Genomic DNA, 144,179 nt, shown 5'->3' with positions numbered 1-144,179 from the left:
TTACCTATTTTTTTTGGTTGATAACATTGATTGATAAATATAATATTACATATATTCATACATACTATAACAACCCTCATTTTTCCATTTCTATTTTATTAAGTTGCCTTAGGACTCTTGTGTGCTCGTAAACTTTGATTAACAAAACATCGACCGAATAGTAAATTTTTAGTCGACACTCTCTGTCAATTAAAGTTTATGTATTTTTGTGATATTATAAATAATCTATTAGTAATAAATAAAATGTGACATTTGTATAAATAATAAAACATTTTGGGAGATAAATAAAAATTCAATAAAAGTTTGGGATTTAATTAAAAAGAGTAAAAATACACTTATACTTATTTTAATGGTATTAAGATAAATAATACATAAAAAAAATAAAAAAATAAATAAATAAAATATAAAATACATACGTATAAATGTGGCCGAAAAATGAAAATAAAAATAATAATATTAATGCTAAATAAATCGGCCATAAAAAAAAGAGGATAAACTTCAAGTTACTAGTCCTAATCTAAACACAACTCCTTAATCCTAATCCTAATCTAATCACCACCTCCTCAAGTCTAATCCTAATTTGAAACCAAATCTAATCCTTCCTATAAGCTTATCATTTAGTAATCCTAATGTGATTATAATACTAAGTCTTACACTATAAAAGGACCACCAAACTCTTCATAATGTGCATCACAAAAAAAAAAAAAAAAAAAAAATCACTTGAAACCTCCTCACTTTTCCTTCTCTTTTTGTTCGGCAACTATAACCCTCCCACCATCACTTTAGTCGATTACCACCACCTCCAAAACAGTCCCTCTGCTGCGTTTTTCTGCAGCTTGTCGCCACCCAAATTGCAGCATCCCTGCTGCTGTATTCGCCACCCAAACAGTCCCTATCACCACCCTACTGCAGCCTCTTTTGATGCTGCTGCTGTCCGTCGAAACCACCACCATAGCCGCCACCCTGCAACTATTTTTGGCGACTGAAAACACCACCGAAACACCACCTAAACCGCCCCTAATCTGCTGTTCCTGTTTGCTGTTTCTGCACGTCCAAAACAGGCCACAAACCCGTCCCAAATTGTCACTATGCTGCTGCTGTCCCTGCTTGTTGCAGATGTTCGGCGACCAAAACCCACCCATAAAAGCCTCGATTGCTGCTGTTTTTGCTTCTCGAAAACCCCCCAACAAACCGCCACCTGCAGCTGCTAATTTGCTCCTCTGCCACCGCGAATTGTAGCAGCTTCTGTCGCTGCTTCTGTTGTCCGAACAGCAGCTTCTGCTACTGCCTTTTTGGGTCAAAATTGACCCCTTGTTGGTCTAATTTGCTGCTGCAAATTTACTACTGTTTCTGCTCCTGTTTTCAGTTGTAAACCGAAGCTCACATCACCTCTTTTTCGATCTTTTTCTCGTTCTTTAATCCGAGGTAATAAACTAAATTCAAGTGTTTAAACCATACTTATTATTGTTATATAAAAGATTATGTCTTTGATATGAATTTATGAGCATGTTGAATATTATGAAGCTAATAATTAAAGATAATTTAAGTCGTATGATTGTGATCAAGAATAAGTTTAGGAATTAAACATGAAGATTGTATAAAGAGTATGATGATACGATTATGATTATATTAAGTATGATTAAAGTTATGATATATAAATATAAGATGATCTTATGGATATAAAAAGATATAAACTTTGATGATGAAGTATTATGTATAAGTTATGATGAAGTATTATGTATAAGTTAGACATGAAAATAAATTATAAAAGTTACATTATCATTATGATAATACTTCAATATAATAATGAATTATGATTATGATATGAAACATGAAAGGAATACAAGGATAATAATAAAGTGATAAGTTTAAAAAAAAAAAAAAATAGGATATAAGACTATAATTTGTCTAGGATATTTAAAATATAATATTAATGACAATTAAGATAATTATGGTTAATAACAAAGTGGTAAAGATAAGTACAAATTAGATAAGATGAGAATTAAAGTACTTAGACTTATCTAGGTTATTGAAAACAAAATAATATAAAATAACAAGATTTAAAGAATAAAATTATAATGATGATATAAGATTATAAATTAAAAGGTTTAACTAAAGTAATAATGTATAATATTACTATAACACATGAAAACCTATCTTATATTGTAACACTTTAAATTAAACTAAGTTATAATAACACACAAATATTAAACTGTAAAGTATAATAATAATGCATTAACGTATCGTGTCTATACGCTTATAATACGTGAAGGTTATAGTCAAAGGACAACGTACAAAGTCTACAAACTTCACCGCTACTTACGATCGTAAGAGGATGATGTCTAGGTTGCCATTTATGAGGAAGCTTGTGGATCTCGAATGCCATGACTTAAATTCTGGTCAAGAGTCCTGGGCCCCCGATTACATCTGGTCATCCCTGACTTACTTGATAACAACGAAGTTTGGACAAGATTGTACAACGTCTTTGTGAAGAATTATAACCCCCGAACTTCCCTAAATTAGGAACTTACTATAAGTGGAAGCTTTCCATAAATAGTAGGTTTTCGAAATTAGAAACTTTCGAGAAATAGGAACTTTTCTCGAGAACCTTCACTGTTAATATAGTTGCTATATTAATAAACATACTTTATGTCTGTTAAACATTAACTAACCAAACGTTATATATCTAGGTTGAGATCTCCGATTACATACTCCGTTCATTCTTCTTTGCGTGGAATAACGTACTTGCTACTAAGGTGAACTTCATAGCCCCACTTTTTAACTTTCTCTATTTACTTATTTTAAACTTTGGGGTGAGACACATGCTGGCTTTTAAACTGTTTTACGCTTAGACACAAGTACTCAAAACTGTTTAACTGTGCCGCCATGCTTTGTTTCATGCTAAATCCCTGCCATGATATCGTTAATTGCTACTTTGAAACGCAAACTTAGTTATTGTGAGTAGGCCTATTGAGAGTGACGTCTCTAACTAGTTGACCATTGGTCTTTGGTTACATAATAATGATTTCAACGACACTGACAGTTCAAGGTGTCATGGGGTAACTTTGTTTAGTTCGATATCATAACTTCGGCACTTACTTTGGAACGATGTTGCTACATCAAACTTGATAACTAAATCTTGTGGTCTAAAACACTTTACTGGTTATTATTGATAAACCTATGTTGTTCACTCAACCATTTTTGGTTGACACTTTAAGCATGTTTTGTCTCAGGTGATGACTGCTAAAAGATTACTTGCTACTTGGACTATGCTGCTATGGAGTCCGCATTTTATATTTATGTTATTGCATAAGAACAATTACATTTACATTTTGGCTTCCTTTTGTAATGACAATTTAGTTTCGCTGCTATAGTACTTTGAATTTTAATAAAAATGTCTCATTTAGAGTCGTTCTCGCTTTACACTTGTATTTTGGTATTGGTTAGTCACATATGACCCCCGGTCCCATTTAGGGGGTGTGACACATACATACATACATATATACATACATATATACATATATATATACATATATATATACATACATATATATGTATATATATATGTATATATATATATGTATATATATATGTATATATATATATATAACAAAAAGTTAAAGCACACATGTACAATACAATTATTAATATATAAAATAATATTAGTCCGTAAATCCATATAATATTTACCATTTTTTCCGTTAAACGCGTAAATATAAGAATTCAAAAGTACCTCGAATTTAGAGATGACATCGGGTCGGGTTTGGGTCGGGTTTAGGTAATCTCAGACCCGAACCCGATTAAGAAACCCCGCCCCAAACCCTGCCCGAAACCCGTCGGGTCCCCATTTGCTTACATACTATCGGGTTTCGGGTTTCTCCACGGGTAAACGAGTATACCCGTTTATCAATTTTTCAATAAGTTAATAAATCAAAATATCGAAAAATAACTTAACTACTTCATGTTTAAAGTATATTATAATATATCACATACGAAAAGTTGATTAAAAAGTTTCTAAAATACTCATATACACAAAGTATATATAATATCACATCTCAAAAACTTGTAGTATATGATTATATTGAATAAAACTATACTCGTTTTGAAAACAAATAAGAGAAATCTTTCATACATTAACAATATAATACTAATACTAAAATTTTACATAAAAATTATTATTAAAATTCCTCGGACCGGGTATACGGGTATGCGGGTCGAGTAAACGGGTTTGTATCCAAAACTACCCGAAACCAAACCCGGAATTTTTTTGTAACCATCCCCATACTTTAACACCCTTAAACGATGAATATTTTTTTTTTTTAGATCCCACTATGGGATCCCATCATCCCACTATGGGATCAGGTTCTGATCAGATTTCTTGAAAATCACCTTTGATCCCATTCCGGGATCTTTTAATCCCATTCCGGGATCAGGCCCTGACATGGTAGTTTTCAACCAAATTAATACTTGTGACCCGTTTGACTATCAACGCATAACAACTCCGTTCCAACCTGTTTTAACAACATAACACATAAACAAACTTAATTTAAGCAGCTTCTTACATCGTCAAACGTTACGAAAATCTTTTAATCATGATGCAACGTGTTTACACATCTTAAATATAACATTTGGTCCCAAAACTTAAAAGAAACATAATTTTCAAATACAAAAGACTTGGCGTTGATAAGCCGTATCATTAGAGCTAGATTCAAAATAGGAACTTGCACTACCACTTACTAAAACCCAAAGCTCCGCTATCCTCACATAGGCTCCTTACCTTCACGGTGTCCTTTCGTTCCTATAAAACATAAAATAACATTGAGGGGGTGGGGGGGGGGGGGGGGTTAAGCTTTTTTGCTTAGTGAGTTATAGGCGAATAATAAAGCATACAATATTGGGCATAATCATTACATCACTTTGTCCTTCAACCAAATGGTTGCTTACTTACTTTCGGATCCGACCCATTACTTACCATAGACATAACTTACTAAGGCCAACCCTAGTAATTATGTCTAAGCTAAACACAACCATAGACATATACATATGCTTAAGCTACCTTAATCACATTGCATTCATACATATGTACATAGACACCCAAAGTGTCTAAGCTAAACCATACCATAGACAAGATCATTAAGCAAGCTTAGTGACCTTTCCTAAGCTAATCATCAACCATAGATACAATTATTAGGCTCGCCTAATAATTCTATCTAAGCTATCCACTTAGTGCATTTAGTCGTTGTCCTCTTGCGCGGATGCAATCCGGAAATACTAAGTCACCCTTGACCCGCCCAATTTACCCCCTATAAACTCACCTTGATTAAACGAGGTTCCTTGATCACTTAAAGCTCCTATGCCTTGATTAGCACCTATACATGAGCTAATTTCATCAATAACATAATCTTAACAAATCATAACTTTCAAGGGCTTTTAACACATTCATACACTTACACACATAACATGTTTAACTTATCTTTTCCAATATAACAACATTATCATGCCAACATCATTTCCTTAATTACACAATATCTCTAGTTCATCCCTTACAATCATGACTTGCAATTCTTTCAAATATTTCATTAAACATCAAATGTGCATAAACCCATTTCTACTACTAGCAACCCTAAATCATCATTTATCCAAATTTCATTACTTACGACAATAACAACAATTCACATATTAACTTTCTCCTTTACAATTTTTAACTAACTCACATAAACATTTCATTGAGGCATTTCATCAAACACCTAGTGTGCATGACTTGATTCTAAGCTAAATTAGCATCAATTCCATCTTATTTACTACATGCACTCAATTAGCAAGTTTACTCATGAACTTACTTCCATTATAAATCACAAATTCATTTTAAATCATACAAGTGTGCATATTTTCAACATACACCATCTTTTAAGCTAGAGATTCATCTAAGACATCCAACTTTAGTAATACTTAGACATAGAAGTTCATACCTTGTCTCTCAGGATTCAAGAACCCTAATTGTGCACAAAGGAGAAGAAATTGAAGAATTAAAGCTTGCTAGGATGATTAGAGTACACTAGATTTCACAAATTTCCAATTGCAGGTACTCAATTTCTTCAATTGAAGATCCTCCCTCTTCCTCTTGTTTGGATCGACAAACACAAGCACACACACACTCTCTGTATTTTTTTTTTTGCAACTAATAATAAAAATTCTACATTTTACATCTTTTATTAAATTAACTTTGTCTTATTTGCACTTTCTACCCTCCCCACCAAAACTCTATTTTGGGAGGTCCTTAATTCTAACTTTGCATCCCTAGTCCCTTCCAACTTAACTAACAAACATTAACTATTTCCATTTATTTATACTAAATCATACCATCCATATATAAAATAATTAAATTACATAAATAATACCTTAATTAATTTGGGATGTTACAACTCTCCCCCCGTTGGATTGTTCGCGTCCTCGTGAACCACTCTTGATGCAACGATGGATAGTACTTCATAAGCCATTCTTCGGGTTCCCACGTACATTCGGAACCCTTTCTAAATTGCCATAACACTTTCAATAACATAACCGACTTATTTCTTAATTGCTTAACCTTTTGATCCAAAATCTTTATTGGCTTTTCCGCATACCTTAACTTTTCATCAACCTCAATCTCATTTAAAGGGACATATGCTGATTCATCCGCCAAACACTTTCTCAATTGTGACACGTGAAACGTGTCATGTATGTTACTCAATTCATCGGGCAAGGCCAAACGATAGGCTACCTTCTCAACTTTTGTCACTATTTCAAATAGTCCCACAAATCTTGGACCCAATTTTCCTCTTTTTCTAAAACGAATAATACCCTTTCAAGGGGAAACTTTAAGCATTACCTTATCACCCACTTGAAATTCTATCAGCTTTCTTCTTTTTTCCACATAAGACTTTTGTCGATCTTGTGCTGCTTTCATTCTTTCACGAATTTGATCTATCATTTCGGTTGTTTGTTAGACTACTTCCGTGCTTCCTAATTCCTTTTGACCCACTTCACCCCAATATATTGGAGTCCTACACCTTCTCCCATACAACATTTCATAAGGTGCCATTCCAATGGTAGAATGATAACTATTATTATACGAAAATTCAACTAAAGGTAGGTGAGTATCCCAACTACCACCAATATCAATGACGCACGCCCTTAACATATCCTCAAGAGTTTGGATAGTTCGCTCACTTTGACCATCCGTTTGTGGGTGAAACGCGGTACTCACATGCAACTTAGTGCCCATCTCTTCTTGAAACTTTCTCCAATATCGTGAGGTGAATTGGGTATCACGGTCCGAAACAATGGAAACCGGCACTTCATGCCTTGCAACAACCTCCTTCATATATAATTTAGACATTGCTTCTGACGATGAATCTTCTCTTATTGCCAAAAATAGCGCGCTCTTAGTTAATCTATCAACAATAATCCAAATGGCGTCGTGTTGTCGAGGGGTCTTAGGAAACTTAGTCACTAAATCCATCGTGATGTGCTCCCATTTCCATACCGGTACCTCTAATGGTTGAAGCTTACCATACGGCATTTGATGATTGGCTTTCACTTGAAGGCAAGTAAGACATTTATGAACATACTTTACTATATCTCTCTTCATTCCAGGCCACCAATAGTCTTTCCTTAGATCACTATACATTTTGGTAGCACCGGGGTGAATCGAATACTTTGATTTGTGAGCTAAGTTAAGGAGCTCACTTCTAACACCACTTTGTAAAGGTACCCAAATTCTTCCATATCTAAGCCTTAGGCCACGAGAATCTACCATAAAATCATCAACTTGCCCCTTGATCCTTTCTTTTCTCACGTTTTCGGGGGTTAATGCTTCATCTTGCGCTACTCGGATACTATCGAAAATTTGTGGTGATATTACCATGACCAAACTCGTTAACTTAATCGGTTGGTGACTCGACTTCCTACTAAGAGCATCTGCCACCACATTAGCCTTCCCGGGGTGATACAAAATTTCACAATCATAATCTTTCACCAAGTCGAGCCTTCTCTTTTGCCTATCATTCAAATCTCTTTGATCAAATAAATACTTTAAGTTCCTATGATCGGTATAAATAGAGAACTTAACACCATAAAGATAATGACGCCAAATTTTCAAAGCAAAAACCACGGCCGTTAATTCTAAATCATGGGTGGGATAACATTTTTCATGTACCTTCAATTGTCGGGAAGCATAAGCTATGACTTTCCCATTTTGCATTAGCACACACCCCAAACCTTTCTTAGAAGCATCACAATAAACCGTCATATTCTCATTTCCTTCCGGTAAAACTAGTATAGGAGCTTGAACAAGTTTCTCCTTAAGGAGTTGAAATGCTTGTTCTTGCTTTTCTTCCCATCTCCATGGCACATTCTTACGGGTCAACTTTGTGAGTGGGGTGACTATTCAAGAAAAATCTTGTATGAACCGTCGATAATACCCCACTAAGCCTAGAAAACTCCTAACTTCGGTGGGATTCATAGGCGGTTCCCATCTCATTATCGCTTCAATCTTCGTCGGATCAACACAAATACCCTTCTTATTAATGTCATGTCCTAAAAATTGAACTTCACGAAGCCAAAACTCGCACTTAGAGAACTTAGCGAACAACTTTTCTCTCCTTAAAGTTTCTAATACTTGTCGTAAATGCACCGCATGCTCCTCTTCCCCTTTAGAATATACTAAAATATCGTCAATGAATACAATCACAAATCTATCAAGCATCGGCCGACAAACCCTATTCATTAAATCCATGAACGTGGCCGGAGCATTAGTTAACCCAAAAGGCATAACCATAAATTCATAATGACCATACCTCTTGCGAAAAGCCATTTTAGGGATATCTTCTTCTTTCACCTTTAACTGATGATAACCCGACCTTAGATCTATCTTTGAAAAGAAACATGCACCTTGTAATTGGTCAAACAAATCATCTATCCTCGGTAATGGGTATTTATTCTTAATAGTGACCTTATTCAATTCACGATAATCTATACACATTCTCATTGTTCCATCCTTCTTTTTCACAAACAAAACCGGGGCTCCCCAAGGTGAACTACTAGGACGTATAAAACCTTTATCTATCAAATCTTGTAGTTGAGTCATCATTTCCCTCATTTCCGACGGAGCTAATCGATAAGGTTCTTTGGAAATTGGCGTGGCTCTGGGATTCAACTCTATTCTAAACTCTACTTCCCGTTCGGGAGGGACATCGGGTAATTCATTCGGAAACACATCCAGAAACTCATTAACTATCGGTACATCACTTATTCCAACAACCTTCTTCGAATCATCTACCACATGTGCCAAAAACGCGCAACAGCCATGAGACAAAAATCGTTTAGCTCTAGCATATGTGCATATAGGAATAGCATGCCTAGCCCGTTCCCCATAAATCCAAATAACCTTTCCACTAGGTGATTGAACTAACACAATCTTCTTACGACATAGTATTATTCCTTCATTGTCATCTAGCCAATCCATACCTACAATTACTTGAAATTCTCCCATATGTATGGGTATTAAATCTATAACAAACTTCTCGTCATCCAAAATAATTTCACATCCCTTAATAACACTATACACCATAACGGTTTTATTGTCTTCTATCTCAACCACTAAAGGATGCTCTAACATACTTGGGGTCATGTTAAAATGCTTACAAAAAGAATAAGAAACAAACAACCGCGTAGCACCGGAATCAAACAAAACATGCGCAGGTAAAGAGTTTACAATAAAGGTACCTGACACCACATTTTGGGATTCCTTCGCTTCGTGAGCGGTAATCTGATGATCTCGGGCTCTTGGTCGGCTATCACTTGTCTTTAGCTCTATTTTAGCCTCCTTCTTCACACTACCACTTGCCAAATCTTTCTCATACTCTGGACATTCGGCTTGAAAATGACCCTTTTCAAAACAATAATAACATTGTTTTCCCTTCTTAGGACACTCGGCAACTCTATGACTCGGCTTCCCACATGAATAACAATCGGTAGTACCCGCTTTACACTCGCTCGAATGATTCTTACCACACCTATTACACGTCTTCACTTCTTTACCACCACTCTTCCCCGGCATGAAACCCCCTTTTGATTTGTGCGGGGACTAGGAATTAAACTTACCTTTCTTCGGGCTCATACTTTGCATTGACTTCGAATCTTGATCTAACTTTCGTTTAAACGCGGCTTTCTTCCTAAGTTCGTGTTCCCTCACAAGGGCCCTATTCATCATCTCGACTAAAGTCTTATACGTACCCTTGTCAATAAACTCACTTATTTCGGGATTTAACTTTTTATGATAGTGATCCATCATCAACATAGAACTTGAAACAAAGTCCGGGCAAAAACGAGACTTATCATTAAACTCGGCATTAAACTCGGTCACTGATTTACTTCCATGCTCGATATTCATGAATTCGGACTTCAACCTACTAACTTCGACGGGTGGAGCAAATTGATCCATAAACATCCCATGAAACTTTTCCCATGAAAAACTTGTTACCACATCCAGCCCATGTGACTTAACTATGAAATTCCACCATTCATAACCACTCCCATTCATTTGATGTTCCGCATAAATTACCTTTAAGTGCTCGGGACATTCACACAACATGAACGTTTCCTCTATCTCATCAATCCATCTTTGACTAACAATCGGATCAACCTTACCATGAAATTCCGGTGGATGACAATTAGCAAAATTCTTGAACTCAACACGCTCATCTTTCCTTCTCGGGGCTTCTACTTCCTCTTGTCTTACCCTACTTCCCCCTTCCCCTCTTAAGATAGGATTATTGGTCATAAGAGTCTTTAACTTTTCATCCAATTGATCATTAATCAATTTCTTAATCTTCTCTAGAAGGGTTGGGGTGTATCGCACCAACGCTTGTCCTATTTGCCCCGAAATATCATTTGCCATAGTAACTTCATCAGATTCGGTTTGCAAGCCTTCAACAGACTCCATTGACGGGGTGTGGACGTACTCATCGTCCTCATCATTACCTCTGTTGGGAGATACAATAGCCATTCTGAAACATTACATCCAGCTCATTAGTTTAAACACATGAATCAACAATGGATCAAAACATAAGTGGTCGAAAAAATTCTCAACTCATTTCACCATGACCATAATAGATGTCCATGCGTACTAAAATGATGTAATGGCAATGGCCGGTCGTCATTACATCATCACATTACGCACTTAATAATTTATGACTCATGGTTAATAAGCATTAAACTCTCCATTCAAATCATCCATAATCTTAATACTATACTATAGGTCTCGTCAATAAACTCTTTCCTATGGAGCATGGAAAAATCATTGAATCTCAACTATCATGCAAGTCCTAAACCGCTTATCCTTTATCAACAATGGTTTAAGCCCAGATAATCCCTATAGTGGATTATCCAAGTCCCTTAAACCATAGCTTTGATACCAACTTTTAACACCCTTAAACGATGATTTTTTTTTTAGATCCCACTATGGGATCCCATCATCCCACTATGGGATTAGGTTCTGATCAGATTTCTTGAAAATCACCTTTGATCCCATTCTGGGATCTTTTAATCCCATTCCAGGATCAAGCCCTGACATGGTAGTTTTCAACCAAATTAATACTTGTGACCCGTTTAACTATCAACGCATAACAACTCCGTTCCAACCTGTTTTAACAACATAACACATAAACAAACTTAATTTAAGCAGCTTCTTACATCGTCAAACGTTACGAAAATCTTTTAATCATGATGCAACGTGTTTACACATCTTAAATATAACATTTGGTCCCAAAACTTAAAAGAAACATAATTTTCAAATACAAAAGACTTGGCGTTGATAAGCGGTATCATTAGAGCTAGATTCAAAATAGGGACTTGCACTACCACTTACTAAAACCTAAAGCTCCGCAATCCTCACATAGGCTCCTTACCTTCACAGTGTCCTTTCGTTCCTATACAACATAAAACAACATGGGGGGTAAGCTTTTACGCTTAGTGAGTTATAGGCGAATAATAAAGCATACAATATTGGGCATAATCATTACATCACTTTGTCCTTCAACCAAATGGTTGCTTACTTACTTTCGGATCCGACCCATTACTTACCATAGACATAACTTACTAAGGCCAACCCTAGTAATTATGTCTAAGCTAAACACAACCATAGACATGTACATATGCCTAAGCTACCTTAATCACATTGCATTCATACATATGTACATAGACACCCAAAGTGTCTAAGCTAAACCATACCATAGACAAGATCATTAAGCAAGCTTAGTGACCTTGCCTAAGCTAATCATCAACCATAGATACAATTATTAGGCTCGCCTAATAATTCTATCTAAGCTATCCACTTAGTGCATTTAGTCGTTGTCCTCTTGCACGGATGCAATCCGGAAATACTAAGTCACCCTTGACCCGCCCAATTTACCCCCTATAAACTCACCTTGATTAAACGAGGTTCCTTGATCACTTAAAGCTCCTATGCCTTGATTAGCACCTATACATGAGCTAATTTCATCAATAACATAATCATAACAAATCACAACTTTCAAGGGCTTTTAACACATTCATACACTTACACACATAACATGTTTAACTTATCTTTTCCAATATAACAACATTATCATGCCAACATCATTTCCTTAATTACACAATATCTCTAGTTCATCCCTTACAATCATGACTTGCAATTCTTTCAAATATTTCATCAAACATCAAATGTGCATAAACCCATTTCTACTACTAGCAACCCTAAATCATCATTTATCCAAATTTCATTACTTACAACAATAACAACAATTCACATATAAACTTTCTCCTTTACAATTTTTAACTAACTCACATAAACATTTTATTGAGGCATTTCATCAAACACCTAGTGTGCATGACTTGATTCTAAGCTAAATTAACATCAATTCCATCTTATTCACTACATGCACTCAATTAGCAAGTTTATTCATGAACTTACTTCCATTATAAATCACAAATTCGTTTTAAATCATACAAGTGTGCATATTTTCAACATACACCATCTTTTAAGCTAGAGATTCATCTAAGACATCCAACTTTAGTAATACTTAGACATAGAAGTTCATACCTTGTCTCTAAGGATTCAAGAACCCTAATTGTGCACAAAGGAGAAGAAATTGAAGAATTAAAGCTTGCTAGGATGATTAGAGTACATAGATTTCACAAATTTCCAATTGCATGTACTCAATTTCTTCAATTTAAGATCCTCCCTCTTCCTCTTGTTTGGATCGACACACACAAGCACACACACACTCTCTATATTTTTTTTTTTGCAACTAATAATAAAAATTCTGCATTTTACATCTTTTATTAAATTAACTTTATCTTATTTGCACTTTCTACCCTCCCCACCAAAACTCTATTTTGGGAGGTCCTTAATTCTAAATTTGCATCCCTAGTCCCTTCCAACTTAACTAACAAACATTAACTATTTCTATTTATTTATACTAAATCATACCATCCATATATAAAATAATTAAATTACATAAATAATACCTTAATTAATTTGGGATGTTACACATACCCGGCCATTACCCGACGAACTCGGGTCAGACCCGGCCCAATTATAACGGGTTTCAGGTTTCACCATCGGATACGGGTTATTTTTCCATTCCTTCTCGAATTGAACAACCGGACATGTAGCCAAAAACAACAGAAAACATAGATGTCACCTGCACGTAGATGATTGCATAATACATATTGTAGTTGTTATAAGATTACTAATTATTAATTATTTAGTTAATAAAGAGTAGTTAATAATAAAATTATAACTAAATTAATTAAATAACTAAGTTAGTTATTTACTAATTAATATTATTAATAAAAATAAACTTTTAAAATTTTTCAATATTGCGGGCTCTTAAACTCAAAAGAATAATTATTTGAAAAAATCAATTAATTTTGCACCATTATTTATCCACCGTGCAACGCACGGGCTCTAAAACCTATTACAACAAAATTAGAAAGTGATTTTTAACTACTTTTAATTATTGTGTAATGCACGGGCTTAATGCACTAACTATTTTATAAAGTGTTAGTAATTTATCAATTTTATAAATTATTATCATTTTATTGAAAATATAAGCTCTAAAAAATACTCCATAATTGTTTGATAAACTTAATTGATTTTGCACGGTTATTTACCTACACGTGGAACGCACGGTCTCTAAAACCTAGTATATCTATATATTCATATAAACATCTAAAATAATGATGTCATTATTTCACTAATGACATTTTAATTTTCATAATGATGATGTCATTATTATTTTATATATTAATACTATTTTATTAAAAACTAAAAAAACAAAATAAAAACAAATAATATTACCAATAATATATGCTGCCGATTTTGAAGGGAGTAAGATTTTACGATTTTAAATTATATATACAAAATAAAATAAATACAAACCAATAATACCATTTTACTTATTTGCATTATAAAATTATTTCTAATTAAAAAAAGATACAAAATCAAAATAAATAAATACCCAGAATATATAATTACCCCTATAACCATATGTAAAAACTTTTTAACAAATTGTACAATCTTTTTTACAAAACAACTCACGAACATATGTAAAAACTTTGAAGCATATTGTACAACTATCATATAATAATTGTATTTTAAGTTTTAAAAAAATTTCAAGAGACATTTGTTATTACTAATAATTATTATTAAAAATATAAATACTCAATTTTAAGAAAACTTTATTGGTATCATTTTTATAATAATAATAATAATAATAATAATAATAATAATAATAATAATAATAATAATAATAATAATAATAATAATAATAATAATAATAATAATTATGATTGCTGCTGTTCTGCTGCTGCTGCTGCTGCTGTCATCGTCGTCTTCGTTGTTGTTGTTGTTGTTTGTAACATCCGTGTTACATCTGTCCCACATCGGTTGGAGAGGAGAATGAAGCATGCCTTATAAGGGTGTGGAGACCTTTCCTAGCATGACGCGTTTTGGGACCACAATCGCAGCAGATCTCATGAGAACTCTGCAATTAAGCGTGCTCATGCAAGGGCACTACCAGGATGGGTGACCTTCTGGGAAAGTGCTCGTCGTGTATGGTTTCCAAGAAAAATCCGTGTGCCAACGGGAAAAGCGAACAATATCATGCTACGGGGAACGTGTTGTTGTTGTTGTTGCTGTTGCTGTTGCTGTTGCTGCTGCTGTTGCTGTTGCTGTTGTTGTTCAACACGTCTAAATGTCACATCACTAATTGATAATGCCAATTAGTGCGGTTTCTTGCACCGGTCTAATAAATTCAATTCGACGTGTCCTCTTTTGACAATTAGACGTGTTCAGCGAATGTTGAACGGGTCTCAATTAGACGTGTTTAGTTATCTCAATTAGACGTGGTCCGTTAGGTCATTTTGACATGTTCCACTACTTCAATTAGATGTTGTCTAAACCCATTTGGACGTGTTTTGTTAGTAAACTTAGACGTGTTCCAAGTAAAATTAGACGCGTTCTAGGGCAATTTGAAAACTCAATTAGTCGTCCCGTATTAATTGTACCCGCCAAATATTTCTAATATTTTAAAATTTCAAATTTTAATATTAAATATTTTAATTTTTAAATAGCCGTCAGTATTAACTACGAGTTCAAATTACACGCCAAATATAACAGACTTGCAATTAGACGTGTTTAAGGCTAGATGCTGCTCCTGCTAATTACAATGTCTAAAATGCTTGAGCTGGTAAAATGACAATTAAATGTATAAATATTATACATATCATCCAAATTAAAAATCAATAAAACAAAATGTAATACAAACCCAACTATATACTTCACAAACTGTATAATTTAAAGCTAAACCTAACAAAATGTAATACAAAATCAATAAAGTATGTACAAAAGAGAATCTCATAAATCTTTCATTCTAGTAAACTTTAAACCTAAAAATACTAAAGTCTTTGTGCACCCATATATCACACTAATCCAAAATGCAGTCGGTCTTTACTTCACAAAGTTTTTCATTATGATATATATACCTACAAAAATATCCACATTTACAACGATTAATGCAAAATTGATATGCAAAAATGACTGATGATCAGTGCAACAAGTTTTTCAAAATATAGGATAATCTGTTACAGTTTGATAATCTGTGATTGATGATTAGTGAAACAATTCATGTTCATGTTTCATTTTAAGAAAAAGATCAAAGACATTTCATGAATATAGAAAGGTACGAAACTCTTGGCCGACAAGATTAACAATTCAAGGGTGTGATAATCAATTATAGTTGTACAACAGTTAATATATACCTTGTTCAGATCAAATCGGACTCCACAAATGCCATCTTTCAATAATATCTTCTAGATCGATGTTAAATAAGCAACGTTCATCCCATGAAAGCTGTAGATTTATATTATATATATATATATATATATATATATATATATATATATATATATATATATATATATATATATAATATAAGTTTTATATAACATATACAAACTAGAAAAATTTTAGTAATTCATAAATACCAAATGCTTACTTCGTCAATGCAAACATCTTTTTTTATACGACCACTTGCGATCGAATACATGCAAGTGAGCACATACTAACCGCACTCCCAACTGCCGGGTTGTTGATTGCACTGCATTACAAGTGCAACCGCGTATTATTGACACGTAACATCTATATATGTAAAATGTATACAATAACAATAACATGAACATATGAACATGAACATTAACATGAGATGATAAGATGTTTGTATATATACTTAGGATGACTAACCTTGAATACTTCCCATTTCAAATGACCCCAAACCCTATTGAATATTAGATAAAAAAAATATAACTAATTAACTTGTCAAGCAGAATGTTAATTAAATAAATATTTAAATAAACAAAACAGTCTTACTAATTTAAACAATTAGCGAGCAGATAATCATTTTTCGTTTTCTTTTGATTCATATTCAGTGAATCAAGTATAATTCCTTTATATTGTTTGTGAGATACAAAAAACAACACCCAGTGGCTACTAGAAAATTAAATTACACATTTTTAGAAGATAATATATATATATATATATATATATATATATATATATATATATATATATATATATATATATATTATCTTCTAAAAATGTGTAATTTAATTTTCTAGTAGCCACTAGGTGTTGTTTTTTGTATCTCACAAACAATACAAAGGAATTATACTTGATTCACTATATATATATATATATATATATATATATATATATATATATATATATATATATATATATATATATATATATATATATATATATATATATATATATAAGTGTAAGTAACTAGAGGGGGGTGAATAGTTACTTAATACGATTTTTGAAATATTTTTCGATGATCAATACGATATGAACAATAATTGATCACGTTAGTCAACTCAAACTAATGTGTGGTGTGTTTATGTTTGTAATGATGCGGAAAGTAAAGTAAAGAACATAAACACAAGGATTTATAGTGGTTCGAGTGGATGTTAACAAATCCACCTTAATTCACTCCCTGATTCACTAATCGGGATTTGTTGCTTCACTAATGAAAGGACCCGTTCATATACATTATAAACGATTCACAATAGTTGATTACATCGCGAGGTATTTGACCTCTATATGATACATTTTACAAACATTACATTCGTTTTTAAAAGACAAACTTTCTTTACAACGAAAGTTGACGGCATGCATACCATTTCATAATACATCCAACTATAATTGACTTAATAATAATCATGATGAACTTAATGACTCGAATGCAACGTCTTTCAAAATATGCCATGAATGACTCCAAGTAATATCCTTAAAATGAGCTAATGCACAGCGGAAGATTTCTTTAATACCTGAGAATAAACATGCTTTAAAGTGTCAACCAAAAGGTTGGTGAGTTCATAGGTTTATCATAACAATCATTTCAATATATTAATAGACCACAAGATTTCTGTTTATAAATATATGTACACTCGCAAGTGTATAAAAGTATTCTATAAGTTGTAGGCACCCGGTAACAAGCCTTAACGTTCATGTTTTACCCTCTAAAGTACACCAGACCAGGTGTGTTTAATATAACTTCGAAGTACTAAAGCATCCCATAGTCAGGATGGAGTTTGTTGAAATGTCCCGTTCTTATTGATTAAAAACGTTCCATATTAATTGATTTCGTTGCGAGGTTTTGACCTCTATATGAGACGTTTTTCAAAGACTGCATTCATTTTTAAAACAAACCATAACCTTTATTTCATAAATAAAGGTTTAAAAAGCTTTACGTAGATTATCAAATAATGATAATCTAAAATATCCTGTTTACACACGACCATTACATAATGGTTTACAATACAAATATGTTGCATCGAAATCAGTTTCTTGAATGCAGTTTTTACACAATATCATACAAACATGGACTCCAAATCTTGTCCTTATTTTAGTATGCAACAGCGGAAGCTCTTAATATTCACCTGAGAATAAACATGCTTTAAACGTCAACAAAAATGTTGGTGAGTTATAGGTTTAACCTATATATATCAAATCGTAACAATAGACCACAAGATTTCATATTTAAATACACATCCCATACATAGAGATAAAAATCATTCATATGGTGAACACCTGGTAACCGACATTAACAAGATGCATATATAAGAATATCCCCATCATTCCGGGACACCCTTCGGATATGATATAAATTTTGAAGTACTAAAGCATCCGGTACTTTGGATGGGGTTTGTTAGGCCCAATAGATCTATCTTTAGGATTCGCGTCAATTAGGGTGTCTGTTCCCTAATTCTTAGATTACCAGACTTAATAAAAAGGGGCATATTCGATTTCGATAATTCAACCATAGAATGTAGTTTCACGTACTTGTGTCTATTTTGTAAATCATTTATAAAACCTGCATGTATTCTCATCCCAAAAATATTAGATTTTAAAAGTGGGACTATAACTCACTTTCACAGATTTTTACTTCGTCGGGAAGTAAGACTTGGCCACTGGTTGATTCACGAATCTATAACAATATATACATATATATCAAAGTATGTTCAAAATATATTTACAACACTTTTAATATATTTTGATGTTTTAAGTTTATTAAGTCAGCTGTCCTCGTTAGTAACCTACAACTAGTTGTCCACAGTTAGATGTACAGAAATAAATCGATAAATATTATCTTGAATCAATCCACGACCCAGTGTATACGTATCTCAGTATTGATCACAACTCAAACTATATATATATTTTGGAATCAACCTCAACCCTGTATAGCTAACTCCAACATTCACATATAGAGTGTCTATGGTTGTTCCGAAATATATATAGATGTGTCGACATGATAGGTCGAAACATTGTATACGTGTCTATGGTATCTCAAGATTACATAATATACAATACAAGTTGATTAAGTTATGGTTGCAATAGATTTGTTACCAATTTTCACGTAGCTAAAATGAGAAAAATTATCCAATCTTGTTTTACCCATAACTTCTTCATTTTAAATCCGTTTTGAGTGAATCAAATTGCTATGGTTTCATATTGAACTTTATTTTATGAATATAAACAGAAAAAGTATAAGTTTATAGTCAGAAAAATAAGTTACAAGTCGTTTTTGTAAAGGTAGTCATTTCAGTCGAAAGAACGACGTCTAGATGACCATTTTAGAAAACATACTTCCACTTTGAGTTTAACCATAATTTTTGGATATAGTTTCATGTTCATAATAAAAATCATTTTCTCAGAATAACAACTTTTAAATCAAATTTTATCATAGTTTTTAATTAACTAACCCAAAACAGCCCGCGGTGTTACTACGACGGCGTAAATCCGGTTTTACGGTGTTTTTCGTGTTTCCAGGTTTTAAATCATTAAGTTATCATATCATATAGATATATAACATGTGTTTAGTTAATTTTAAAAGTCAAGTTAGAAGGATTAACTTTTGTTTGCGAACAAGTTTAGAATTAACTAAACTATGTTCTAGTGATTACGAGTTTAAACCTTCGAATAAGATAGTTTTATATATATGAATCGAATGATGTTATGAACATCATTACTACCTCAATTTTAGTAGGTAAACCTACTGGAAGTGACAAGAAATGATCTAGCTTCAAAGGATCTTGGATGGCTTGAAAGTTCTTGAAGTAGGATCATGACACAAAAACAAGTTCAAGTAAGATTTTTACTCGAATTAAGATAGTTTATAGTTATAGAAATTGAATCAAAGTTTGAATATGAATATTACCTTGAATAAGAAAGATAACCTACTGTATATAACAAAGGTTTCTTGATCATAGATGATTACTTGGAATGGATTAGAAAGCTTGGAAGTAAATTAGTAAACTTGAAGGGATTTTTGAAGTGTTCTTGAAGTGTTCTTCCTATGATGATTATAGCTTGATTCTTGAAGTGATTTTTGATGAAGATGATGATTAACTACTGGAAAAATACGTTCATAATAGTGTGGGTGTGTTGAGAGAGAATTAGAAATTGAATTGGAAGTGAAATGGAGTGAATGATGAGTGGTAATTGGTGAGTGGTGAGTGGGGTTAAAAGGAGTTCTAGTTAGTTGACTAGCTCATGGTAGAAGTTAAAATTGATTAGTCATACATGACATAATCAAGAGTGGAATCCCATGCTAGTTCCTATTGGTATATACCCATAGTAAGTACGTTTTGAAGCTGTGTATAATACGGGTAAGAATACGACTAGAATTCTTGATGAAAGAAAAGAATGGGAAAGTAACTGTAACCATTTTCGTTAAGTATGAGTGTTTTGATATATGTCTTGAAGTCTTCCAAAAGTATTTTAATACATCTAAATACACTACATGTATATACATTTTAACTGAGTCGTTAAGTCATCGTTAGTCGTTACATGTAAGTGTTGTTTTGAAACCTTTAAGTTAACGATCTCAATTAATGTTGTTAACCCATTGTTTATTATATCTAATGAGATGTTAAATTATTATATTATCATGATATTATGATATATTAATATATCTTAATATGATATATATACATTTAAATGTCGTTACAACGATAATCGTTACATATATGTCTCGTTTCGAAATCCTTAAGTTAGTAGTCTTGTTTATATGTATATAACTCATTGTTAATATACTTATGGAGATACTTACTTATCATAATCTCATGTTAACCATATGTATATCCATATATATATCGTCATGTCATTTTTACAAGTTTTAACGTTCGTGAATCGCCGGTCAACTTGGGTGGTCAATTGTCTATATGAAACATATTTCAATTAATCAAGTCTTAACAAGTTTGATTGCTTAACATGTTGGAAATATTGAATCATGTAAATATCAATCTCAATTAATATATATAAACATGGAAAAGTTCGGGTCACTACAGTACCTACCTGTTAAATAAATTTCGTCCCGAAATTTTAAGCTGTTGAAGGTGTTGACGAATCTTCTGGAAATAGATGCGGGTATTTCTTCTTCATCTGATCTTCACGCTCCCAGGTGAACTCGGGTCCTCTACGAGCATTCCATTGAACCTTAACAATTGGTATCTTGTTTTGCTTAAGTCTTTTAACCTCACGATCCATTATTTCGACGGGTTCTTCGATGAATTGAAGTTTTTCGTTGATTTGGATTTCATCTAACGGAATAGTGAGATCTTCTTTAGCAAAACATTTCTTCAAATTCGAGACATGGAAAGTGTTATGTACAGCCGCGAGTTGTTGAGGTAACTCAAGTCGGTAAGCTACTGGTCCGACACGATCAATAATCTTGAATGGTCCAATATACCTTGGATTTAATTTCCCTCGTTTACCAAATTGAACAACGCCTTTCCAAGGTGCAACTTTAAGCATGACCATCTCTCCAATTTCAAATTCTATATCTTTTCTTTTAATGTCAGCGTAGCTCTTTTGTCGACTTTGGACGGTTTTCAACCATTGTTGAATTTGGATGATCTTCTCGGTAGTTTCTTGTATAATCTCCGGACCCGTAATCTGTCTATCCCCCACATCACTCCAACAAATTGGAGACCTACACTTTCTACCATAAAGTGCTTCAAACGGCGCCATCTCAATGCTTGAATGGTAGCTGTTGTTGTAGGAAAATTCTACTAACGGTAGATGTCGATCCCAACTGTTTCCGAAATCAATAACACATGCTCGTAGCATGTCTTCAAGCGTTTGTATCGTCCTTTCGCTCTGCCCATCAGTTTGTGGATGATAGGCAGTACTCATGTCTAGACGAGTTCCTAATGCTTGCTGTAATGTCTGCCAGAATCTTGAAATAAATCTGCCATCCCTATCAGAGATAATAGAGATTGGTATTCCATATCTGGAGACGACTTCCTTCAAATACAGTCGTGCTAACTTCTCCATCTTGTCATCTTCTCTTATTGGCAGGAAGTGTGCTGATTTGGTGAGACGATCAACTATTACCCAAGTAGTATCAAAACCACTTGCAGTCCTTAGCAATTTAGTGATGAAATCCATGGTAATGTTTTCTCATTTCCATTCTGGGATTTCGGGTTGTTGAAGTAGACCTGATGGTTTCTGATGCTCAGCTTTGACCTTAGAACACGTCAAACATTCTCCTACGTATTTAGCAACATCGGCTTTCATACCCGGCCACCAAAAATGTTTCTTGAGATCCTTGTACATCTTCCCCGTTCCAGGATGTATTGAGTATCTGGTTTTATGAGCTTCTCTAAGTACCATTTCTCTCATATCTCCAAATTTTGGTACCCAAATCCTTTCAGCCCTATACCGGGTTCCGTCTTCCCGAATATTAAGATGCTTCTCCGATCCTTTGGGTATTTCATCCTTTAAATTTCCCTCTTTTAAAACTCCTTGTTGCGCCTCCTTTATTTGAGTAGTAAGGTTATTATGAATCATTATATTCATAGATTTTACTCGAATGGGTTCTCTGTCCTTCCTGCTCAAGGCATCGGCTACCACATTTGCCTTCCCCGGGTGGTAATGAATCTCAAATTCGTAATTATTCAACAATTCAATCCACCTACACTGCCTCATATTCAGTTGTTTCTGATTAAATATGTGTTGAAGACTTTTGTGGTCGGTATATATAATACTTTTGACCCCATATAAATAGTGCCTCCAAGTCTTTAATGCAAAAACAACCGCGCCTAATTCCAAATCATGCATCGTATAATTTTGTTCTTGAATCTTCAATTGTCTAGACGCATAAGCAATCACCTTCGTTTGTTGCATTAATACACAACCGAGACCTTGCTTTGATGCGTCACAATAAATCACAAAATCATCATTCCCTTCAGGCAATGACAATGTAGGTGCCGTAGTTAGCTTTTCTTCAATAACTGAAATGCTTTCTCTTGTTCATCATGCCATTCAAATTTCTTCCCTTTATGCGTTAACGCAGTCAAGGGTTTTGCTATTCTGGAAAAGTCTTGGATGAACCTTCTGTAGTAACCAGCTAGTCCTAAAAACTGGCGTATGTGTTTCGGAGTTTTCGGGGTTTCCCACTTTTCAACAGTTTCTATCTTTGCCGGATCCACCTTAATACCTTCTTTGTTCACTATGTGACCGAGGAATTGAACTTCTTCCAACCAAAATGCACACTTTGAAAACTTAGCGTACAATTCTTCCTTCCTCAATACTTCTAACACCTTTCTCAAATGTTTACCGTGTTCTTGGTCATTCTTTGAGTAAATAAGTATGTCATCAATGAAAACAATGACAAACTTGTCAAGGTATGGTCCACACACTCGGTTCATAAGGTCCATGAACACAGCTGGTGCATTAGTTAAACCAAATGGCATAACCATAAACTCGTAATGACCGTAACGTGTTCTGAAAGCAGTCTTTGGAATATCATCTTCTTTCACCCGCATTTGATGATACCCGGAACGTAAGTCAATCTTTGAATAAACAGACGAGCCTTGTAGTTGATCAAATAAGTCGTCGATTCTCGGTAGTGGGTAGCGGTTCTTGATGGTAAGTTTGTTCAACTCTCGGTAGTCGATACACAACCTGAATGTACCATCTTTCTTCTTGACAAACAAAACAGGAGCTCCCCACGGTGATGTGCTTGGTCGAATGAAACCACGCTCTAAAAGTTCTTGTAATTGGCTTTGCAGTTCTTTCATCTCGCTGGGTGCGAGTCTGTAAGGAGCACGACTATTGGTGCAGCTCCTGGTACAAGATCTATTTGAAATTCAACGGATCGATGTGGGGGTAATCCCGGTAATTCTTTCGAAAATACATCGGGAAATTCTTTTGCAATGGGAACATCATTGATGCTCTTTTCTTCAGTTTGTACTTTCTCGACGTGTGCTAGAACAGCATAGCAACCTTTTCTTATTAGTTTTTCTGCCTTCAAATTACTAATAAGATGTAGCTTCGTGTTGCCCTTTTCTCCGTACACCATTAAGGGTTTTCCTTTTTCTCGTATAATGCGAATTGAATTTTTGTAACAAACGATCTCTGCTTTCACTTCTTTCAACCAGTCCATACCGATTATCACATCAAAACTCCCTAACTCTACTGGTATTAAATCAATCTTAAATGTTTCGCTAACCAGTTTAATTTCTCGATTCCGACATATATTATCTGCTGAAATTAATTTACCATTTGCTAATTAGAGTAAAAATTTACTATCCAAAGGCGTCAATGGACAACTTAATTTAGCACAAAAATCTCTACTCATATAGCTTCTATCCGCACCCGAATCAAATAAAACGTAAGAAGATTTATTGTCAATAAGAAACGTACCCGTAACAAGCTCCGGGTCTTCTTGTGCCTCTGCCGCATTAATATTGAAAACTCTTTCGTGGCCTTGTCCATTCGTGTTCTCCTGGTTCGGGCAATTTCTAATAATGTGGTCCGGTTTTCCACATTTATAACAAACTACATTGGCATAACTTGCTCCGACACTACTTGCTCCGCCATTACTCGTTCCGACACCATTTGTTCCTTTCATTCTATTAACCCCTGGTCCGTAGACCTCACACTTCGCTGCGCTATGACCATTTCTTTTACACTTGTTGCAAAATTTGGTGCAGAACCCCGAGTGATACTTTTCACACCTTTGGCATAGCTGCTTCGGATTGTTGTTGTTGTTGCGGTTATTATTGTTGTTGGGATGATTGTTGTAGTTGCTGTTGTTGTTGTTGTTGTTGTTGGGCCGTTTGTTATAGTTGCGATTGATGTTGCGATTGTTGGGATAATTGTTACGATTATTGTTGTAATTGTTGTTGTTGTTGTATTGGTGATTCTTATCACCGTTTTCCTCCCACTTTCTTTTGACTTGCTTCACATTGGCCTCTTCAGCAGTCTGTTCTTTAATTCTTTCTTCAATCTGGTTCACTAGTTTGTGATCCATTCTACATGCCTGTTGTATGGAGGCGGGCTCGTGTGAACTTATATCTTCTTGGATTCTTTCCGGTAATCCTTTCACAAACGCGTCGATCTTCTCTTCCTCATCTTCGAATGCTCCCGGACACAATAGGCACAATTCTGTGAATCGTCTTTCGTACGTGGTAATATCAAATCCTTGGGTTCGTAACCCTCTAAGTTCTGTCTTGAGCTTATTGACCTCGGTTCTGGGACGGTACTTCTCGTTCATCAAGTGCTTGAATGCTGACCACGGTAGTGCGTACGCATCGTCTTGTCCCACTTGCTCTAGATAGGTATTCCACCATGTTAACGCAGAACCTGTGAAGGTATGCGTAGCGTACTTTACTTTGTCCTCTTCAGTACACTTACTTATGGCAAACACCGATTCGACCTTCTCGGTCCACCGTTTCAATCCGATCGGTCCTTCGGTTCCATCAAATTCCAAAGGTTTGCAGGCAGTGAATTCTTTGTAGGTGCATCCTACACGATTTCCTGTACTGCTAGATCCAAGGTTATTGTTGGTATGTAGCGCAGCCTGTACTGCGGCTATGTTTGAAGCTAGAAAAGTACGGAATTCCTCTTCATTCATATTCACGGTGTGTCGAGTAGTCGGTGCCATTTCCTTCAAAATAGTCAAATGGAACAAGTTAATCATACAGAATATTAAGAGTAGTTAATAGTATTTCGTAGCATAATATGAACTCATTTATAAAAGCTTTTTCTTCATATTAGCGTTTTATAAGTTTAAATTCGGGTAGTACCTACCCGTTAAGTTCATACTTAGTAGCTAATATACAATTCAACTACTATAATTCTATATGAAAAACTGATTATAATAATATTTCGCGTTCAAACTTTTATACAATATTTTACAAACTTACAATACCGCTTATTTTACATAAAGCATGAAATATAGCACACAATAACTTTGATACAAGATAGTTGTGAAGATAATTCTAGCTAGTACACAAGTCGTTCAGCAAAGGCAATAAAGACACGTAATTCATACGTCCAGAAACAAGTCATGCATCCTGGTTTTACTAGCACTACCTCCCATGCTTGGTCTTGTGGAACATAACCATTATGGCCGTTGATAAGACAATGTGTTGTAACGTCGTCAAAGGGACGAGGGTTACGTAATGTCCAACAGTCCCGTAACAATCTAAAAACCTCATTTCTTACCCCAATTACCGACTCCGTCACTTGTGGGAACGTTTTGTTTAATAGTTGTAGCCCGATGTTCTTGTTCTCACTTTGGTGAGAAGCGAACATTACTAATCCGTAAGCATAACATGCTTCTTTATGTTGCATGTTAGCCACTTTTTCTAAATCACGAAGTCCAATATTCGGATATATTGAGTCAAAATAATTTCTTAACCCATTGCGTAAAATAGCATTTGGGTTCCCCGCAATATATGCGTCAAAGTAAACACATCGTAACTTATGGATTTCCCAATGTGATATCCCCCATCTTTCGAACGAAAGCCTTTTATAAACCAAGGCATTCTTGGAACGTTCTTCGAATGTCTTACAAACTGATCTCGCCTTAAATAGTTGTGCCGAAGAATTCTGACCGACTCTAGACAAGATTTCATCAATCATGTCTCCGGGTAGGTCTCTTAAAATATTGGGTTGTCTATCCATTTTGTGTTTTTATACTGTAAAATAGACAAGAGTTAGATTCATAAAAAAAATACTTATTAATACAAGCAATTTTTACATATATCATAAAGCATAAGCACACTATATTACTTATATTACACCACACGAATACAACTATCTTATTCTGACTCGCTTGTTTCTTCTTCTTCTTTGGTTTTGGTTCGTTTTGCCAAGTTTCTAGGGATATATGATGTTCCCCTAATACGAGCCATCGTTATCCACATTGGTTTAGAAAAACCTGGTGGTTTAGAGGTTCCCGGGTCATTGTTACAACTTAAGGACTTCGGGGGTTGACGATACATATAAAGTTCATCGGGGTTAGAATTAGATTTCTCTATTTTTATGCCCTTTCCCTAATTATATTCTTTTGCCGTTTTAAATTCAGTTGGGGTAATTTCTATAACATCATCGGAATTCTCGTCGGAATCCGATTCATCGGAGAATTGGTAATCCTCCTAATATTTTGCTTCCTTGGCGGAAACACCATTGACCATAATTAACCTTGGTCGGTTGGTTGAGGATTTTCTTTTACTTAACCGTTTTATTATTTCCCCCACCGGTTCTATTTCTTCATCCGGTTCCGATTCTTATTCCGGTTCTGATTCTTCTTCCGGTTCCGACTCTTCTTCCGGTTCCTCTTCGGGAACTTGTGAATCAGTCCACGAATCATTCCAATTTACATTTGACTCTTCATTATTATTAGGTGAGTTAATGGGACTTGTTCTAGAGGTAGACATCTATCACATAATATCAAACGCGTTAAGAGATTAATATATCACATAATATTCACATGTTAAAAATATATAGTTTCCAACAAAATTTGTTAAGCAATCATTTTTCAAATAAACACGGTCGAAGTCCAGAATCACTAATGCATCCTAACAAACTCGATAAGACACACTAATGCAAAATTCTGGTTCTCTAAGACCAACGCTCGGATACCAACTGAAATGTCCCGTTCTTATTGATTAAAAACGTTCCATATTAATTGATTTCGTTGCGAGATTTTGACCTCTATATGAGACGTTTTTCAAAGACTGCATTCATTTTTAAAACAAACCATAACCTTTATTTCATAAATAAAGGTTTAAAAAGCTTTACCTAGATTATCAAATAATGATAATCTAAAATATCCTGTTTACACACGACCATTACATAATGGTTTACAATACAAATATGTTACATCGAAATCAGTTTCTTGAATGCAGTTTTTACACAATATCATACAAACATGGACTCCAAATCTTGTCCTTATTTTAGTATGCAATAGCGGAAGCTCTTAATATTCACCTGAGAATAAACATGATTTAAACGTCAACAAAAATGTTGGTGAGTTATAGGTTTAACCTATATATATCAAATCGTAACAATAGACCACAAGATTTCATATTTCAATACACATCCCATACATAGAGATAAAAATCATTCATATGGTGAACACCTGGTAACCGACATTAACAAGATGCATATATAAGAATATCCCCATCATTCCGGGACACCCTTCGGATATGATATAAATTTCGAAGTACTAAAGCATCCGGTACTTTGGATGGGGTTTGTTAGGCCCAATAGATCTATCTTTAGGATTCGCGTCAATTAGGGTGTCTGTTCCCTAATTCTTAGATTACCAGACTTAATAAAAAGTAGCATATTCGATTTCGATAATTCAACCATAGAATTTAGTTTCACGTACTTGTGTCTATTTTGTAAATCATTTATAAAACCTGCATGTATTCTCATCCCAAAAATATTAGATTTTAAAAGTGGGACTATAACTCACTTTCACAGATTTTTACTTTGTCGGGAAGTAAGACTTGGCCACTGGTTGATTCACGAACCTATAACAATATATACATATATATCAAAGTATGTTCAAAATATATTTACAACACTTTTAATATATTTTGATGTTTTAAGTTTATTAAGTCAGCTGTCCTCGTTAGTAACCTACAATTAGTTGTCCACAGTTAGATGTACAGAAATAAATCGATAAATATTATCTTGAATCAATCCACGACCCAGTGTATACGTATCTCAGTATTGATCACAACTCAAACTATATATATTTTGGAATCAACCTCAACCCTGTATAGCTAACTCCAACATTCACATATAGAGTGTCTATGGTTGTTCCGAAATATATATAGATGTGTCGACATGATAGGTCGAAACATTGTATACGTGTCTATGGTATCTCAAGATTACATAATATACAATACAAGTTGATTAAGTTATGGTTGGAATAGATTTGTTACCAATTTTCACGTAGCTAAAATGAGAAAAATTATCCAATCTTGTTTTACCCATAACTTCTTCATTTTAAATCCGTTTTGAGTGAATCAAATTGCTATGGTTTCATATTGAACTCTATTTTATGAATCTAAACAGAAAAAGTATAAGTTTATAGTTCAAAAAATAAGTTACAAGTCATTTTTGTAAAGGTAGTCATTTCAGTCGAAAGAACGACGTCTAGATGACCATTTTAGAAAACATACTTCCACTTTGAGTTTAACCATAATTTTTGGATATAGTTTCATGTTCATAATAAAAATCATTTTCTCAGAATAACAACTTTTAAATCAAAGTTTATCATAGTTTTTAATTAACTAACCCAAAACAGCCCGCGGTGTTACTACGACGGCGTAAATCCGGTTTTACGGTGTTTTTCGTGTTTCCAGGTTTTAAATCATTAAGTTAGCATATCATATAGATATAGAACATGTGTTTAGTTAATTTTAAATGTCAAGTTAGAAGGATTAACTTTTGTTTGCGAACAAGTTTAGAATTAACTAAACTATGTTCTAGTGATTACGAGTTTAAACCTTCGAATAAGATAGTTTTATATATATGAATCAAATGATGTTATGAACATCATTACTACCTCAATTTTAGTAGGTAAACCTACTGGAAGTGACAAGAAATGATCTAGCTTCAAAGGATCTTGGATGGCTTGAAAGTTATTGAAGTAGGATCATGACACAAAAACAAGTTCAAGTAAGATTTTTACTCGAATTAAGATAGTTTATAGTTATAGAAATTGAATCAAAGTTTGAATATGAATATTACCTTGAATAAGAAAGATAACCTACTGTATATAACAAAGGTTTCTTGATCTTAGATGATTACTTGGAATGGATTAGAAAGCTTGGAAGTAAATTAGTAAACTTGAAGGGATTTTTGAAGTGTTCTTGAAGTGTTCTTCCTATGATGATTATAGCTTGATTATTGAAGTGATTTTTGATGAAGATGATGATTAACTACTGGAAAAATACTTTCATAATAGTGTGGGTGTGTTGAGAGAGAATTAGAAAGAGAATTGGAAGTGAAATGGAGTGAATGATGAGTGGTAATTGGTGAGTGGTGAGTGGGGTTAAAAGGAGTTCTAGTTAGTTGACTAGCTCATGGTAGAAGTTAAAATTGATTAGTAATATATGACATAATCAAGAGTGGAATCCCATGCTAGTTCCTATTGGTATATACCCATAGTAAGTACGTTTTGAAGCTGTGTATAATACGGGTAAGAATACGACTAGAATTCTTGATGAAAGAAAAGAATGGGAAAGTAACTGTAACCATTTTCGTTAAGTATGAGTGTTTTGATATATGTCTTGAAGTCTTCCAAAAGTATTTTAATACATCTAAATACACTACATGTATATACATTTTAACTGAGTCGTTAAGTCATCGTTATTCGTTACATGTAAGTGTTGTTTTGAAACCTTTAAGTTAACGATCTCAATTAATGTTGTTAACCCATTGTTTATTATATCTAATGAGATGTTAAATTATTATATTATCATGATATTATGATATATTAATATATCTTAATATGATATATATACATTTAAATGTCGTTACAACGATAATCGTTACATATATGTCTCGTTTCGAAATCCTTAAGTTAGTAGTCTTGTTTATATGTATATAACTCATTGTTAATATACTTATGGAGATACTTACTTATCATAATCTCATGTTAACCATATGTATATCCATATATATATCGTCATGTCGTTTTTACAAGTTTTAACGTTCGTGAATCGCCGGTCAACTTGGGTGGTCAATTGTCTATATGAAACATATTTCAATTAATCAAGTCTTAACAAGTTTGATTGCTTAACATGTTGGAAATATTTAATCATGTAAATATCAATCTCAATTAATATATATAAACATGGAAAAGTTCGGGTCACTACATTTTTCAGACCCAATAGATCTATCTTTAGGATTCGCGCCTACCGTACATAGACAAGTAGTTTAATGTTACCAAGCTAAGGGTATATTTCTGGTTAAAACCTACATAGAATTTGTTTTAGTACTTGTGCCTATTTCGTAAAACATTTATAAAACAGCGCATGTATTCTCAGCCCAAAAATATATATTGCAAAAGCAATTAAAAAGGGAGCAAATGAAACTCACCATACTGTATTTCGTAGTAAAAATACATATAACGTCATTTAACAAGTGCAAGGTTGGCCTCGGATTCACGAACCTATATTAATTATATATATGTATATGTTGGTCAATATTTGTCTAACAATTTTTGGTCAAGTCATAGTGTACCACAATCCTAATGCTCGAGACTAATATGCAAAAGTCAACAAAAGTCAACTTGACCCAAAATGACTTCTAAAATTTATACGTGTTTATTATATAACTTAACTATAGTCGTTTTATATATTTAAATATATTTATTAGATTTTATAATAATAAAAGTCATTTATTAATAAAAATTTATATTAACGTTTATATATAATAAAATATACTTTTATATATCTTAAGTAGTAAAATTTATAAAGTTCACTTAATATCGTAAAACTATAGTGGTAAGTATTATTAATGTAATTATATTACGCGTGGTGAAAAATATCTTTGTATCCCCTATTTATTTGATAAAATAATATTGATCATAATAATAATAAGTAAAAGTTGTATTATTTTGTAATAATAATTATTATTATTCTATAACAATATTTATATTTACTAAAAATGGTATTATGATAAAATGATAATACTAACATAATAGTAATAATGATATTTTATAATAACAATGATATTTTTATTAAAATAATAACGACGATAGTAATAATAATCATTTTAACAATAATACTAAAATTCAGTTGACTATAACTTCTAATCCGTTCATCGAAACCATTCGATATCTAAATGAAAAGTTCTTAATTTTTTGCTAGCTTTCCAATGACATGCATATCATATACCCTATCTCAGTAGCATATGTATCTAATTCAGGATTCAACAAACCTATCTAAGGACAAAATCGAATGTACAAGCATGCATAATCCTATATACTCGAGCACTAGTCAGGGATACACTATTGATATATAAAAGTTAAGTTATGAGTGCTCACGTATCAATATTGAGATTCAATATTGCAGGAAAGTACGTAGACGCAACGGAGATGATAAACACTAGATTGACCTCACGAGCATACCCATGAACCATACCCATCACCTCCATAGCTATAACCCATAATTTCCTTAGCTTCGACTCATTCAAAAAAACTATTTTTAAATCACTCGGACATCACTCCGTCATAATATTTTATGTATACTAATAATATCTTGAAATAATACAGAGCAAATATATATATATATATATATATATATATATATATATATATATATATATATATATATATATATATATATATATATATATATATATATATATATATATATATATATATGTAAATCGATTGAGAGAGTTTAGAGAAATATATTTTCAAGTTTCTATGAAATAATGAAACCTATTGAATTCTATTTATAATAGATTTTTGAATTATTAAAGTGAATTATTAAAGTATGAATTATTAAAGTAAATTATTAAAGTATGAATTATTAAAGTGAATTATTAAAGTATGAATTATTAAAGTGAATTATTAAAGTATGAATTATTAAAGTGAATTATTAAAGTATGAATTATTAAAGTGAATTATTAAAGTATGAATTATTAATGTTAAAGTAAAGTAAAAGTAAAGTAAAGGTAAAGTTAAAGTATAGTAAAAGTATAAAAACTATGTATGTATAATACGCGTATAAATATATATATTATTAATTTAAATCGTTATATATATTTAATGAAATAAAATATAAATATCGTTATATTTATTATACTGGTTAAGTAATGAGTTGTCAAAAGTGATTCTAGATATTTATAAAAGTTATATACGTTTTAATAATAAAGTTCTCTTTAAACTGAAAATGTTTTTGTACGTTTGAAAATAGATTAATAGAATATTATGGAAACCAATTTTCCACTAGCTTTTGTCTAACTTTCGTAAATGACACTTTTTATTTTTATTTATAAATAGCTTTACAAATTATTCCGAATATCGTTAAGAGGAATAGATTTTCTCAAATCATAGTGGACCTCTCAACAGAGACTTGTAATCATAATTCAATGTTTCTGATAATTCAATCATTTAATATATATATTTTTAATTTCGTCGATAATCATATTGAAACAAATACGTTCATATAAAGCATTATACATTTAAATACTTTGTTGACATTTTCAATTTATAACATATACACATATACATACATATTCATATATGTTCATTTAATGGTTCGTGAATCATTGGAATTTGGTCGAGGTTTAAATGAATGTATAAACATAGTTTAAAATCCTTGAGGTTTAACTTAACAAACATTGCTTATCGTGTCAGAATAATATAAAGATAAAGTTTAAATTTAGTCAGAAATTTCCGGGTCGTCACAGTACCTACCCGTTAAAGAAATTTCGTCCCCGAAATTTGATAGAGGTCGTTATGGCTAACAATGAGAATGTTATTATGACGTAACGATTATGAAGTTTTATCATGTCTAAGAAGTATGGATAAAATAATTCGATTACTCGAAGCGTATGAGGGAAGTTATCGTAAATGAACGAAATAAGATTATAGTGATTCATCATATCTTTTGACATCATCACAATTGATCTCCGAATTTAAAGAAAATCTTTGTAATCTATGTTGGATTTGATGCTTCGGTGATTAAGGAGATTATGATTCTCTTTGAATTAATACGATAATCCATCTTGATTTCTCTGTCGGGTATTTCAATATAAATCCACCTCCTTCGTTTTCTTACAACTCACACCTTCTATTCTCTCTCCCTCAACTCATATTTTAAAGTATTTGCCAATATGCTTCATCCAGTACTGATTCTCGATATACTCCTCACTTTCATATCTGTCGTTCTTCTTTTTCATCTGCCTCCGAAAGAATCTATTTACTTCTACTATACTCTCGGTTTTATAGTGTTTTTAGTTCTTTCGTGTCTTTATATTGCTATATGCATCGATATATACGGTTTATAATTTTTGGGTGGTTGTTGGGTTTTATATCTTCCCTTATATTTCAAAGCCCCTGCTTTTGTCTTCTATAATCATTGACATCCACAGTTAATGCTCCCTTCTATTTGCTACGATTTATACTCTAATTTCTATTTTGGAGTTTTGTCCTTTCGTTTCTTCTTCTTGCGATTAAGCAACGTTTGTAATGGTCCAGTATTCGCAGATATGAATTTCAGAATGAACATAGTTAATGTTCTAAGAAGGAAATGGTAATGGCACGATCTTGATTATTAATTTACCAGAATACCCTGAAAAGACCGAATCATCAAGAAAATATATTCTTGATATTTTTAGAGATTAAATGGAATACAAGAGTCGTGTAACATGGAACATGATGACGGCATGGTCTGTGAATCGTCATGTCCCATTAGAAACTCAGCATGACTTACTGTAATATAATCACGTTGATCAAGTGTCATTATATTATACTAACTCATGCTTCAGTTCCCAACACTACTTCAAAACATTCATAATTTAAACTCGAAAGTTTATAGAATATAGAAACTAATAGTTTCTTATATGATGTAACACTGATAGTGCAAAGAGATAAATGACTTCAGATAAGATTAGTTGTGAAAATATCTTCAGAAATATCGTGGATATTTATAATGAAAGATATGGTAATATCTTAGAATTTTTAATATTGATGGATGATGATGAAGATTTTTCTGTAAAGGTTTAGAATAAAGAGTAAGGTATTCGTTAATGACTTTAGCAGGCACTGAATCATTTGGATTCTTTGAAGGCAGATTTAGTCTTTGTGATTTGTCCACAGCCTCCTTCATAGTCTGTTCAATCCGTTTTCCAGTTCCAAACCTTCTCTTTTTCTCAGCTTTACCACCTTACTATTCTTTGTCATCAAACTTTTTTACTGTTAAGATCGTTTACAGTTTTTGATGCTTCGTTAGCATTTCAAGAACTAGTTTGCAGTTCAAAATATTTTTCAAAACTTCACATTCAAAGTATGTAAGTCCAGGAGATAGACGTTTTATGTACACATATAACTGTTGGCGTAGACATGCTGCGAGATTTCAAAATACTGGTTACTGTTTTTCGATGATTCGTATGACAATTCTCGTTACAAGATGCGAATGAGTAAATGATGTGATTTCAATAAATATAATGATTTTTCGAAAAGTCAAAGATAATTGAAGTTGTTGGTAAGTTTATTGCTAAGGTGGCGAGATATGAAAGGTCCCCAGTAACGAATACGAAAGGGCGACGTATCTATCGAGGTTATAATAAGACTAGTCCGACTGAAAAGTCAAAGTTGACTTGCTGGAGCTGTGACAAAACTGTCTACTTTGAAAAGGAATTGAAAAGTCATTTTAGCTAATAAATGCCAAAGGGTCTGACACGGATACGCGTCGAACTATGACTTTGGCTTCGAGAGCTTTTTAGGTACATAAATGTGGGTAATATGTGGTTGGATCATCATCTCGATTGTTCATTGTTTGAAGTGTCTTCGAAAACTTTGAAGAGTTTGAACACAGTTTGTAATCGTTAATATACATATGATGTTCTAACACAGTTTTGAAGCCAAAGTATAGCTTTGAAAGATGTAGGAATCTAAGAGTGATGTCTTCTGTTAAATCATAACTTGGATTTTGATTTGTCAAAATCAGAATGCGTAATCAAATTTGGGTGAGAATGGTTGTTTTGATTACTATACAAGAATGTATATTGTTGTGAGATTTGGGAGTATAGTTGATGATTTGCTTAATCAGATTCGAAAAATGTAACATATTAATTGTGAATTTATATATCTCTCGGGTATTACCTACCCGTTAAAAAAATTTTTACAATTAATATTTTGTACAACAGAATATTATTACAGTCTTTATGAAAATATATATGTGCATATTTTTTTCAGATGTAACATAGATTTAATGAGTTAATATTAAATTAAACTCATTTGATTTACGGTTGAAACTAGAACTGAATAATCCCTAAAGACTTTAGAAATTACATAACTTTTACGGAGTATTTATTCAATAAAATTGAAATTATGAATTAATACTTCGTTATTTGTTGGTGTTTGTAACCCTTGCACCATATTCTCTAAAGCCACTACTCGAGCGCGAAGCTCGTTGACTTCTTCTATTACACCGGGGTGATTGTCGGTTCGGACGAGCGGATAAATAAAATCTAGAATTTAATGTAGTATATAATCGTGATGATATACTCTGGAAATGAGAGAGAAAATGGTGTTTTGGATCGGTTCACCGGTAAGTGCTTCAGGTTCATCGCCAAGAGGGCAATGTGGTGGATGGAAGGGATCACCTTCTTCTTGTCTCCAATTATTGAGGAGGCTACGAACCTATTCCCAATTCATCTAGAATAGATGATGACTAATTGGTTGATCCATTCCGATCACACTGCTTTCGGAGCTTGAGTGGGATTCCATATCAGAATTCGAGGGACTTGAACTAATGACGAATTCCATTTCGTTCGATTGAATAAAGGATTTTTCGATATGAAATGATTTTTCGGCTATCGGGTGGTATTCTAATTACATAGAATATCTATATATATAGCGCAAAAGATTTCGTAGATTACGGAGGAATTTACGTGATATGTCAGGCAAAGTTTACAGTAACAGATACACTAAGATATGGATTAGCAGATACGCTAAGATATGAATTTTGTCTATACACTATTTATGCAATCAATGCAGTAAGACGTGTCTAGACTAAGAATGATAAGCAGGCAATTCCGACAAAAATGATAAGCAAAACTTTTGACATGCAGACACGGTCGAAGTCCAGGCTCACTAATGCATCCTAACGACTATCAGTTAGACACACTAATGCAGACCTGGTTCGCTAAGACCACCGCTCTGATACCAACTGAAAGGACCCGTTCATATACATTATAAACAATTCACAATAGTTGATTACATCGCGAGGTATTTGACCTCTATATGATACATTTTACAAACATTACATTCGTTTTTAAAAGACAAACTTTCTTTACAACGAAAGTTGACGGCATGCATACCATTTCATAATACATCCAACTATAATTGACTTAATAATAATCTTGATGAACTTAATGACTCGAATGCAACGTCTTTCAAAATATGCCATGAATGACTCCAAGTAATATCCTTAAAATGAGCTAATGCACAGCGGAAGATTTCTTTAATACCTGAGAATAAACATGCTTTAAAGTGTCAACCAAAAGGTTGGTGAGTTCATAGGTTTATCATAACAATCATTTCAATATATTAATAGACCACAAGATTTCTGTTTATAAATATATGTACACTCGCAAGTGTATAAAAGTATTCTATAAGTTGTAGGCACCCGGTAACAAGCCTTAACGTTCATGTTTTACCCTCTGAAGTACACTAGACCAGGTGTGTTTAATATAACTTCGAAGTACTAAAGCATCCCATAGTCAGGATGGGGTTTGTCAGACCCAATAGATCTATCTTTAGGATTCGCGCCTACCGTACATAGACAAGTAGTTTAATGTTACCAAGCTAAGGGTATATTTCTAGTTAAAACCCACATAGAATTTGTTTTAGTACTTGTGCCTATTTCATAAAACATTTATAAAACAGCGCATGTATTCTCAGCCCAAAAATATATATTGCAAAAGCGATTAAAAAGGGAGCAAATGAAACTCACCATACTGTGTTTCGTAGTAAAAATACATATAACGTCATTTAACAAGTGCAAGGTTGGCCTCGGATTCACGAACCTATATTAATTATATATATTTATATGTTGGTCAATATTTGTCTAACAATTTTTGGTCAAGTCATAGTGTACCACAATCCTAATGCTCGAGACTAATATGCAAAAGTCAACAAAAGTCAACTTGACCCAAAATGACTTCTAAAATTTATACGTGTTTATTATATAACTTAACTATAGTCGTTTTATATATTTAAATATATTTATTAGATTTTATAATAATAAAAGTCATTTATTAATAAAAATTTATATTAACGTTTATATATAATAAAATATACTTTTATATATCTTAAGTAGTAAAATTTATAAAGTTCACTTAATATCGTAAAACTATAGTGGTAAGTATTATTAATGTAATTATATTACGCGTGGTGAAAAATATCTTTGTATCCCCTATTTATTTGATAAAATAATATTGATCATAATAATAATAAGTAAAAGTTGTATTATTTTGTAATAATAATTATTATTATTCTATAACAATATTTATATTTACTAAAAATGGTATTATGATAAAATGATAATACTAACATAATAGTAATAATGATATTTTATAATAACAATGATATTTTTATTAAAATAATAACGACGATAGTAATAATAATCATTTTAATAATAATACTAAAATTCAGTTGACTATAACTTCTAATCCGTTCATCGAAACCATTCGATATCTAAATGAAAAGTTCTTAATTTTTCGCTAGCTTTCCAATGACATGCATATCATATACCCTATCTCAGTAGCATATGTATCTAATTTAGGATTCAACAAACCTATCTAAGGACAAAATCGAATGTACAAGCATGCATAATCCTATATACTCGAGCACTAGTCAGGGATACACTATTGATATATAAAAATTAAGTTATGAGTGCTCACGTATCAATATTGAGATTCAATATTGCAGGAAAGTACATAGACGCAACGGAGATGATAAACACTAGATTGACCTCACGAGCATACCCATGAACCATACCCATCACCTCCATAGCTATAACCTATAATTTCCTTAGCTTCGACTCATTCAAAAAAACTATTTTGAAATCACTCGGACATCACTCCGTCGTAATATTTTATGTATACTAATAATATTTTGAAATAATACAGAGCATATATATATATATATATATATATATATATATATATATATATATATATATATATATATATATATATATGTAAATCGATTGAGAGAGTTTAGAGAAATATATTTTCAAGTTTCTATGAAATAATGAAACCTATTGAATTCTATTTGTAATAGATTTTTGAATTATTAAAGTGAATTATTAAAGTATGAATTATTAAAGTGAATTATTAAAGTATGAATTATTAAAGTGAATTATTAAAGTATGAATTATTAAAGTGAATTATTAAAGTATGAATTATTAAAGTGAATTATTAAAGTATGAATTATTAAAGTATGAATTATTAAAGTGAATTATTAAAGTATGAATTATTAAAGTGAATTATTAAAGTTAAAGTAAAGTAAAGTAAAAGTAAAGTAAAGGTAAAGTTAAAGTATAGTAAAAGTATAAAAACTATGTATGTATAATACGCGTATAAATATATATATTATTAATTTAAATCGTTATATATATTTAATGAAATAAAATATAAATATCGTTATATTTATTATACTGGTTAAGTAATGAGTTGTCAAAAGTGATTCTAGATATTTATAAAAGTTATATACGTTTTAATAATAAAGTTCTTTTTAAACTGAAAATGTTTTTGTACGTTTGAAAATAGATTAATAGAATATTATGAAAACCAATTTTTCACTAGCTTTTGTCTAACTTTCGTAAATGACACTTTTTATTTTTATTTATAAATAGCTTTACAAATTATTCCGAATATCGTTAAGAGGAATAGATTTTCTCAAATCATAGTGGACCTCTCAACAGAGACTTGTAATCATAATTCAATCATTTAATATATATTTTTTTAATTTTGTCGATAATCATATTGAAACAAATACGTTCATATAAAGCATTATACATTTAAATACTTTGTTGACATTTTCAATTTATAACATATACACATATACATACATATTCATATATGTTCATTTAATGGTTCGTGAATCATTGGAATTTGGTCGAGGTTTAAATGAATGTATAAACATAGTTTAAAATCCTTGAGGTTTAACTTAACAAATATTGCTTATCGTGTCAGAATAATATAAAGATAAAGTTTAAATTTAGTAAGAAATTTCCGGGTCGTCACAACTAAGCACTTTTCTCCAAACCCGATGGAGATCCGATTTACAAGCCTTGTACTTCTGCTTAGACAACAAACCTAATCCATCTATCCCTTTGAAGGATTACCTCCAACTTAGATCAACTTGTCTTCAACTTGGACAAGTATTAATCTCCAATGAGATTAATCAACTCCCTAGTTCCCTTTAAGGAAGATGATAGCTAAGCTAGCATATGCCTCTAATTACAAAGTACAAAGACTCTCTCCCTTTTTCAGTGATGACAATTTTAAGACAATTTTAAGGATTATTACAACACTACGTAAACTCACAAAGATAGAAATTTGAAAGTAAGTTTACAATGACCCCTTTTATAATCTATGAGTTTATAAAACTTCTCTTGCTAAATCACAAATATATGTAGAAGTATTATGTTCTTGTGATTCTCTGATGAATTTGAGTTGTAGCATGTAAGAGGTCAAAGTCTTCAAAGTTCTCCAAGTCTTGCTATTTATATGGAGAGGTAAAAGGTCAGCCATGTCTGCGGCTTGACTAACGGTCGACCATGGGTCGACCGCACGTGCTCTAGTCCAAAACATATATCCATTGTATAGCCGTTTGAATCAGTTTTGCACATCGCTCTTTGGACACTTTACTTCATTTAACACCTGAAAAGATAACCAACATCCTATACAAGTACTATATGCATTAAATGTCTATTTACCTTGGATGGATTGCTTTGATAGTGACTTATCTTGTCCAAAGTGGAAAGTCTAACATTCTTAGATACAAGACATGATAATTATTTGAGGCAATCTCAGTTTTGTCATAATTCTTTATTTATAATTAACACATTTTCTAAATCTCTATTGGTTGGTCAACATGTCATTGATGACATAAACTGACTTTAATCACAAAGCATGCTAGTATTCAAATTTGAACTTGTTTGTAATTAATTAAGTGTGTTAATGATATCTTGACAAATTAAGCATGTAGTAACAATTAAGCATGTTACAAGACATCAAGTTTATCAAGTTTAAACTTATTCATAAACTTAATTTTAGACTTAAGCAAACCTTGTGTGTTAATGTTTCATTGTCTTTTAAGTTTACTAGATTATGACATTTTACAATTTATTCAAGTAACACATGCATATATTGAAGTAGTCCAAATACTAGTTCCATCTTGTAACAAATAGAAAGACAAGTTTGATACACATGCATATTAACTTATTACTTATCATTTAGAACTTAGCACATAGTCAAATAATACACATGTACTAATAACAAGTAGTCAAGTAATATTCATGTAATGACTAGCAAGAGATCATTAAATAATCTTAGAATTAAGCATATAGTGATAACATAGCATTAAACTAAGACTAAGTAAGCTTTACTTGCAAAGTGGTATTTGCAAGATTAATGTATAAGCATACATTAATATCCAACACACGTACAAGGAAAGAGAAATTCTTGGTTGGGACTTGGTGACCATTCTAAGTATGTCTAGATACATTTTAGATGTACATGTTTTCCTATAACACTTATGTGTTATCCTTAATCTTGGCTTAATCTTCATTAAGCTGTCATTAGGCGTGATTAACCAAGATTAGTGTTCTAGTGACCAAAACTCCTTTGGAAATGAAGGAGGCAACTATCTTAAGCATGTTTGAACAGGTTCCATAAATTATAGATGCCCGAAAGTGGTCAAACATTTTTTGATCAAAATCCGGACAGAAGGTTTCTGCGGTCGACCCACGGTCAGCCGTGGAGTCGACCGTGCATCCTTGATTTCGTAAATCTGGGTGCAGGTCTCCACGGTCTGACTTGCAGTTGACCGTGTACCATATTTCACATTTTAGGCTTTCTTTGGTTTTGGGTCTTTTGCTAGTTCAAGTGTGGATTAGTGAACTTGATGATTTATGTCAAGATGTCTACCATCATCTTTAGCTATGTGCAAATGTCATCATCAAAATACTCATTGTTATGGGGTTAAGGTTAGTATAGTCATTAAGCATAATCCCATGTTAATCCACATTCTCCCCCAACATTCTCCCCCTTTTTGATGATGACAAACACATAAATGATTATGGACATTTATCTATAAATACATGCAAGTGTTAACATCACTTATCCAACTTTCTCACCCTTTTGTCGAAGCACAAAGGTTAGCTCCCCCTGGATCTAAGCTCGCCCTAAGACAAATGCTCCCCCTTGAATCGTACATGGTGGAGAAATAACAACCACAACACATAAAACACATAACATTTTATTCATTCCTAATAAAAAGTGCACACATAAACATCTAACATGATGGGAACAAATAAAGAAGCACACATAGAGCAAGTGCTCTTATTCAAAATAACATACGAAGACAACATGCGTAGGATCTCACATGAGATAAGCATGGGAAATACATTGAGGTTGTTTTAGGATAGATCATAAGGATGTGAAGTGTGTGATGACCCGAAAATTTCCGATCAAATTTAAACTTTAATCTTTATATGTTTCCGGTACGATAAGCAAAATCTGTAATGTTGAGTCTCAAAAGTTTTGAAATTTATATTCATGTAATCAATCACCCTTTGACTATGCCCGACGATTCACGAACATTTATGTGTATATAGATATGTACATACTATATATAGTTATACTAATTGAAAACGTTAACAAAGTATTAAATGTATGATACTTTAGATGAACGTATTTGTTTATTATAGTTATCGACGAGATTAAAAGATAATATCAAATAATTGATTTATCAGAAACATTGTATGGTTATGAGTCTCTGTTATGAGGCCCACGTTGATTTGAGAAAATCGTTTCTTTTTAACGGTATTCGGAATAAATGGTAAAGTAATTTACAAATGAGAACAAAGTGTCACTTATCGAGAGTTAGACAAAAGTTAGTGGAGGATTAAATGTCATAATACTTGATTGATCTATTTTCAGACGTGCGAAAACATTTTTTTTCAATATAATAGAATTTGTTAATTAGAATGTCCTTGTTTAATTAATGTAAGTTGAAATATTGGTTGTTAGATATATAAATAACTTGCAACTTGTATTTACAACGTGTTTAAGTATATTAAATATATATTGTGTGATTTCGAACCTAATTAGTAAACGTCAGAGACACTCGGTTGACGTTTCGTTAGTTTTAATATAGATATAATACATGTACATGAAAGATTAAGATAAAAGTTGGACTGTAAATTGATTTCGAAGATTTTAGGTTGGTTAGAGATATTTTTACATTTTTATGTTTAAATATTAGTACTCCGTACACATGAAATGGAACAGAAAATAAATAATTATCGAACCTTTTTGATCAAGTTTCAAACAGTTAATGAGTGAAATAATTAAATATATTTAATCTAAAAATTTGAGATTTTTAGGAACACTTTTATACGCTAATTGTTTAGCAGTGGACACGCTCCGTGAAAACTGTCGATAGAAAGACTCCAAATCATCGGCTGCTTAACTGTACCTACTTTTCAATTCAATGATTTCTAATTATTATTATTATATTATAATTATATTATTATTATTATTAATTATTATTATTATATTATTACTTTAAATTATACGTCTGGAAATGATTATTGAAAATGTATGTGTTTGTTACACATTCCTGTCAACGAGTTACATCAAAATTATTAATATTAATATATTATGATTATTAATTATTTTTATTATAATATATAATATTATGATTAGTTATTAGTAATTAGGATTATAGATATATATACATAGATTACATATATATAGATACATAAACACTAGTATGAATCAATCACCAACTATCCTCCTCCCATCACCTTGCACCACCGGGTTCCTCTCCGGCCACCATGACAACCCTCTAATCACCAACAATTAAACCCGCCACCCATCGAGCCACCATACCCACCATCATGAATCACTTTAAAACCCACCATCACCTCACTATTTTCTTGTGAAACCGATCACCACTTCAAACCTTTGATCACTTTCACCTTGAACCATCAATCACCGGTTACCACCCATGATCACCAATGAGTCGTCACCACCTTCGTGCAATCACAACCACAACCATTTTTTTTTTCGTCCCTGCTACTACTTTTATACATTTTTTTTTCTCTTTTTCTGTTTCGATTCCTATTTTCAACAAAGGATACTAGTGCTGCTACTGCTATCTTCAGTTTCTTGTGTCTATTAAGATGTTAAGGATGATATACTAGATGATGAACAAGAGTGAAAAAAAAATGATTATGATCAAGAAGGCGATTATGATTAAAAAAAAAATTGATGATAATATGGCTCGATGATGGATATTATAATGAAGAAGATGATCGTGAATAAATGAAGAATGATATAGGTTGAAGATGATAATAATTTTAGTTATGAAGGATGAAGGTGAAGATGAATAGTTGTGGGTTTAGTTTTTGAAGAAGATGAAGAAACAGAAAAAGAGGTTAAATACACATGGGATATAATATAAATCAGAAAAGTAACAAATGGCTTGATGGTTTAGGGTGTTGGAAGGTTACCGAGAGGTCCTGAGTTCGAACCCAGGCCACTACAGTATATTTTTTTTATTTATCAGGAGAGCTGTTTGGTTTGTGCTGAAAGCTTGGGCCTGTTGGGTCACAGGCTACTAGTGACTAGTTGGGCCGAAATCTATACTAGGATTTCAGTTGGGCCGAGAGCCTTTGCTTAATTGAGCCGTATATGAAGTTGGGCCAGGATGATCAGACGACACAGTTTATAATTAAGAAGAAACTGTTTTGATATGGAAAAATAGAAATGGAGGAGTGGTTTAGGGGGTGGGTGTTTAAGTGAGAGGTCTTGGTTCGAGTCCTGTATCTGCCATTTTTTTTTTGAAGGGGCTTCATGAGGTAGTTATCACCTTATTTATTATTATTATCTTTATTATTAATTATTGTTATCATTATGTTATTTATTGTTATCTTAATTATCATTAAAAGTTAGGCTATTATCATTACTAGTATTATGATTGTTTATGATAAAAATGAATGTAAGAAAGTTATTATTATTAGTAAATCATTATTGTCGAAACTATCATTTTAAACATATAAATATTCTATATTTATTACATATAAAAATATTTCACATAACAATATAAATAAAACTTACTAATATTATCTACTTAAAAACGTACATATAACAAACTATTGATTTTAATTATAACACTAAATAATTATGTATATAAATAAATATGGATATATTAATATAACTATATAGATATAACTCATTTTGAATATATACACAAAATAAATAAGTATAATATATAATTTAAGTTATAATATATAAATCTGCTCGAATACGATTATATGTATTAATATATATACACAAATGATATAGGTTCGTGAATCCAAGGCCAACGCTGCATTGTTTAGTTGTTCAATGTCGCTATATGTATTTTTACTACAAAATACAGTATGGTGAGTTTCATTTGCCCTTTTTACTCTTTACATTTTTGGGCTGAGAATACATGCAAATGCTTTATTAATTGTTTTACAAAATTTATATGTGTGAGTTTCATTTGCCCTTTTTACTCTTTACATTTTGGGCTGAGAATACATGCAAATGCTTTATTAATTGTTTTACAAAATTTATATGTGTGAGTTTCATTTGCCCTTTTTACTCTTTACATTTTTGGGCTGAGAATACATGCAAATGCTTTATTAATTGTTTTACAAAATTTATATGTGTGAGTTTCATTTGCTCCCTTTTTACCCTTTATATTTTTGGGCTGAGAATACATGCGCTGCTTTTATAAATGTTTTACGAAATAGACACAAGTAATCGAAACTACATTATATGGTTGAATTATCGAAATCGAATATGCCCCTTTTTATTAAGTCTGGTAATCTAAGAATTAGGGAACAGACACCCTAATTGACGCGAACTCTAAAGATAGATCTATCGGGCCCAACAAGCCCCATCCAAAGTACCGGATGCTTTAGTACTTCGAAATTTATATCATGTCCGAAGGAGGATCCCAGAATGATGGGGATATTCTTATATGTATATTGTGAATGTCGGTTACCAGATGTTCAATCCATATGAATGATATTTTGTCTCTATGCATGGGACATATATTTATGAGAACTGAATATGGAAATCTTGTGGTCTATTAAAATGATGATAATGGTTATTTATGTTAAACTAATGAACTCACCAACCTTTTGATTGACACTTTAAAGCATGTTTATTCTCAGGTTTGAAAGAAATCTTTCGCTGTGCATTTACTCATTTTAGAGACATTACATGGAGTCGTCAAGGCATATAGAGGTCCGTTCATCGCGATAGTACCATATGTTATTGTATTCGTTCGGAAGATTTTGGACGGGGTATGACATGTGGTATCAGAGCGGTGGTCTTAGTGAACCAGGTCTGCATTATTGTGTCTAATAGGTAGTTGTTAGGATGCATTAATGAGTCTACATTAGTGTGTCTAACAGGTAGTTGTTAGGATGCATTAGTGAGTCTGCATTAGTGTGACTAACAACTAGTTGTTAGGATGCATTAGTGAAGTCTGGACTTCGACCTAGTAGTTGTTAGGTTATATTATTAAGTCTGGACTTGAACCTGGTCTGCATGTTAAAAGTTTTTGCTTAACACCATTTGTCGAAAAATATCTACTTATCATTTTCAGTCTCGACACGTCTTATGGCATTTATTGCATAGATGGTGTACAGACAAAATTCATATCTTAGCGTATCTGCATATTCATATCTTAGCGTATCTGTTACCGTAGACTTAATCTGACATGTTTCCTTAATTCCCTTCGTAATCTGCGGGATCTTCTGTACTATATATAGATATTCTATGTAATTAGAATATCATTCGATATCCGAGAATCATTTCATATCGAAAAATCTTTATCTAACCATACAAGATGGAACTCGTCACTAGTTCAAGTCCCTCGGATTCCGATATGGAATCCCACTCTAGCTCCGAAAGTAGCGTCACCAGAATGAAGCAATCAATCAGCCATCCCCAATTCATCTGATGAGTTCGTAGTCGACTTAATCAATGGAGACAAGAAGAAGGCGATAATTTCCATTAACCAAATTTCCCTCTTGGCAATGAACCTGAAGCACTCACCGGTGCACCAATCCAAAACACCATTTTCACCCTTATTACCCGAATATCTCACCATGATTATATACTATCTTAAATTCAAAAACCTTATTCACTCACCCGTTCCTAGCGACAATCATCCCGGAGTAATAAGTCAACGAGCTTCGCACCCGAGTCGTAGCCTAGAAAAATATGGTGTAAAATGTACCAGCTTCAGCAACATTACTGGCATCAACAGTACCACCAACAACAACATCCGCATCCCAAGCCTCAATTTCACAATCTGTCCCGCGAACATCAACATCATACGAACCATAGATACCAAGGAGTACCAACAGTAATGCACGATGAAGTATTGATCCATAACTTCATTAATATTCTACGAAGAATATGTGGATCCTAATAGTTTTAGAGATTACTTATTCTAGCTCAAACCGAAAATCAAATGAGTCTAATATTATATTGACTCATTAAATCCATAATTACATCTAAAGAAAATATATATGTATATATATTTTCATAAAGATTGTAACTAAAAATTCTTTCGTACAAACTGTTAATGATGAAAATATTTTAACGGGTAGGTGATACCCGAAGAATATTTAGATTTCACATTAATATGTTACATTGTACATTCTTCAATTCAGATTCAGCAGTCATTGACAACACTACTCAAATTCACACATATACGAATCCGTTCACCAAAGGAAAACTATTTTCATCCAAGTTCAATTTCATATTCGAATTTTGATCGATCAGAATCCAATAAGTGGCATAATGAAGAAAACATTTGATGGAATAAAATTTGTTAGAAACAAACAAATTAACTATGAGAAATTTTGTTAAGAATCCACGCTAACAAAATCCTAGCTAACTGTTCTAAGATAACTGTGGACTAATCAACTGAGGACTACCAATAGTGGATAATTAAAATGAATTAAAATACTGATTATAATATATGAAACTAAACAATTCTTCAAGTTTGCCACTTGATTTCCATCTTAAACCTTATTTGTATCTTGACGATTACAATCTGCATTCAAACCTTTCGTGATTCTTGAAAACACCTCAATCGGGAGGACGAATCAACCGCACTTCATCTACGGAAGAAAAGATTTACGCATATAATTATGCACCTAAAAAATTCTCGGAACCTGTGTAAATGTTTAACACGTATCCGTGCTAGCTTCTTTGGCATTGTTACTTTCGAAAATAACAACGTAATTTCTTTTCAAATTAGCCAATTTTGTGACAGCTCCAGCAAATCAACTTCATATTTTTCATTCGAATAAACCCTATTATAAAGAATACCCCTTCAATATCGTTACTAGGGAACCTTTTATATCTCTCCACATTAGCAGTAAACTCATCAACAACTTCATGAACCTTCGACTTAAGCCTCTCCGAAAAGCTACTATACTTATTCATTGAAACTCCATCTTTTACTCATCCGCATCTTGCAACAAGAATTACCATACCAATTACTAAAAATCAGCAATTAGTATTTTGAAATCTCGCAGCGTTTCTACTTCAATAGTTATATATACATATAACGCCTATCTCCAAGACTTACATACTTCGAATGTGAAGTTTCTGAAAAACATCTCAAACTATGAATTAGTTCTCGAAATGCTAATGAAGCAGCAAAAACTGTACACGATCTAAACCGTCGAAGGTATAAAGATAAAGAATAGTATATTGGCAAAGCTCCGAAATGTTGGAACTGGAAACCGGATTGAGCAAACCATGAAGGAGACTCTGAACAAATTACAAGGACTAAACTTGTACATAAAGAATCTAGATGATTCTGTTTCTGATGAAATATTTAGCGAATACCTTACTCTTTAACCACTCTAAATCATCGTGAATGAATTTTTTTCATCACAATTTGATTCTGAAGTCCTAAGATATCATCGTACCTTTCTTTAATAATATCCTCAATATTTCCGAAGATATCTTCATAAATATTCTCGTACGATATTAATTATCTCTCTGCGCTATCCGTATTATATCATAAAAGGAAACTATTTTAGTTTCTATATTCTGCGAACCTTCGAATTTAAAATATGAATGTTATTGAAGTAGTGTTGGGAACTGATGCATGAGTTAGTATAATATAATGACACTTGATCAACGTGATTATATTACAGTAATTCATGCTGAGTTTCTAATGGAAGGTGATGATTCACAGAACATACCGTCATCATGTGTCATTTACACGCCTCTTACATTCTACCCAATCTCCAAACATATTAAGAACATATTTTCTTAATAGTTCTATCTTTTCGAATATTCTGGTAATTTGACAAATCAAGATTTTGCCATTACGATTCCCTCCTTAGAATATTAACTATGTTCATTCCGAAATCCATACCTATGAATTCCGAACCATTACTCGCTTGACTTGAAGTCGGGAAGAGGAGACAAAAGGCAAAGAACTCCGAATTATAAAAGAAAATATAAAGCTCGACAACAACCCATAAATTACAAACTGTGTATATCAATACGTATTGCAACGTAAAGACACGGGAGAGTTAAAAACACTATAACCCCAAGATAATAGTAGAAGAAAATAGCTTCCTCCGGTGGTAGATGAAAGAGAAGAATGACATATATGAAAGTTAAGAGTATATCAAGGATCAGAATGGGATGGAGCATATTGACGAATGTTTTAAAGTATGAATTGAGGAGAAAGAATAGAAGATGTGAGATATGGAAAATAAGGAAAGAAGGGGGTGGATTTATAGTGAAAAATCGGACAGAGAAATCGAAACAGATTATTTCATTTAATCAAAGAAGATCCTGATTTCCTAAATCACCGAAGAACCAAATCTTATTATGAAGATTTTCTCTAACTCCCTTGAAATCCGAAAATCAATCGTAACTACGTCATCGGTTAAAACGAACATACATTTACTCAATTTCACACTCTTGCGATAGCTTCACTTATACTCTTCGCATAATCAAAATGTTTTATCTATATTACTCAATGATGATAAAACTCTATTTATCAACTCATATTCGTCATGAAAATATTTTTATAGTTAGCCATGACGACCTCGATCAAATTTCGGGACGAAATTTCTTTAACGGGTAGGTACTGTGATGACCAGGAAATTTCCGATCAAATTTAAACTTTAATCTTTATATGTTTCCGGTATGATAAGCAAAATCTGTAATGTTGAGTCTCAAAAGTTTTGAAATTTATATTCATGTAATCAATCACCCTTTGACTATGCCCGACGATTCACGAACATTTATGTGTATATAGATATGTACATACTATATATAGTTATACTAATTGAAAACGTTAACAAAGTATTAAATGTATGATACTTTAGATGAACGTATTTGTTTATTATAGTTATCGACGAGATTAAAAGATAATATCAAATAATTGATTTATCAGAAACATTGTATGGTTATGAGTCTCTGTTATGAGGCCCACGTTGATTTGAGAAAATCATTTCTTTTTAACGGTATTCGGAATAAATGGTAAAGTAATTTACAAATGAGAACAAAGTGTCACTTATCGAGAGTTAGACAAAAGTTAGTGGAGGATTAAATGTCATAATACTTGATTGATCTATTTTCAGACGTGCGAAAACATTTTTTTTCAATATAATAGAACTTGTTAATTAGAATGTCCTTGTTTAATTAATGTAAGTTGAAATATTGGTTGTTAGATATATAAATAACTTGCAACTTGTATTTACAATGTGTTTAAGTATATTAAATATATATTGTGTGATTTCGAACCTAATTAGTAAACGTCAGTGACACTCGGTTGACGTTTCGTTAGTTTTAATATAGATATAATACATGTACATGAAAGATTAAGATAAAAGTTGGACTGTAAATTGATTTCGAAGATTTTAGGTTGGTTAGAAATATTTTTACATTTTTATGTTTAAATATTAGTACTCCGTACACATGAAATGGAACAGAAAATAAATAATTATCGAACCTTTTTGATCAAGTTTCAAACAGTTAATGAGTGAAATAATTAAATATATTTAATCTAAAAATTTGAGATTTTTAGGAACACTTTTATACGCTAATTGTTTAGCAGTGGACACGCTCCGTGAAAACTGTCGGTAGAAAGACTCCAAATCATCGGCTGCTTAACTGTACCTACTTTTCAATTCAATGATTTCTAATTATTATTATTATATTATAATTATATTATTATTATTATTAATTATTATTATTATATTATTACTTTAAATTATACGTGTGGAAATGATTATTGAAAATGTATGTGTTTGTTACACATTCCTGTCAACGAGTTACATCAAAATTATTAATATTAATATATTATGATTATTAATTATTTTTATTATAATATATAATATTATGATTAGTTATTAGTAATTAGGATTATAGATATATATACATAGATTACATATATATAGATACATAAACACTAGTATGAATCAATCACCAACTATCCTCCTCCCATCACCTTGCACCACCGGGTTCCTCTCCGGCCACCATCACAACCCTCTAATCACCAACAATTAAACCCGCCACCCATCGAGCCACCATACCCACCATCATGAATCACTTTAAAACCTACCATCACCTCACTATTTTCTTGTGAAACCGATCACCACTTCAAACCTTTGATCACTTTCACCTTGAACCATCAATCACCGGTTACCACCCATGATCACCAATGAGTCGTCACCACCTTCGTGCAATCACAACCACAACCGTTTTTTTTTTCGTCCCTGCTACTACTTTTATACATTTTTTTTCTCTTTTTCTGTTTCGATTCCTATTTTCAACAAAGGATACTAGTGCTGCTACTGCTATCTTCAGTTTCTTGTGTCTATTAAGATGTTAAGGATGATATACTAGATGATGAACATGAGCGAAAAAAAAATGATTATGATCACGAAGGCGATTATGATTAAAAAAAATGATGATAATATGGCTCGATGATGGATATTATAATGAAGAAGATGATCGTGAATAAATGAAGAATGATATAGGTTGAAGATGATAATAATTTTAGTTATGAAGGATGAAGGTGAAGATGAATAGTTGTGGGTTTAGTTTTTGAAGAAGATGAAGAAACAGAAAAAGAGGTTAAATACACATGGGATATAATATAAATCAGAAAAGTAACAAATGGCTTGATGGTTAAGGGTGTTGGCAGGTTACCGAGAGGTCCTGAGTTCGAACCCAGGCCACTACAGTATATTTTTTTTATTTATCAGGAGAGCTGTTTGGTTTGTGCTGAAAGCTTGGGCCTGTTGGGTCACAAGCTACTAGTGACTAGTTGGGCTGAAATCTATACTAGGATTTCAGTTGGGCCGAGAGCCTTTTCTTAATTGGGCTGTATATGAAGTTGGGCCAGGATGATCAGACGACACAGTTTATAATTAAGAAGAAACTGTTTTGATATGGAAAAATAGAAATGGAGGAGTGGTTTAGGGGGTGGGTGTTTAAGTGAGAGGTCTTGGTTCGAGTCCTGTATCTGCCATTTTTTTTTTTGAAGGGGCTTCATGAGGTAGTTATCACCTTATTTATTATTATTATTATTATTATTATTATTATTATTATTATCTTTATTATTAATTATTGTTATCATTATGTTATTTATTGTTATCTTAATTATCATTAAAAGTTAGGCTATTATCATTACTAGTATTATGATTGTTTATGATAAAAATGAATGTAAGGATTATAATTATATATATATATATATATATATATATATATTGATCATAAGTACAAATATGAAAATTATTGTTATTACTAAACATTTAGAAGTATTACTATCATTAATTAAAATTACGAGTATTAACATTATCATAAGTGTTAGTATTAGCATCACAATTATTATGATTAAAACGATTATCATTATCAATATGGTTTTTATTATTATTATGAAAACAATACAAGTTATTATTATTTTTCATTAATATTAGTATTAATATCATTTTTGTAATTATTACTTTTACTATTATTATTTTTAACATAAGTATCAATTTTAACAATATCATTATTATTATTAGTATTATCGATATTAAGAAAGTTATTATTATTAGTAAATCATTATTGTCGAAACTATCATTTTAAACATATAAATATTCTATATTTATTACATATAAAAATATTTCACATAACAATATAAATAAAACTTACTAATATTATCTACTTAAAAACGTACATATAACAAACTATTGATTTTAATTATAACACTAAATAATTATGTATATAAATAAATATGGATATATTAATATAACTATATAGATATAACTCATTTTGAATATATACACAAACTAAATAAGTATAATATATAATTTAAGTTATAATATATAAATCTGCTCGAATACGATTATATGTATTAATATATATACACAAATGATATAGGTTCGTGAATCCAAGGCCAACGCTGCATTGTTTAGTTGTTCAATGTCGCTATATGTATTTTTACTACAAAATACAGTATGGTGAGTTTCATTTGCCCTTTTTACTCTTTACATTTTTGGGCTGAGAATACATGCAAATGCTTTATTAATTGTTTTACAAAATTTATGTGTGAGTTTCATTTGCCCTTTTTACTCTTTACATTTTTGGGCTGAGAATACATGCAAATGCTTTATTAATTGTTTTACAAAATTTATATGTGTGAGTTTCATTTGCCCTTTTTACTCTTTACATTTTTGGGCTGAGAATACATGCAAATGCTTTATTAATTGTTTTACAAAATTTATATGTGTGAGTTTCATTTGCTCCCTTTTTACCCTTTATATTTTTGGGCTGAGAATACATGCGCTGCTTTTATAAATGTTTTATGAAATAGACACAAGTAATCGAAACTACATTATATGGTTGAATTATCGAAATCGAATATGCCCCTTTTTATTAAGTCTGGTAATCTAAGAATTAGGGAACAGACACCCTAATTGACGCGAACTCTAAAGATAGATCTATCGGGCCCAACAAGCCCCATCCAAAGTACCGGATGCTTTAGTACTTCGAAATTTATATCATGTCCGAAGAGGATCCCGGAATGATGGGGATATTCTTATATGTATATTGTGAATGTCGGTTACCAGGTGTTCAATCCATATGAATGATATTTTGTCTCTATGCATGGGACGTATATTTATGAGAACTGAATATGGAAATCTTGTGGTCTATTAAAATGATGATAATGGTTATTTATGTTAAACTAATGAACTCACCAACCTTTTGGTTGACACTTTAAAGCATGTTTATTCTCAGGTTTGAAAGAAATCTTTCGCTGTGCATTTACTCATTTTAGAGACATTACATGGAGTCGTCAAGGCATATAGAGGTCCGTTCATCGCGATAGTACCATATGTTATTGTATTCGTTCGGAAGATTTTGGACGGGGTATGACAAAGTGTTTCCCCCACAAGTGAATTTTGCTAAGAACTTTCTTAGAAGCTTGTGGGTTTGTCAATTCTGACGATGAAGCACAGCCCGTTGGATTGGTGAACGAAGGGAGATGAACTGATCTTCTTCCATGCTTTCTTCAGACCCGGTTGTGCTCCATGCCGGCATGTTTTCATACTTCGTAACTTCATTGAATGGTCTAACCGAATCATAGTTAATTGGAGAGGTGGTTAGACTGTCGAAGTGTAGTGCTTGAACTTTCAAGTACCTCAAAAGTTTGATGAGGTGATCCCCATACGGAAGAGGAAGAGAATCATCATGCACAAGTCCATTCATCATACTTGCCATTAAGAAAGCCATATTGACTGGAATATAGTGCTTGAGACACCATAGGAGAGCGGCTTCACTGACATGTATTTGAGGAAAGAGACTTTCTGCTTTACAGTACACATTTTTGCTTATGACTTCTAGCCAGAGGTCATATTTGGGTGCAAGATGGTAAGCTTGAAGACCCTCATTTTGAATTGAGATGTGGTTGATGGGAGGTTGGCAAAAGGTTTGTATGATGTCACCTTTTGGCACAAAGATGGGAAAACGATTAAGGTTTGGGCTATGGTTGAAGAATTCAACTCCTTCGCACGTAACACGCTTTATCTTTTCAAACTATTGAAGAGTTATGGAGTATTCCCTATGAAACAAATGAAATTTGATCTCGTTTATAGGAGTTAGTTCATAGTTGGCGTAAAACTCGCGAACTATGGTAGAGTGAACGGGACCATTGAGAGTTAAGAATGCTGATAATGCTAAAAACGAACATATATTTCATAGCATTATCTCTCAAGAAAGACAAGCTTTTAGTTGCAATTGTCCTATTTACAAGTGATATTCGTTTAAATAATAAAAGGTGAAGACAAAAGACAGATTCGACGAATTAAAGATGCAAACGACCAAAAAGCTCAAAAGTACAAAATACAATCAAAGTGGTTCCAATTATTGATGAGAAACGTCTCGAAATTACAAGAGTACAAGACGCGAAACGCAAAATAAAAGATATTAAATTGCACGCAAGGACGTTCAAAAATCCGGAACCGAGACCAAAGTCAACTCTCAACACTCGACGCGACGGACCAAAAATTTCAAGTCAACTATGCATAAGAATAAAATAATATATATAATTAATTATATATATTATTATATAATATAATTTTTCAGCCCACGTTTTGGATCTAATATGTGAGCTGTTTTCAGACCTCCGCACTTGCGGTACTTTTGTGAAGGAAACCTCAGCACTCGCGGAACTCTACTGTGCAACGTGGGCCTATAAAAGCCATCGAATTCTGCACGAATTTTACATCTTTTTCCTTTCAATCTCTCACTCGTATATATATTTATATTTATATTATAATTTTAATTTTAATTTTAATTTTTAATAATAGGGGTATGTTAGCGAATGTTGTAAGGGTGTAAGTCGAATTTCTGTCCGTGTAATGCTACGCTATTTTTAATCACTGTAAGTTATGGTTAATGTTATTTTTAATTTAATGTCTCGTAGCTAAGTTATTATTATGCTTATTTAATGCCGAAGTAATCATGATGTTGGGCTAAATATTAAAATTGGGTAATTGGGCTTTGTACCATAATTGGGGTTTGGACAAAAGAACGACACTTGTGAAAATTAGACTATGGGATATTAATGGGCTTTATATTAACTAAATGATACCTCGTTAATTTAATATATAGACTTATAATTTGACGTATTTATATATAACCACATACGCTTGACTGGGTACGGTGGGCGGGATATCTATAAATACCAATAATTGTTCATTTTACCGGACACGGAATTGGATTAATTGTTAATATACTTGTTGAAACAGGGGTGGATTACATTCAAGGGTAATTGGTGTAATTGTTAACAAAGTAGTAAAACCTTGGTTTACACGCAGTCGATAACCTGGTGTATTCATTAAACAAAGTATTAAGACCTTGTTACAATTCGAATCCCCAATTAGTTGGAATATTTGATTTCGGGAATAAGAATAATTTCACGAAGGCTTTCGCACTTTATATTTATGACTGATGGACTATTATGGACAAATCCGTATGGACATATTAAATAATCCAGGACAAAGAACAATTAACCCATGGGAATAAACTAAAAATCAACACGTCAAACATCATGATTACGGAAGTTTAAATAAGCATAATTCCTTTATTTCATATTTAATTTCCTTTATTTCATATTTAATTGAACTTTTAATTATCGCACCTTTATTTATTGTTATTGTATTTAATTGCACTTTTAATTTTCGTACTTTTTAATTATCGCAATTTTATTTTATCGCACTTTTATTTATCGCAATTTCATTATCGTTATTTACTTTACGCTTTAAATTAAGTCTTTTTATTTATTTAATATTTTACATTAGGTTTTAACTGCGACTAAAATTTTAAAATCGACAAACCGGTCATTAAACGGTAAAAACCTCCTTTTATAATAATAATAATAATACTACTTATATATATATATATATATATATATATATATATATATATATATATATATATTTATACAAATATAGTTTTTAAAAAATATAGCGTTAAACTTGGCTAGTTCCCTGTGGACGAACCGGACTTACTAAAAACTACACTACTGTACGATTAGGTACACTGCCTATAAGTGTTGTAGCAAGGTTTAGGTATATCCACTCTATAAATAAATAAATAACTTGTGTAAAATTGTATCGTATTTAATAGTATTTCGTTGTAAAAATAATACTATTTCCTAGTACACCTCGCACACATCAAGTATTTTTGGCGCCGCTGCCGGGGAACAACACTTAACGCTGAAGCGAGATGCTATATATATATAAAAAAAAATTAGTTTTTACGTTATTTTTGTAAAAATATATTTACATAAGTTTTAAATATCAAAAATATAAAAACATAAAAAAATATATATCTTTAAGTCAAAAAAAAGAAGAAGGTATTTTTAGTTATAAAATACTAATAAGTTATTTTATAAGTTTTAGTTATATTATAAAACATTTTCTATAAAATAAAAACAGAAAATTAAAAAACAAAACATAAAAAGTAAAAAAAAAATATAAAAAAAACTGAGCCTGCATAAAAATCGACCTTAATCTCATCTGAATCTGGAATATCCGCACTCGCGGTACTTTTTTCCAGCTAGGATCCGCACTCGCGGAGGTTTCTGACACGTCAACACAGCCAGCATTAATTACGAAATTAGGGTTAATTTTATTATTATTAATATTAATTAGGGTTTTAATTAAATTAATATTTAGTTTAAGTTTTTAATTTATTTGTATTATTAAGTTATAATTAGTTTTATTAAATATATAAACTAATACTTTTATAAAATATTAATATAAAAATAATATTTTTTATAAAAATTGTACTTTTTACAACTATAAGTTTTATTTTTAAAATTTCGTATCTTTTTAATTGTTTATTTGTAATATTTGTAATTTTCGCTCGTATTTAGTTTTAAGTCATAGTTTTTGCCATAGTTATTTTTATTTCTAGATTTTTAGGCTTTGCCGTAAAATCTCTTAAGTGTTTTTTCTTTAGACTAAGATTTAGGTGCTTTAGAATTTTGCGACGCCTTTTTAAGTTTTAGTACCTTTTTAAGTTATTGCCATTTTGGATTTAGTTTTTCTTTTAAGCTTTAATATTCTTTAGACGCAACTTTTAATTCTTAGTTTTTAGTTCCTTTTTAAGTTTTGACGCGCTACTTTCTTATTTTTATTTTTCGACACTTTTTATTTTTCGACGTTTTTCGACGCGCTCTTTTTCTTTCTTATTTCTCGCCGATCTAGTTTTTAGGACTTAGATTTTTTCTATTTCTTATCTAAAATTTCTTTAAATTTCAAAACGAAAAATTATTTTAAAGTGGTAAAATTGATAGACATCAAAATTTTCTGGTTCATAGTAATAGTTGGATTTGTACGTGGACCGGGTTATTGGAGCCAAACAGTACTCAATTATATTGAGACCAAACGAATTCTGCCCCTCTGCTGCATCTTTTGGCTATTCGAAACGTGGGCAAAATCAGAAAAGTCTATTAATTTGATAACTTATATAATTTTTCTTCCTTTTTAAAAACTAATAGGATATTCAGTGAATGAGCCGAGCAAAACGTTCACCACCTTTTGTACGTTCACCACCTGTAACTCGATCAAGACATCTAGCAAATATTGTCACCGTTGATTTCTCTTTAGAATCATCATCTAGTCGACCAAGTACTCCAATTCAAATTTTTGATAATCCATTTTTTGAACCCGACCTCACAAATGAGAATCCGGAGAATATTCAGGGACGATTCCGAGATCCTGAACCATTAATCTTTCCTCCGGAACCACCAATCATTCAAACGGAGATTGTTGAGGAACGAACCATTAAATCAGAATCCTCTAGTGATTCAGATTCAACAAATTCAATCATGGAGAATCTGAAACCTCTAAGTTTGGAAGACGGAATGAGAGCTAAACGCACTGGCCAAGGTCACGTAATTACTCAACCTGACATTAATGCGCCAGATTATGAAATCAAGGGACAAATCCTACACATGGTAACAAATCAATGCCAATTTAGTGGTGCGCCGAAGGAAGATCCAAATGAACATCTTCGTACCTTTAATAGGATCTGCACTCTATTTAAAATCAGAGAAGTGGAGGATGAACAGATATATCTCATGTTATTTCCCTGGACTATAAAGGGAAAAGCCAAAGATTGGTTGGAATCGTTACCTGAAGGGGCGATTGATACATGGGACGTCTTAGTTGAAAAATTTCTTAAACAATTCTTTCCGGCATATAAAGCCGTAAGACTTCAAGGAGAAATTGTTACGTTCACACAGAAGCCAAACGAAACTCTATATGAGGCGTGGACAAGATTTGGAAAGTTATTAAGAGGATGTCCGCAACATGGTTTAGACACCTGTCAAATAGTACAAATAGTCTACCAAGGATGCGACATCACAACAAGAAAAGACATCGACATAGCAGCTGGTGGTTCCATTATGAAGAAAACCGAAACTGACGCTTATAAGATTATTGATAACACTGCTTCCCACTCAAATGAGTGGCATCAAGAGAAAGATATCATTAGATCATCTAAAGCAGCTAGAGCCGATTCTAGCCATGACTTTGATTCCATTTCTGCAAAGATAGATGCTGTCGAGAGACGAATGGAAAAGATGACTAAAGATATCCACTCAATACGAATTAGTTGTGAGAAGTGTGGAGGACCACATTTGACAAAAGATTGTCTCAGTATTGAACTAACAATGGAACAAAGAGAGAATGTTTCATACATAAACTAAAGGCCTGGAAATAATTATCAGAATAATTATCAACCGCCAAGACCAATATACAATCAAAACCAGAATTATAACCGAAATGTTCCATACAACAACCAACAAGGTCCAAGTAATCAACAAGTATCCAATAATACTTACAATCAGCAAAGACCTAATTTTCAAAATAAACCACCACAAACCGATGATAAAAAGCCAAATTTAGAAGACATGATGTCGAAGCTAGTTGATTCTCAAACTCAGTTTTTCACATCTCAGAAACAAACGAATGAACAAAATGCTCAAGCATTTAGAAATCAACAAGCTTCTATTCAAAATCTGGAATAAGAAGTAAGCAACCTAGCAAGGTTGATAGGTGAAAGAAAATCGGGAAGTCTACCTAGTGATACAAATGCTAACCCTCGAAATGAAACAGCTAAAGCCATTACCACAAGAAGTGGTATTACACTTAAACCACCTGAAATACCTGTAATTTCTGATGAAGCTATTCCTACTCCACAAGAACCACAATCTGAACAAGATAAAGAAAAAGAACCGGTAGTTGAAAAGGTTAATGAAGATAACACAGTTAAGGCTAAACCTTATGTTAAACCATACCAACCACCACTTCCTTACCCGAGTAAAATGAGAAAAGAGAGACTTGAAGCCGAGAAATCCAAATTCTTGGATATGTTTAAACAGATAAATGTCAATCTTCCTTTCATTGATGTAATTTCAGGAATGCCTAGATATGCTAAATTTCTGAAAGATCTAATCACAAATAGAAAGAAAATGGAAGAACTCTCGGCTGTTACTATGAATGCTAATTGTTCTGCAGTGCTGTTGAATAAGATACCAGAAAAATTATCAGATCCAGGAAGTTTCACAATTCCATATTTTCTGGGAAGTCTTAGTTCAATAGAAGCATTGGCAGACTTAGGTGCTAGTATAAATTTAATGCCGTATTCACTATACGTTAAACTAGACCTTGGAGAATTGAAACCAACACGAATAAGCATACAACTAGCCGATCGACCAGTAAAATATCCTAGAGGGATAATGGAGAACATGCTAGTTAAAGTTGGTACTTTAGTATTTCCAGTAGATTTTGTTATTCTGGACATGGAAGAAGATTCTCGAGTACCTCTCATATTAGGAAGACCATTCTTAAACACGGCCAAAGCAATAATAGACGTGTTTGGTAAGAAACTGACCCTAAGTATAGAGGACGAGAGTGTTACCTTTTCAGTTGATAGAGCCATGCAACAACCGCAATTTGCAGATGATACATGTTATTATATTCAAACTATAGAATCACATGCAGAATTGTTAGAAGAATTTCCAGAATTACAAGGAACAGGAGAATGTTCTTTAGGAGAAGGAACTGAACCAATTGATGAAACTGAAATGTTAGCTACACTTATGGCTAATGGATATGAACCAACAACAGAAGAAATTCAAATGCTAAAAGAAGAAGACAGATATCGATATAAATCATCGATAGAAGAACCACCGACATTAGAGTTAAAGCCACTTCCAAACCATTTGGAATATGCTTATTTACATGGTGAATCTGAATTACCTGTAATAATATCGTCTTCTCTTACTGAAAATGAAAAATCTAAACTCATTTATGTGCTAAAAGCTCATAAACCAGCCATTGTATGGAAGATTCATGATATTAAAGGAATAAGTCCTTCGTATTGCACACATAAAATCCTTATGGAAGAAGGTCATAAAACATATGTGCAACGCCAACGAAGACTAAATCCTAATATGCAAGATGTTGTTAAGAAAGAAATTATTAAACTGTTGGATGCAGGTTTAATATATCCAATCTCTGATAGTCCATGGGTAAGCCCAGTTCAATGCGTACCTAAGAAGGGTGGCATGACTGTCATCACAAATGAGAAAAATGAGCTTATTCCTACTAGGACTTTAAAAGGATGGCGTGTTTGTAATGATTATAGAAAATTAAATGACGCCACCAGAAAAGATCACTTTCCCTTACCTTTCATTGATCAAATGTTGGAAAGATTAGCCGGAAATCGTTACTATTGTTTTCTTGATGGTTTTTTCGAATATTTTCAAATTCCAATAGCACCCGAGGACCAAGAGAAAACCACGTTCACTTGCCCTTATGGTACTTTTGCTTACAAACGCATGCCATTTGGACTTTGCAACGCCCCTGCAACCTTTCAAAGGTTCATGATGGCGATCTTTCACGACATGATAGAAGAATGCATGGAAGTTTTCATGGATGACTTTTCAGTCTTCGGTGATACTTTTGAAACATGTCTAGTTAATCTTGAACGAATGCTTATTAGATGCGAACAATCAAATCTAGTTCTTAATTGGGAGAAATGCCATTTCATGGTCAAAGAAGGCATCGTTCTTGGACATAAAATCTCAAAGGAAGGAATTGAAGTGTATAGAGCTAAAGTAGATGTAATTGCTAAACTTCCACATCCCACCAATGTTAGAGGAGTTAGGAGTTTTCTAGGGCATGCCGGTTTTTACCGACGTTTCATAAAAGATTTTTCTAAAATTGCCACTCCTATGAATAAACTCCTAGAAAAGGATGCTCCATTCATCTTTTCAGATGAATGCATCAAATCTTTTAATATACTTAAATAAAAACTCACTAATGCGCCGATCATGATAACTCCAAATTGGAATCTACCGTTTGAACTTATGTGCGATGCAAGTGATTTTGCAATGGGAGCCGTTTTAGGACAAAGGATTGAAAAACGATTTCAACCTATATATTATGCTAGTAAGATGTTAAAAGGAGCACAAACGAATTACACAACTACTGAAAAAGAACTCCTTGCTATTGTCTTTGGTTTTGACAAATTTCATTCATATCTCGTTCTAGCTAAAACGGTGGTCTATACTGACCATTCTGCTCTTAGATACCTATTTTTGAAACAAGATGCTAAACCAAGATTAATCCGTTGGATGTTACTCTTACAAGAGTTTGATATTGAAATCCGAGATAAAAAGGGAGCAGAAAATCTCGCCGCTGATCATCTTTCTCGTCTAGAAAATCCCGAATTAGAAGTTCTAAATGAATCGGCCATACAAGACAACTTTCCTGATGAATATCTATTGAAGATAGATTATAATGAAATTCCATGGTTTGCAGACTATGCAAACTACTTAGTATGTGGATTCCTTGAAAAAGGGTTGTCGTACCAAAAACGAAAGAAATTCTTTAGTGATATAAAACACTATTTTTGGAAAGATCCACATTTGTTTAAAAGTTGTCCCGATGGAATAATACGCCGATGTGTATTCGGAGATGAAGCTAGTCAAATCTTAAACCATTGTCACACAGGACCAACAGGAGGGCATTATGGGCCTCAACTTACAGCAAGAAAAGTTTATGATGCTGGATTCTATTGGCCTACAATTTTCAAAGATGCACACCTTCTTTGCAAATCCTGTGATGCTTGTTAAAGGGCCGGAAAGATAAGTCAAAGTGAAGAAATGCCACAAAATATCATTCAAGTATGTGAAGTATTTGACATTTGGGGTATTGACTTTATGGGTCCATTTCTAAAATCTCATAATAATCTCTACATTCTCGTTGCCATTGATTATGTATCTAAATGGGCGGAAGCACAAGCTCTCCTAACTAACAATACACGAGTTGTAGTCACCTTTTTAAAACGTCTTTTTGCAAGGTTCGGAACACCGAAAGCTTTAATAAGTGATCGGGGTACTCATATCTGTAATAATCAACTTGAGAAAGTTCTCAAAAGTGTAATGACCCGGACTTTTTCGATCGATCTATACTTATAAGATTAATATTTACATAAATTAAACCTTACCAACATGATAAGTAACCCAAATTGTTGAGACTTATGTTTTTGAAAAGAGATTTACACAACGTTTGACCGTCTAGTTTGACCGATGATATCACGAACTATATAACATATGATAATTATACGTTTGTGTATATATATGTATATATACATATTTAACATGATCTAAGGATGTTTTAATATCTCATTTTGTATTAATAACAATAAGTTATAAGTATATTTTGAAACTACTAACTTAAGTTTTCAAAACGATAACTTTAAGTAACGTTTTTTTGATATAAATACTTATAACCTATAATGTTTATACATATATCGTATATGTAATGTATTTAATAACTTTTTAAGGACTTAAATACATAAAACAATATAAGTATATTCACAAAAGATAACTATATTTGAATCCTCGTTCGATTTTCACAAGATTTCTATACGTATATCTAGAGTATATGTACTCGTATCATACCTAACTTCTATACGTATTTACTATTGGTATATACACATCAAATCACCACCTAACTAGCCCTTGTTACTGCCCTAAGGTAGAGGTAATTACTTTTGTAAGATAGTATGACTAATTACACAAAATAACAACCTAAAATCTTGTCTTGGTTCCCTTGATTCACGTTTTTAAGAGCTAGGGGGGATCATCATTTTGATTCATTTTTACCTCAAATCTCTAGCTAAATACACACACACTTATGAACCCTAAACACCTTAACCATCTCAGCCCACAACCATGAAGATCTAGCTTCAAAAACATCACTTAATCACCATAAGAAAACCCTTACAAAAACACTTCAAGAATCCTTCCAAGAACACAAGTTTATTTCCAATCTTTCATCCAACTCCACCACTCTTTTGGTTCTAGGTTTTTACTCCTCTTTTAGAGCAATCTTGTCCAAGTAACTTGAGGTAGTAACTTTGTTCATAACCTTATTCGATTCATATATATATAGTTATCTTATTTTATGGTATACAATTTTAACAACAAGAACATAGTTTGAATGATTTCAAACTTGTTTGCAAACTAAATAGATCCTTCTAACTTAACTTTTAAAATACTTCAAGACCTGTAATATATCATAAATATATGCTAATTTAACAAGGTATAATTTGGTTTTTCAAAGAACACCTTAAAAACTGAATTTACGTCGTCGGAGTACAACCGGGGGCTGTTTTGGGTTGGATAATTAAAAACCATCTTGAACTTTGAATTGGAGGCTTATTTTCTGGAAAATTGATATTTACTATGAATATGTTAACACATAAAAATTTCATGATTTAACTCAAAGTATAAGTATTTTTAGAAAAATAATCATTTAAGGTTGTTTACATGATGGAAAATGATCAACTTCATAAGTTTCACCAAAGTTTGACCTATGACCTGTGATTTCGAATACAAACTAAGGTATTTACAGTTCATATTCTTAAAGAAGGACTCGATCCAAGGAAGTGGCAAGTTGAACCGACGAAAACGGAGTTGTAACGAAGAAACTATGACTAAAACAAGATCGGATATCCAAAACTAGTTTAGCCACGAAAATAATTGGAGAAAAATTAAATAAATCACATCTTTCTAAAATAACATGATATTTTATATATATGTACTCATAATTTAATTTTATATATTTCAGGATCACCCATAAACTATACGAGAAGATTAATCATAAGATCCCATGATTGTACGCAATACGTCTTCTTGACAATATAGGTACCATGGGTCAAGATTAATCCCGACCAATACAAATACGATGGGGGTTTTATTTATTTCGATGGGGGTTTTATTTATTTATTGAACACCTAAATATGAACCATTAAAATTGAATTGCTAACTACGGACTAAGAAGACATTAAAAGTATTATAAGTATATATACGTGACGATTGTTTAAAATGAAAATATATTGATATATTATATATGGATAGGTCCTTGATATCAACCGGAGACCAAGTCAAAATATATATATCTTCAAGGCAAAAGTGAGTATATAGTCCCACTTTTAAACTCTAAATATTTCGGGATGAGAATACATGTATTTTATGTTTTACGATATGGACACAAATAACTGAAAAATATATTCTACGTTGAGTTGTACCACTGGCATACTTCCCAGTAGCTTGGTAACTACTATTTACAGCGGTATTGTAAACGCGAATCCTGTTGATAGATCTATCGGGCCTGACAACCCCAACCAGACTGGACGACCAGTATTCAACGGTTGCACAGTACTTCGTTTCGTGTCTACACTTGGTACGGTGTAGTAAGATTTCATAATAAAGGGAATATGCGACGTGATTAAATGTTAAGTATGGTTACCAAGTGCTCAACCACTTAGATTATTTTTATTAAAATGTTTATATATGAAATCTTGTGGTCTATATATATATATATATTGCTGCCGGCATTAAACCTATATCTCACCAACTTTATGTTGACGTTTTAAGCATGTTTATTCTCAGGTGATAACTAAAAGCTTCCGCTGCAACATGTTGAATTTAAGCAAGATCTTGAGTATGCATATTTGTGTCAAAAATAAAACTGCATATCAGAGGATTTGTAATGTAAAATATGTTGGAGGTCGTATTGTTATTATCACATGTAAAGTTTGTAAGTCTAAGATTATCACTAAACGATAATCCTTATTAAGTTGTTTAAACCTTGTATTTGTAATAAAAGCTATGGTTTGTATTGTAAAAACAAATGCAGTTTTTGAAAAATGTCGCATATAGAGGTCAATACCTCGCGATGAAATCATATGTTATTGTATTCGTCCTTATGGTTAAGGTAGGGTTATGACATGTGGTATCAGAGCGGTGGTCTTAGCGAACCAGGTTTGCATTAGTGTGTCTAACTGATAAGTCGTTAGGATACATTAGTAAGTCTGGACTTTGACCGGGTCTGATTTAAAAACCATTGCTTATCATTGTTGGTTAAAATTTATATGTAAATATTATGTAGTACTAATGGGTTAGTTGTTGTGTGATAGATGTCGGGCTCAAAACTTGTTATCACATTCAGCGACTCCGAACCAGAATCTTCAGATGGTGTTCCAGTCATTAACCTATCCGATGACGAAAATAATATCTTTGGGGAAGACTCACAAATTCTGGATGAACCGACTATAGAGAACCCGGAAAGTGAACCCGAGGAGGAAAGTGAACCCGAGGAGGAAAGTGAACCCGAGGAAGAAATACAGGAAATTACAAAAGACAAGTTCGAACTAGGAAAGAAACGAAAGGCTAATGAATTAGAAAATTCAAATCCCGAGTTTAGTGAGGATGATGTGGCACCAACTCCACTAGACACTACCACCCCTATTCCCGCTATTCCTATTCGTTCTATCCCGGCATCCAGTTCTTCAGCCCCACAGCCAAAATATAGGCAGACAGCCAGGATAAGCGTTAAGCGATTCTTTGAACCTAAACGTCCTAGAAAATAGACCAAACGATGCGCTGCCGTATTAAACCATGGGATCATATAATGTTTTGTATAATATTATTAGTGTGGTTTGCTTAATGTTCGATGTAAGATAAGCATATGTAAAATAGTGAAGTATGAAATGCAATAATTTTCCATGGTTAAGTATTATTTAGATGGTAGTAATTGGTTCTGTACTAAGCTATTAAGTATGGACATTAACGGGTAGGTACTACCCTAGATATAATTATAAAACGCTAATAAGAAGAAAAGGCTTTTATAATAATACCTGGTTCATATTATTAATAAGCTATAATGTACTGTAAATATACACTACATCTATAATATTCTATGTGAATAATTATTTTCTTTTCATTCTTATAGAAGAATATGGCGCGATTGAATCGAATGACAGAACAAGAAGTCGAGGAATTCATCAACCAGCGAGTGAACGACAGAATGTTATGGGTCGAGGCTGCAAGAGCTGCTGCAGTTAACCCAAATCCTCGTGTAGGATGCACCTACAAAACTTTTCAAGCTTGCAAGCCCTCATCATTCAGTGGAACAGAAGGACCGATCGGTTTAACCCGGTGGATAGAAAAGATGGAGACTGTGTTTAAAATCAGTGGTTGTGTTGAAAAGGACATGACCAAGTATGCATCGTGCACTTTACAAGATAGTGCACTCACGTGGTGGAAAAATTATGTGAAGGCTGTAGGAGGAGATGTAGCTTATGATACTCCATGGGAAGAATTCAAAATAATGTTAATCAACGAGTATTGTCCAAGGAACGAGGTTAGGAAGTTGGAAGATGAATTACGAAGCCTGAAGGTTGTTGGTACTGAAATCACCAACTACAATCAGCGATTCATGGAATTAGTTTTGCTATGTCCTGAATTGGTTCCAACCGAAGAACGGAAGATTGAAATGTACAAAGATGGTTTGCCCAAAAAGGTCAAGGCAAATGTTACAGCATCGAAACCTAAGACAATTCATGAAGCTATAACCATGGCAAACGAGCTAATGGATCAGGTCATCATGGATAAGAAAGTATCCAATACTGATGTGAAGGTATCAGGTAACAAAAGAAAGTGGAATGGAAATTATGATCGAGGTAACCAACAACAATCTTTTAAGAAACAAGAAATCACACAAGGTGCGGGTAGTGGTTTAAGCTTTGGTTACAAAGGACAAAATCCTTTATGTAACCGATGCCACAAACATCACTCTGGCTACTGTAATGTGGTATGCAACAAATGTAATCGAAAGGGTCATCTTGCTGAAGATTGTAGGGCTCTCGTTACAAATACAAATGGTACCAAGACTCCTGCCACCAATGCAAATAGAACTGCTTTGGCTACCATTACTTGTTATGGGTGTGGAAAACAAGGTCACTATAAGAGCCAGTGCCCGAATCCTGAGAAGAATATCGGACCTGCACGTGGGAGAGCATTTATTATTAATGCTAGAGAGGCATGTGAAGACCCGGAGCTTGTTACGGGTACGTTTACCATTAATAACTTATCAGCATCTATTATATTTGATACTGGTGCCGATAGAAGTTACGTGTGTAGAAATTTTTACACTAAATTGAATTGTTCATCATTACATCTAGATGCTAAGTACATGATTGAGTTAGCTAATGGTAAACTAATTAAAGCCGATAAAATTTGTCGTGATTGTAAAATAAATTTAGCCGGAGAAACATTTAAAATTGACTTGATACCCGTAGAATTAGGAAGTTTTGATGTAATAGTCGGCATGGACTGGATGTCCAAAGTAGGAGCTGAAGTTGTGTGTGCCAAGAAGGCAATTCGCATTCCTTGTAAGGATAAAATGCCGGTGATGATTTATGGAGAGAAGGGTAACTCAAAGCTAAAACTCATTAGCTGTTTGAAAGCCAAGAAGTGTTTATAAAAGGGATGTTATGCTATTCTAGCACATGTTAATAAAGTCGAAAAGAAAGAAAAAGAGAAGTGCATCAACGACGTGCCTGTGGCAAGAGATTTTCCTGAAGTTTTTCCGGAAGAGTTGCCGGAATTACCTCCATTTAGATCTGTAGAATTTCAAATTGATTTAGTACCAGGAGCTGCACCAGTTGCCCGTGCTCCATATAGACTTGCACCGTCCGAGTTAAAAGAACTTCAGAGTCAGTTAAAAGAATTACTGGATCGTGGATTCATACGACCAAGTACTTCACCGTGGGGAGCTCCGATTCTATTTGTTAAAAAGAAAGATGGATCTTTTAGGATGTGTATAGATTATCGTGAATTAAATAAGTTAACTATCAAAAATCGGTATCCACTACCGAGAATTGATGACTTATTTGATCAACTCCAAGGATCATGTGTGTACTCGAAAATTGACCTAAGATCGGGCTATCATCAATTACGCGTCAAAGAAGAAGATATACCGAAAACTGCTTTTCGGACACGTTACGGTCATTACGAATTTTTGGTCATGCCGTTTGGATTGACGAATGCGCCAGCTGTATTCATGGACCTCATGAATCGAGTTTGTAGTCCATATTTAGATAAGTTTGTTATTGTTTTCATTGATGACATTCTTATCTATTCCAAGAGTGAGCAAGAGCATGAGCAGCATTTAAGGTTAATATTAGAGTTGTTGAGAAAAGAACAGCTATACGCTAAATTTTCTAAGTGTGCTTTCTGGTTGAAAGAAGTGCAATTTCTTGGTCACGTTGTTAGTAGCAAAGGAATTCAGGTTGATCCAGCTAAAATTGAGGCCATTGAAAAATGGGAGACTCCTAAAACACCAATGCAGATACGCCAATTTTTGGGTTTAGCCGGTTATTATAGAAGGTTTATTCAAGATTTTTCCCGAATAGCTAAGCCGTTGACAGCATTAACGCAAAAAGGGAAGAAATACGAATGGACCTCGGAGCAGGAGAACGCATTTCAATTACTGAAGAAGAAGTTAACTACGGCGCCTATTTTATCGTTACCTGAAGGGAACGATGATTTTGAAATATATTGTGACGCTTCGCGACAAGGTTTTGGTTGTGTTCTTATGCAACGAAAGAAAGTTATTGCATACGCATCCCGACAATTGAAGATTCACGAGCGGAATTATACGACGCATGATCTAGAACTGGGAGCAGTCGTGTTTGCGTTGAAGATATGGAGACACTACTTATATGGGGTTAGATGCACTGTGTTTACTGATCATAAAAGTCTTCAACATATTTTCAATCAGAAACAGCTGAACATGGGGCAACGTAGGTGGGTCGAGCTGATAAACGACTACGATTGTGAGATTCGCTATCATCCCGGGAAAGCGAATGTAGTGGCCGACGCTTTAAGCAGAAAGGAACGAGAACCAATTCGAGTACGAGCAATGAACATAAAAATTCGCATGAATCTCAACTCACAAATCAAAGAGGCTTAACGAGAAGCTCTTACTAAAGAAAACATAGGAAATGAAATAATGAAGAAGTATGGGAAACAACTCATTATGCGGGAAGATGGAATTCGATATTTTGCAAACCGTATTTGGGTACCAAAGTTGGGTGGATTAAGGAAGTTAATATTGAATGAGGCACATAAGACAAGATACTCGATACATCCTGGAGTTGGAAATATGTATCAAGATCTTAAGACGCATTATTGGTGGCCTAATTTGAAGACAGACGTTGCAACATATGTTGGGGAATGTTTAACTTGTTCCAAAGTCAAAGCAGAACACCAGAAGCCGTCAGGATTACTTCAACAACCAGAAATCCCAGAATGGAAATGGGATGGTATTACCATGGATTTCATCACAAAATTACCTAAGACTGCCTGGGGTTATGACACCATTTGGGTAATAGTTGATCGTTTCACCAAATCTGCACATTTCTTGCCTATAAAGGAAACGGATAGAATGGAGAAACTATTACGATTATACATAAAGGAAATTGTTTCAAGGCATGGAATACCTATTTCCATTATATCCGATCGTGATAGTAGATTTACATCAAAGTTCTGGCAATCACTACAGGAGGCCCTAGGAACTCGTTTGGATATGAGTACCGCATATCATCCGCAAACTGACGGGCAGAGTGAAAGAACAATTCAGACTCTTGAAGACATGCTTAGGATATGTGTGATCGATTTTGGAAACGGATGGGATAAATATCTACCATTAGCAGAATTCTCGTATAATAATAGTTATCATGCGAGCATTAAAGCTGCACCATTCGAAGCACTGTATGGAAGGAAGTGTAGATCCCCTATCTATTGGAACGAAGTAGGAGATCGACAATTAACTGGACCCGAGATCATCAATGAAACTACTGAGAAGATAGTGCAAATCAAGGAGAAATTGAAAACAGCCCGTAGTCGCCAAAAGAGCTACGCCGATGTCCGAAGGAAACCATTAGAGTTTCAGATCGGTGACATGGTTATGTTAAAGGTGTCACCTTAGAAAGGTGTAATACGTTTTGGAAAAAGGGGTAAACTAAACCCAAGGTATGTAGGCCCGTTCAAAATTATCGAACGCATCGGACCGGTAGCTTATCGACTCGAGTTACCGCAACAACTCGCCGGAGTACATAATACATTTCACGTCTCGAACCTTAAAAAGTGTCTTGCAAAGGAAGACCTCACCATTCCTCTTGAAGAAATTCAAGTTGACGAGAAACTACAATTCATAGAAGAACCAATCGAGATCATGGACCGTGAAGTTAAATGGCTCAAGCAGAGCAACATACCGATCGTTAAAGTTCGTTGGAATGCACGAAGAGGTCCCGAGTTTACTTGGGAGCGAGAGGATCAAATGAAACAAAAATACCCGCATTTGTTTCCCGATGACGCAAAATAGGTACGATTTTAAAATTTCGGGACGAAATTTATTTAACGGGTAGGTACTGTAATGACCCGGACTTTTTCGATCGATCTATACTTATAAGATTAATATTTATATAAATTAAACCTTACCAACATGATAAGCAACCCAAATTGTTGAGACTTATGTTTTTGAAAAGAGATTTACACAACGTTTGACCGTCTAGTTTGACCGATGATATCACGAACTATATAACATATGATAATTATACGTTTGTGTATATATATGTATATATACATATTTAACATGATCTAAGGATGTTTTAATATCTCATTTTGTATTAATAACAATAAGTTATAAGTATATTTTGAAACTACTAACTTAAGTTTTCAAAACGATAACTTTAAGTAACGTTTTTTTGATATAAATACTTATAACCTATAATGTTTATACATATATCGTATATGTAATGTATTTAATCACTTTTTAAGGACTTAAATACATAAAACAATATAAGTATATTCACAAAAGATAACTATTTTTGAATCCTCGTTCCATCATCATTCCTTTGGTACGATATAGCTTTCATCGCCTTCTTTAGCAACTTCTTGATCTTGGATTGGTATCTTTCCCTCTTGAGTTAGTTCAACTAGATTCTCTCCATTTTTGAATCGGGATCTAAACTATATAAAGGATCTCTTGATTCTTCCAAGATTTCTTCCTCATCACTATCTGATATGTTGTCTAAGTTTACACGAGCATTTACTATATCTTCATATACTTGCTTGATTATATCAGAATCATTATCTTCAACATGTCCTTCTGACTCGTATCCCATTTTTGTGATTGTACCCCTGCTAAGTGGCCGCAGAGACGGAGAATGATGATCAGGATGGGTGATCTTAAGATAATCAAATATATTGTTGAGATGCATCCCATACGAAAGTGCCCTAGAAGTGTCCTTAGGAACATCGCTCGTTCTTGTTGCCATGAGATAAGCCATGTTAACACATTCTCCTATTTCTAGACACCAGAGAAGAGCAATTTGGGTGGCATGAACATTTACGTGATTTCCCAATTTATAGTAGATGTTGTAATCGATCACTTTATTCCAAATATCATACTTTTGGCGCAAGTGCTTCCCAAGAACCCCATTCTCAAGTAGCTCACTTCTTGACATGTTCTTCAAACACAGCTTAATTGCTTGGTCAACATTTATAAAGGATGGAAGATAAGTGAGAATGTGGCCCATATGGAAGAAGCATTTTCCATTAGTAGGGACTTCCAGTATGCTTCCAAAGTCTTCAAGAGAAAATGTATGTCGATGGTCGCCGATTCTGAATGAGATTACTCCTTCTTCAAATGTGAAGCTGTCATAGAAGTTACGAACCAAAGTAGGGTATATCGGTCCTTCTATATTAAGGAACGCATTCCACCCCAAGTTTGAAAATGCATGAATCATTTCAGGAAAATCTTCAATTTCGATCATCCTTCCTTCAGCAATTTTCCGAGTACGTATGAATTCTTGATTATACACGGATATTTTTGTGTTTGTAGGAGGATTATAGATTCCCTTTCCTTTGCATGTCATTTTCTTGTACAACAACACTTTAATTTAAATCAAAGTAAACGTACAAATGACACAATTGTGTTATCAATGTTTTGCAAACTTTAGCTAATCATGAGTACACTAGTGTTCTTGTGTTAGCTTTTCTTTACATTCTTACCCTCTTTAGATAAGAATGTGTTTGCAACTATATGAACATGTGTTATCACATTATTCATACAATACAATGATTTGCAAACTTAGTTATCATCAATACCTAGTGTTTTGATGTCAACATTCTTCACATTCTCACCCTCTTTTGGCGATAATGAGTTTGCATTTTAGATTATTAGTGGTTTTCATAATGTTCACATGGATTCGTGTTTTGCAACTTCTAGTTTCATCACTTATCAATTGCAAACTTGCTTTTCATCAACACAAGTGTTTTGATGTTATCAATTTCTACATTATTACTTATTCATTAGTGACAATGTGTTTGAATCATGTGAACAATTAACTTATGAAAACCTAATCTAGTTGTATGATGAACCTTAGAATTCAAAGTCTTAAATTGATGCAATGTTAATCATGATTTCAAAGGTTTTTGAGGTTTTCATGAACACAATTGATTATTAGCATCAATTTGAGTGGCAATTTCGAATTAGGGTTTCTTCAAGCAATGTTTGAAGAATTCATCATACTAACACAATTGAATGAGGAGAATTCATAGATTAATCTTACCGAGATTAAAGATTAGAGATGAGAAGGAGTAGATTCGTTGGTGTGTGATTGAAGATCTTGAGCCGTGGAGGAGAGGGAAATAAAAATGATTTTGAATGAAAATACGGAATGAGTCAAGAACAAGGTTTAAGCGCCCGTCTGCACCCGTGCGGTCAAACTGCGGTCGACCATGGGGTTGACCATGGTCATTTTCTGCGGTTCACTCTGCGGTCTGCCATGAGTTGGCCATGCAGCAGGGAATAGTGGATTATTGTCTGTTTCTTCACATCAAGCGCGTTTTGGCGATTTTGTCAATTTCAAAGAATACTTGAGGACAAGTTTTCTTTGCTTAACATTGTATGATCACATCCGATTGATGTTTCATCATCAATGACACGTATGTAGGCATATATATATATATATATACATATATATATATATATATACATATATATATATATATACATATATATATATATATATACATATATATATATATACACATATATATATATATACATATATATATATATATACATATATATATATATATATATATATACATATATATATATATATATACATATATATATATATATATATATATATATATATATATATATATATATATATATATATATATATATATATATATATATATATATTCATATATATACTTACACATATATTATACAAATAAAGCACATTGTCCTACAACTAGCATGCAATCCATTCAAGTAAGAATATATTTTAAGTTAAGTATAATTTTACTGAAAAATTCTTTAAACAATTTAGAGAATGTACAATTTTGAAAACGTGACATATTGACTTAAAACACATTAAGTTATAACAATCCTCTTTTCTTAGTTTTTATTGATTTTCATTTATCCTAAGATTACCTAACCCTTGACGTATTCATCCTATAGACTTGCTAGATTTGTTTACCCTTCCTAGTTTTTCAACTTTCTTGATAATTGACCTTGGACTTAGAGTACATTGCTTGTGTTTACTAGAATTGTGACTAGTTTTCAAAACAATTTAATCTTTAAAACAATTTTTATCATTTAAAGATCTTTTCAAATAATTTTTTTTCATCACTTAAAATTTTGTTGTGTTGATTTACCTTTTGTAATTCTTTTTCCAACAATTTTACTTTGTCACAACTTCTAGTATACACAAATTTTACTGCTTCGTACTCATCTAGCAAATCTTTATAATTAGAAGGATAGAATACATGTACCTCATTACTTTGGACGCTTGAGCTTTCGCCTTCTTCTTCTTGATAGCACGATTCCATTTCATTTTCACTACGAGCATCTTGACGTAAAGAGTATCTTGAACCCGTGAGACAAAACTCTTCATCTTCATCTCCGTCTTGATCAACCAACCAATTCCCATCAAGACATTTAAGTCTTGTTACCTTTTTTTCAAACCCATTATTCCATGACTAATCAGAGGCTTCTTCAACTTGAGAACATAGTGAATCCCAACATTCCTTTGTACTTTCATATGAAAGCATTTTAACCTTTCCTTCATTAGGAAGAATTCTATGAAGTAGTGTCATAGCATGTAACGACTCAACCCGTTATCCAACCGAATACGCAGCAAATTTTTTTTATATATGACAGAAGGGTGTGCGGCGCGCTCCACTGCCTGTGTGCGGCGCGTACAAGGCCTGGTCAGCTTCTGTCCGAAATTTCCAATTTTGATTTAAAGATCTCCTACTTCCTGACACTTTTAGACAAAACGCTTTTCACAACATATAATATTAGATAAAACTAACACGTTCCAATAATAAAACGAGTTTTACAACACCGGGCCCACATCAGCCGTTTTACGACTTTCGTACAAAATACAAGTTTCAATCCCAATTTACATTTAGACAAGTTATGACTCTATAACCCAAACCGATACCAAGAGCATAATCCCGGGGACTACCAAATCCCCAATCCGTGTTCGCATATCCAAAAGCTACCCCATCGAGCCCAAGCGCTCCTAAGCAACTAGTCTAACAACTAGCTAGCTTCATAACACAATACCTGTAAAAAGGTAAACAACGAGAGGGGGTAAGCTAAAAGCTTAGTGAATGCAATAATTATACAGATACATATATAACCTACTTACTTGCAATCACTTACACAATTTACCTCATACATGCTAACAATTTAAATAGCATACCGTTGCAAAGTATAACTCTAAAATTCCAATACCGCAAGCTAGCACAACAATAGCATAAAATCCGAACAATATAATATGCCACATTACAACACAAATAAACATTGATGTTCACAACATCCATTAGTATTCAAGATTTCAAGGCTAGCCCTACGAATGGTATCGTCAACATCGAACTTAAATCCCATCCGTCCTAATTAATGTGGTATCGTCAACATCGAACTTAAAACCCACACATATGAGGTATCGTCAACATCGAACTTTAAGCCCTCATCAAATGAATTAATGTGGTATAGTCAACATCGAACTTAAAACCCATACATATGAGGTATCATCAACATCGAACTTTAAGCCCTCATCAAATGAATTAATGTGGTATCGTCGACATCGAACTTAAATACATACATGAGGTATCGTCAACATCGAACTTAAACCCTCATAAAAAAGAACAAACAATATACTCTAGGATATGGTATCGTCAACATCGAACTTTAACCCATACCCCACAAGCAAATAAATCATATACATACATATATAATTATTCCACTCACCTTGAGATGCCCGCACAAGTCATGTATAACATGATCTTCGTCCTCAAATCCGAGCAAATAACCATCTATATCACACATAGGTACAATATATGCATAAATAGCCATTCTCTAAAGAAGAACCTGACACAAACATCCCATAGTCAAGGGATCTCACCTTGCTCATTTGCCCCGCCCATTTATCTTCCTAATGAGCTCAACCCAAATGTCACTACGGGTGGAAATTCCGACCCATCAAACAAGTACAATTTAACCTAAATTATACTTGTCACCATTTAAACCAACCTAGGTCTTAACACTAAATTACTACTCAAGTAGTAATCATTCCAAATGCCATTTAGCACTTAACAAAAGTGTTTATCATTCATTTAATTCAAAATTAGTGTCGTCATCAATTTGACCCAATTCAATTCACCCATTTTGACATAAGTCCCGAAAACGCCCAAAATCACCAACGACTAGTGATTATAATTTCAAAACATCAATTTACACCTAAATCAAACATTTATGTACTCGATTCATCAAATCTTGACCCATAACTTAGTTTAACACCAAATCAAGGTTAACACCCATTTGACCAACAAACATGTTCTTATGAACATCTAAAACACCAACGCACTTTCAACCTAGTGAGTTAACACCCAAACCATGATGAATACTTTCAAATTCGTTATCAAACCCTAAACCTAAAATAATCGGGTTTACTTACACTAGCAACACAACAAAACCCCCATTTTCATGAGAAATGGGGTTTAGAACCCCAACAAGCTCAAACCCTAAACATGAACAAGAACCTTACAAATAAATTCGGAGTTGAAGCTTACCACTACAACCAAAACGTAGCCAAGAACGAGATGAACAACATTAACACTTGAGCTTTCACCCAAAACGAGCTTCTTTTTCCCCAAATCGAGCTTCCTCTTTCTAGAAATCTCTCTCTCTATCTAAGAATGGATGAGAGTGTTTAGTGGATGTGAAAATGATCCAAAACTAGATCCAATTCTGGTTTTAAAGCTACAGATCCGACCCCAAGTGAAAAGACACAATTGCCCTTCATACAACTATAATTAACAGAAAACTATCGCCAGGTGTAGTACGCGGCGCGCACCCCTAGCCATGCGCGGTGCGCACGATGGTCCCAACAATCTGTCAGCTTTTAAATTTCCTCCACGCTTCACACACTTAATGTGCATCATTTTTACTCTATGTACAAGAATTATTTGGGTCTTACAACTCTCCCCCACTTAGATTGGATCACGTCCTCGTGATCCGCACCACATACTAGAAGTTAAGCACTTCCCCCTCGAATATTTTCGCCTCCAAATGCGGAGCCACACATGTAGTAATCACGCATCCGACTTCTTGCTTCGTACACTAACGCATCATATATTACAACGAGGAAGGGTAATCACCCCTCGAGACAAAACAACCGCAACCGTTTGCTCCTATACAGAGTATCCAACTCGTACAATACATTTCACAATCAAACCGAAAGTAGGACAATTCACCAACAAGCATCGTCGTCACTCCTCACGATCCTACGAAACACAATCAATCCCGACATCCATAACATCCCCCGTAAATTTTAAGATCTCACCACACGCTAATAATCACTAGCGTGCACTACCGCAACAAGCGATATCTCATACACTCGAAGTCCGGAATTTCTGCTTAGGAAAATACGAAAAACACCACATATCACTTCAAGTCCTCTCGGCTAAAATTCGCAACAAGCTACATCAATAATCGCACCACTCAACGCGATCTACTAAAATCCACTACGTCGTGAACCATGACTTGCATTAATCCAAATTAAGAAGGATTTATGCTTCCTTAAAACTCCGTACTCCATTGGTTAATAAACGCACTACTCAACCGATCATTCCTGAATATTCTCTAGACCAAGAACCAACTTCCTCCGACTCCATACCCGGGTCATTCTTCAACGAAGAAATTTTGATAACCCCAAAATAACACTTTAGAAGCACCACTTTCCCACCGATCGATCCGCACACGACTATCTGTCACTGGATTAATCCAGGACGACAATAATACACTACGAGTTAGGCGAAACATCAACGCATCATCATAGGGTTTCTCCTCTGAACCATACAATACGGCTTCCTAGTACAAGCATAAAGGCTATTCGTATAATAAAATCCCATCAACGGTGAATCATCATCACAAAATTCCCGCAATTCGTCACACGACTCACAAAAAAAAGTCATCAAATTTGAGTGAACCTTCCTACCTAGACTGTCCGTTAAGGATGGAGTCGACATTTCAATGCAACCTACGGGTCACATCACTATGGTACACATTCTTGCAACCAAAACAACACCTGCGTGTCTCTATGTGAGACAATCAGAACCGACACTCTCGCCTCATAATCGTCCATTAATACAGTATCCACCACAATATCAAAATTGTACCTATTCGACAATACGATCCAAGTTTCATAGCAACACAAATTTTACATTCGAGAGCACCTGCAACAACAACTTCATTATCTCACCTCCGTGAACTCCAACTTTGCACTTGATCTCGTACCTCACTTTGGTGCTACATGACCACCTTACATAAGAAGTCTTACACTTCACTAGATCTAACACCACTGGGGCTTCCTCATACGACAGTAAAAACTCTCCCACTTAGGATTCAGCTCCATATTCTCATCGCCAAGATGATAACATCCCGCGAAAATGTCATTCCACGACACACATGACCATCCTCATCGTTGGTCATACACACCAAATCACCTTAGATTCACCTTAGGCTCTCAGAGTGAAAGGACCCATTCATATACATTAAAAACGATTCACAATAGTTGATTACATCGCGAGGTATTTGACCTCTATATGATACATTTTACAAACATTGCATTCGTTTTTAAAAGACAAACTTTCTTTACATCGAAATTTGACAGACATGCATACCATTTCATAATATCCACTATCCAACTATAAGTTGACTTAATAATAATATTATATGAACTCAATGACTCGAATGCAACGTTCTTCGAAATATGCCATGAAAGACTCCAAGTAATATCTTTAGAATGAGTAAACGCACAGCGGAAAATTTCTTTAATACCTGAGAATAAACATGCTTTAAAGTGTCAACCAAAAGGTTGGTGAGTTCATAGGTTTAATTTCTATATAATAATCATAATGTTTAATAAGCCACCAGATTTCATTTAATTAAATGCGCAGGATCATTACAACTGCAAAAATCATTCATACGATGAGTCGCCTGGTAACCGACCTTAACATAGAGCACTTAAGATATCTGGCATCATACATTCCACTATTCAAATGTATGACAAGAACCCTTCGAAGTACTAAAGCATTTCCACTATTTGAAAATGGGGGTGGTTGGTGCCCGTAGATCTACCTTTAGGATTCACGTCAATTAGTGTTTTTCACTAATTCTTAGGATACCAAGCATAATAATAATAAGTACAGATATCCGGTATAACAAAACTGTAGAGACCCGTCCTAATCCATCTGGACGAATACATTACAATTGATTACATCGCGAGGTATTTGACCTCTATATGATACATTTTACAAACATTGCATTCGTTTTTAAAAGACAAACTTTCTTTACATTGAAGGTTGACGGCATGCATACCATTTCATAATATATCCAACTATAATTGACTTAATAATAATCTTGATGAACTCAACGACTCGAATGCAACGTCTTTTGAAATATGTTATGAATGACTCCAAGTAATATCTCTAAATTGAGCAAATGCACAGCGGAAGATTTCTTTCGTACCTGAGAATAAACATGCTTTAAAGTGTCAACCAAAAGGTTGGTGAGTTCATTAGTTTAACATAATCATTCATTTCCATCATTTTAATAGACCACAAGATTTTCATTTCTTGTAAATATACGTCCCATGCATAGAGACAAAAATAATCATTCATATGGATTGAACACCTGGTAACCGACATTCACAATATGCATATAAGAATATCCCCATCATTCCGGGATCCTCCTTCAGACATGATATAAATTTCGAAGTACTAAAGCATCCGGTACTTTAGATGGGGCTTGTTGGGCCCGATAGATCTATCTTTAGAGTTCGTGTCAATTATGGTGTCTGTTCCCTAATTTTTAGATTACCAGACTTAATAAAAAGGGCATATTCGATTTCGATAATTCAACCATAGAATGTAGTTTCCATTACTTGTGTCTATTTCGTCAAACATTTATAAAAGCGCATGTATTCTCAGTCCCAAAAATATATATTGCAAAAGCATTTAAAAAGGGATTAATGAAACTCACTGTACTGTATTTTGTAGTAAAAATACATATGACGACATTGAACAATGCATGGTTGGCCTCGGATTCACGAACCTATATCATTTGTATATTTATTAATACACGTAATTGTAATCGATCAATTATATATATATTTTTGTTATTAATAATATACTTGTTATACTATATGTTATTTAGATAAATTTAATATATTTAGTTTATATGTTTTGTATAACTATTACTTATCATTAATAATAAAAACTATATATTAAAGTTTAGTATATATTTATATGTTAATTGATATAGCTTAACTAGTATCTTTTTAGTAATAAAAGTATAGCGTAATGTATTTTTTTTATATAAAAGTATCTATTTATGATAGTATTGATAGTTTTGGTAAAAATAATAATTTTATAAGAATGATAATAATGATAATAAGTTTAATAATAATAATACTAATAATAATAATAATAATAATAATAATAATAATAATAATAATAATAATAATAATAATAATAATAATAATAATAATAATAATAAAAGAGTTATACCTCACTAAAATAGGTATTAACAAAAAGATGCCTTGAGCCTGGGTCGAACCCGCGACCTCTCGCACACCATAACACCCCTTAACCATTCACTCTACTATGTTTTTCTTATATAACCCGAATCCAATATTATATAACCCAATAAATCTCACGGCCCAGCAAACAACCATATCATGGTTCTCGGCCCAAGCACAAGCCCAACAGCAGTTCTTATTGTTAAAAAGGAAAAAATAATGTCATGGCCTAGTTTTGAACCCATAACCTCTCGCTCACCTGCAACAACACTCTACCACTCCTCCATTTCCTTATATCTGTTTTAATATCCCCACTTAAATATATAACCCACTTTTGTTTTGTATCTTCTTCTTCATTCTACTCGTTCAAAAAAAAAAAAAATACCAAACATCAAAACAAGATTTCAATACTTCAAAATTATTATAACGATTTAATATCAAAGGTTTAAATAAAAAAAATAAAAAACAATATTAAAACAGCTCTTGCTGTTCGACGAGAAGGAGGGAAAAAAAGAAAAAAATGATTTCGCGTTTGAAATGTTTTTAGACCTTGTTATCTACATAAACTACCTTTCAAATGATCATTAGAATACAATAGCATCATCAATCGAACCTTAATTGTAACAAATTATACTAATTCGTTCCAAGAAAAAATGTTTGACTTTTTACAACCATGACTTTGACTCGAAAATTCGTAATCGATACTATGAATTTAGAATTGAAACTTTGCAGATAGTCTCAATAATATATTCTTAACACAACTGCATTATTACTTTTTGAGGAATTATTCGAATTTGATCAATGACTTTTTCATATTTCAAGAACATGAAGTCAAAATCAAAACTTGAATTCTAGATCGTTTTAGATAAAATATATAACATGAATTAGTTAGTAAAACATACCTATAAACTTTCTGGATCATTAATTGATCATAGAACATCAACATGAGTTCGAATTCGATTGAAGAAAAATGTTTGACTTTTTGATCCCAAACATTGACTACCAAAATTCGAATTCAATTTTGGAAATTAAAAGCTGTAATTTCATGGATAGAATGAGTAACATATTTCCAATACAACCACAATATTAGATTTTGAAGAATCGTTCAAATTTGGACCCTTGGTAAAAAGTAGTGCGTACAGGGGTGTTTAAAAAAAATATGAATGTGAGTTTGATTTTTGCTGTACCCAGTTGATTGACATAAATAAGGTATCAAGTAGATGTTATTAGAATATAATTACAATTAATATAATACAATTATCTTTGTTTGTTAGCCTAACTAGTACGACCCAATTATTGGATTCAAAGACAAATCAGAAAACCCCAATATACTATAACTGAATTTGTCTGATATCATTTGGAATAGATTCGTTATGTTTGCTGTTATAACTAGGGTACAACACTTGATAATGATAGGGAATGAAATACAAAAATTATTTATATCTATAAGCGTATATCACAGTAACTGTATATATGCATAACTACTATATTTATACCAAATTATTAAATGTGAAGGGACATACTAATAATACAACATAAATACTTAATACTTAATGTTAATAATAATAATAAAACCAATAATAATAATAATAGAAATAATAATGATATTAATATCATAATTATACTAATAAGAATGATGAAAATATTAACTTTAAATAAAATGATACCTTTAGTAATCAAATTAATGATAATACTTTTGATAAACATATTAATTACATTTATACTTTTACTAATAATAATGGCACTAATAATGATAACCATAATATAAATGATAATTTGTTAGTAGTAAAATTAATAATAATGACTTTTAATGATATTAACAATAAAAAGTGATAACAATAATGTAACAAATTACCTATACCAGATTACATATTATATATTATATTTTTAATAGTATTATTAATACTGATATTAATATTAATATAAAAATTAATATTTATCTTAATGAAATCATTATAACTATAAAAATTAATATTTATCTTAACGAAATCATTATAACTATTATATCTTATCTTGTTTAAATAACCATTGAGCGTTACAATCGTTTACTTCATGAATTTGAAACCAATTATATGTATTTCCAATATAGTGTTTTATATTTATATATATATATATATATATATATATATATATATATATATATATATATATATATATATATATATAGTTTAAGTATTCATTACATATTTTTAAACCAATAGATTTAATATTATATATGTTAATAAATAGTATTCATATATATATATATATATATATATATATATATATATATATATATATATATATATATATATCTAACTATTTGTTCGTGAATCGTTGGAAGTGGTCAAAGGTCAATTGAATATATGAACATTGTTTCAAAATTTTCTAGACTCTAAATTACATACTTTGCTTATCGTGTCGGAAGCATATAAAGGTCAAAGTTTAAATTTGGTCGGAAATTCCCGGGTCATCACAGTACCTACCCGTTAAAGAAATTTCGTCCCGAAATTTGAGTGTGGTAGTCATAAAAATGTTTTCATGACCAATATGAGTTGATAATTATAAGTTTATCATTATTGAATAATAATGATAAAATAATTCGATTATTCTAAGGATACGAATGAAGCTATCACAAAAGAGTGAATTGAAGAAAAATAAGATTTCCTTAGTTTTTGACGTAAACAGGGTTGAATTTAGAAAATAAGGTACGCCTTAACTTTTGACGTTATCACTGTTGAATTCTGGAATTCAAGGGATTTAAAGAAAATCTTCGAAATCAAAAAGATTTGATTCTTCAGCGAATAAGGAAATTAAGATCTCTCGAATTAAATACGGTGATCTGCATCGATTACCCTGTCTGATATTTCCATTATAAATTAAACTTTTTCCGTTCCATTATTTTCCACCACTCCCATTTTCTATACTTTCATTCTTAATTCTTACTTCTAAAAGATTTTGAAAATGCTTCATCCAGTTCTAATCATTGATATTTTCCTAATTATCCTTTCTGTCATCCTTCTTTTCAATCTTCCACCAGAAGAACCTATTTACTTCTACTATTACCTTCGGGTGATACTATTCTTAATTATACCGTGTCTTTATATTGCTATTCGTATTAATATCCATGGTTTGTAACCTCCGTGTTGTTATTGGGCTTTATATTTTCTATTATATTTTGGAGCTCTTTGCCTTTTTTTTCTCCTCTCGACCTCTGGTAAAGCGAGTAATGGTCCAGAATTAGTAAGTATGGAGTTTCGAATGAACTTAATGTTCTAAATAAGAAGGAACGTAATAGCATGATTTGATTTATCAAATTACTAGAATCACTTAGAATAGAACTATCAAGAATATATTTTCTTGATAGGTTTGAAGGTTGAACAGATTGAACGAGTCGTGTAACATGGCACATGATGATGTTATGGTCTGTGAATCATCATGTTTCATTAGAAACTCAGCATGACTTACTATAATATAATCACGTTGATCAAGTGTCATTATATTATACTAACTCATACATCAATTTCCAACACTACTTCAAAATCATTCATAATTTAAACTTAAAGGTTTACAGAATATAGAAACTAACAGTTTCTATATAATGTAACACTGATAGCACGAAGAGATTAATGATTTCAGATAAGATTAGTTATGAAAATATATTCAGAAATATCGAGGATATTTATAATGAAAGATACGATAATATATTGGAATATCTAAGATCAGAGGATGATAGAAACTATTGTCCGCAAGGGTTTAGAGTAAGAAGCAAGATATTCACTAAAGACTTTAGCAGACATTGAATCATTTGGATTCTTTGAAGTCAAACTTATTCTTTGTGATTTGTCCACTGCTTTCTTCATAGTTTCGCATAATCTGCTTTTCGGTAGTAAATTTTCTATTGAATGTTTCCAATATAATGATACACAGGAAGCACGAAGAGGTAAATAATTTCGGACGAGAATATTTATGAAAATATCCTCAGAAATATCGAAGATATTGATGATGATATTTTGGAATTTCTAAGTTCGATGGTTGATGAGGAATATTTTCTGCAAGATTTTAACATGAGTACGGAGCTAGATATTCGTTGAAGGTTTCATCAGATCCATAATTACCTAGATTCTTTGAATACAGGGTTTGGTCCTTGTATTTGTCCTTGGTTTCCTTCGTGGTTAGCTCAATCCGTTTTCCAGTTCCAACTTTTCTGAGCTTTTCCAACATACTATTCTTTACCATCAAACTTCTGATATTTAAGGTCGTTTACGGCTGCCTACGGTTTCTGTTGCTTCATTCAGCCTTTTCTACATTCAGTGTATTGAATTGCATACTGGGTGCTTTTCATAATTTCAGAATGAAGGATCATAATTCTAAGAGATAAATGTTATACATATACCTGTTGATGTAGATATGCGGTAAGTTTTCAAAGTACTGATTGCTGATTCCTGTAATTGGTATGTCAGTTCTCGTTACAAGATGCGGATGAGTGTATGCTAGAGTTTTAATGAACAATTATAATGATTCTACGGAGAAATTTAAGTCAATGAGTAATGAAGTTACTGGTAAGTTTACTGCTAATGTAGTGGAATATAAACGGTTCCCCGTTAACAATAAAAGAGCACACATATATGACAAGGTTATAATGAGGTTGTTTCGAACGAAAAGTCGAAGTTGACTTGATGGAGCTGTGACAAAATTGGTTAATTTGAAAAGGAATTGCAAAGTTATTTTCGGTAATAACAACGCCAAGGGGCTAGCACAAATATGTGTTAAACGTTTACTCAGTTTCCGAGAATTTTTCAGGTGCATACTATATGCATAAATCTTTCCTTCCGTAGATGAAGTGCGGTTGGTTCATCCTCTCGATTGAGGTATTTTCAAGAATCGTGAAAGGTTTGAACGCAGATTTGTAATCGTCAGGATACAAATGAGGTTTAAGATGAAATCAAGTGGCAAACTTGAAGAATTGTTTAGTTTCATATGTTATAGTCAATATTTTAATTCATTTTAATTGTCCAAATGTTGGTAGTCCACAGTTGATAGTTCACAGTTAGCAATTCAATAATTCATATACAGTTTAATATATAATATTCGAATTAATTTAATATGTATCGTGACCCGTGTACATGTCTCAGACTCGATCACAACTCAAAGTATATATATTATTATAGAATCAACCTCAACCCTGTATAGAGAACTCGATCATTACTGCATATAGAGTGTCTATGGTGATTCCAAATAATATATATAGATGCGTCGATATGATATGTCAAAACCTTGTATACGTGTCCCGATATTTAAAGTGCGTAAAATAAATAACAGAAATTAAATGACGATAAATAAAATTGCGAGAATATAAATTGCGATAAATAAACTGCGATAAATAAATTGCGATAATTAAATCGCGATAAATAAATTGCGATAAAATAAAATGTAATACGGAATAAACAGTTAGCTAGGAACAGTTAGCTAGGATCTTGTTAGCGTGGATTCTTAACAAAATTTCATATTGTTAATTAGTCTGTTTCTAATCAATTTTTATTGTGTCCATTATTTCTTCATTATGCCACTTGTTAGATTATGATAGGTCAAAATTCAAATATGAAATTGAATGAAAATAGTTATTCTGTGGTGAATCAGATTTGTATCTCTGTGGATGTAAGTAGGATGGTAATTGACCGTTGAATCAGGTTCGAAGAATGTACCGTGTAACTTATTAATGTGAAATCTAAATATTCCTCGGGTATTACCTACCCGTTAAAATATTTTCATCATTAACAGTTTGTACGAAAGAATTTTTAATTACAATCTTTATGAAAACATATATACATATATATTTTCTTCAGATGTACTCATAGATTTAATGAGTTAATATAATATTAATCTCATTTGATTTACCGTTAGAACTAGAATATATAATCTCTAATACATTGAAGATTACATAATCGTCATGTCGAACGAAGATAAATGATGTAGAACGATTCGCAGATTGATGATTAAGCTCGAGGTACATAATTAGATGTTGAGGTGTATGATGTGAACTTGAGTTGTTGGTGGTACTGGTATTGATGTTGGTGCTGGTAATGTTGCTGAAGCTGGTACATTTTGCACCATATTCTCCAAATTAATTACTAGCGCGCGAAGTTCGTTGACTTCTTATATTACTCCGGGATGATTGTCGATCGGAACGAGCGGATGAATAAGGTTCAAAATTGTGGATAGAATATAATCTTGTCGAGTTACCCTGGAAATGAGACTGAAAATGATGTCTCGAACAGGTTCGCCGATAAACGCTTCAGGTTCATTGTCAAGAGGTGAATTCAGTTGGTGGAAGGGATTGCCTTCTGCGCGTTTCCATTAATTAAGTCAACTACGAACCCATTAGATGAATTGATAATGGCTGATTGGTTGATTCATGCCGATGACGCTGTTTTCAGAGCTTAGGTGAACATCTATGTCGGAATAGCTGTCGGAATAACTATCGGAATAGCTATCGGAATCTGAGGTACTCGAACTGGTTGTAGGATTCATCTCGTACGATCAGATAAAGGATTTTCGATAAGAAATAGATTATAGGATGTAGATTAGTACCCTGCAATACATAATTTACATATGCATATATAATACTAAAATCCCATAAGTTACGGAGGAATCTACGGAAGTTGTCAGGCACAGTTACAGTAACAGATACGCTAAGATATGAAGTAGCAGATACGCTAAGATATGAATTTTGTCTATATACTATTCATGCAGTCAATGCAGTAAAACGTGTCTAGACTAAGAATGATAAGTAAGTGATTCTCTAAGAATGATAAGCAGGTAATTTTTGACACAAAATGATAAGCAAAACTTTTGATATGCAGACACGGTCGAAGTCCAGACTCAATAATGCATCCTAACGACTTATCAGTTAGACACACCAATGCAGACATGGTTCGCTAAGACCACCGCTCTGATACCAACTGTAGAGACCCGTCCTAATCCATCTGGACGAATACGATATAATTGATTACATCGCAAGGTATTTGACCTCTATATGATACATTTTACAAACATTGCATTCGTTTTTAAAAGACAAACTTTCTTTACATTGAAGGTTGACGGCATGCATACCATTTCATAATATATCCAACTATAATTGACTTAATAATAATCTTGATGAACTCAACGACTCGAATGCAACGTCTTTTGAAATATGTTATGAATGACTCCAAGTAATATCTCTAAATTGAGCAAATGTACAGCGGAAGATTTCTTTCATACCTGAGAATAAACATGCTTTAAAGTGTCAACCAAAAGGTTGGTGAGTTCATTAGTTTAACATAATCATTCATTTCCATCATTTTAATAGACCACAAGATTTTCATTTCTCGTAAATATACGTCCCATGCATAGAGACAAAAATAATCATTCATATGGATTGAACACCTGGTAACCGACATTCACAATATGCATATAAGAATATCCCCATCATTCCGGGATCCTCCTTCGGACATGATATAAATTTCGAAGTACTAAAGCATCCGGTACTTTGGATGGGGCTTGTTGGGGCCGATAGATCTATCTTTAGAGTTCGCGTCAATTAGGGTGTCTGTTCCCTAATTCTTAGATTACCAGACTTAATAAAAAGGGCATATTCGATTTCGATAATTCAACCATAGAATGTAGTTTCCATTACTTGTGTCTATTTCATCAAACATTTATAAAAGCGCATGTATTCTTAGTCCCAAAAATATATATTGCAAAAGCATTTAAAAAAGGATTAATGAAACTCACTGTACTGTATTTTGTAGTAAAAATACATATGACGACATTGAACAATGCATGGTTGGCCTCGGATTCACGAACCTATATCATTTGTATATTTATTAATACACGTAATCGTAATCGATCAATTATATATATATATTTTTGTTATTAATAATATACTTGTTATACTATATGTTATTTAGATAAATTTAATATATTTAGTTTATATGTTTTGTATAACTATTACTTTTCATTAATAATAAAAACTATATATTAAAGTTTAGTATATATTTATATGTTAATTGATATAGCTTAACTAGTATCTTTTTAGTAATAAAAGTATAGCGTAATGTATTTTTTTATATAAAAGTATCTATTTATGATAGTATTGATAGTTTTGGTAAAAATAATAATTTTATAAGAATGATAATAATGATAATAAGTTTAATAATAATACTAATAATAATAATAATAATAATAATAATAATAATAATAATAATAATAATAATAATAATAATAATAAAAGAGTTATACCTCACTAAGATAGGTTTTAAACAAAAAGATGCCTTGAGCCAGGGTCGAACCCGCGACCTCTCGCACACCATAACTCCCCTTAACCATTCACTCTACTATGTTTTTCTTATATAACCCGAATCCAATATTATATAACCCAATAAATCTCACGGCCCAGCAAACAACCATATCATGGTTCTCGGCCCAAGCACAAGCCCAACAGCAGTTCTTATTGTTAAAAAGGAAAAAATAATGTCATGGCCTAGTTTTGAACCCATAACCTCTCGCACACCTGCAACAACACTCTACCACTCCTCCATTTCCTTATATCTATTTTAATATCCCCACTTAAATATATAACCCACTTTTGTTTTGTATCTTCTTCTTCATTCTACTCGTTAAAAAAAAAAAATACCAAACATCAAAACAAGATTTCAATACTTCAAAATAATTATAACGATTTAATATCAAAGGTTTAAATTAAAAAATTAAAAAAAAATAAAAAAGAATATTAAAACAGCTGTTGCTGTTCGACGAGCAGGAGGGAAAAAAAGAAAAAAATGATTTCGCGTTTGAAATGTTTGTAGACCTTGTTATCTACATAAACTACCTTTCAAATGATCATTAGAATACAATAGCATCATCAATCGAACCTTAATTGTAACAAATTATACTAATTCGTTCCAAGAAAAAATGTTTGACTTTTTACAACCATGACTTTGACTCGAAAATTCGTAATCGATACTATGAATTTAGAATTGAAACTTTGCAGATAGTCTCAATAATATATTCTTAACACAACTGCATTATTACTTTTTGAGGAATTATTCGAATTTGATCAATGACTTTTTCATATTTCAAGAACATGAAGTCAAAATCAAAACTTGAATTCTAGATCGTTTTAGATAAAATATATAACATGAATTAGTTAGTAAAACATACCTATAAACTTTCTGGATCATTAATTGATCATAGAACATCAACATGAGTTCGAATTCGATTGAAGAAAAATGTTTGACTTTTTGATCCCAAACATTGACTACCAAAATTCGAATACAATTTTGGAAATTAAAAGCTGTAATTTCATGGATAGAATGAGTAACATATTTCCAATACAACCACAATATTAGATTTTAAAGAATCGTTCGAATTTGGACCCTTGGTAAAAAGTAGTGCGTACAGGGGTGTTTAAAAAAAATATGAATGTGAGTTTGATTTTTGCTGTATTCAGTTGATTGACATAAATAGGGTATCAAGTAGATGTTATTAGAATATAATTACAATTAATATAATACAATTATCTTTGTTTGTTGGCCTAACTAGTACGACCCAATTATTGGATTCAAAGACAAATCAGAAAACTCCAATATACTATAACTGAATTTGTCTGATATCATTTGGAATAGATTCGTTATGTTTGCTGTTATAACCAGGGTACAACACTTGATAATGATAGGGAATGAAATACAAAAATTATTTATATCTATAAGCGTATATCACAGTAACTGTATATATGTATAACTACTATATTTATACCAAATTATTAAATGTGAAGGAACATAATAATAATACAACATAAATACTTAATACTTAATGTTAATAATAATAAAACCAATAATAATAATAATAGAAATAATAATGATATTAATATCATAATTATACTAATAAGAATGATGAAAATATTAACTTTAAATAAAATGATACCTTTAGTAATCAAATTAATGATAATACTTTTGATAAACATATTAATTACATTTATACTTTTACTAATAATAATTGCACTAATAATGATAACCATAATATAAATGATAATTTGTTAGTAGTAAAATTAATAATAATGACTTTTAATGATATTAACAATAAAAAGTGATAACAATAATTTAACAAATTACCTATATCAAATTACATATTATATATTATATTTTTAATAGTATTATTAATATTGATATTAATATTAATATAAAAATTAATATTTATCTTAATGAAATCATTATAACTATAAAAATTAATATTTATCTTAACGAAATCATTATAACTATTATATCTTATCTTGTTTAAATAACCATCGAGCGTTACAATCGTTTACTTCATGAATTTGAAACCAATTATATGTATTTCCAATATAGTGTTATATATATATATATATATATATATATATATATATATATATATATATATATATATATATATATAGTTTAAGTATTCATTACATATTTTTAAACCAATAGATTTAATATTATATATGTTAATAAATAGTATTCATATATATATATATATATATATATATATATATATATATATATATATATATATATCTATTTCTAACTATTTGTTCGTGAATCGTTGGAAGTGGTCAAAGGTCAATTGAATATATGAACATTGTTTCAAAATTTTCTAGACTCTAAATTACATACTTTGCTTATTGTGTCGGAAGCATATAAAGGTCAAAGTTTAAATTTGGTCGGAAATTCTCGGGTCATCACAAAAACAATCGTAGAATGTAGTTTCATGAACTTGTGCTTATTTTGTAAAATATTTATAAAAGCAGCGCATGTATTCTCAGTTTCAAAAGTATATATTGCAAAAGCTTTTAAAAAGGGAGCAAATGAAACTCACCATACTGTATTTCGTAGTAAAAATACATATAATGTCATTGAACAAGTGCAAGGTTGGCCTCGGATTCACGAACCTAAATTAAGTATATGTATTTATATGTTGGTCAATATTTGTCTTAACAAATTAGGTCAGGTCATAGTGTATCACAATCCTAATGCTCGAGTCTAGTATGCAAAAGTCAACAAAATTCAATTTGATTTCCAAAATTTATACATGATTACTATATAGTTTAAATATCGTCGTTTTATATTTTTAAATATTTTTTTAAAATTTTATTAGAGTAAATAATATAATTCATTTATTATTAAAATTTATATAGTAAAAATATACTTTTATATATCTTGAGTAATAAAATTTATAAAGTTCATTTAATATAATATGATAGGTAGTATTAACGTAATTATATTACACGTAGTAAAATATCTTTGTATTACATATTTATTTGATAAAATAACATTGATAATAATAATAAGCAAAACTTGTATTATTTTGTAATAATAATTATTATTATTCTATTAATAAAAATATCAATATTTATATTTACTAAAAGTGATATTATGAATAAGCGATAATTCTAATTATGATAACTTTAATTTTTACGATACTTTTTAATATTAATTTTAAAATAATAACTCTATTTAAAATGATAATAATAATGATATTTTATAATAACAATGACATTACTATTAAAATGATAATTTTTGTTAAAATGATAGTTTTAATACTAACGATACTTTTAATAATAATAGTAATGATAAAAATAATAAGAATGATAATTTTATCTAAATCAATATCTTATAATATTTTAATTTAATCATGATACACATACTCATTATTTCTTAATCGTTTCGTTTAATAGTTTTTAATCTACTTTTATATCGTGTTCATAATAATGATAATAATAGTAATCAAAATAATCAGGTGTTACTAATATTAGTTTTAATTACAATAATACTAATAATGATAATTACTATGACATTATTAACGATAATACTAATAATTATTTTAATGATAATATAATAATAATAATAATAATAATAATAACAATAACCATTTTAAATAATGATATATATATTAATAATAATAATAATAATAATAATAATAATAATAATAATAATTAGACAATAATAATAATACTAATTATAACTTTAACAATAATAACTATAGTATTAATAAAAATAACAATTTTTAATGATAATTCCTTTTATTGATAAAGATAAGATAAAACTAGAACGACGATAATAACGACGATAATAACGACGATAATAATAATCATTTTTAATAATAATACAAAAATTTGATTGACTATAACTTCAAATCCGTTCATCGAAACCATCCGATATCTAAATGAAAAGTTCTTAATTTTTCGCTAGCTTTCCAACGACATGCATATCTTATACCTAATCTCAACCGCATACGTAACTAATTCAGGATTCAACATATCCTATCTAATAGCAATATCAAAAGTACATGTATGCATAATCCTATATTCTCGAGCACTAGTTAGGGATACACTATTAGTATGTAAAAATTAAATTATGAGTACTCACGTATCAATATTGAGATTCAATATTGTAGGAAAGGTATGTAGACGCAACGGAGATGATAAACACTAGTTTGACTCACGAGCAATACTCCCGAACCATACCCATAACCTTCATAGCTATAACCCATAATTTCCTTAGATCTATCCCGCTCGAAAAACAATTTTGAAATCACTCGGACAGCATTCCGTCGTAATATTTTATGTATACTAATAATATCTTGAAATAATATGGAGTAAATATATATATATGTAAATCGATTGAGAGAGTTTAGAGAAAAAATATTTTCAAGTTTCTATGAAATAATGAAACCTATTGAATTCTATTTATAATAGATTTTTGAATTATTAAAGTGAATTATTAAAGTATGAATTATTAAAGTGAATTATTAAAGTGAATTATTAAAGTATGAATTATTAAAGTGAATTATTAAAATATTAATTATTAAAGTGAATTATTAAAGTATGAATTATTAAAGTGAATTATTAAAGTATGAATTATTAAAGTGAATTATTAAAGTATGAATTATTAAAGTTAAAGTAAAGTAAAAAATAAAGTAAAGGTAAAGTTTAAGTATAGTAAAAGTATAAAACTATGTACGTATAATACGCGCATAAATATATATAATATTAATTTAAATCGTTATATATATTTACTAAAATAAAATATAAATATCGTTACCTTTATAATACTGGTTAAGTAATGAGTTATCAAAAGTAGTTGTAGATATTTATAAAAGTTATATACGTTTTAATAATAAAGTTCTTTTTAAACTGAAAACGTTTTTGTACGTTTGAAACTAAATCAAATAAATATGATAATTTTGTTTTCCAAAACTAAATATATTTAAGAATCATTTTGTTTAAAGGTTAAAATAATGGAAATCGTTATATCATAAAACGTTCTAGAAAAGTAGAATCATATATATTCATAATAGGTTTCAAGTTTTTTTTTTTTAAATTACAGACTGTTGGTGAAACATGGGATAAAGTTCAAAGGTTAAATAAACGTATGAAATCATCTTAATGAAAAATATCGAGCTACTTAACTTGTCGATATCCAACATCTAAGTTATTTACACTCCACGTTCTTACTTATAAATCACTTTACCATTTTCAGAGTGTTGTCAAAAAGAATATATTTCTTAAATCACAGTGGACCTCATAACATAGACCCGTAATCATATCACAATGTATCTGATAAATCAATCATTTGATATTATCTTCTAATTCCATCGATAAATATATTAAAATAAATACGTTCATGTACAGTATTATACGTTTAATACTTTTTTAATATTCTCAAGTTATAATATATATATATATATATATACATACATACATATATATACATATTTATTTATATGTAACGGTCCGTGAATCGTTAGAATTTGGTCGAGGTTATAATGAATGTATGAACACAATTTAAAATTCTTGAGATTTAACTTAACAAACTTTGTTTATCGTGTCAGAATAATATAAAGATAAAGTTTAAATTTGGTTGGAAATTTCCGGGTTGTCACAGTACCTACCCGTTAAAGAAATTTCGTCCCAAAATTTGAATGGGATGGTCATGGCTGACAATGTGACAACCCGGAAATTTCCGACCAAATTTAAACTTAGCCTTTATATGTTTCCGACACGATAAGCAGAATTTGTAATGTTGAATCTCAAAAAGTTTGGAACTACATTCATGTAATCAATTACCTTTTGACCGTGTTCGACGATTCACGAACAATTATGAGTATATAGATATGTATATATAATATATAATATTAACTAAAAACATTAACAAAGTATTAGATATATGATACTTTACATGAACGTATTTGTTTCGATATATTTATCGATAGAATTAAGAGATAATATCAAATGATTGAATTATCAGATACATTATGATATGATTACGGGCCTATGTTATGAGGTCCACTGTGATTTAAGAAATCTATTCTTTTTGACAACATTCAGAAAATGGTAAAGTGATTTATAAATAAAAACAAATGTGTCAATTAACGGTAACTAGACAAGGGTTAATGGAAATTCCTGTTTAATTTCCAAGGCATGTTTTATAATATTTTCCTCGTGACCTTGATAAGATAACTATGTTAACTTTCATTTTATTTAATATGAAAATAAGAACGTGGAGTGTAAATAACTTAGATGTTGGATATCGACAAGTTAGGTAGCTCGACATTTTTCATTAAGATGATTTCATACGTTTATTTAACCTTTGGACTTTATCCCATGCTTCACCAACAGACTGTAATTTAAAAACTTGAAACCTATTATGAATATATATAATTCTACTTTTCTAAAATGTTTTATGATATAAAGATTTCCATTATTTTAACCTTTTAACAAAATGATTCTTAAATATATTTAGTTTTGGAAAACAAAATTATCATATTTATTTGATTTAGTTTCAAAAGTACAAAAAAAATGTTTTTAGTTTAAAAAGAACTTTATTATTAAAACGTATATATCTTTTATAAATATCTAGAACCACTTTTGACAATTCATTACTTAACCAGTATGATAAAGATAACGATATTTATATTTTATTTTATTAAATATATATAACGATTTAAATTAATATTATATATATTTATACGCATATTATACGTATATAGTTTTATACTTTTACTATACTTTAACTTTACTTTTACTTTACTTTTACTTTACTTTAATTTTAATAATTCATACTTTAATAATTCACTTTAATAATTCACTTTAATAATTCATACTTTAATAATTCAAAAATCTTTTATAAATAGAATTCAATAGGTTTCATTATTTCATAAAAACTTGAAAATATACTTCTCTAAACTCTCTCAATCGAATTACATATATATTTTCTTTGTATTATTTCAAGATATTATTAGTATACATAAAATACTACGACGGAGTTATACTTAGACGATTTCAAAATAAGTTTTCAAATGGGATAGAGCTAAGGAAATTATGGGTTATAGCTATGGAGGTTATGGGTATTGATCGAGGGTATTGCTCGTGAGGTCAACCTAACGTTTATCATTTTCGTTGCGTCTACGTACTTTCCTGCAATATTGAATCACAATATTGATACGTTCATGAATCCGAGACAATCTCTGCACTTGTTCAGTGCCGTCATATACATAATTGCTACGAAATACAGTATTGTGAGTTTCATTTGCTCCCTTTTATATATATTTTTGTGACTGAGAATACATGCGCTGTTTTTATAAATGTTTTACGAAATAGGCAAAAGTACTAAAACTAATTCTATGTGGGTTTAAACCAGAAATATACCCTTAGCTTGGTAACATTAAACTACTTGTCTATGTACGGTAGGCGCGAATCCTAAAGATAGATCTATTGGGCCTGACAAACCCCATCCTGACTATGGGATGCTTTAGTACTTCGAGGTTATTTTAAACATACCTGATCTGGTGTACTTCAGAGGGTAAAACATGAACGTTAAGGCTTGTTACCGGGTGCCTACAACTTATAGAATACTTTTAAACACTTGCGAGTGTACGGATATTTATGGAAACTGAAATCTTGTGGTCTATTACTATTACGGAAATGATTGATTATGATAAACTAATGAACTCACCAACCTTTTGGTTGACACTTTAAAGCATGTTTATTCTCAGGTATTAAAGAAATCTTCCGCTGTGCATTAGCTCATTTTAAGGATATTACCTGGAGTCATTCATGACATACTTTGAAAGATGTTGCATTCGAGTCGTTGAGTTCATCAAGATTAATATTAAGTCAATTATAGTTGGATGTAATATGAAATGGTATGCATGCCGTCAATTTTTGATGTAAAGAAAGTTTGTCTTTTAAAAACGAATGCAATGTTTGTAAAACGTATCATATAGAGGTCAAATACCTCGCGATGTAATCAACTATTGTGAATCGTTTATAATGTATATGAACGGTTCCTTTCAGTTGGTATCAGAGTGGTGGTCTTAGCGAACCAAGTCTTGCATTAGTGTGTCTAACTGATAGTTGTTAAGATGCATTAGTGAGTCTGGACTTCGACCGTGTCTGCATGTCAAAAGTTTTGTTTATCATTTTTAGTCGGAAATCATCTACTTACCATCATTAGGAAATTACCTGCTTATCATTCTTCGTCTAGACATGTCTTGCTGCATTGATTACATGAATAGTGTATAGACAAAATTCATATCTTAGCGTATCTGCTAAATCATATCTTATCGTATCTATTACCGTAAACTTTGCCTGACATATTCCGTAAATTCCTCCGTAATCTATGAAATCTTTTGATCTATATATATAGATATTCAATGTAGTTAGAAAACCACCCGATAGCCGAAAAATCATTTCGTATCGAAAAATACTTTATCAAATCGTACGAAATGGAATTCGTCATCAGTTCAAGTTCCTTGAATTCCGAAATGGAATTCCACTCAAGCTCCGAAAGCAGTGTGACTGGAATGGATCAACCAATCAGCCATCATCTATTCTGGATGAATTGGGGATGGGTTCGTAGCCTCCTTAATCATTGGAGACAAGAAGAAGGCGATCCTTTCCATCCACCACATTGCCCTCTTGGCAATGAACCTGAAGCACTTACCGGCCAACCTGTCCGAAACACCATTTTCTCTCTCATTTCCAGAGTATCTCGTCATGATTATATACTACACCAAATTCTAGATCTTATTTATCCGCTCGTCCGAACCGACAATCACCCCGGTGTAATAGAAGAAGTCGACGAGCTTTGCGCTCTGGTAGTGTCTTTGGAGATTATGGTGCAAAGGTTACAAACACCAGCAGCAGCAGCACCAGCAACATAACCAGTACCACCATCAACAACATCAACAGTACCATTACCACCACCAACAACAACCGCATCGCAAACCTCAACTTCACAATCTGTCCCATTAGCATCGACGTCATACGCCCTGTAGATACTAAGGAATACCACAACGATGAAGTATTGATTCATAACTTCATTGGGAAAACATTCTACGACAATTATGTAATTTCTAAAATTTAGAAATTATCTATCCTAGCCTTAACCATAAATCAAGTGAGTTTAATTTAATATTAACTCATTAAATCTATATTACATCTGAAGAAATATACACATATATTTCCATAAAGACTGTAATAAAATTCTTTTGTACAAAATATTAATTGTGACATATTTTTTTAACGGGTAGGTAACACCCGAGAGATATATAAATTCACAATTAATATGTTACATTCTTCGAATCTGATTCAGCAAATCATCCATTATACTCCCTACTTTCACAACAATATACATTCTTTTATAGAAATCAAAACAACCATATTCATTCAAAAATCTAATTACATATTCTGATTTTTAAATCGCCGAATTCAATTCAAGTTATAACCGGTATCATCACTCTTAGATTCTTACATCTTTCAAAGCTATACTTTAACTTCAAAACTGTGTTAGAACATCGTATGTATATTAACGATTATAATCTATGTTCAAGCCCTTCGAAATACCTGAAGACACTTCAAATAATGAACAATCGAGATGATGATCCAACCACATGTTATCCACAGTTACGTACCTGAAAAACTCTTGAAACCAAAGTCATAATTTAACATATATCCATGTCAGACCTTTTGGCATTTACTAGCTAAAATAACTTTTCAATTCCTTCTAAAAATAGACGGTTTTGTCACAGCTCCAGCAAACCAACTTCAATTGTTCATTCGAATAAGCCTTATTATAATGATTACCCCTTCATCATTATTACCGGGGAACCTTTCATATCTCGCCACATTAGCAGTAAACTTATTAACAACTTCATTGATCTTTGACGTTTCGAAAAATCTTTATATTTATCAAAACCCCATCATTTACTCATCTGCATCTTGTAACGAGAATTGCCATACGAATCATCGAAAATTAGCAATCAGTATTTTGAAATCTCGCAGCATGTCTACGCCAACAATTATATGTGTCTATCTTCTGGACTTATATACTTTGAATGTGAAGTTTCTTAAAAACACCCTAAACGGCGAACTAGTTCTCGAAATACTGATGAAGCAGCAAAAACTATAAATGACCTTAACAGTAAAAAGTTTGATGATAAAGAGCAGTGTGTTGGCAAAGCTCAGAAAAAGAGAAGATTTGGTACTGAAAAATACGGATTGAGCAAACCATGAAGAAGGCTAATAATGCTAAAAACGAACATATATTTCATAGCATTATCCCTCAAGAAAGACAAGCTTTTAGTTGCAATTGTTCTATTTACAAGTGATATTCGTTTAAATAATAAAATGTGAAGACAAAAGACAGATTCGACGAATTAAAGACGCAAATGACCAAAAAGCTCAAAAGAACAAAATACAATCAAAGAGGTTCCAATTATTGATAAGAAACGTCTCGAAATTACAAGAGTACAAGATTCAAAACGCAAAGTACAAGATATTAAATTGTACGCAAGGACGTTCGAAAATCCGGAACCGGGACCAGAGTCAACTCTCAACGCTCGACGCAACGGACTAAAAATTAAGTCAACTATGCACATGAATATAATATAATATATAATTAATTCTTAAAATTAATATATATATATTATATTATATTATAAAACCGTCGGCAGAAGAAAACAACCAAATGTGAGCCTCCCCAGCTGGCCATGCGATCGCATGGCCTTGAAGAGCAAAGCTCATGCGATCGCATGAGCTCCTTTTTCAGTTCACAGGCCTATAAATTCGCAGTTTGGTGAACGTAATATATCATATATCCATCCTCTCTAAATATATACGTAATATATATATATATATATATATATATATATATATATATATATATATATATATATATATATATATATATATATATATATATATATATATATATATATATATTTTAATTTTAATTTTAATTTTAATTTCTAATAATAAGGGTATGTTAGCAAATGTTGTAAGGGTGTAAGTTGAAATTCTGTCCGTGTAACGCTACGCTATTTTTAATCATTGTAAGTTATGTTCAACCTTTTTAATTTAATGTCTCGTAGCTTAGTTATTATTATGCTTATTTAATCCGAAGTAATCATGATGTTGGGCTAAAAATATTAAAATTGGGTAAGTGGGCTTTGTACCATAATTGGGGTTGGGACAAAAGAACGACACTTGTGAAAATTAGACTATGGGCTATTAATGGGCTTTATATTTATTTAACTAAATGATAGTTTGTTAATGTTAATATAAAGATTTACAATTGGACGTCCCTATAAATAACCATATACACTCAATCGGACACGATGGGCGGGATATTTATATGTACGAATAATCGTTCATTTAACCGGACACGGGAATGGATTAATAGCCACTAGAATTATTAAAACAGGGGTGAAATTATGTACAAGGACACTTGGCATAATTGATAACAAAGTATTAAAACCTTGGGTTACACTCAGTCGACATCCTGGTGTAATTATTAAACAAAGTATTAAAATCTTGTTACAGTTTAAGTCCCCAATTAGTTGGAATATTTAAACTTCGGGTATAAGGATAATTTGACGAGGACACTCGCACTTTATATTTATGACTGATGGACTGTTATGGACAAAAACCAGACGGACATATTAAATAATCCAGGACAAAGGACAATTAACCCATGGGCATAAAACTAAAATCAACACGTCAAACATCATGATTACGGAAAGTTTAAATAAGCATAATTCTTTTATTTCATATTTAATTTCCTTTATTTTATATTTAATTGCACTTCTAATTATCGCACTTTTATTTATTGTTATTATATTTAATTGCAATTTTAATTATCGTACTTTTTAATTATCGCAAGTTTATTTTATCGCACTTTTATTTATCGCAATTTCATTATCGTTATTTACTTTACGCTTTAAATTAAGTCTTTTATTTATTTAATATTTTACATTTTGTTTTAACTGCGACTAAAGTTTTAAAATCGACAAACCGATCATTAAACGGTAAAAACCCCCTTTTAAAATAATAATATTACTTATATATATATATATTCGTATTTTATAAATTAAACTAATATAGTGTTAAGCTTTGATTAAAAGATTTTCCCTGTGGAACGAACCAGACTTACTAAAAACTACACTACTGTACGATTAGGTACACTGCCTATAAGTGTTGTAGCAAGATTTAAGTATATCCATTCAATAAATAAATAATTATCTTGTGTAAAATTGTATCGTATTTAATAGTATTTCCTTGTAAAATTTAAGCTATTTTATATACACCTCGTATAACATCAAGTATTTTTGGCGCCGCTGCCGGGGAACTTTCTTGCTTAAAAGCCGGAAGCGCAACGCTAATATAAAAAAAAAATTTACGCTTTTGTAAAAATACGTTTTAATATATTCGAAAATATAAAAAGAAAACAAAAATATAAATATTTTTAAGAGTTTGTTAAATATTTAAGTTCTATAAAAGTTTATTTATCTTTATTTTATAAAAATATAAGTTTTATTTAATTTATATAAATATATTACATAAATATATAAAAATAGAAAATTCAAAACAGCAAAATAATAAAAAAAAAATAAAAACACTCGGGCCTGCTACTGTAGCAGCCCGTAACCTGGCCCAAAACCTCAGCTCATGCGATCGCATGAGCCCTAAGGCATAAACTCATGCGATCGCATGAGAGTGTCTGACACGCTAACTGCAACTCTAAAACTGCATTAATTACGGGTATTATTATTATTATTTAATAAACCCTAATTAGGTTTTATTATTTAATTAGTTATTAGTTTTTAAATTTAATTTATATATTTAGTTTAATTAGTTTAATTAAATTTTAAAATTAATAGTTTTATAAAATAAATAATATAAAAATAATATTTTTATAAAAATTGTAATTTTTACAACTTTTAGTATATTTTTATATTTTGTCCCTTTTTAATTGTTTTAGCGTAACTTTTGTATTTTTTGCTCGTATTTAGTTTTAAGACATAGTTTTTGCCATAGTTATTTTTATTTCTAGATTTTTAGGCTTTGCCGTAAAATCCCTTAAGTGCTTTTTCTTTAGACTAAGATATAGGTGCTTTAGAATTTTGCGACGCCTTTTTAAGTTTTAGTTCCTTTTTAAGATATTGCCATTTGGGATATAGTTTTTCCTGTAAGCTTTAATATTTTTAGACACCTTTTACCTATGTATCAATTATCATTCCAATTAGTAATCTCAATTTGCGATTATAACTTTAAGTTAGTAATAGTAATAAGGTTGGGTTAGTTGAGTTTTTTTTAAGTTTTATAGTCATTTTTTTTTCTTTCTTATTTTTCGACGCCTTTTATTTTTCGATCTTTTCTTTTTCGACCTTTTTCGACGAGCTCTTTTTCTTTCTTATTTCTCGTCATTCTAGTTTTTAGGACTTAGAATTTTTTCTACTTCTTATCTATACTTCTTAAAATTGCGAAAAATTATTTTAAGTGGTTAAATTGATAGACATCAAAATTTTCTGGTTCGTAGTAATAGTTGGATTTGTACGTGGACCGGGTTATTGGAGCCAAACAGTCCTCAATTATATTGAGACCAAACGAATCCTGCCCCTCTGCTGCATCTTTTGGCTATTCGAAACGTGGGCAAAATCAGAAAAGTCTATTAATTGGATAACTTATATAATTTTTTCTTTCCTTTTAAAAACTAATAGGATATTCAGTGAATGCACCGAGCAAGACGTTCACCACCTTTTGTACGTTCACCACCTGTAACTCGATCAAGACATCTAGCAAATATTACCGCCGTTGATTTTTCTTTAGAATCGTCATCCAGTCGACCAAGTACTCCAATTCAAATTTCCGATAATCCATTTTTTGAACCCGACCTCACAATTGAGAATTCGGAGAATATTCAGGGACAATTTATAGATCCTGAACCATTAAATTTTCCTCCGGAACCACCAATCATTCAAACAGAGATTGTTGAGGAACGAACCATTAAATCAGAATCCTCTAGTGATTCCGATTCAACAAATTCAATTATGGAGAATCTGGAACCTTTAAGTATGGAAGACCGAATGAGAGCTAAACGCACTGGCCAAGGTCACGCAATTACTCATCCAGACATTAATGCGCCAGATTATGAAATCAAAGGACAAATTCTACATATGGTGACTAATCAATGCCAATTTAGTGGTGCGCCGAAGGAAGATCCAAATGAACATCTTCATACCTTTAATAGGATCTGCACTCTATTTAAAATCCGAGAAGTGGAGGATGAACAGATATATCTCATGTTATTTTCCTGGACTTTAAAGGGAGAAGCCAAGATTGATTGGAATCGTTACCTGAAGGGGCGATCGATATATGGGACGTTTTAGTTGAAAAATTTCTTAAACAATTCTTTCCAGCATCTAAAGCCATAAGACTTCAAGGAGAAATTGTTACGTTCACACAGAAGCCAAATGAAACTCTATATGAGGCATGGACAAGATTTGGAAAGTTATTAAGAGGATGTCCGCAAAATGGTTTAGATACCTGTCAAATAGTACAAATATTCTACCAAGGATGCGACATCACTACAAGGAAAGACATAGATATTGCAGCTGGTGGTTCCATTATGAAGAAAATCGAAACTGATGCTTACAAAATTATTATTAACACTGCTTCCCACTCATATGAGTGGCACCAAGAAAAAGATATCGTCAGATCATCTAAAGCAGCTAGAGCCGATTCTAGCCATGACTTAGATTCCATTTCTGCAAAGATAGATGCTGTCGAGAGACGAATGGAAAAGATGACTAAAGATATCCACTCAATACGAATTAGTTGTGAGCAGTGTGGAGGACCACATTTGACAAAAGATTGTCTTAGTATTGAATTAACAATGGAACAAAGAGAGAATATTTCATACATAAACTAAAGGCCTGAAAATAATTATCAGAATAATTATCAACCGCCAAGACCGATTTACAATCAAAATCAGAATTATAATCGAAATATTCCATACAACAACCAACAGGGTCCTAACAATCAACAAGTATCCAATAATACTTACAACCAGCAAAGACCTAATTTTCAAAACAAAACACCACAAATCGATGATAAAAAGCCGAATTTAGAAGATATGATGACGAAGCTAGTTGAAACTCAAACGTAGTTTTTCACATCTCAAAAACAAACCAATGAACAAAATGCTCAAGTATTTAGAAATCAACAAGCTTCTATTCAAAACTTGGAACACGAAGTAAGTAACCTAGCAAGGTTAATAGGTGAAAGAAAACCAGGAAGTCTACCTAGTGATACAAATGCTAACCCCCGGAATGAAATAGCTAAAGCCATTACCACAAGAAGTGGTACAACACTTAAACCACCTGAAATACGTGTAACTTCTGATGAAGCTATTCCTACTCCACAAGAACCACAACCTGATCAAGATAAGGAAAAAGAACCGGTAGTTGAAAAGGTTAATGAAGATAACACAACTAAGGATAAACCTTATGTTAAACCATACCAACCACCACTTCCTTACCCAAGTAAAATGAAAAAAAGAGAAACTTGAAGCCGAGCAATCCAAATTCTTAGATATGTTTAAACAGATAAATGTAAATCTTCCTTTCATTGATGTGATTTCAGGAATGCCTAGATATGCTAAATTTCTGAAAGATCTAATCTCGAATAGAAAGAAAATGGAAGAACTCTCGGCTGTTACTATGAATGCTAATTGTTCAGCAGTGCTGTTGAATAAGATACCAGAAAAACTATCTGATCCAGGAAGTTTCACAATTCCATGTTTTCTGGGTAGTCTTAGTTCAATAGAAGCATTGGCAGACTTAGGTGCTAGTATAAATTTAATGCCGTTTTCACTATACACTAAACTAGACCTTGGAGAATTGAAACCAACAAGAATAAGCATACAACTAGCCGATCGATCAATAAAATATCCTAGAGGGATAATGGAGAACATGCTAGTTAAAGTTGGTACTTTAGTATTTCCAGTAGATTTTGTTGTTCTGGACATGGAAGAAGATTCTCAAGTTCCTCTCATATTAGGAAGACCATTCTTAAACACGGCTAAAGCAATGATAGACATGTTCGGTAAGAAATTGACCCTAAGTATAGAGGACGAGAGTGTTACCTTTTCAGTTGATAGAGCAATGCAACAACCGCAATCTGCAGATGATACATGTTATTATATTCAAACTATCGATTCACATGCAGAATTATTAGAAGAATTTCCAGAATTACAAGGAACAGGAGAATGTTCTTTAGGAGAAGGTAATGAACCAATTGATGAAGCTGAAATGTTAGCTACACTAATAGCTAATGGATATGAACCAACAACAGAAGAAATTCAAATGCTAAAAGAAGAAGACAGATATCGATATAAATCATCGATAGAAGAACCACCGACATTAGAGTTAAAGCCACTTCCAAACCATATGAAATATGCTTATTTACATGGTGAATCTGAATTACCTGTAATAATATCGTCTTCTCTTACTAAAAATGAGAAATCTCAACTCATTTCTGTGTTGAAAGCTCATTAACCAGCCATTGCATGGAAGATTCATGATATTAAAGGAATAAGTCCTTCGTATTGCACACATAAAATCCTTATGGAAGAAGGTCATAAAACGTATGTGCAACGCCAACGAAGACTAAATCCGAATATGCAAGATGTAGTTAAAAAAAAAATTATTAAACTGCTAGATGCAGGTTTAATTTATCCAATCTCTGATAGTCCATGGGTAAGCCCAGTTCAATGCGTGCCTAAGAAGGGTGGCATAACTGTCATTACAAATGAAAAAAATGAGCTTATTCCTACAAGGACTGTAACAGGATGGCGTGTATATATTGATTATAGAAAATTAAATGACGTCACCAGAAAAGATCACTTTCCTTTACCTTTCATTGATCAAATGTTGGAAAGATTAGCCGAAAATAGTTATTATTGTTTTCGTGATGGTTTTTTCGGGTATTTTCAAATTCCAATAGCACCCGAAGATCAAGAGAAAACCACATTCACGTGCCCTTATGGTACTTTTTCTTACAAACGTATGCCATTTGGACTTTGCAACGCCCCTGCAACCTTTCAAAGGTGCATGATGGCGATTTTTCATGACATGATAGAAGAATGCATGGAAGTTTTCATGGATGACTTTTCAGTCTTCGGTGATACATTTGAATCATGTCTAGTTAATCTGGAACGAATGCTTATTAGATGCGAACAATCAAATCTAGTACTTAATTGGGAGAAATGACATTTCATGGTTAAAGAAGGCATCATTCTTGGACATAAAATTTCAAAAGAAGGAATTGAAGTGGATAGAGCTAAAGTAGATGTAATTGCTAAACTTCCACATCCCATCAATGTTAGAGGAGTTAGGAGTTTTCTAGGGCATGTCGGTTTTTACCGACGTTTCATAAAAGATTTTTCTAAAATTGCCACTCCTATGAATAAACTCCTAGAAAAGGATGCTCCATTCATCTTTTCAGATGAATGTATCAAATCTTTTAATATTCTTAAAGAGAAACTCACTAATGCGCCGATCATGATATCACCAAATTGGAATCTACCGTTTGAACTAATGTGCGATGCAAGTGATTTTGCAATGGGAGCCGTTTTAGGACAAAGGATTGAAAAACGATTTCAACCTATATATTATGCTAGTAAGACGTTACAAGGAGCACAAACAAATTATACAACTACTGAAAAAGAACTCCTTGCTATTGTCTTTGCTTTTGACAAATTTCGTTCATATCTCGTTCTAGCAAAAACGGTGGTCTATACCGACCATTCTGCTCTGAGATACCTATTTTCGAAACAAGATGCCAAACCAAGATTAATCCGTTGGATCTTACTCTTACAAGAATTCGATATTGAAATCCGAGATAAAAGAGGAGCAGAAAATCTCGCCGCTGATCATCTTTCTCGACTTGAAAATCCTGAATTAGAAGTTCTAAATGAATCGGCCATACAAGACAACTTTCCTGATGAATTTCTATTGAAGATAGATTATAATGAAATACCATGGTTTGCAGACTCTGCAAACTACTTAGTATGTGGATTCCTTGAAAAAGGATTATCGTACCAAAAACGAAAGAAATTCTTCAGTGATATAAAACACTATTTTTGGGAAGATCCACATCTGTTTAAAAGTTGTCCCGATAGAATAATACGCCGATGTGTATTCGGAGATGAAGCTAGTAAAATTTTAAACCATTGTCACACAGGACCAACAGGAGGGCACTATGGGCCTCAACTAACAGCAAGAAAAGTTTATGATGCTGGATTCTATTGGCCTACAATTTACAAAGACGCACACCTTCTTTGCAAATCCTGTGATGCTTGTCAAAGGGCCGGAAAAATAAGTCAACGTGATGAAATGCCACAAAATATCATTCAAGTATGTGAAGTATTTGACATTTGGGGTATTGACTTTATGGGTCCATTTCTAAAATCTCATAATAATCTCTATATTCTCGTAGCCATTGATTATGTATCTAAATGGGCGGAAGCACAAGCTCTCCCAACTAACGATGCACGAGTTGTAGTCAACTTTTTAAAACGTCTTTTTGCAAGGTTTGGAACACCGAAAGCTTTAATAAGTGATCGGGGAACTCATTTCTATAATAATCAACTTGAGAAAGTTCCTAAAAGATATGGAGTAACTCATAAAATCTCCACTGCTTATCATCCACAAACAAGTGGACAAGTTGAAAATACCAACCGAGCTTTAAAACGTTTTCTAGAGAAAACCGTAGGATCAAATCCGAAGAAATGGTCAATTAAATTAGAGGATGCACTCTGGGCTTTTAGAACAGCCTACAAAACTCCAATTGGAACCACACCTTTTAGACTCGTTTACGGAAAAGCATGTCATCTTCAGTAGAAATTGAACACAAAGCATTTTGGGCTTTGAAGACATGTAATCTTGATTTACATGAAGCTGGACGTCTACGATTAAGTCAACTAAACGAATTAGAAGAATTAAGACATGAAGCATACGAAAATTCGTTAATCTATAAAGAAAGAATGAAGAAATGGCATGATAAAAAAATCAGAAGTTCAAAAGAATTTAAAGAAGGAGACAGAGTTCTTCTTTTCAATTCACGATTCAAGCTATTTCCTGGAAAATTGAAATCAAGATGGTCTGGACCATTCATAGTCAAAAGAGTTTTCCCATACGGAACGATAGAATTAATAAATTCAAATGGAATTGAATTTAAAGTTAATGGTCACAGAGTTAAACATTACATAGATAGTCCGATGGAAGTCGACAATGAAGTTAATCACAATTTCGATACTACAGCTAACTAAGTGTGGGGAGAATCAAGTCTTTTAAGGATTTTATGTATTTCTGTTAGAGTTAGATTGTCTGTTTTCGTGTAGTTCTCGAAAATAGAACCCGAATGGTCTTTCCCTAGCAGACCCTAAAGAACTAGTCTTCTCCCCCCATTCTGAATTTTTATTTTTTTTTAGGAAATGAAGACTGCCTGTGAACTAAACCATGGTGTAATGCTACACGCCTTGATCACTAAACGTAATAATGACACACTTCCGAGTGAAATAGTATCAGTAATCAGAGAAAGATTGGACGGAGTAAGAATAGAATCCAGATGCGAAGATAATAAGTTACAATTTGGTAAAGGAAAATCAAAATCCGCAGCGAAAAGAAGAGCACGACACCTTGAAAGATGTCACAAATGCGGAAAATGGTCACATGGAGGTAAATGTTCAAATAATCAAACCTATTCAAACACCGAATTTGTTACTTTATACAGAGACGGACCGTTCATATGTTTAGAAGAAAAAACACTGAATGCTCGAGGTTACGCCTATGTAGCTATGGAAAACCAATTAAACCTACTATCTTATGAATTGGATAGATCATATAACTAAGAATACTATCTCACAGGTAAGTCTGTACAGTTTTTATTTTTTTTATTTTTATTTTTAACCTTTTGATAATAAACGCTAATTTGTTCGCTATAAAGTATTAAATTGGTATTGAATAAAATTAGGTTTGGCGACCGAAATTATTGATATCATATAAAAATTTATTACATCACTGCGAAATTTAACGTTTATTCTTAAGGTATAAATATCTTTAATCAATCAACCCAAAATATTTCAAAAATTCGTCATGAGTTAAATTAGGTCATGGAACCGAAATTACTTTACCGAAAAGAGGGGCGCATATTTTTGATAATATTTGATTGATTAAAGTGGGATAAAAGACCAAAAAGTTTTTTAATTTTATTTTTACCATGTTTTTAAAATTAATATATAAATCTTAAATTAATATTGTAAACTTTTTAAATTAATATATTTAAAATTGTAAATATTTGAACAATTGATATTTTTAAGTTTGTATGTATAAAAATATAATATAAGTTTGGTGTGAATTTTTAATTTTTAAAAAAATATGAATTTTTAATTTTATGCATATTTTAAATTTAAGTTGTGTGAATTTAAAAACAAAAAATTTACTTTATTTCGCTAAGTTAAAAATATGATTTTTAAAATTCGTCGTGAGTTGAAGACTAGGTCATTGAACCGAAATTGCTTTACCCGAGGGAGGGACGAGAACTTTTATTATCATTATTTTTAATCTTATTGAATTAAAGTATGCCAAAAACATTAAAAAATCCAAAAATCTTTACTTTTAAAACCGCGCTTTAAATTGACAAATTTTAAATTTTTGTCGAGAGACGAACTAGGACAACGATCCGAAATGCCCTCGCTCCTAAAGGAAAACAATTTTTTTAGAATTTAATTAATTATAAGTTTTATAAAGTATAAGGTTTTATAAAAAAAAAATGCAAAAGTACTGTACCCGGGGCTCCATGCGATCGCATGGAGTTAGGCCTTTGTTTCCATGCGATCGCATGGGGAGTAAAATCAGGCCTGATACAAGCAGTCGCCTGTTCTGTTCTTCAACACACAAAACACACAACACATACGAAAACACTCCCAAATCACCTCTATAATTCGCAATTTTCCACCGTAATTCGTCATTTTTCTTGCTCTAATCATGCCTAGATTCTCATTCTTCAGCAAAATGGTAAAAATTACACCCCTAAACTCTATAAATTCCTAGTTTTTTTGATAATTACCAATTTTTTACCTAATGCAATTTTGTTAATTTCTAATGTAATTAGTGTTAAATTGTAAGTATTATATGCATGTATAACCAAGATTGATGCTATTTAACATGATTTGAAGCCAAAAACTTCAAAATTTTTAGAAATCTAGGGTTTGTGTTCTTGAGCAATTTGGGGCTTTTTGATATAAACAGGTTATGGCCAATTTTTGTCATGAATTATTGCTAAATTGAGTAGTGTAACATGTTTAGATAGTTAAATGATCCAAACATTGATCCTAAACATGATTTTTGGAGATTAAAGTAGACTTTTTAAGTCCAAAATTCATGAAATTGATTAATTTGATATATTTACCATTTGAGACTTGTTTAATTATTAGTAATAAATATTTTGACATGTTATTTGAGTTAAAAGCTTATGAACTTTGTATACATTCTCATATTTGCTTATTTGAAAAGTGTAGAATTGTGAAAAATTGTGAAAATGTGTATAAGTTTAATTTTGATTTAACATGTTATAGTGATTGTTTTAAGTTGTTATTTTGCTAACACTAATGCATATTTGGATGCACAAATTTTGTGTTTAATGTGTTTTGCAGAAAGCCGATACTGGAGGTTCAGGAGCATCATCATCTTGACGACCAGCACCAGAACCAGAACCAGAAATGCAACACGAACAAGAACCACAACAGGAACAACAACAACAGCCTGATCAGCACGTACCTTATTATGATCTGGTACAGTTTGTTGATGAATTCATAGTATTCCCAATGAGGCCGCCAGTAGAATTCCCAACGATTCCTGAGCACACTCTGCATCTTAATCTGAGATTTGATAGGAGATGGAGAGATTATGAGACATATCAAAGGAACAAATTCAAATTGGTAACAAAAAATGTAGAGGTGTCAAGGGTAATCGATTGGGCCCCTTTAGAAACGGTCCATCTAGCTGACCGTGTTAGACAGCTTTTAGTTAAAAGGTATGGCAGTTCTTCTTTTACAGATTGGAAACGTCTTTTCACCATTCGTAGACCTGTATATAAGGAATGGTGTGTTGAGTTGATGAGTACTGTATCACTTGATACAAATATAGTTAGAATATATGATAGAAGATTTCTTAGGTTTATCCTTGGCGGTAGGATGTACAGAATGTCCATGCTGGACATGGCTAGGGCTTTACAGATATATACTCCTGGTGAGTTGCTATTACCCGATTATACAAATTTGATTCATTATGGTGAAAGGGTAGATAGTAACTTTGACGCTGACGCCATTTGGAGGCGTATGTCATATTTTGATGTTTTTACACGAGCAGGAGGACACTCCTATACACATATTGACAGAGCCGAACTTCGTATTATTCATAGATTTTTGGCTAACTCGATTACACAGAGAGGTCATAATAAAGAAAAAATTACCTTACATGATTTATTCTACCTAAAGTGTATTCGGGATCCTAGAAGCTTTGTCAATATCCCTTACTGTGTTGCTTTTTATTTATCTAAAATGGTAGAGGGAATGCAGGACGGGAGTATAATAGGAGGAGGTATTTTTGTTACTCTCATTGGAGAGTATTTAGGTGTTGATAGGAACCAAGGGGGTCCATTACAGCTTTGTAGAGAACAGGTTGAGCCCTTAGGATTGAAAGTTTATGTGGGTGCTAAGGTATTGAAAAGTAGACGTAACCAGGCAGTACCCTATGAGGGATCTCATCCTCAGGTAGAGAGAGGCTCCGACGAGGAAATGGAGGAGGCGGAAAACATTAGGGATGTCTTTCGAGATGCTATTCTTGACATCCACGTTCGTATAGATGAGGAAGCAATGACGAACGCAGCCAGACATAGTATGTATGAGCAGTGGAACTCCGAGCGAGTATACGAGGATTATAGGCGACGCCAACACGATAGCTGGTTAGTTCATCAGCACCAAATCATGAGCCAGCTATCATATCAGGTACCAAATAATTACGTACCTACTCGACCTGCTCATTTTCTGCCACACATCCCCGATATCCGACCACCCTTTAACCGGTATGACTATAATCAAGCCTATCAGAACACCTATAACCAACAATGGAACCCACCTGACGAGATGAACTGGAACCCATATCCAGACTGATTTAGTTCCATTTGGTTATTTATATGATTTTTATGTTTTTATCTTTTTACTTATTCATGTTTAAACTTATGTTATTGAATATACTTATGTAATCTTTATCATTTTTATTATTATTTTGTACTAATATTTCACATTTAGGATTTGAAAGTGGGATATTAAGTCCCATTTCAAATTGCCATGCATGTTTATATTTGTATGTATGTATATGGTAAATTGTACAAAACAGGGTATTCAAAGACTGGCATTAAGTTCAGCAAAAGCTACTAATTTTGACGACAAGATAAATGTGATGTAACAACAGACGGAATGGACAAATGATATGTACCATTTATCATTCAGCAAACAAACGCCAATATGTTTGGAAACTTTGGTAAAATTTAATCATTTCTACGCTAATCACCCTCAATAATTTAAATTGTTACTGATTTCTTGCAAATGAGGGCATTGCAAGATCTTAAGTGTGGGAAGGGGTTAAATTCTTTCGGATTTTTTAAATTTTTTTTACTTTAAACACTTGGTTACCATTAGAAATACTAGTAAAGTAGTAGTTGTATTAGAATCTACACCTCTCTGATAATAAAGAACAGCCCTAGTCTTATATATTGACTACCCAATTCTAGTAAAAATTTTCAAAATTTTCAATTAAATGAACTCAAAATCATGTTTATACATATTTATGAATGATAAAACTAGGTGTTAACACCGAAATTATTGTTACCTCGGAAAGGACATAAATTGAGAAACAAACCAAAATGTTAAAATTCATTTAAAATGGAATAGAGGACAATAAAAAGGAAAATAAAAGCCAAGTGTGGGAAATTTTCACCGAGTTATTCAAAATACATATCACATATTTTTGTACAAATAATTGAAAATACTTTTGTTTTGGACGATAATTAACTGTTTTACCCGATGAAAGAAAAGAAGAGATGGATCTACACGATGAATCAATTCCATCGTTAAAAGGAAGTAAAGTCTTTCGAAAAAGACACGCGCTTCTTGATTTAGGTCATGAAGTTGTCGTCCAGACCAGCTGTAGGTTGATGAAAAATCTAGAAAAGTCATCTCTAAAATCAGCAGGAAATCCACGGACCTCAGCATAAAAAGGGACGCCAAGTGGTCAGATTTATCCTAACCATGAGAAGGATTTATCTCGTACAATGGGGGGCACCGTGCAAATTAGCTTGATAAGACTAATAATGAAATGACCCGTCCTAATCCATCTGGACAAAGTCCATATCGATTATAAACGATTCACAATAGTTGGTTACATCACGAGGTTCATGACCTCTATATGATACATTTTACAAACATTGCATTCGTTTTTAAAAGACAAATTTTCTTTACATTGAAATTTGACGGCAAGCATACTATTTCATAATACCTCCAACTATAATTGACTTAATAATAATCTTGATAAACTCGACGACTCGAATGCAACGTCTTTTGAAATATGTCATGAATGACTCCAAGTAATGTCTCTAATATGAGCTAATGCACAGCGGAAGATTTCTTTCATACATGAGAATAAACATGCTTTCAAGTGTCAACCAAATGGTTGGTGAGTTCATAGGTTTATCATAAAACAATAAAATTCATCATTTTGATAGACCACAAGATTTAAATGCTGCATGGTACAAATAGGCCCGAATCTTATACCCACCTGTAATGTACATGCGATATCTTTTAAATACAGTATACCTTTCTCGTGTACGAAATCATCTTTCATAAATCTTAGTAACCGTACACATATCTTGTGCACAAAAATAACATACACATAATCTGTGTATAAAATCATTCTCTCGATACATAACATTCACATTTCATTGCTTTCATAGCTTGGCTTGGTAACCGACCTTAACTTATAATGCGCATAATAATATCCCCAAAACAGGACATCTCGTCTGTATAATAATCATATAAACTTCGAAGTACTAAACACCACGCCCACTAGCTCTCTTCTGTCTAGTGAACATTCTGGGTGGGGGTGTTAAACCCGGTAGCTACCTTTAGAATTCGCGTCAATTAGGCGTGCACTAGTTCTCAAAATTAGTGATGTTCCCTAATTCTTAGGTTACCAAGCAATAATAATCAGGGGAAAAATATTCATATCAATTGTGGCAATTATCACGTCCACATAATTCATTCGAGGAATGTTTTGCTTGTGTCTATCTCGTCAAACATTTATAAAAGCATTTCATGTATTTGCAGTTCAAAATGTATTTCAAAAGCATTTAATAAAGCAGTTGTAAAAGTAGCGCATGTATTCTCAGTCCCAAAAATGTAAAGAGTAAAAGGGAATCAAATGAACTCACCTAATGTATTTTGTAGTAAAAATACATATGAATATATTGAACAATGCAGGGTTGGCCTCGGATTCACGAACCTATATCATTTATATATATTAACACATATAATTGTAATCGAACAAATTTATATATTATTTTTAGTGATATATATGTTATTTATGATTTATGTGTTCCTTTAATAATTTAATTATATATTCATCTTATATATTTTACTTATAAAAAAAATATAAAAATAGAGTTAGGTTATATGTATTAAATATATTAATATAGTTAAATATATTTTTATATAATATCGTTCGTTTTAAAATACTACTTATAATAATACTCTAACAATAATAATAATAAGTAGTATACTTATAATTATACCTCAACTTAGTAAACATGTGTATGGATTTGTGTTTGGTTGATCTTGAAACCCAAGCCCAATCCAATGAGACCGATCCCAAGCCTAAGAGTATAGATTCAACTTGTTGGCCCAAGTTATGGGAGTTGAATTTTTATCCAAAACCACTCGACAGGAAAACGAACACGTTCACATCTTCATTCATCATCATCACAACATCAACATCATCATCATAATATCATCTTAGAATCCCTTAATCATCGTTATCATTATTATTCGTATAACATCATCAATTTATTTTAATAGTATTATTATTACCATGACATAAACATTATCATCCATCATTATCACTTTTTATTATTATCATCATCATGTAAACCGTTCATCATCATCAGCTCTATCATTTATGTATCATCATTTTTATTAATATCAACATCTTTGTTTTCCTTTTATTATCATCATTTATCGTCAACATTCATGACTCGTCATCGTCATCATATTCATTATCGGTATATCATCATATTTGATCAACATACATCATACATGACACTACAAACCACATAACCACCATCGTCATGCATCATCTATCATCAACATCATCATTGTTATTCTTTCGGCCCATCATGAAGAGAGTTCTCGGCCCAAAATCAATTGGGTCTCGGCCCAACATCAAAAACCCAAATAAAAAATCCAAACTATAAACAAATACGGCCCAAGCATATTAAGCAAAATTCCATTTCGTTTCCATCTCGTTGAACTAGTAAGAAAAAAAAAATCGTTTTCATGACCCCATCAAACTTTATTATTCCACCAACTATATCATTCCTTTAACTTTAATTAATAAAACCCAAGATATTGTATCTTCAACTGCAACCGAGAGAGAGAAAGGAAACAAGTGGGTTTTTGGAGCCTTGAATTCGTTTGACAGATACCTGTTTGGGTGAGCAGAAACAGCTCGATAGAAGTAGCTGTAGCAAGAAAGAAAAAAAATTGGCAGTAATGGTGATAGCTCGAAAGAAAGAAAAAAAAAATATATATATATATATGGTGATGGTTTTGGTGCCGGACTATGGTAGTAGTAAATGAAATGTCCCGTTCTTATTGATTAAAAACGTTCCATATTAATTGATTTCGTTGCGAGGTTTTGACCTCTATATGAGACGTTTTTCAAAGACTGCATTCATTTTTAAAACAAACCATAACCTTTATTTCATAAATAAAGGTTTAAAAAGCTTTACGTAGATTATCAAATAATGATAATCTAAAATATCCTGCTTACACACGACTATTACATAATGGTTTACAATACAAATATGTTACATCGAAATCAGTTTCTTGAATGCAGTTTTTATACAATATCATACAAACATGGACTCCAAATCTTGTCCTTATTTTAGTATGCAACAGCGGAAGCTCTTAATATTCACCTGAGAATAAACATGCTTTAAACGTCAACAAAAATGTTGGTGAGTTATAGGTTTAACCTATATATATCAAATCGTAACAATAGACCACAAGATTTCATATTTCAATACACATCCCATACATAGAGATAAAAATCATTCATATGGTGAACACCTGGTAACCGACAATAACAAGATGCATATATAAGAATATCCCCATCATTCCGGGACACCCTTCGGATATGATATAAATTTCGAAGTACTAAAGCATCCGGTACTTTGGATGGGGTTTGTTAGGCCCAATAGATCTATCTTTAGGATTCGCGTCAATTAGGGTGTCTGTTCCCTAATTCTTAGATTACCAGACTTAATAAAAAGGGGCATATTCGATTTCGATAATTCAACCATAGAATGTAGTTTCACGTACTTGTGTCTATTTTGTAAATCATTTATAAAACCTGCATGTATTCTCATCCCAAAAATATTAGATTTTAAAAGTGGGACTATAACTCACTTTCACAGATTTTTACTTCGTCGGGAAGTAAGACTTGGCCACTGTTGATTCACGAACCTATAACAATATATACATATATATTAAAGTATGTTCAAAATATATTTACAACACTTTTAATATATTTTGATGTTTTAAGTTTATTAAGTCAGCTGTCCTCGTTAGTAACCTATAACTAGTTGTCCACAGTTAGATGTACAGAAATAAATCGATAAATATTATCTTGAATCAATCCACGACCCAGTGTATACGTATCTCAGTATTGATCACAACTCAAACTATATATATTTTGGAATCAACCTCAACCCTGTATAGCTAACTCCAACATTCACATATAGAGTGTCTATGGTTGTTCCGAAATATATATAGATGTGTCGACATGATAGGTCGAAACATTGTATACGTGTCTATGGTATCTCAAGATTACATAATATACAATACAAGTTGATTAAGTTATGGTTGGAATAGATTTGTTACCAATTTTCACGTAGCTAAAATGAGAAAAATTATCCAATCTTGTTTTACCCATAACTTCTTCATTTTAAATCCGTTTTGAGTGAATCAAATTGCTATGGTTTCATATTGAACTCTATTTTATGAATCTAAACAGAAAAAGTATAGGTTTATAGTCAGAAAAATAAGTTACAAGTCGTTTTTGTAAAGGTAGTCATTTCAGTCGAAAGAACGACGTCTAGATGACCATTTTAGAAAACATACTTCCACTTTGAGTTTAACCATAATTTTTGGATATAGTTTCATGTTCATAATAAAAATCATTTTCTCAGAATAACAACTTTTAAATCAAAGTTTATCATAGTTTTTAATTAACTAACCCAAAACAGCCCGCGGTGTTACTACGACGGCGTAAATCCGGTTTTACGGTGTTTTTCGTGTTTCCAGGTTTTAAATCATTAAGTTAGCATATCATATAGATATAGAACATGTGTTTAGTTGATTTTAAAAGTCAAGTTAGAAGGATTAACTTTTGTTTGCGAACAAGTTTAGAATTAACTAAACTATGTTCTAGTGATTACAAGTTTAAACCTTCGAATAAGATAGCTTTATATGTATGAATCGAATGATGTTATGAACATCATTACTACCTTAATTTCCTTGGATAAACCTACTGGAAAAGAGAAAAATGGATCTAGCTTCAATGGTGTTGGGATTTTAACAAGTTACATAATACTTAATACATTTTAGGAAACAAATTAAAGCGGAAGCATGTAAGTATTACCATTTAAAACTTGTATATCTTTAACCAATTAAAGTTAAAACCCAATTAGGATCAAGTTATGAAATATGCTTACAAACTACAAGCAAGATAAGAGTATATACCTACTCCAAGCTTGTTGATAAGTGATGAAGATGATGATGATGAATGGAGCTCCAAAAGTATGAAACCTCAAGTAGTTATACCCCAAACTTGTGCACCAACACCCTAGCTTTTGGTTAGGATTTGTATGACACTTGAAACTTGCTTGCAAAACCAAATTTTGACCCTCTCTTGCTCCCAAACAGCCCACGGCCAGCAGCAAGGTTTTTGCAGTTTTTTTTTTCAAGTATTTTGAATGTCTAGTTGCATGTGAGAGTCAAGGTTACTTGGTAGAAGTGTGTGGTCTTACACTTGAGGAATTGTGCATATAGAAAGTAACAAAAGGCAAGCATGGGTGGTCTCCTAGGAGTCCCAAAATCTGCACTCTTATTATATTAATAACAATGTTTTAATATATAAAACATGTTACATATATATAAAACATGTAATTGTTTTTGTTACTTTTATATTTTATAAAACCTTTTATAAAATATAACACAATATAATCATTTAAACCTATAAACAATTATATATAAATTATCCAAATAATTTATCTCAAGTAATAATATTTTAGAAACCCGATTTTCTAAAATTCAAGTGTCGCGTATTTGTTTAATGATCCAATCGTTAAGATCAAATACGTATGAGGTGTCGGTAAGTTTGTTATTGGGTATGACCCGCCTTGGATCATATCATATTAGCCACATTAATTTAATATGTCTCTCGGGCATACGAAATACCTTCAATCTCCCACTTGCACGAGAAACATAAGAAATTAATGCAAGTGACGGATACAGCCTAACACACCGTCCATCACCCCTAATATGTTATGACTTTGTGCCATTCAATAACATCATCCCTTTCGAGCTCCCTACTCGAACTGATATATGTAGGTGAATCTTTCATTATTTCCTTTCGTCCTAGATGTCATGTTAAATCCAAGAGATACAGAGTGATCACTCTCTTATAGATTTAACTTTTCAGGCCTTAGACATCTGACTCTCAACGAATAAGAGGGACAAATTCCATCTTGACTACATACGTCCTAGATATACACTTTGTAATATACCTGAGTTCTTCCTTATGTACTACCATGTTTCAGAATAGCGAAGGAAAGAATCAAGGCACAGTACTTGGTGAATATCCGAACCCAATATGTATCTCAGGTCAGAGGATACAATGATATTCGCCTTTACTCAAGATTACATGTGATCAACCACAAAGGCTCTATACAGTAATTCTTGAGAGCGGGTCTTCCAATATTTGTTTCCCACAAATATCTATGAACCTTGGTTGCCACCTTGCCCCACATTCAACTTATGAATGTATACCAATCCGAGTTCATAATAGTCTAAACCTCACATTTGTTCCCACAAATGTGATCGACTACGGAAATTTAGAATAATTGCTTATTCATGGATGAAATATGCAACATAGGAACATAACTCAAATAAATTAACACCATAGTTATATTAATGAGTTTGAATAATTTCGTTCCGGTACAATACATAAAATAGATCATATCCAATCACTAGAATATCGAAGCCCTAATGCACAAACATGTCCCTCATGTTTTGGCCCATGTAAAAGCTTCGTGAGTGGATCCGCAACATTATGATCTGTGTGAACTTTGCGAATACATATCTTTCCTTTTTCAACTTCATCCCTTATGTAGTTGAATCTCCGCTCAATGTGACGAGTCTTTTAATGGGCACGAGGTTCCTTGATTTGAGCAATCGCACCCTCGTTGTCACAAAAGATCTCAAGAGGGTCCTGAATGGAAGGGACCACTCCTAAGTCGTCGATGAATTTCTTCATCCATGCAGCTTCCTGAGCTGCCAGTGAGGCGGCAATGTACTCCGACTCTGTAGTGGATAACGCAACAACCTCCTGTTTCGAACTCTTCCAAGAGACCGCACCACCATTTAACATGAAGACATAACCGGATTGTGATCGAGAGTCATCTCGATCAGTTTGGAAACTCGCGTCCACGTAACCTTTTACGGCGAGTTCCTCCTCACCAGACCCATATATTAGAAACATATCCTTAGTTCTCCTAAGGTATTTCAATATACTTTTAACAGCAATCCAATGACTGTTTCCTGGGTTATTCTGGTATCTACTTGTCAAGCTTAGAGCGCATGACACATCCGGTCTAGTACATATCATCGCATACATGATAGACCCAATAGCAGACGCGTATGGGACTTTCTTCATTCTCTCTTGTTCATCTTTCGTGGTAGGACACTGAGATGAATTGAGAACGGTTCCTCTTTGAATAGGTACCAAACCTTTCTTAGAGTTTTCCATCTTGAACCTTTTCAAGATTTTATCAATGTATGTACTTTGACTTAAACCTATCAATCTCTTGGATCTATTCCTATAGATCCCTATCCCCAATATGTATTGTGCATCTCCAAGATCCTTAATGGAGAAGCAACTCTTTAGCCAAGTTTTGACTCCTTGCATTGTGGTAATATCATTCCCAAATAATAATATATCATCCACATATAGTACAAGGAATATGATAGTGCTCCCACTAGCTTTCTTATATACACAAGCTTCATCACCATTTTTAATGAAGCCAAATTTCTCGGCTTCCTCGTTAAAACGATGATTCCACATTCTAGATGCTTGTTTCAATCCGTAGATTGACTTCTTTAACTTGCATACCCTTTTAGGATATTTTGGATCAACAAAACCTTCAGGCTGAACCATATAGACATCTTCCATAAGATATCCATTTAGGAAAGCGGTTTTGACATCCATTTGCCATATTTCATAGTCGTAGTGAGCAGCAATGGCAAATAATATCCTAATAGACTTTAGCATTGCCACTGGCGAGAAAGTTTCATCATAATCAACCCCTTGAGTTTGAGTGAAACCTTTTGCTACAAGTCTAGCTTTGTATGTATCCAAGTTTCCATGTATGTCGGTTTTCATTTTGAAAAGCCATTTGCAATCAACTAGCTTGGAGCTAGGAGGTTGCACAACAAGTTCCCAAACTTGGTTTTCATACATGGATTGCATCTCGGCGTTCATGGCTTCCTGCCATTTATCTTTATCAATTCTTGATAAAGCATCTTTGTAGTTTGTCGGTTCATCCAAATCAACCGTATAGCAACCTTCCACGAGAAACCCATATCTCTCGGGAGGATTACTAATCCTACTAGATCTTCGAACGTCTTGTGTACCTTGATCATCCACTTGATCATTTTCAACATCCTCATGTTGAGTACTAGTGCCAACCAATTGTGTATCATTGGCTTGATCTTGTACCTCTACAAGATCTATCTTCCTTTCACCATCACCTTCCATAAGGAACTTGGTTTCAAGGAATTCCGCTTTCCGAGCAATAAATACGGTTTGCTCGGATGGATCATAGAAGTAATATCCCATGTCATCTTTGGGATATCCTATGAAGATACACTTTGTGGATCGAGCATGTAGCTTATTTGCTACATAACGCTTAGGATAAGCTTCACATCCCCATACTTTCAAGTATGAAAGAGAAGGAGGTTTTCCAAACCACATCTCATGAGGAGTTCGTTCCACCTTCTTGGTTGGGGCCATATTTAAAATACGAGCCGCGGAGCTTAGACAATAACCCCAAAATGATAGAGGCAACGAGCTTCTTGCCATCATAGATCGAACCATATCCATTAGGGTTCGGTTCCTCCTTTCGGAAACTCCATTAAGTTGGGGTGTTCCGGGTGGAGTAAGTTGTGAGATAATCCCACAACTCCTAAGATGATCTTGGAAGGCATCGCTTAGGTATTCACCTCCTCTATCGGTACGTAGTACCTTAATTGTCTTATTGAGTTGATTTTGTACTTCGTTTTGATATTCTTTGAATGCTTCAAACGTTTCGTCCTTGTGTCTTAATAAGTAGACATATCCGAAACGACTAAAGTCATCAATGAAAGTAACAAAGTATCTTTCACCTTTCCTAGTCATGGGTTTAAAGGGTCCACATACATCCGAATGTATTAATCCCAATAAATCTTTAGCCCTTTCATAGGTCCCTTTGAAAGGTGCTTTAGTCATCTTGCCTTGTAAACAAGATCCACATACTTCAAACGAATCCATTTCATTTGATTTCAAAAGTCCATTCTTTTGAAGTGTATGTATTCGGTTCTTGTTTATGTGACCAAGGCGACAATGCCATAAGTAGGAATCACTCAAATCCCTTTTGAGTTTCTTGGTGCTTGTATGGTACATTGAGCTACTAGATGATGTGTCATCATGAACCAATTCATAAATTCCATTTGAAGGCGAAGCCTTGAAATAGAATACATTATCTTTAGAAACATGAATATCATCATCAATAAAATTAACAACGTAACCACATTGTTTTAAGCGAGAAATAGAAATAATGTTTCTACACAAATCCGGAGCATACAAAACATTTTCTAAAATAAGTTCCAATCCGCTTGGAAGCTTCAAAATAAAATCTCCTTGAGCTTTAACATGCACCTTTGCACCATTGCCCATATAGAGACTTGATGTTCCCGCCTTATGATCACTTCTTTTGAACCCCTGCAAAGAATTGCAAATATGAGTTCCACATCCAGTGTCTAATACCCATGTATTAGAAGAAGTAATACTTAGCTCTATATATACCATATATATATTACCTGAGGTTTACCCTGCATCCCTCTTGTCCTTCAACTCTTTAAGATAGACCGGACAGTTTCGTTTCCAATGACCCATCTCACCGCAACCGAAACATGGGTCTTCCTTGGGGTTTGCCTTCTCGGCTACCTTTTGCTTCTTAGCCTTGTTGATGGTTGGGGTAACCATCTTCCCCTTCCCTTTGCCTTGATGGGCGGGTCCTTTTCTCTTAGCCACTTTTGGCTTAGAGGTGTTACCTTTAGACCCACTTTGATCGATTGCTAACACGGGTAAAGCCCTTTTACCCATGCTTGTTTCCGCCGTCCTAAGCATACCATGAAGCTCACCTATACTCTTATCCATCCCATTCATGTTGTAATTAATTACAAATTGATCAAACCTCTTTGATAGGGAGTTAAGGATAAGATCGGTGGCTAACTCATTAGATATGTTAAGGTTAAGACGGTTAGCACGATCGATAAGGCTTTTCATCTTAAGTACATAAGATGAAACCGATTGGGTGTCGTCCATACGACAAGCATGAAGCGCCCGAACCGTTTCGAAACGCTCGACACGTGCTTGTTGAAGGAACATCTCCTTCAATTGCGTAATCATGTCATATGCACTATGATGTTCGAAATCCTTTTGGAGTTCGGGTATCATAGTCCCAAGCATTAAGCATGAGACTTGAAGGGAGTCGTGGCAATACTTATCGTAAGAGGCCATTGCCTCCACATCACTCTCATCCGGTTGATCGGGAATGGGGTCCTCAAGCACATACATTTTATCCTCTTGTTTGAGGACAATCCGTAGATTGCGGAACCAATCCATAAAGTTTGTATGGTTGAGTTTGTCTTTCTCGAGGAGAGACCGCAACGATAGGTTGTTAAAGTTAAGTGGTGCGTTGTTCATGTTGTTGTTGTTATTAGCGGCCATCTACAAAATTCAACAAAGTTCTTTTAAGTATGGATTTCAAATTTAATAAACAATACCCTTTTAATTTGTTTTATTAAATATTAGAATCCAACGGTAAATCAAATTTCGGTTAGGTGACCTTTATCCCGTCATTTGATTTAGCTAGGTAGTCTTAATGACAATTGCAATCCTTTTGCAACTTCTAAGTTATGGGATCATGCAATCCTTTTGCATGGCATATTAATCCCATCAACGCCTATTTGTTCCTCATGCTTCGGTGACCCTAAGTTCATGATTCCCAAATCAAGTCGTCCTACTTGTGTAGACATGTAGACTTAACATACAAGTGGTTAGGTGACCTTTATCCCACATGTATGCAAAGTGTACCTTATTCACATTAGTTCACTCATGACGGTTAGGTGACCTTTATCCCATCAAGAGATTCCTAATATGTCTAAGTGTTTCCACAAAAGGATGGCGTTTAACTTGTTTGCCTTGTTTTAGTTAAGGGATTTTAAGTTTTCATAAATTCTAGTTTAAGAAAACATTTGCCATACACCAACATGCATTTGGTGTATAGTTCATTATGAAAAGTCAATTTCATGTCCATAAACCATTTTATATATATGATCCTAATCATGATCTTAATAACCGTTTATTAATGTCCTTTTAGCCATTTTTAATTCAACCAATTAAATTGTCGTTTTGCATGTCGTTAATTAATGTATAATTTAACCAATTAAATTTCCATTTAGCTTGTTGTTAACTTGTGTGATTAACTTGTAGCATACAAACATACAATCCACAATCATACAATAAACAACCATGCATGCAAAACAAATATGTTCACAATCAAGCCATTTTGGTAGACATTTGTTTAGCCGAAAACAAATGCCACCGGATAAGGGGTTATAACACAAAGTAGGAGATTTCAAATCTCCCACTTAACCTTGCATCCAAATGCTTCTTCATGTGTTCTTCAAGTCTTCATCATTCTTCATCATTTTACAAAATATATCCTAATACATTTTGTCTAAAAAATGAAATTACAACCTAATCTATTTTACATACCAAATATAAAATAAATTACATAACCAAATGAATTATTACATGCCAAATGAATAAATATTATTACAAACCAATTGAATAAATATCAATCAACCATGCATGCAACCAAACACAAGGTCAAGGCTTAGATTGTGAACATCATCAACATAAGTGATAGGCAATACAGAATCACAAGTGATTGGAAACACAGAATCACAAGTGATCTGCAACACAGAATCACAAGTGATTGGCAGTGCAGAATCACAAGTGATCGGCAGTACAGAATCACAAGTGATTGGCAGTGCAGAATCACAAGTGATCGGCAGTACAGAATCACAAGTGATCGGCAGTACAGAATGCAGAATCACAAGTGATTTTGGCCAAAATGACAACCACCCAAAACCCAAAATTTTACATTCTACTTCATGCATGTTCATAGAATGCAAAATTATAGTGGGTTTAATAACCATCTCGAAGCATATTTCAACAACTTCGGCTCTAGATACCAATGTTGGGATTTTAACAAGTTACATAATACTTAATACATTTTAGGAAACAAATTAAAGCGGAAGCATGTAAGTATTACCATTTAAAACTTGTATATCTTTAACCAATTAAAGTTAAAACCCAATTAGGATCAAGTTATGAAATATGCTTACAAACTACAAGCAAGATAAGAGTATATACCTACTCCAAGCTTGTTGATAAGTGATGAAGATGATGATGATGAATGGAGCTCCAAAAGTATGAAACCTCAAGTAGTTATACCCCAAACTTGTGCACCAACACCCTAGCTTTTGGTTAGGATTTGTATGACACTTGAAACTTGCTTGCAAAACCAAATTTTGACCCTCTCTTGCTCCCAAACAGCCCACGGCCAGCAGCAAGGTTTTTGCAGTTTTTTTTTTCAAGTATTTTGAATGTCTAGTTGCATGTGAGAGTCAAGGTTACTTGGTAGAAGTGTGTGGTCTTACACTTGAGGAATTGTGCATATAGAAAGTAACAAAAGGCAAGCATGGGTGGTCTCCTAGGAGTCCCAAAATCTGCACTCTTATTATATTAATAACAATGTTTTAATATATAAAACATGTTACATATATATAAAACATGTAATTGTTTTTGTTACTTTTATATTTTATAAAACCTTTTATAAAATATAACACAATATAATCATTTAAACCTATAAACAATTATATATAAATTATCCAAATAATTTATCTCAAGTAATAATATTTTAGAAACCCGATTTTCTAAAATTCAAGTGTCGCGTATTTGTTTAATGATCCAATCGTTAAGATCAAATACGTATGAGGTGTCGGTAAGTTTGTTATTGGGTATGACCCGACTTGGATCATATCATATTAGCCACATTAATTTAATATGTCTCTCGGGCATACGAAATACCTTCAAATGGATCCTTGGATGGCTCGAAGTTCTTGAAGCAGAATCATGACACGAAAACAAGTTCAAGTAAGATCATCACTTGAAATAAGATTGTTATAGTTATAGAAATTGAACCAAAGTTTGAATATGATTATTACCTTGTATTAGAATGATAACCTACTGTAAGAAACAAAGATTTCTTGAGGTTGGATGATCACCTTACAAGATTGGAAGTGAGCTAGCAAACTTGAAAGTATTCTTGATTTTATGAAACTAGAACTTTTGGAATTTATGAAGAACACTTAGAACTTGAAGATAGAACTTGAGAGAGATCAATTAGATGAAGAAAATTGAAGAATGAAAGTGTTTGTAGGTGTTTTTGGTCGTTGGTGTATGGATTAGATATAAAGGATATGTAATTTTGTTTTCATGTAAATAAGTCATGAATGATTACTCATATTTTTGTAATTTTATGAGATATTTCATGCTAGTTGCCAAATGATGGTTCCCACATGTGTTAGGTGACTCACATGGGCTGCTAAGAGCTGATCATTGGAGTGTATATACCAATAGTACATACATCTAAAAGCTGTGTATTGTACGAGTACGAATACGGGTGCATACGAGTAGAATTGTTGATGAAACTGAACGAGGATGTAATTGTAAGCATTTTTGTTAAGTAGAAGTATTTTGATAAGTGTATTGAAGTCTTTCAAAAGTGTATAAATACATATTAAAACACTACATGTATATACATTTTAACTGAGTCGTTAAGTCATCGTTAGTCGTTACATGTAAGTGTTGTTTTGAAACCTTTAGGTTAACGATCTTGTTAAATGTTGTTAACCCAATGTTTATAATATCAAATGAGATTTTAAATTATTATATTATCATGATATTATCATGTATGAATATCTCTTAATATGATATATATACATTAAATGTCTTTACAACGATAATCGTTACATATATGTCTCGTTTAAAAATCATTAAGTTAGTAGTCTTGTTTTTACATATGTAGTTCATTGTTAATATACTTTATGATATGTTTTCTTATCATAGTATCATGTTAACTATATATATATATATATATATATATATATATATATATATATATATATATATATATATATATATATATATATATATATATATATCCATATATATGTCATCATATGTCATCATATAGTTTTACAAGTCTTAACAAGTTTGATTGCTTAACATGTTGGAAACATTTAATCATGTAAATATCAATCTCAATTAATATTTATAAACATGGAAAAGTTCGGGTCACTACAGTACCTACCCGTTAAATAAATTTCGTCCCGAAATTTTAAGCTGTTGAAGGTGTTGACGAATCTTCTGGAAATAGATGCGGGTATTTCTTCTTCATCTGATCTTCACGCTCCCAGGTGAACTCGGGTCCTCTACAAGCATTCCATCGAACCTTAACAATTGGTATCTTGTTTTGCTTAAGTCTTTTAACCTCACGATCCATTATTTCGACGGGTTCTTCGATGAATTGGAGTTTTTCGTTGATTTGGATTTCATCTAACGGAATAGTGAGATCTTCTTTAGCAAAACATTTCTTCAAATTCGAGACGTGGAAAGTGTTATGTACAGCCGCGAGTTGTTGAGGTAACTCAAGTCGGTAAGCTACTGGTCCGACACGATCAATAATCTTGAATGGTCCAATATACCTTGGATTTAATTTCCCTCGTTTACCAAATCGAACAATGCCTTTCCAAGGTGCAACTTTAAGCATGACCATCTCTCCAATTTCAAATTCTATATCTTTTCTTTTAATGTCAGCGTAGCTCTTTTGTCGACTTTGGGCGGTTTTCAACCGTTGTTGAATTTGGATGATCTTCTCGGTAGTTTCTTGTATAATCTCCGGACCCGTAATCTGTCTATCCCCCACTTCACTCCAACAAATCGGAGACCTGCACTTTCTACCATAAAGTGCTTCAAACGGCGCCATCTCAATGCTTGAATGGTAGCTGTTGTTGTAGAAAAATTCTGCTAACGGTAGATGTCGATCCCAACTGTTTCCGAAATCAATAACACATGCTCGTAGCATGTCTTCAAGCGTTTGTATCGTCCTTTCGCTCTGCCCATCAGTTTGTGGATGATAGGCAGTACTCATGTCTAGACGAGTTCCTAATGCTTGTTGTAATGTCTGCCAGAATCTTGAAATAAATCTACCATCCCTATCAGAGATAATAGAGATTGGTATTCCATGTCTGGAGATGACTTCCTTCAAATACAGTCGTGCTAACTTCTCCATCTTGTCATCTTCTCTTATTGGCAGGAAGTGTGCTGATTTGGTGAGACGATCAACTATTACCCAAATAGTATCAAAACCACTTGCAGTCCTTGGCAATTTAGTGATGAAATCCATGGTAATGTTTTCCCATTTCCATTCTGGGATTTCGGGTTGTTGAAGTAGACCTGATGGTTTCTGATGCTCAGCTTTGACCTTAGAACACGTCAAACATTCTCCTACGTATTTAGCAACATCGGCTTTCATACCCGGCCACCAAAAATGTTTCTTGAGATCCTTGTACATCTTCCCCGTTCCAGGATGTATTGAGTATCTGGTTTTATGAGCTTCTCTAAGTACCATTTCTCTCATATCTCCAAATTTTGGTACCCAAATCCTTTCAGCCCTATACCGGGTTCCGTCTTCCCGAATATTAAGATGCTTCTCCGATCCTTTGGGTATTTCATCCTTTAAATTTCCCTCTTTTAAAACTCCTTGTTGCGCCTCCTTTATTTGAGTAGTAATGTTATTATGAATCATTATATTCATAGATTTTACTCGAATGGGTTCTCTGTCCTTCCTGCTCAAGGCATCGGCTACCACATTTGCCTTCCCCGGGTGGTAACGAATCTCAAAGTCGTAATCATTCAATAATTCAATCCACCTACGCTGCCTCATATTCAGTTGTTTCTGATTAAATATGTGTTGAAGACTTTTGTGGTCGGTATATATAATACTTTTGACCCCATATAAGTAGTGCCTCCAAGTCTTTAATGCAAAAACAACCGCGCCTAATTCCAAATCATGCGTCGTATAATTTTGTTCGTGAATCTTCAATTGTCTAGACGCATAAGCAATCACCTTCGTTCGTTGCATTAATACACAACCGAGACCTTGCTTTGATGCATCACAATAAATCACAAAATCATCATTCCCTTCAGGCAATGACAATATAGGTGCCGTAGTTAGCTTTTTCTTCAATAACTGAAACGCTTTCTCTTGTTCATCATTCCATTCAAATTTCTTCCCTTTATGCGTTAATGCAGTCAAGGGTTTTGCTATTCTGGAAAAGTCTTGGATGAACCTTCTGTAGTAACCAGCTAGTCCTAAAAACTGGCGTATGTGTTTCGGAGTTTTCGGGGTTTCCCACTTTTCAACAGTTTCTATCTTTGCCGGATCCACCTTAATACCTTCTTTGTTCACTATGTGACCGAGGAATTGAACTTCTTCCAACCAAAATGCACACTTTGAAAACTTAGCGTACAATTCTTCCTTCCTCAATACTTCTAACACCTTTCTCAAATGTTCACCGTGTTCTTGGTCATTCTTTGAGTAAATAAGTATGTCATCAATGAAAACAATGACAAACTTGTCAAGGTATGGTCCACACACTCGGTTCATAAGGTCCATGAACACAGCTGGTGCATTAGTTAAACCAAACGGCATGACCATAAACTCGTAATGACCGTAACGTGTTCTAAAAGCAGTCTTTGGAATATCATCTTCTTTCACCCGCATTTGATGATACCCGGAACGTAAGTCAATCTTTGAATAAACAGACGAGCCTTGTAGTTGATCAAATAAGTCGTCGATTCTCGGTAGTGGGTAGCGGTTCTTGATGGTAAGTTTGTTCAACTCTCGGTAGTCGATACACAACCTGAATGTACCATCTTTCTTCTTGACAAACAAAACAGGAGCTCCCCACGGTGATGTGCTTGGTCGAATGAAACCACGCTCTAAAAGTTCTTGTAATTGGCTTTGCAGTTCTTTCATCTCGCTGGGTGCGAGTCTGTAAGGAGCACGAGCTATTGGTGCAGCTCCTGGTGTGACGACCCGTCCTTATCCATCCGGACGATATCTTCAACAGTTGGTCCCATTGCGTTGATCGAATCCTAATAATGTCCTTAACATGAGCTTATGCACAGCGGAAGACTTAATTCGTACCTGAGAATAACATACTTTAAAACGTCAACATAAGGTTGGTGAGATATATAGGTTTAATGCTAGCAGCGTAATAACAATGGACCACAAGATTTAATATATAAACATTTAATAAAAATATTCTAAGTGGTTGAGCACTTGGTAACCATACTTAACATTTTCACGTCGCATATTCCCTTTAATATGAAATCTTACTACACCGTACCAAGTGTAGTCACAAAACGAAGTACTGTGCAACCGTTGAATACTGGTCGTCCAGTCCGGTTGGGGTTGTCAGGCCCGATAGATCTATCAACAGGATTCGCGTTTACAATACCGCTGTAAATATTAGTTACCAAGCTACAGGGAAGTATGCCAGTGGTACAACTCAACGTAGAACATATTTTTCAGTTACTTGTGTCCATATCGTAAAACATAAAATACATGTATTCTCATCCCGAAATATTTAGAGTTTAAAAGTGGGACTATATACTCACCATAATGTATTTTGTAGTAAAAATACATATAACATCATTGATCAAAGTAGGGTTGGCCTCAGATTCACGAACCTATATCATTTGTATATCTATTAATAAATATAATGGAAATCACATTCATCCATTAATTAATATATATATTATTTATATATATTTGTAGTTATGTAGAGTTTATACTAAATTCTATTTAAAGATAGTTACTTAAATTATATCTTAGATTATATGTTATTTATATATTTATTTTGTATATATATATATATATATATATATATATATATCCTTAAAATGATTAATATTTATATCTTTAGTTATATTATTATGTTTGTATATACAAAATATTTATTTATGAAAATGCTAGTTTTGATAATACTGACTCTTTTAATAATAATAATAATAACTTTAATAATAACGTTAATACTAATAACAAAAATAATAATGGTCATAATAATAATAGTAGTTATGTTAATAAAAATAATAATACTAATAATTATAGTATAATACAAATTCTAGTTTTCATGATGATAATAATAATGTTTGTAACTTTAATGATAACAATAATAATAATAATTTAAATTACAATATTAATTGATATTACTAGTAGTAACCATAATAATAATAATAATAATAATAATAATAAATATATCAATAATCAATAATAATAATAATAAAGGAAAAGAAAAATAACTACCTTCAATGAAAAAGGCTGTAAAAAAAATGCTTTGTTAGGGACTCGAACCCCCGACCTCTCGTTCCCCCGAAAGCCCCTCAAACCGTCTGCTCTATCCTGTTTTACTGACTTAATAGACATCTGATATATATTTAACCCGTCTTATCTGTTCATCCTAGTTCATCTTCCTCCTCCCAAAATTTAATCGACCAGAGACCAAATTGTTTATAACAAAATTGTAGTTTGTTTGCTCTAACCTAATTACAACCGAAAGAAAAACGATCCATATCATTTGTTTGAATAAATTTAAAAAAAAAAAAAAAGAACAGACTTGATGTACCTTCGTGATTATTAAACCCAACCCAGATCCTGACTTCGATTTCACAGCTATTTCCCTTTACAGTTACAACATAAAAAGTGTTATAAATTACGATTATAAACTTCTTAAATCATTAATTTTAACCGTCTTAACTTTCAGAACATCAATTTCGATCTTAAAGTGTTCGATTGACTTTCAATACAAAACCTTTGACCTTGAAATTTGAGTTTGATAAACGATATTGAATTCTGAAATTTTACAGGGATTATTACAACATGTTTTGGATTGCTTTTGCATTTTTAGATTCTGAAAAACATTTCAACATCGAGCTTTTGATGGGAAGAGTTCGTACAGGGATAGAAAAAAAAAAAAAAAAAAAATAATAGTTAGATAACAGTTCCTTAACTTTCTGCTATTTTCCCCCAATGATAGACTGATATAAGGGCTGTTTTATAATCTCAGTTAGTCGACAAGTTTAAATCACGAGCAAGAATTAATCAAAAGTAGAAAACGACCCATAACCATTATTGGACTTTACTTTGCTATTATCTGTATTTTATCTTATTTATCTATATTTATATATCTATATCTATGTGTCTATGTATATATATATATATCTGCATAATATGAATCGGCTATATCTAAAATCACAATCTTTGTATTATACTAGTACTATTAATGATTACCATAATAATAATAATAATAATTCATAATATTAATAATAATTTTAATAAAAATTTCATATTACTTAAGTAATATTTATTATTCATTTGATATATCGTATAATAATTCTTATTAAATATTTATTATTTATAAGATTTATATATTACAACATAATAAAAAAAATCATATATCTTTATACATATATCTTTACTTTTAATATCAATTTAATGATTTTATATTATTTTACCTTTTTAATTCAAATGCTTAAGTTAAATTCTATTATTGTTAGTCATCATAAATACTTACATATATACATATATGTATATATAGTACATAATAAATTGTTCGTGAATCGTCAGGCTTGATCAAAAGGGTAACCGATTATCCGAATATAGATTTCAAACTTTCTAAACTCTACATTAAGGTTTTTGCTTATCGTGTAGGAAACATATAGAGTTTAAGGTTTAAATTTGGTCGGAAATTTCCGGGTCGTTACAGTACCCACCCGTTAAAGAAATTTCGTCCTCGAAATTTGGTAGAGGTTGTCATAAATAACAATAGGAATGTTTTCATGACGAATATGAGGTAATAATAGAGTTTTATCATTATTGAAAGATATGAATAAAACTATTCGATCATGCGAAGCGTACGAATGAAGCTATCACAAAAGAGTGAAATGAGTAATTATGGAATCGTTTTAACCGATGACGTGGTTATAATTGACTTCCGGATTTTAAGGGATTTAAAGAAAATCTTACGTAATAAGATTTGGTTTTTCGGCGGTTTAGAAAATCAGGATCTTCTTTGATTAAATACGACAATCTGTTTCGATTTCTCTGTCGGATATTTTACTATAAATCTACCCCTTTATTTCCTTATTCTCCACACCTTCTATTCTTCCCCTATATTTTTTTTTTCCTGAATATGCTCCATCCAATTCTGATTTCTTATTATACTTCTAACTTTCATATCTTTCATTCTTCTCTTTCATCTGCCGCCAGAAGAATCTATTCACTTTTATGATTTCCTTGGAATTATAATGTTTCTAATTCTCCTGTGTCTTTACGTTGCAATACGTATTGATATACACGGTTTGTAATTGTTGCGTGGTTATTGGATTTTATATCTTTCCTTATACTTCGATGTCTTTACTTTTGTTTTCTCTAATCATTGTCATCCACAGTTAATGCTCTTTTCTATTCGCTGCGATTTTTACTACAAATTTTTATTTCGGAGCTTCATTCTTTTTCTTTTCCTCCTTTCCAACTAAGCATCTCTTGTAATGGTCCGGAATTCACACATATGGATTTTGGAATGAACATTGTTAATGCTCTAAGATAGAAATGGTAATGGAACAAATTTTGATTTATCAAATTACCACAATATCCTGGAAAAGACCGAATCATCAAGAAATATTTTCTTGATATTTTTAGAAATTGAATAGAATGTAAGAGTCGTGTAACATGGCACATGATGATGGTACTGTGAATCATCACATTCCATTAGAAACTCAACATGACTTACTGTAATATAATGAAGTTGATCAAGTTTCATTATATTATACTAATTCACGCATCAGTTCCCAACACTGCTTCAAAACATTCATATTTTAAACTTGAAGGTTTTAGAACTTAGAAACTAACACAGTTTCTTTTATGTTGTAACGCAGATATTACGGAGAGATAGATGATCTCAGATAGGAATAGTTGTGAAAATATCTTTAGAAATATGGAGAATATGTATAGCGGAAAATATGAAGATATCTTATAATATCTAAGTTAAGATGATGATGAATAATATCATCTGAAAAAGTTTAGAATAAGGAGTAGGGTTCATACTGACGGTTTCAACAGACACTGAATCATTTGCATTATTTGAAGGCAGGTTCATTCCTTGTATTTGTTCTTTGTTTCCTTCACGGTTAGCTCAATCCATTTTTTTTTCAGCACTAAATTTTCTATCGAGCGTTCCTAACATTCCCTTCTTTATCATCAAACTTTTGGCTATTAAGACCATCTACAACATGCTGCTTCGTCAGCATTCTCAAAGTTAACGGATCTGGGTCATCGGTTATCAACTTGAGGTGGTTTCAGGAGAATTGTGTTTTTAGATGGTTAAACGCTGATGATGGAATATAAAAGATTCTCCGGTAACGACAGCGAAAGAATAACGTGTATATATATCGAAACTAACCTTTCTGAGAAATCGAGGTTAACTTGCTGGAGCTGTGTCAAAATTGGCTAATTTGAAAAGGGATTGTAAAGTTATTTTGGGTAATAATAACACTAAAGGAATTAACACTGCTACGTTGACTCAGTTTCCGAGAGTTTTTAGTTGCATAACTATATGCAAAAATCTTTTCTTCCGTAGATGAAGTGCGATTAGTTCAATTTCTCGATTGAGGGATTTTCAAAAATCATGAAAGATTTAAACGCAAATTGTAACTGTCGAGGTATAAATGAGGTTTAAGATGAAATCAAGTGGCAAGCTTGAAGAATTATTTAGTTTCATATGTTATAATCAATATTTTAATTTAATTCATTTTAATTGTCCAAAGTTAGCAGTCCAATAGTCCGATGGTTCAATGATTCATATATATAATTTAATATATAATATTCGAATTAAATAATACGTATCGTGACCCGTGTACCGGTCTCGGTGTCGATCACAACTCAAAGTATATATATATTTTGGAATCAACTCCGACCCTGTATAGCCAACTCCCACCTTCACATATAGAGTGTCTATGGTTGTTCCGAAATATATATATAGATGGGTCGATATGATAAGTCGAAACCTTGCATACGTGTCCCGTTATTTAAAGTGCGTAAATGTAAATAACAGAAATTAAATGACGATAAATAAAATTGCGACAATGTAAATTGCGATAATTAAATTGCGATAAATTAAATGTTAATCAGTTAGCTAGGATCAGTTAGCTGGAACAGTTAGCGTGGATTCTTAACAATATTTCAATTAATTAGTTTGTTTGTTTCTAACAAATTTTATTTATCCAATGTTTTCTTCATTATGCCACTTGTTGGATTATGATAGGTCAAAATCCAAATATGAAATTTGAACAGGATTGGTTATTCTGTTGTGAACAGATACGTATATCGGTGATTGTAAATAGGATAATAGATGACCGTTGAATCGGATTCGAAGAATGTACAATGTAACTTGTTAATGTGAAATCTAAATATTCCTCGGGTACTACCCACCCGTTAAAATATTTTCATCATTAACAGTTTGTACGAAAGAATTTTTAATTACGATCTTTATGAAAATATACTTGCATATATATTTTCTTCAGATGTAATTATGGATTTAATGAGTCAATAAGATTTTATACTCATTTGATTTACTGTTAGCACTTGATTACATGATCTCTAAAACATTAAAGATTACATAATTACCATGTCGAACGAAGTTATAAATGAGATAGAACGATAAGTAAAGCGAAGATAATCGATATAGAATGATATGTAAAACGAAGATCATACTCGAAGTACAGATAGTGATATTGAGGTGAGTGATGTTGATATCCGAGGTACAAATTGTGATGTTGAGGTTTACGACGCGGTTGTGGTTGAGGGTGATATGGGTACTGTCGGTGTTGATGATGGTGGTACGAATTATGCTGCTGGTGCTGCTGCTGGTGTTTGTAACCTTCGCACCGTATTCTCCAAAGCCGTCACGCGAGCGCGAAGTTCGTTAACTTCTGCTAGTACACCGGGATGATTGGTGGTTGGAGTGAGCGAATGAACAAGATCTGAAATATGAGATAGTATATAATCATGACGAGATACTCTAGAAATGAGAGTGAAAATGGTTTCTCGAACAGGTTCACCGGTAAGTGCTTCAGGTTCATCGCCAAGAGGGCAATTTGGTGGATGGAAGGGATCACCCTCTTCATGTCTCCAGTGACTTAGTATATTACGAACCCACCCCCAATTCATCCAGAATAGATGATGGGAGATTGGTTGATCCATTCCGGTGATGCTGCCTTCGGAGCTTGAATGAAAATCCATATCGGCATAGCTGTCATAATCTGAGGAATTTGAACTAGATGCGGAATCCATCTTGTATAATCGGAAAAATGAATTTTTGGTATGAAATAGATTATAGAAGTTAGATTTGGTACTCTTCTATACATACTTTACATATGTATATATAATACCAAAATCCCGTAAATTACGGAGAATCTTTGAAAAGATGTCAACTAAAGTCCAAAGTAACAGATATGCTAAAATATGAATTTTGTCTATACACTATCGATGCACTAAATGCAGTAAGACGTGTCTAGACTTAAGGATGATAAGCAGGAAATTCCCTAAGGATGATAAGCAGACGATTTCCGACTAGATATGATAAGCAAAACTTTTGATATGTAAACATGGTCGAAGTCCAGACTCATTAATGTATCCTAACAACTACTAGTCAGACACACTAAGGCAAGACCTGGTTCACTAAGACCACCGCTCTGATACCACCTGTGACGACCCGTCCTTATCCATCCGGACGATATCTTCAACAGTTGGTCCCATTGCGTTGATCGAATCCTAATAATGTCCTTAACATGAGCTTATGCACAGCGGAAGACTTAATTCGTACCTGAGAATAACATACTTTAAAACGTCAACATAAGGTTGGTGAGATATATAGGTTTAATGCTAGCAGCGTAATAACAATGGACCACAAGATTTAATATATAAACATTTAATAAAAATATTCTAAGTGGTTGAGCACTTGGTAACCATACTTAACATTTTCACGTCGCATATTCCCTTTAATATGAAATCTTACTACACCGTACCAAGTGTAGTCACAAAACGAAGTACTGTGCAACCGTTGAATACTGGTCGTCCAGTCCGGTTGGGGTTGTCAGGCCCGATAGATCTATCAACAGGATTCGCGTTTACAATACCGCTGTAAATATTAGTTACCAAGCTACAGGGAAGTATGCCAGTGGTACAACTCAACGTAGAACATATTTTTCAGTTACTTGTGTCCATATCGTAAAACATAAAATACATGTATTCTCATCCCGAAATATTTAGAGTTTAAAAGTGGGACTATATACTCACCATAATGTATTTTGTAGTAAAAATACATATAACATCATTGATCAAAGTAGGGTTGGCCTCAGATTCACGAACCTATATCATTTGTATATCTATTAATAAATATAATGGAAATCACATTCATCCATTAATTAATATATATATTATTTATATATATTTGTAGTTATGTAGAGTTTATACTAAATTCTATTTAAAGATAGTTACTTAAATTATATCTTAGATTATATGTTATTTATATATTTATTTTGTATATATATATATATATATATATATATCCTTAAAATGATTAATATTTATATCTTTAGTTATATTATTATGTTTGTATATACAAAATATTTATTTATGAAAATGCTAGTTTTGATAATACTGACTCTTTTAATAATAATAATAATAACTTTAATAATAACGTTAATACTAATAACAAAAATAATAATGGTCATAATAATAATAGTAGTTATGTTAATAAAAATAATAATACTAATAATTATAGTATAATACAAATTCTAGTTTTCATGATGATAATAATAATGTTTGTAACTTTAATGATAACAATAATAATAATAATTTAAATTACAATATTAATTGATATTACTAGTAGTAACCATAATAATAATAATAATAATAATAATAAATATATCAATAATCAATAATAATAATAATAAAGGAAAAGAAAAATAACTACCTTCAATGAAAAAGGCTGTAAAAAAAATGCTTTGTTAGGGACTCGAACCCCCGACCTCTCGTTCCCCCGAAAGCCCCTCAAACCGTCTGCTCTATCCTGTTTTACTGACTTAATAGACATCTGATATATATTTAACCCGTCTTATCTGTTCATCCTAGTTCATCTTCCTCCTCCCAAAATTTAATCGACCAGAGACCAAATTGTTTATAACAAAATTGTAGTTTGTTTGCTCTAACCTAATTACAACCGAAAGAAAAACGATCCATATCATTTGTTTGAATAAATTTAAAAAAAAAAAAAAAGAACAGACTTGATGTACCTTCGTGATTATTAAACCCAACCCAGATCCTGACTTCGATTTCACAGCTATTTCCCTTTACAGTTACAACATAAAAAGTGTTATAAATTACGATTATAAACTTCTTAAATCATTAATTTTAACCGTCTTAACTTTCAGAACATCAATTTCGATCTTAAAGTGTTCGATTGACTTTCAATACAAAACCTTTGACCTTGAAATTTGATTTTGATAAACGATATTGAATTCTGAAATTTTACAGGGATTATTACAACATGTTTTGGATTGCTTTTGCATTTTTAGATTCTGAAAAACATTTCAACATCGAGCTTTTGATGGGAAGAGTTCGTACAGGGATAGAAAAAAAAAAAAAAAATAATAGTTAGATAACAGTTCCTTAACTTTCTGCTATTTTCCCCCAATGATAGACTGATATAAGGGCTGTTTTATAATCTCAGTTAGTCGACAAGTTTAAATCACGAGCAAGAATTAATCAAAAGTAGAAAACGACCCATAACCATTATTGGACTTTACTTTGCTATTATCTGTATTTTATCTTATTTATCTATATTTATATATCTATATCTATGTGTCTATGTATATATATATATATCTGCATAATATGAATCGGCTATATCTAAAATCACAATCTTTGTATTATACTAGTACTATTAATGATTACCATAATAATAATAATAATAATTCATAATATTAATAATAATTTTAATAAAAATTTCATATTACTTAAGTAATATTTATTATTCATTTGATATATCGTATAATAATTCTTATTAAATATTTATTATTTATAAGATTTATATATTACAACATAATAAAAAAAATCATATATCTTTATACATATATCTTTACTTTTAATATCAATTTAATGATTTTATATTATTTTACCTTTTTAATTCAAATGCTTAAGTTAAATTCTATTATTGTTAGTCATCATAAATACTTACATATATACATATATGTATATATAGTACATAATAAATTGTTCGTGAATCGTCAGGCTTGATCAAAAGGGTAACCGATTATCCGAATATAGATTTCAAACTTTCTAAACTCTACATTAAGGTTTTTGCTTATCGTGTAGGAAACATATAGAGTTTAAGGTTTAAATTTGGTCGGAAATTTCCGGGTCGTTACACCTGGTACAAGATCTATTTGAAATTCAACGGATCGATGTGGGGGTAATCCCGGTAATTCTTTCGGAAATACATCGGGAAATTCTTTTGCAATGGGAACATCATTGATGCTCTTTTCTTCAGTTTGTACTTTCTCGACGTGTGCTAGAACAGCATAGCAACCTTTTCTTATTAGTTTTTGTGCCTTCAAATTACTAATAAGATGTAGCTTCGTGTTGCCCTTTTCTCCGTACACCATTAAGGGTTTTCCTTTTTCTCGTATAATGCGAATTGCATTTTTGTAACAAACGATCTCCGCTTTCACTTCTTTCAACCAGTCCATACTGATTATCACATCAAAACTCCCTAACTCTACTGGTATCAAATCAATCTTAAATGTTTCGCTAACCAGTTTAATTTCTCGATTCCGACATATATTATCTGCTGAAATTAATTTACCATTTGCTAATTCGAGTAAAAATTTACTATCCAAAGGCGTCAATGGACAACTTAATTTAGCACAAAAATCTCTACTCATACAGCTTCTATCCGCACCCGAATCAAATAAAACGTAAGCAGATTTATTGTCAATAAGAAACGTACCCGTAACAAGCTCCGGGTCTTCCTGTGCCTCTACCGCATTAATATTGAAAACTCTTCCACGGCCTTGTCCATTCGTGTTCTCCTGGTTCGGGCAATTTCTAATAATGTGGCCTGGTTTTCCACATTTATAACAAACTACATTGGCATAACTTGCTCCGACACTACTTGCTCCGCCATTACTCGTTCCGACACCATTTGTTCCTTTCGTTCTATTAACCCCTGGTCCGTAGACCTCACACTTCGCCGCGCTATGACCATTTCTTTTACACTTGTTGCAAAATTTGGTGCAGAACCCCAAGTGATTCTTTTCACACCTTTGGCATAGCTGCTTCTGATTGTTGTTGTTGTTGCGGTTATTATTGTTGTTGGGATGATTGTTGTAGTTGCTGTTGTTGTTGTTGTTGTTGTTGTTGGGCCGTTTGTTGTAGTTGCGATTGATGTTGCGATTGTTGGGATAATTGTTGCGATTATTGTTGTAATTGCTGTTGTTGTTGTATTGGTGATTCTTATCACCGTTTTCCTCTCACTTTCTTTTGACTTGCTTTACATTGGCCTCTTCAGCAGTCTGTTCTTTAATTCTTTCTTCAATCTGGTTCACTAGTTTGTGAGCCATTCTACATGCCTGTTGTATGGAGGCGGGCTCGTGTGAACTTATATCTTCTTGGATTCTTTCCGGTAATCCTTTCACAAACGCGTCGATCTTCTCTTCCTCATCTTCGAATGCTCCCGGACACAATAGGCACAATTCTGTGAATCGTCTTTCGTACGTGGTAATATCAAATCCTTGGGTTCGTAACCCTCTAAGTTCTATCTTGAGCTTATTGACCTCGGTTCTGGGACGGTACTTCTCGTTCATCAAGTGCTTGAATGCTGACCACGGTAGTGCGTACGCATCATCTTGTCCCACTTGCTCTAGATAGGTATTCCACCATGTTAACGCAGAACCTGTGAAGGTATGCGTAGCGTACTTCACTTTGTCCTCTTCAGTACACTTACTTATGGCAAACACCGATTCAACCTTCTCGGTCCACCGTTTCAATCCGATCGGTCCTTCGGTTCCATCAAATTCCAAAGGTTTGCAGGCAGTGAATTCTTTGTAGGTGCATCCTATACGATTTCCTGTACTGCTAGATCCAAGGTTATTGTTGGTATGTAGCGCAGCCTGTACTGCGGCTATGTTTGAAGCTAGAAAAGTACGGAATTCCTCTTCATTCATATTCACGGTGTGTCGAGTAGTCGGTGCCATTTCCTTCAAAATAGTTAAATGGAACAAGTTAATCATACAGAATATTAAGAGTAGTTAATAGTATTTCGTAGCATAATATGAACTCATTTATAAAAGCTTTTTCTTCATATTAGCGTTTTATAAGTTTAAATTCGGGTAGTACCTACCCGTTAAGTTCATACTTAGTAGCTAATATACAATTCAACTACTACAATTCTATATGAAAAACTGATTATAATAATATTTCGCGTTCAAACTTTTATACAATATTTTACAAACTTACAATACCGCTTATTTTACATAAAGCATGAAATATAGCACACAATAACTTTGATACAAGATAGTTGTGAAGACAATTCTAGCTAGTACACAAGTCGTTCAGCAAAGGCAATAAAGACACGTAATTCATACGTCCAGAAACAAGTCATGCATTCTGGTTTTACTAGGACTACTTCCCATCCTTGGTCTTGTGCAACATAACCGTTATGGCCGTTGATAAGACAGCGTGTTGTAACGTCATCAAAGGGACGAGGGTTACGTAATGTCCAACAGTCCCGTAATAATCTAAAAACCTCATTTCTTACCCCAATTACCGACTCCGTCACTTGTGGAAACGTTTTGTTTAATAGTTGTAGCCCGATGTTCTTGTTCTCACTTTGGTGAGAAGCGAACATTACTAATCCGTAAGCATAACATGCTTCTTTATGTTGCATGTTAGCCGCTTTTTCTAAATCACGAAGTCCAATATTCGGATATATTGAGTCAAAATAATTTCTTAACCCGTTGCGTAAAATAGCATTTGGGTTCCCCGCAATATATGCGTCAAAGTAAACACATCGTAACTTATGGGTTTCCCAATGTGATATCCCCCATCTTTCAAACGAAAGTCTCTTATAAACCAAGACATTCTTGGAACGTTCTTCGAATGTCTTACAAACTGATCTCGCCTTAAATAGTTGTGCCGAAGAATTCTGGCCGACTCTAGACAAGATTTCATCAATCATGTCTCCGGGTAGGTCTCTTAAAATATTGGGTTGTCTATCCATTTTGTGTTTTTAAACTGTAAAATAGACAAGAGTTAGATTCATAAAAAAATACTTATTAATACAAGCAATTTTTACATATATCATAAAGCATAAGAACACTATATTACATATATTACACCACACGAATACAACTATCTTATTCCGACTCGCTCGTTTCTTCTTCTTCGGTTTTGGTTCGTTTTGCCAAGTTTCTAGGGATATATGATGTTCCCCTAATACGAGCCGTCGTTGTCCACATTGGTTTAGAAAAACCTGGTGGTTTAGAGGTTCCCGGGTCATTGTTACAACTTAAGGACTTCGGGGGTTGACGATACATATAAAGTTCATCGGGGTTGGAATTAGATTTCTCTATTTTTATGCCATTTCCCTTATTATTTTCTTTT

Source organism: Rutidosis leptorrhynchoides, chromosome 10 (genome assembly GCF_046630445.1).
Source record: "Rutidosis leptorrhynchoides isolate AG116_Rl617_1_P2 chromosome 10, CSIRO_AGI_Rlap_v1, whole genome shotgun sequence".
NCBI lineage: Eukaryota > Viridiplantae > Streptophyta > Magnoliopsida > Asterales > Asteraceae > Rutidosis > Rutidosis leptorrhynchoides.
This window is presented reverse-complemented; position numbering follows the sequence as displayed.